Source organism: Prinia subflava, chromosome 2 (assembly GCF_021018805.1).
Source record: "Prinia subflava isolate CZ2003 ecotype Zambia chromosome 2, Cam_Psub_1.2, whole genome shotgun sequence".
Classification (NCBI taxonomy): Eukaryota; Metazoa; Chordata; class Aves; order Passeriformes; family Cisticolidae; genus Prinia; species Prinia subflava.
In genome coordinates this window covers 55,439,746-55,583,924 of record NC_086248.1, presented here as the reverse complement: position 1 = coordinate 55,583,924, position 144,179 = coordinate 55,439,746, and the positions used below count along the sequence as shown (strand labels likewise).

At 40.0% G+C, this 144,179-nt stretch overlaps 1 protein-coding gene and 3 long non-coding RNA genes across 5 annotated transcripts; 2 read left to right on the top strand and 2 right to left on the bottom strand.

Moving 5' to 3' along the window:
• The first annotated feature begins 27,985 nt into the window (after positions 1 to 27,985).
• Positions 27,986 to 114,647, top strand: LOC134546834 (uncharacterized). Of its 2 annotated transcripts, XR_010079273.1 has the most exons (5): positions 27,986 to 28,090; positions 28,614 to 28,779; positions 31,218 to 31,339; positions 109,934 to 109,990; positions 113,234 to 114,647. It is a non-coding gene; the product is annotated as an uncharacterized LOC134546834 (long non-coding RNA). The 2 variants fall into 2 exon arrangements; XR_010079274.1 differs by lacking the exons at positions 109,934 to 109,990; positions 113,234 to 114,647 and adding an exon at positions 73,734 to 83,181 and having other exon boundaries at positions 27,995 to 28,090.
• LOC134546836 (uncharacterized) lies at positions 54,504 to 60,703 on the bottom strand. Its single transcript, XR_010079276.1, has 2 exons — positions 59,483 to 60,703; positions 54,504 to 54,745 (listed from the first exon to the last, which is right to left on the bottom strand). It is a non-coding gene; the product is annotated as an uncharacterized LOC134546836 (long non-coding RNA).
• On the bottom strand, positions 60,717 to 88,380 carry LOC134546835 (uncharacterized). Its single transcript, XR_010079275.1, has 3 exons — positions 87,996 to 88,380; positions 83,231 to 83,341; positions 60,717 to 60,918 (listed from the first exon to the last, which is right to left on the bottom strand). It is a non-coding gene; the product is annotated as an uncharacterized LOC134546835 (long non-coding RNA).
• Positions 114,648 to 132,035: 17,388 nt separating the features above from the next.
• CCN2 (cellular communication network factor 2) lies at positions 132,036 to 135,132 on the top strand. The gene is made up of 5 exons (XM_063390026.1): positions 132,036 to 132,343; positions 132,451 to 132,673; positions 132,804 to 133,055; positions 133,281 to 133,492; positions 133,811 to 135,132. The coding sequence occupies exons 1-5, from the start codon at positions 132,284 to 132,286 to the stop codon at positions 134,105 to 134,107; spliced, it is 1,044 nt and encodes a 347-aa protein (XP_063246096.1). The 5' UTR covers positions 132,036 to 132,283; the 3' UTR covers positions 134,108 to 135,132.
• The last annotated feature ends 9,047 nt before the right edge of the window (positions 135,133 to 144,179 follow it).

Genomic DNA, 144,179 nt, shown 5'->3' with positions numbered 1-144,179 from the left:
CTGGTCCAACTCCCTGTGGCAAATTACCTGAGAGCAAAAGCCACTTTTAAGAAGACCAGTAAGCTTTGAGACCCCCTTTTTTGGCCTTGTTTTTAAGAGATGTTATGATATCACTCAAATATAAGAGGTAAGGGCAGAAAAAGAGGGTACAAAGATGAGTCATAGGGCAAACATTCCAGCCTTCCTGTAGATCAGAAGAATTCCTCTGAGGTCAGCCACAGAAATCTCCATCTGTATCAACAGCCTAAGAGAGAGCCAAGAGCACATAGAAGGAATGGACCTGTAAACTGGAAGCTGTTCCTTTTGAGACCCTGTAAGTTGCAAATTGTTCCCTCTATAAACTGCAAGTTGTTCCTTTTGACGTGTCAATATCCTCTCACACAAAGCACCTCAGTAGTTCTGGGAAAGACAAAAACATGGAAAGGAGTCCACAACTGATGACTACAGTTGTTACAGCCAGCATTTTTTCGTATAAAACAGTGAAAAGAGTAAGATGTGATGGCTGCTTCCAAAAATGTGTGAAGTTATAGAGACAGTGCGTCGACTCACTTTTAGCTTTTTTTATAATACAAGAAATATGGTGTGCTGATGAAATTGAAAGTGTCGCGGTGCTCTGAAAGCCTGTCGCTTTCCGCCGGGCTAGCTCGTGCACCACGGCACAGTAAAGTAGGGTCAACCTGCAGCAGGCTGAGCAGGGTTGATCCCTGTGGGTTCTTGTGCCACCAAGAGAGGTTTCTCGTTCCTCTCCAAGGCTTTCCAAGCGTGCAGAAGCAAAGAAGGAAGGGTCCAGACGCAGCGAGAACAGGAACGGGTTTATTAACACAACTGAGAACCAAGCAATCTGAACCAAGAACAATGCTGTGCAGCAACTTTTAAGGGAACAGAATGGGGGCGGGGAAAGGGGTGTCTCCTTACCTCTAGACAAATCAAATACTATCTCTGGGGAGCACAGGGAGGAGTTGGGAATCCAGGACCAATCAGGAGGGTTGGGAGGAGAAACTCAAAGGCGGGAAGGGGGATTGACAGTTAACTGAGGTGCTAAATATAGAACAGGCTGTAAGTAACTCAGCAGGGAGCCTGAATATCAATTAGGGAGGAGGGGATACAGAGAACTAAACCCATACAAACGTAATATAATTAAACCTTAATAAAACCTTCTTACTAACATTTCCACATGTCTATTTTCCACCCACAATAGTAAGCCACTCTAAAGTCCTTTTCTACTTCCCTCTGTCTCAGTTTCTTCCCTCCTTAATCCTTCTGTCAGCGCCCTCTGCTACTGCTCTAAATAGCCTTCAAAATCTTCTCCTTCGTCTGTCCCCCGGTCCTCCTGACACAAACCTTCTAGGTCACTTTACTAAGTCCTTCGAAGAGTCTCTATCTTAGCTCTCATCAAATGAGGGTTCATAAAGGGTCTAAACAGAGCTCATAATCACAAACGCACACCGCCACATGAAAGGTGGCAGATGTGAAACAAATGGAAGTGTTCTCAGTGGTCCTGATTAACTTGAGGATTTCAATGACACTAGACATCACTGAGGTCAGCGTCTTGAACCCAGGCAAGTAAGAAAAAAAAGTGAAAACCCTGGCAGGTACTGTCATGTTTAGCTCTAGGGATTCCCCATTCTGCAGAGTGCATCTGTTTCACTTAGCAGTTGAGAGCAAACTGGTTAAGAAGTTTCCCTCAATAAAAGTGAAACAAGCTAATGTTTGCGGAATGGAATCTTCAATTAGGATTAAAAACTCACTTTAAAAATTTTATAAAAATGGCAAATCTCTTTGTTTTAAGCACTTTGTTATCAAAGATTCATTGGAAATAGCTGTAATAAATTTTATTCTGATTTCCTAGCACTAGCCCTTATCTTAATGCTGTTGTATTTCAGGTAGAGGATAAATGCTCCTGTTGCCCCTTACTTTAGTCAGATTAACAGGCTTGCTGGTTGCACAGATATTTGCTAAAATTTTAAGAAAAACAAGAACTGAAATATATGTATAATGTTCCAGCTGTCTGCAGATTGAGGAAAAAAGTAAAAATTTAAATGAGCTCACCAAAAATAATGAAGTTTGGCTGAAAACTGTCTGGGCAAGAACAGAATTTAAAATCTGGAATTACTTTGAGTACTGAATCTCATTCCAGTAAGGTTTTAGTATGATTCCAGCAAAAATCCAATTTCCCTGCTGTTGTTTTCTCTGGGAACTACTTTTTAAAACTAGTTGTACCCATGCCATCCCTTCCAGAAAATGGTTTGAAATGGATATAAATAAGGAAAGATTTTGGCCACCATTTTTCCTTTTGAATGTCCTGATAATTGCCACAGATACTTCTGTCAAATAAATTCCTTAGATAAGATTGAGGAACAGATTGGATTCAAGAAAGTCCCATTAATATATATGATAAAGAACTACCTTTTGATGTCCACAGTACATGAAAGTGCAATGAAACACCCTCCAATGACTGCAAATCATTATATTGTTTGGTAGAAATGACAGGGTGGTATGAAATCTTCCAATAAATTGTGAAGATGTGAGAAAACATAAAAGTGCCTTAAACAGAAAATCAAGAAAAGTTAGGGGAAAAGTTGTCTTTTTAATGGTATGATCCCATAGCCAAAGGGGCAGTGTGATGAAGCTTTCAGTAATAACAATCAAAAACATGTCTGTGAAAAATCATTTGACACATTGTAGGTCAAATGACAAAGCCAACAAAGAGTACAGGAAAAGAAATGCCCAACCTGAGAAAATAGAAGAATGTTGTTATAGTTTGTAAAGCAAGGATAAATGAGGAATGGAATCAATTAGACACACTGTAAGGGAAATAAACCCCATACAGCAAATTGCTTTGAAATATAGAAATATTGTGACTGTCACCAAGTCCAAAGAACAGAGATGTGGAGTTGTTGCACAACCAGTGCAACAGAGCTTGCTATCCTTCTGAAAGCACACTCAGATATGAGCTACAGAATTAATTTTATTCCAATCTAAATGAATGCCTAGTACAATGTAAAATATGCAACAAACTGCAGTACAACTGCAAAAAATAAGCTCTCTAGATAAATTACCATTACATGTTGTTTGTAGATTAGACCATATGTTCACATGAAGGAAAAACATTGCCCAGAACTATTCCTAAATTGCTACCATTACGTCAGCCCCCAGTTATAAAAATAATAGAGAAACTTTTTCAGATAAAGTCATTCTTAATTCAGCAGAAGGAAGTGGATTGCACAAAAACAGTATTGCAACAGCAAACAGGCTTTTATTGCCCCCACAAGGTCTCGGGATATTAGCAGGGCCTTAGTGAACACAATCACAGAACAAAAATACAAGCAATACATTTGCCAGGAAGCATCCCATTGATTTTGCTACCAAATTTGGAGACGACCTTGGAGCAAGAGCTGGAAAATTGAAAATATATAAATAAAAAAGAAACATCATTATTGAAAGGAAAAAATATGAAAACTTGCAACTTATTACAGGCATTGGAAAAACTCAAGAGCATCACAAAATGGTCACAAAGCCTGAGAATGAGAAAGTTGCTGTTGACAAATATATTTCAACATTTTAAAGAAGAAGATTCTATTTTAGAGAAAGAAGCAGTGATGAACCAAAAAAGCAAATGATGATTTGAACGCATTAAAGAGAAATTTACACCTTGATTTTTGGGACTTTTTTTACAGAAAAATGAAATCCTTCACAAATGAAGATCTATGAAGATTGTGTTGTTGTCTTTGAGAAAGATGGGAAAGACCAAAGGAGTTGACAAGTTTCTAAGCTACACTAATGGACATTATGGGCTATGGCTTACACAGTTACACTTTGGAATGAAAACAGACCAACAATGGGCTATTTTGAAGAAAAGTATGGAATTTCATATGGAATTTTTATTTATTTATTTCATAAAATAAATTATGGCATGGCACTTTAAGCGTTATTTACATTTTTTCTTTAATATTTTTAATAATTTTTAGAACATTAAACTATTTACTGGGAAAGTAGTTTTTATTGTTCTTCATAATTTTTGCCTGGAAAAAAATTGCAAAAGAATTCTGGAGCTGATTTTTGGGAGCTGTGTAGACAAATATTTCATACAATGTTACAGGAAAGTAAAATGGGTCATTTAAGCATTAGGAAATTGGAGACAACTTTAAAATTGCTAGGCAGGCAAACAAGAGGTGCATTCTGTTCCCAATATAATACTTTGCTCCCAAGGTTCAATAAGTCTCATCATCATTCCATGATTACTTCTTCTATCACCTCTTCTCTGTGTTCTCAATACAGATTATGTGGTCTGAGACAGGATTTAATCCTTATGAATTTATATGATGTCACAGAAAACCTCCAAAATTAGGTGCACTCTAAAAGCAGCAGTTCAATAAAGCGGGATAAAACCACATGTTAATATACTTAGATATGCTAAATATCAGGTGTTCAATGACAAACATTGAAATAATATATTCCCTTTGGCTAGCATAGTCAACTGCAGTTGTCCTCACAACAAATTTTGGAAATCCCAGTGGAATATGCAGGATACAGTCATTAAGGAACTCAGTGTAAACACTCATTCATTCGTGAAAAGCAAATGTTTCTCAGCTGGCATTGCAGAAGAATAACACTACACACCTAGCCATGAAGAGGAAGTTCTTCAAGATTTATCAAGGCAGTGGGAAGAAAAAGTTGTTTGGGTACAAGGAGCTTCTGGATAGCAAGAGGCAAGAGGCTGGCTACTGCTGTGTTCATTGACGGTGACAGAATAGAAAATAGCCAAAAGCTATTGAAAATAGTTATGTTAATATACAGGAAACCTAGGGATTTTTTTGTAGTTTAATACTTGTCTGAAGAATAATTCCATTTGCTCTGTCATTTGGCTTCTCTGCCAAGTTTTTATGAAGCCAGTCCAGAAAAGACAGGCTTACATGTAGTACTTCTATCTGCATTTTTTTAACATGAAAGATCAAAAAAGACCAAAGTTCTATCATCAATGAAGGCTTTCTTATTTATAGAAATAAATAATATTTCTTTGTTCCACAGGTATGACTCAGCATGGCCATGGCCCATCATCAGAAAAAAAGCCAAAGTAAATAACAAAACAAACAAAAAAGTACTCCTACTGAAAGAAAATAATATTTTTCCCTCTCAGTAGGTGACTTTTTCTGAGGTCAGCCAGGTATGTGAGACTTTCTGGTTTTCCCACAGTATTGTGATTTGTTTTCTGTTGATAGGAAATGTTAACTTTTGTGGTAGGAATATAATTTGCTTTGGAAATTGTAATATAACTAGTGTCCTAAAGAGTATTTTTTTGAATTGGTGAAAATTTGGAATGCCCCAGAAATAAAAGGCTGACAAAAAATTGCAGAGAAAAACATATTTCATGCAATTTGGAATTCTCACCTCAGTCTTAGCTAATTATTTGCAGTGGCTATGCCATTTGCAGTAACCTGAGATAGGTCTAAGAGCCAACAGTACTTTTTCAAGAGTAAATAATACTTTTAAAGCCTTACATAATCTTAGTTTAGTAATCTTGATGACAGAGAGTCTCTAAAATTATCATCTTTATAACTATAGAAAGACAATGGTAATCAAGAGCCAGACAACTACTATGTGTCCTTGATGTTTGTGTGACCAGCAACATTTATAAGAAAAGCTGCAGTCATATCTTAAAGCCTTTTAGTGGGAATGAGTCAAGACAATTTCTCAGGTGTTGCAGCCACACTATACTCTGAGAAGATAATTTCTGACAGTCTGGAAACACAAACAGGAAGGTATTTATGAGATAATGGAATAGCTTATGGGTTTTGTGGTTTGTTTGGGTTTTTTTTTAGTTCTCTTTACTGTACATGCCTAGTTTTCACTGTGCAAAGCCAGCAGCAGAGAGTAGAGGACCAATTTTACTCCACAGAAACAAAAAAGAGAAAACAGCAGGTGCTAAAATGGGCATAGTGGAAATTAGAAGCATTCACATTATTTCCCTAGCAGAGGTGGCATCTCCACCAGAACAAACAGATCAGTTGTACAAACAAAGCCATTCTTTAGGTTCCTGCACCTGGTGGTCATATATTTTCTTCCACACATTATGCAGGTCTTTAATTCTACACAGTCATAATTTTCATTACATGTTTTTCCAGGGTGGTTAAGCAAGGTGCTATTTCGGACATATTCTCATATTTTAGACTAATATGTTTCACATATTTTCAGTTGGGCATTGGAAGACATCAGTAAAGATCAGTACTTTGGAAGGCATGTTTTCACAGGAGGATAAAAGATATCCCATGAGTTGAAAAAAGACATTCAAAACTTTGCCTTGCACTTCCCTCTCAGATGTTTTTACCATTCCCTGAGCCTCCTTGGAGGTCCCTCTTCTCTCTTTGTCTTTGTGGTAAGCAAGGTAGCTTTTCTCCTGAAGTTCCCAGCAGCTGACTTATTTTTTGGCACAATTCCTGCCACTGATTTCACTTGACAGCTGCGCTGTGGTTGCAGACATAGCGGGCATGCCTCAAGTGAATTTAAACTTGTAATGGCTCCTGAAGCACCTGGGGCTTAATCAGTTTCCTGTTTGAAGCCCTCAAGAGGACAGAGCACATTAATTAATCACCTCAAGGTGTCAATTGCTCTGATCCTCAGCCTAGGACAAGATAAGCCCTGTGTTCAGCCCTCCTGAAACAGAACTAGTTTTCTGTGAAAGGTAAGCTCATACAAAACCCTAGGAACATATCACCACAGTCACTGATTACTCCAGAGTATAAGAAACACTTTTCTCCTGTTTATTCTTTGTTTTTGGCTAGGTCAGTCTCAAAATCGAGCTATCTATATGAGGGTTTGTTTTTTTTGGTGGTTTTTTTTTTTGGTTTTTTTGGTTTGGGGTTTTTTTTGTTTTGTTTTTGTTTTTTGGTGTTGTTGTTTGTTTGTTTTGGGTGGGGTTTTTTGTTGTTTTTGGTCTGGGTTTTTTTTTTTTTGTCTGGTAAACTGTAGTCTACAGAGGAAATTTAATACAATGCTTTCAGGGGTTTTTTGGTGGGGTTTTTTTGTTTGTTTTTTTCTATTAATGAAAGCAAAATACCTGACCAGCCATTCCTCACTCAAAGGTTTTTTTATATTTGAGTGCCAAGGTGAACATGTCTGAGATCGGATTATTTTATTGTTGTTGCTGTTGTCATTAGTTGACTGTTACTTCATTTTGTCTATAAACCCTGTCTGATTTGCTTCTCTCTCAGCTGTGCTCACCAGTCAGATGCTTGCTGTTAGCAGAATCTTCTCAGCCAAACACAATCAGAGGTGTGCAGGGTCATGTGTAATTAGCTTGCCCTGGTCTATTCTCATTACCCAGAAAAAGGAGTTCAGGAAAACTGACCCCCTCAGTCAACCCAAAAAGAACTGCCTAGACATTTCTGCTTCAGCTCACAATCTTAATTTCACCATGTTAAATATATTGTGCTCATAATCTTTGCCAAGGACATGTTAAGTTGTTCTCCAAGATTTCAAGCTGCTGTTGTTCAAATCAATATAATATTCATCTTTCTAGATAAATTTAGGATTTATATATATTTAATACAAATAGAATCAGGGAAAAGAGTGGGAATACACCCATGGAGAATTTAGAGCAGTTACACTGGGGATAAATTTGAGCCCCTTTTCTCCAGAGAAAACTGTTGAGCAACTGTTTATCCCTCCACAAATCCTTGGATGTTTCACTGCACAGTCTGGTTATGTGGTGCAGGATGCAATTCCTATTTAAAGCCCAACAAAAAATCCTATTCTTTTCTATGAAGCAGCTGACTCTTTATTTGCAGAAACATTCCTTCAGTCTAAGGACATTAGAGGAAAACCTGAGCAATTTAAGTATTTATGTGACAGTCATGCATATGCAGTATGTATACACAAAATACCACGCATGTATTTTGAGAGAGACAGATTACACTTTCTGCTTTAGAGTAATCCCTCTGGCACTTTTAAGATGCCAGAATATTACAAAGTATTGCAATTTTCTGGTGAGCAAAGAAGGGAAAGTAATAAGCAGATGCAGTGCCCTTTTCCTAACTGTTGATCCCATTTATTTTGTGCACAAGGTAGAAGGAAACCTGTTTTCAGAAAATGATAACAGCTTTGAAATAGAGTTCAGCTGCAAGCAGTGCTTACTGGCTGAAAAGAGTTTTCAGTCAATTTGGTACAACAATAATAGTCAAGGTTAGGGAACCATTTTTCTCTCTCCTAAATATGTCGTAGCACCAGCATGATTTTAACAAGACAGCTCTTCGTTTTTATTTCTTTCACTCATTCCTTGGGTTTGTTGCCAAGAGCAACACAAAGAATGCACCGGGGTGTCATAATAATCCTCCATTAAATCCCTAGTATTTGAATTTTAATGCTATAATTCAACAGCTGACAAAAGCCCATTGAGCAGGTCTAAGGAGAGGAAAAGAGCTGGTCCCATTTTCTCAGGGGGTGATGCTATAGCAACATGGAATGAATTTGGGGTCAGGGAACAAGCTGTCTCCAAGCTTTGTTTGCATTTCCTGGCTAAAAGTAGAATCTGGTGTTATAAATTTTACCAAAATAAGTGGTTATTTGGAGTTGCATGAAGATCATTCACCCTGGAAAAATGTGTGCCTTGTAAAAATAAAGAGCAGAGACAACAAAACCTGCAGTTAGAAAGACAACAAATTAACAGACTACTTTAGAAAGTGCCAGTCTAAGAATTATTTCACAGTCCCTCTTCCTTCTCTGTTTCCCTACCTTCCAGGGCAAACCCTGCACCAGAACTTGAAATGATGGAACACACTAAGTCCATTCTAAAGGAATAACACAAAGACAGCAAAGTCAATAACGGTGGAACAGAGACCTCTTATAATCATCAAAGACCTCAGAAAAATCTGGTATGTCATTTGTTATGCTTAGCTGTCTCTGCACTGAAGGCTTTTGTGCTCTGGGGAATGTTGTTTGGTGGAGACAAATGAATACACCTGGAAGACAATTGTCCATTGTGCCAAACACTGTTCATTGGGCACAGCCAGCCCCCTGCCTGAAGCCTTCCCTTCCCTGAGCACTCCTCTTCCCTCAGTCACTGTGCAGCTGTTCTCAGAGCTGAGTGGGAATTAGAGCTCAGGGTAGGTAACAGAGTACATCGACAATTTCTGTGTCTTTCACTGTATTGTGAGGTATATTTTAAAGAAAAGGGTGGATTCTTTCCTCTTTGCATCTATAATAATCAGAGATTCATTAGATAATAATGACAGAATGAGATATAAAAGATTAGAAATAATATGATATACAGATCTCTGTGTGGACATACAGATTTTGTCACTGAAGAAAACTATCAATGTTATATTGAATTTTCTATATTTTTCCACTTTGAAATCCATTGCTGATCACCTGCAGCCACTCAACTGCCCAGCTCCTCTACTGCTGGAGATGGCACAAGGATGCCTCGGTTCTGACAGCTCTTGCTCAGGCTGTGAGTTCAGGGACACATCAGGGAGTATGGCTGCTAACACTGATGTAAGGTGGGTGCAGTGTGTTTGCTAGGTGAAGTGATGTAGGCAATGTGGATGAAGGAAGAACTGCTGTGGCTGTAGGGTGAAGAAGAGAGACATGGTGTTGAAGCCTTTGAGAGGTATTTGTACAGGAGAGAGCAGGGTGAGCAGTAGGAACTGGCAGGCAGCACCCCTTCCTGCAGCTGGTCTATTCAATGGCTGCTTGGTCCTGCAGGTGTTGTAGGTGGAGTACAAGGCTCCTGAGGCAGAGGTTGTCTTGAACTGCAGTGCCTGCACATCTTACTAATGGACTGTCATTTTCCATCTTTCACACAGATCCCTCTGACAAGGGTTTGGTGCACAGCAAGAGGTTTAGGGAGCCTTCCTTCTCCCACTTTCCTCCTCTAGATCTCAGTTGCAAAAACTTTCTACAAGAAAAACACAGCTATAGAGTGTCTTACTCTGCAATTCTCAGTCCTTCCTCCCGTGTGCCTCTGGAGGCGCAAAATAAACCACTCCTCTCTTCAGTATCTCTGTGACAGAATAGGAGCTCCCTGATTACTTTTGTCAACAAATTCATAACAACAAATTACTGTTTTCCCAAACCTGCATTTCCAATTTATCTGTGCCAAACTTGCATTAGAGCTGCTATATGAAATGCATGATTGCTGCTAGGCTGTCCACAGGATGCTTTTTGGAAGTGGCACGTCCATTTCTGATCTGCACAGTGCATGCACCCATTTCTGTCTGTTATTATACCATTATCATTAAGCTGCTTATTCACAGTCCCTTAAAAACAGAGCACCTTGTGCCTACATTTTCTTTCCCATGTTAGTGAATTGCTTTCTAGTTAGTTTTGCTTTATCTGGGATGAACAGATTTTATGAAAATTCCATTCTTTCACCCTATAGAGAGCCATTTTTCAATAGAAAAGCTGTAAGGACTGGAGCCCCACTCCAAAAGAGTTCAGCTCACTTGACTTCAGGGTCTTTAGAGCAGGAATGATTCCTGTCAGCCTGCTAGATCTAAAAGGGAAGCAGTTCATGTGCAAACAGCTTTCCACCATTATGCTGGGAAGAATCCCACTGGGAGAATAAAGAGTAGCCATAGGAGAAAATTTTTGCTATAATGGCATGTCATTCCCTTGACCTTCTGCTGAAGTGTTCATTTTTGTTATAGATCAGGCAAGAAATATGACATTTTATTGTGTGAGATTTCCAGGCAAGCATTCCTCTATGGGGTGCAGTTCTCATTGGGTAATAATCTACAGGACTATTCTAGAGAAAACAAGAAACTTCATTGTCATAACTTTAAGCTTGGCAAGCTATAAATTGTCAAGATCTTTTGTTAGATACTTTTTTATTTAGTGCCCTTTGTATGACTGAACTGATTTATATACAGAGCTTATTTGACTTATGCATTAACCGCATTGATTCTGATTATTCCAAGAAATTAAGAATAGAGGCAGAGTTCGAAATGTTTGCCAAAGTTCTGGAACACCTGTTCTGGAATTTGGGATTCTATGCATGAAATTAAAATCTCATAGGTTGAATCAGGAATCTCCCAACTTTTGCTGTAAATAATGTAAATAGTATCAATGTGACCACGGTACTACTGAATTGATGCCTGCTCTGGCAGCAAAGTTTATAGGTATGGTGCACCAATGGCAGTGCTTGGGATTTGCAGTTCTTCACTGAACAGCATTTCACTGTGTAAGTGCAGGTGCTGCTCTGCTGGTCTTGGTGCACATCGAGTTGCTTGGAGGAGTGGTGTGCTAAGGCCTCCAGCAAGCCAAACACACACGTGCACATGTTTACTGAGAATGACAGAAATCAACCCTTAGAAGTTGCTTAAAGGCTTCTCTAGTTTACAATAATGCTACTGGCAATAGGTCTTAGAATCAGCAAAATAAATGGCTTCAGTATAAATGAAATATGCTGGAGAAGAAGAGCTGAAACTGAAACAGACCAAGATGAACACCAAAAGAGCTCCCTGCATTTGTGGTGTGGGGTGTCTGCACTGGCTTTGCAAACTTCAGTTTTTTCCTCTGCTATGGGTTTGTTATGGACAGGCATGCATCAGCCTCAGTCTAAAGGCACACAGTTCAGCAGTATGAGATCAAGCTGGCACTGACGCCTATCTGAACTCTGAAATACCTATGCACTGCAGTGGCTTTATTTTGACTTCCTCCACTTCCAATATGTGTAGGGTATAAATATTCTTTCAGAAGGTAATTCATTACTATCATTACTGTCTGTGGAAGTCCCTCTTCACCCCTTGCTACCTTGATGCAAACTCTGGGTAACAATCTTAGCTCTATTTCGGCTCTGCTTAATTTTGTTTGATGCTCATTGGACTCCTTTATATTTTTTAAAAGGCAACAAGTAATACTCTGGGTAGATTTGGCTAGCCAGTCTTTGATTTCCCCTATTATATGCTAGCTCTGTGTCTATCTCTTCCCAAAGGCATGCCTATCAACATAACTGATTTCTCTTTTTGAGTATCTTTGGGATAAAACAAGCCTTAGGAAAGACAATGGATAGTATATACATATCAACATTCTAATGTTGAATGAAGTCACCATTGAAGTTTACAATCAAGCGCTCTCAGAATCTACTTAAGTGGCTTTCTCCAAGTTTTCCATGGTCCACTACACAGAGTTATCAGAGAAAGGAATCCTTTTGCTAGCAAATGCCGTCCAGAATCAAATCTGTGATCACAAGTACATCCTTGTGCTTTCTTCTCTTTATTTTTTACTTCCATGACAAGCTGACATGCTTCTCTGAACAGAGAAGAGGGAAAAATCTAGTTGGGAAGCAGAAAAACACATCCTCACACTGAAGGTGCTGCTGAAGCATGTACATGTTCCCAAAGAAAGACTATTCCCTTGTAAATTTGTGGGAAAGGCTCTGTGACTTCACACTGCCCAGATTCCCATGAAGAAATATCACCCAATCTAACTGGTGTAGAGCAGAAGGAACAATAACTCCTTTCTGAATTAGTGAAAGCAAGGGAATTGACAAGTTTAGAGGCAGTACATTTTGCTGGTGGCATATGATCAATAAACCTGTGGTGTTAACTTGCTCAGGAAGTCTGACCTACGCTTTAACAAGTAGGAGAGGAAAGTCCATAGTGAAATACATACATATTTTTCCCAACTAGAGATGAATGAGGGCAAAGGATACCACAATAAGGATACCACAAGATATCTCAAAGAGAACAAGAAACATATTATTTCCTTTTTTTACAGCTTGTTTGGAATTTGTTGGTGGCAACCGTGGCCAGTTAAACAGCAGTTTTCTGATGTTACTTAGCTGTCAAAGGAAAGGAAAGTTATTTCCTATGATGAAAACAACAGATGTACTCTCAACAGGAAACTGAACCTCTGGTCAAACAAGTACTTCTTGAGAGTGAATAATACAAAAATTAAATTAAGAACAACTTAAATGGCATTTCTGGTTATAAAAAGTTAGGATTTTTTTACCCTCTCCTCATAACCAATACATTCCTTTGCTGACAGTGAGTTTCTGAGAGGAAGATAGGAAGGTATTGCAATATTGAAATAATCAGAAGTTTTGTTCTGTGTTTGGATGAGCACTTGCATCCATGTGAATGAAGCCTGATTTGGTGTGCTCTCTGTGTGCTGAGGAGTGCAAACATGGACTAAAGTCATGCCTAACAATGGCTGCTCCACTGAGTGGAGTAAATGCTCCAGTGTTTCTGTCTGGGGAATGCTGGACTGGAATGTATATGTGCATGCACTGCACAGATGGCTAACATATGTGATCAGGAATGTTTTTGGGGGCATCAGACTAGATACAAAGATTAATTCCTGTCAGTACATGCAGGGAGCCCAGGGTGTCTGGAGAGGCAGCTTGCACCAGTGCTCTGGGCAGTGGTCCAGGAGGTCTGGACACGCGGCCACCCATCGATAGCTGCTGCTGTGTGCTCTGGCAGCAGGACACCCCCTCCACCTGGGCAAACCACCACATCCCTATTTACCAATGGAATTACATTTTAGTCTGGGTTAAAAAGAGGGGACATGACACAGGAAGGAAGATAAATAGTTGCTATAACCACAGAAGAACGCGCACAAAAAGCCCCTATGTTCACATCATTGCACAAATGTCCAGGTGTAATGGGTCCAGCCCACATGGAGTTCATTTTTCCCACAGCAGTAAAAGTATGAATAGGAGGAGGAAGGGTGGGCATTTGTTCTTTACAACACTGGCCTTCTGGAGCAACTGCTGCAGGTGTTGGAGCTCTGCTTCCCAGAAAGTGGCCAGGTACTGCTGATTGATGGGAACTAGAGAATAAAACCTTCAGGTTTTTCCTTTGCTTATGTGTGCACAACCTTTCACTCTTGCTTTAGTAAACTGCCTTATCTCAAACTGTGAGCTGTTTTCCATTTTATTTTCTCTCCATTGTCCACCTGAGAAGGGGGTGTGAGAGACTGTCTTGGTGGACACCTGGCATCTAGCCAAGGTCAACCTGCCACAGTAGATAAATCATTTATTCTTAAGTATTATTTGGATTATCATTTTAGATATAAATTAACTCTTTGTAAAGAAAACTGTTCAGAATTAATGTTCTCACCTTAACTATTTTTGCAGTTATGTTTTTGCAACTCTAGATGTTAAATTGGCATGGAATAATATAGCATAGTCAGATTAAAAAGACCACCTTTGCTTTCTTAATTTGTAAGAGCAGTTCCCATTCTCCTCATCTTGTCCAGATGCAGAAATAGAACTAGGGTCTTGCGCTTCATGTGCTACTCCTCTACATTTGTAGAAGTACTGCAGGAGCATAATCAACATCCTACTTAAATTCAATGGTAAAAATAATTTTGTTTGCTTTATATGGAGAAAGCCATTGTGAGACAACAAACAAGTGAAGAATTAATCTGCCAGAAATCTAGGACAATCTGTTGCTGTGATATTGGAGTCTTTAAAGCAAAGTAATATATTTTCCCTCAGCTTGGTCAGTCCAAAAATCAGATTTTAGGAAGTCTTCATATTTTATTTTTTCTGCTGCTGTCCAAGAATGCAAGTTTATACAGAGACATTTGGACCAATCATCTTCTGAAATAAAATTATGAAAGAAATATTTATCCCATGACAGATTCCAAGGTTTAAAGCTTCTGTGGGAGTTTTTATTTTGTTTTATTTTTTTAAAGTTATTTTCACACACAAGAAAATCAACCTCACACAAGAGCCGCACTCCGCAGCTGCATCTCCTTCCAAGGCTCAGTCTGAAGGTGGGGTATGGACTTTGGATATTTTTAGCCACAAAATATGTGAACTACAAAAGTATGTAAACTACACATATATTTGCCTGTTCTTTCAAAGGAATTCTCTTCATTACAGTAAAAAATATATTGCCCACAGAAAGTTGGCAGAGTAGTAGCCCATGTCCCAGCAGATGCCTATGGAATGTTTCTGACTGCTCTCCATGCTAAAATGTGTGGCTTTATAAATAGTGTTAAAATATTCAACTCTAGTTAAAAAAAAAGTTTAAAAAACATTCATTTATTCCCCCTAAGGCACATGTAGTATGGACTATAAACAATGCACTAATAAACCAGCCATTCCTCATGTGCTTTTCTCATCTACTGCTTTAAAAATGTGACCAGAACGGTCTCAGTTAGGTCAAACAGGACCATTTGCTAATTAAAGCAGTATTTGGGAGAGTGTGGTTGATGCAATATAGTAATTCATCACCAATTTCACATCTAGTTATGAGCATAGACTTCCTAGATTTAGAAAAGCACTTAGATGAACATATAAACCAGTTTGTCTTCAAGACTGGGTATAAATAGAGTATTATATTTTAGCTAACGATCTGTGCCTGGTTTTTTCTTATTATTCTTTTCTTATTAATTTTAACTGCTACTTTGCTTAATATGCAAGTTCTTTGAATGGTTCTTGGAAACATGTTTAGTTCGTTTAGACATGGAAAGCTCAAGGATAATTCAGGTGATTTGAGTATAGCCCAAAATAATTCGAGTGCTACTTGAGTCATTTTAAGGTATGCTCAAAGCTAATAGTGTTCTTATTTTTCTTTCTTAGGAAAAAGTTATTGTTCTTTTAAAATGATTGTACATACAACTTAATAAAGTTTTTTCATTAATTTAGCATCTTTCAATTAATTTAATTAGTGCATAAAGTAATTAAATATTCCTCTAAAATGAATAGCTACTTGCTCTGAATTCTCAATATTCTGAACAAGATGTACACTAAATTACCCTTTTCTTTGAAGATTCGTAGTGATTGAATCTTCATTTTCTGAAAATAGTTATTTGAAAGTATTCTACCTTTGCTCTTACGGCATGAACTTGCCTCATCACACCACCGATAGTCTAGGTCTGAGATCCAACTATTCCTAAATTTAATGGTTTGCTGCAGTCATACATTATTTCTGTGCCTCAGTGAAATGTCTGCCCATCATATGCAATGGTCAGCTGTGAATGCTCATCCTCCAAGGCTTTTGTAGCTCATCTCTACCTCTCCCACTCACCACTTGTATGTCACCATTGGTACACATTTAGCTGTTATCTCTGAGTCAATAACCCTGCTTCAAAAAAATCTCATTTTTTCCTTCTCCAGCTTCTTTCTGCTTAGCATTTTTTTTCCCCCGCAACTTTGCATCCTGAATGGCTTAAGGTCAACTTTAGTGTAGTCTAACTAAAACCAGTCCCTTTTGTCTTACTTCCAAAATCCTTTCCACTCACACTTTCTGTGGCTGCCAAAATAATCCTTTTCCTTGTAATCCAAACAACCTTTGATACTTCTTTTGATATCTCTCCTCAGAGTCTAACTATAAGTAAACAGTCAGAGATACATAAATTATTTTGTCCATCTTTGGAAAGGGTACAAGTATCATTTATTGAAATTCAAAATTTTCCATAGCTCTGTCCTACTTATATTTTGAAAGTGTCTCCTTTAGTCTTGTGATTAATTTAACAGCTTACTTTTAAGTAAAATTATTCATAAAGTTCTTTTTATATCATCTATAAAAATATTTTATACAACAGCAACTCTAATAATGCTATCATTATATAGCATTATATTGCCATCATTATATAGCATTTCCAAACCCTTCTTCATGATTCCTTCTCTTCCTCACAGATTTCCCATTATTATTGTTATTGTTATTACCATCATCATCCTCATCATCATCACCATCTTTTACATAGTAAATATTTGGAAAAAAATTGCTGAAATTTCAGGTTGTGCGCACTGGCTTTCTTGTTTTCCAGCAAAGTTCTGGCAATATGTGCACATGTGAAAATACAAAAAATATATTAAACTCTTTGGCAGCCAGGTTTCAGTGGTTAATATCTTTCTTTGGAGCTGTCTCCATGCCAAGAGGATCTGTGCCTGATGTGGGAACAGTGTTGTTGACTTCATAATGCTTCTTTGTTTGGGAGAGAAAATAAACACCTTTTGAACCAGCTTTAAAACATGTGTTGCAAGGACTCATGAAAGAAGTAGATTTTTTTTATTGTCAGAGTGAACAGGTCAAAAGGTGAAACCGCAACTATGTCGGGTTCTGATTGATAGACTTTGCTATGGAACATCTGCCTGTGTGATTCCCCAGGGCTGTTCAGCTGAGAAAGTGTTGTATGATCAAACCTGCTCTCAGTGGCTTGGGTAACAAGGGGAGTCAGGGCATGGATGGTAGCTCACTGCAATTTCATTTTTCATGGTTCATCTGGGGTTTTTTGGTTTTTTCCTAAGGCCCCATTTCCTGAGAGGAAAAATCCACAACTCAGTTTGGGCCTAACCTTTCTTGAAATTAAAACAAACTAAGCTTCATGTTACTTTTTGAGCACACTTTTTCTATCTAAGGATATCAAAACAAAGTCAAGGGGAGATATTGCTACTTCTCTTATGATGGAAGTTGTCCTGAATTGAGTATGAGATTCACCTTACTAGAGCTTCAGCATTCACTCTTCTGCAGTCCTAGTTCCACACATAAAAGAAACCTTAACTAAGAAGTGAAGTTTGTGATACAAAACTAGGTACAAACCTTACTGATGCTTCTGCCAGAAGCAGTGAGCATTCATCTGTGTTCTACATGTATGCCATCTCTCTTTTCAAGAGAAATTTGAAGTTTGATGGAAATTCGCTGATGGGTTCAAATGTACCTTCACTGAAATATCTGACAGACAGAGATACACACAACAAGATCTCCAAATCATTAGTGTTTCAGGAAAGAAAACAGACTAAAAGATTATAAAACAGAATATCCACCTCCACCCTGCCCCAAAAATTGAGGCATAAACTGAGCAATCTTCTGCAAGATTTTTTCTTCTGAAAAAAGATCTCTGGTAAGTCTTGGATGTCCAACATGTGCTCTGGCACTGCTCATGATTTGATGTTAATGTCCCTTCTACCCAACTGTTATGGTTATCAGTACACAATGTAGAATAACCCTAGGCAGACAAAATATGTTCTTCAACAAATTACTTAAGACAATCACCACATAAATTTATAGATCATGATTGTTCCATGCATATTTTTGCCCTCATTTGGTGTCGAATATGAATATCAACATAAATCAACATAAATATAGTGGTATAATCACTGTTTAGAGAGCATTAGCTATTATCTAACTTCTACTTTTGTATCTAGAGCAACAGATAAAATGAATTCATTTACTATCTGAAAATGCTCAATCAGTTTAAATTTTGAGAAATACTTAAACACTGAAAAATCATTGGGTTCTGTGAGCTGCATTTCTCTTTGAGGTGTATTTCTCTTCGAGCTTTTTCTTGCCTCCATGCTCATCTTCTCTAGACTTGTGTTTGTTGTACAGGTATGAAAAAGTGCTATGCAGTTTAACCATAAGACTCTTGAAAAACAAGTCTGTAGGACATTGTTTGTTTGCCTCTGAAAGGTTCTCCTGTTTTCCTTCGTTATATAAATACTGAATAAAAAAATGCAAGTCTTGAAACACAGGCCCTGTCATAAAAATTTAACCAGACAGGTGAAAGGTTGGTTTAATAGCAGATCTCTTCAAAGAAATTTCAGATTTGGTTTGTCCAGGTTGTATAAACTGTAGAAAATAAAAAGATGCCTTTCCATAGTCTACTGGCTTGCAAATATATTTAATCTTTTGCATTAGTAATTAAATATATAAACTATCAAGGTCAAAGTTAAACATGAAGATTTGGCCTTCTGATGGCTTGATTTATTTATTGGGCTGTTAATAGCTCTACTTGAGCTAGTAGATGCAAGCTCACAGATCATTTCCCTGATCTGTGAGCTTGCATTAATTGTTTATTGCAAAAATAGTTGACTGTATTTACTTTACATGTGGCCAGTGCTCGCTGACTCTTGAATTTTTCTTGTCCCTAAGGGCAGGGGGAGAAAGAACACCCTAAACTCTCCGTTCATTCCTAGAGTTCACTTGGTACTCTTTAAGTGCCTTTTGCCATTTCTCTGCTTTCTATTATCCATGCAGATGACTTGATATTATGGTGGTTGTAACCTGTGTATGCATCTGAATCAATATGGACTACAGATCAACAGAAGACAATTTGCAGAGTTTTCTAATTGATGCTGAGGATCTGATATCCAAAAACACACATATGCCAGGGTTTTTCAGGCCTCAGACTAGCTACTGCCTGGCACCAGGTCTGCCTTGTGCTGGAGAGTGCTAGCTGTGGTCCCATTGTTCAGCTGTGGGAAAAAACAAGTTCATTAATCCTAAAGCAGTTCCATTATGCAAAACAAGGCACAGAAAGTGAATAGGATGTCATTTTCACCTCCAAAGTACAGTCCTGGTTCAGTGGAACTCTAAAGTGGATACATGTTGTCTGAGGAAAATGATCTGCCTGGACCAGCATCCTCTCCAATAGAAGGCAGTAGCTCAGGAGAAGGATGCAAGGAGCAGGATGAGTATGTGGTGATTCTTAAAGAATATTAATGTCCACAGCCAACACAGATTCACTGAAATGGTAAATCCTGAATCGAGATTATGGAGAGGCCTTCCTTTGAGGGTTCACAGGTTCCAAGGCTGATTTTCCATAAGTTTTCTTATAACTATCCTAATGGCAGCTCTGATAATATGTAAACACTCCAAATGTGGCCATTTATAGAGATTTAGAGCTTTCACTTTCACTTTTTTTCCTTCACATCAGTGTCTTCAGGCATTTCCAGTGGTGCAGCCAAAGTGTCTAACATTGGATCTCTAGAAGGAAGCAGACCCAGGTCATGTAGCTCCAGAGTGCTAAAGAAACAATATTTGGACCGGAATGTGCTGGAATGATGAATGTGGTCTCCAGGTTAGGCATGCCTCATCTCTTCCAAACAACATTCTTGTACAGATTAGAGGATAATCTGACAGCCAGGCCCAGCCAATTAAAACAGTAATTGAAATAGTTGAGAGTGTTTTATTTGGCAGAAACTGATTGTTCTGCTTTATTTTTTAATGAACAAACAATCAGGGTCAATCATAACAGTTTGATTAATATAAGAAGTCATTTTCCTGTAAAGATAGCTCCCCATTTTATGTTTCTAAAATAAAAAATAAAAAAGACTGACAGAAAGAAAAGATTCCTTGGGCCCTTGGTGGGACATTATAAACATCAGTCAATGAATAAAATCCTGAAATGATGGTGAAACCACAAAAAGCAAAACAGTTCCCCTTTTGGCTGGAGGTAGGCAAAGGTATTTCAGATGTAAGGAAGGGGGAAACCTCAGGAAGCCCAGACTCATTAAAGGATTGAGGTTCATTTTCCTGAGTCTCAGAAACATTTGGGAAAACAACATTAAACAAAAAGCAAACTAAAACTTCCCCTGCAAGTTCTATAACCTTATTGAGTCTCCTGCAAAAAACCAAGGACTTTCTTTCATTCCACTTGCTTTTGACCAACCCTGTACTATAAAGAAAAAAACACGAAAAAAGGACCTAGTCCAAAAGCAAAATTTCAGTGAGCAAAGTAAATGTATTTTAAACAACTGGCACACATCACTAATTGACAGCTGCCTAGTGATTTATGGGAGTCAGCCTGTTAGCACTGGTACAGGGCCAAGTGGTACCCACATCACTGAGAGCATCTCAGCTGCTGCTTGGGCATGGAGAGCTCACACTCTCCTTCCTACTGTCACCAGTATAGGAAAGTGCTGGTGTTCATTTAAGTACTTTGGACCACATGCTTAATTTTAAGCATGTGCTTTCCTCAAAAGAGATGCATGTGAACGTGTGCTAGGGATTGAAACGTGCTAGAGTTTTTTATGGAATTGCTCCTTCCAGGAATGGCATACATCTGAAGGCAATATGGGAAGTGTTGACTGCCAAGATGAAGACTGTGTCTTTTCTGTGGGTGAGTTGTGGATTTGAGTTCTCAGACCAGCTAATTTGGCACCTTGCAGAAGGAATTTAAAGATGTCAACTGCTTCCTGGAGATAACATGTGAATAACAATACATGGTGCTCAGTCAAGGGCTGGAATGATGCTTTCAGTAATTCTGACAAGGAATACAAACACTCTTCTGTGTAGTTTAGTCTGAAGTGAGGGTGGCTGAAGGAAGCACCATGTGTGTTGAATTCAGTAATTAAGTACCTTCAAATATTTTCATTTTTGTTACGTATGTGTTAGGTTTACCGGTACTACATGAATGCAGGGGTAAGTTTGGTTAGTTAGGGACTAACTATTTGGGTTACTCCCAAATAGTGGAAATGCCTTTCTGTGCCTTACATTAATTGATAAAATTTAATACATATTAAAGCCTATCTTCTGGGGGCTTATATTCCATGTTGTAAAAAGCCTTGTAGACTTTTTCCATTGATCCTGTCTGATTTCCTGATAACAAGAATAAAACATGAAGTCCAAGTAGCAAGACTTCTTTTACAGTAGTTTTGCTATAAAGGAGTTGTTGCAATTTAGCTGTAAAAAAGATTAATCACAGGAGTACAGAAAATATACTTGTCAACTGAGTTTGTCAGTGAGCTGGGGTGGCTGATCTGGACCATGTTACATGTAGTGAAATGAGGTCACATGTCTGGCCAGCTATGAATCCTCCTCTCTTGTTCCTCACTAATAATATTGTAGAATTTGTGGGGAAATACCACATCTGCACCAACTGCCTATTCCACAGTGACTGTGTATTCAACATGGATGAGTGCCTCCAGTTAAGGATTTTGTTCTAATTATGTCCAAGATTCTGGTGAGTTCCTCTTTGGAATAATTTGAGGAGATCTGATTTTGATTTTTACTTGTAGAAACTGCTGCTCCTGCCATTTCTTCATCTCTTTTTGAGTCAAGAGTTCTTGCAGCTGGAATGCTTCAAGACCACGTTGCCATCTGCTCTAGGACTTTCCCTAAATACCTGTCTCCTTCTGCCCCTTTGCTTTGGCTTATTCCAAAGGCTATTGTTATATTTTCAAGATGACCAAAGGTCAAAAGTTCAAACACTGACAAATTATAGTGTATTGCAGAAAAGTTGTAAGAGGAGTGCAACCAAATGTCTTGACAGTTTTATTTCCATCTGTTTTCCCTGTGTAATAAACACAGCCAGTATTATTAATATTGTAATTGCGACTTAAAGACCACAATTCCGTGCTCTGACTGAATTAACACTGAATTTTTGGATGTGAAAACCTTATTCTATTTATATAAACAACAAGGATGTATCATTGCGCAATCGTTTTTTGGATATCTTATTAGGATACTTAGACTGTTTTTCTATGCTCGGGATGGCTTAATGGGATTACCTTATTATGAAAGAAACATTTCTCCTCAAGTTCAAGGGGTGTTTATTAAAGACTCATATGCTACACCACAGAATGGCCTTTACCTCAGAATGTGTGTGCCCTGTGTCAGATACAGTTTGTACTGAAAATATCATCAGATTTGCCTCCATCTGATAAAAAAGGCTTTTCTGGAGACAGCAGATCAAATGGCTTTTCCAGTTAGCTGTGCTTCTTAGATTGAACCTGAGAGAGCTGCATCATGTTTGAGATTTTTGTAGTAATATGATAAATACATTTTATAATATAATAAAGTAGAAGTAATTTTATTCTTTTAAATCAGAATTGTTGCATACCACAGCACTTGAATCTGGCAGGTGGAAAAGAAACCACATTAAGGAATGTGAAAGAATTCTATGAAAGAATATTTCATGATTTTCTAATGCCTTTGATTTGAGAGTCCCGACACTCTTTCTAGACTTACATTACCTTTAGCAGCATGTTCGCAAGTATCTGAAGCCTTTTTAATTCACCTAAAAGAATGACAGAGAGAGAGAGAGAGAGAGAGAGAGAGAGAGAGAGGGAGAGAAAGAGAGAGATGAACCAGCCTAGGCGGGGGTTTACATCCTCTGCAATCCATGAATGTGAGAATCTTCAGTCTGAAAAAAATCCGAACTGTGGTCTCTATTTACCTGCTCTAAACAAAATTTATTTTCCTTACAGAATGATCACAAGCAACATGGGAAAACAGACTGATTGAATTTAGATTTTGTCCAAAAGGAGAGAAAAAAAGAAATCTACATTTTATCACTATGATCATGTGCTCTTGTGGTATTTTAAAACTATGAAGACAATCAAATTTCTAATAGTACTCAGAAGCATGTGGCAGCATCATTGTGCTCACAATTTTTAAACCAAAACTTTGTGATAGGTTTCCAGTCTCTGAATCAAAAACTACATGCATAAATAGATTTTCTGCTGGTTCAAAAATGCTTATGTGAAGTGTAACATTTGAGTCAGTGTAATATAATGGGACTGGGAACTCAAATTTTTCAGGCTGCCTCTGCTGTCTGTGAATTACTCCTGGAAATCTAATGATGTTGCTGCTCTCCCCCATGTGTTTTTTTTTTGCAGATAATAATCAAAGAAACAGAAAACTAATTTAAAAGTCTTTTCAGCCTACTTTGTTTCCTGTTGCCCAATATCTTTCTTAAGGACAGTAGTTAATTAACCATGAACTGATGCTGCACTATTTGTCTTTTTGGTAACATCTGATAAGATGTTAACCGCCCTCCCAGCAACTTAAACTTTTGTTGTCAGGAAGCTGAGTGAGAGCTAAAAACTCCAAAAAATGTTATATGTTTAAATTCTGCAAACACAAAAGGATGTTTCAGTAGGTTTGTTAAAAATTTCTTGAAAGCCAGTCATAATTTTTATAATGAAAGTAATTATCTGGCTGCTGAGCAAATTACTACTGTCCTAGTGACTACTGGATGCTAGAGAATTAGACAGAAATAATGCCCAGCTACTTCCAAGTATATTGCTCATCACTTTAATCAGGGAGCTTACAATGTCTCTGCACTGCTGTGTGTATTTGAATTTTTAATCCATGTTTGCAGAGGTATGACAGTATGTCCAACAGAAGATGGACTATGTTCACTCCTGCTAAAGCACCACATACTTTAAGAGACAACACAACAGAAACACCTGAGATTTCTATATGATATTCTTGGCAATTATGATGCTAGATTATAAACCCAGTTTCAATTTCACATATAGAAAGTTCTAGAAAGAGTTCTAGAAAGCACCTGTAGGAAGTCAAAGCATCAGATGAAGGTCTGCAACAAGCTAGGTGGCTTCTCCCAAATTTACTTAATGGAAATTTGCAAAGAGCATGATTCACAGTCATACTGCATCCTTGAGATTGCTGCCTGCACAGCTTGCTTTCACAGGGAAGCTGTCTTCCATGTATTTATAGCCAACAGGAGAATGATTGTTCTCCAGTTTACTTGCTTTATGTGTGTTGCCCATCTTTTCAAGTCATCATGGCCTATTATGAAGAGATCATTAGTTACACAGTGTATTTCATGGGAGCTATTTCTGTCACACTACACAAACAAGGTACCACGGCTCTGAGAGAACATCTGTCTCTCCCAGGAGCAAGAAATAACTTCACTTGTAACTAGCATTTTAAAAGCAGGTGCAGGGTAGTAAAGGAAACAAACTGAAGGAAGGGAAAAAATGGAAGGAAAAATGTTGGTCTAGGGAGTGGGGGCCAGAGGCAAGGAGACAGCAGGGAAGGCACAGAGGTTGTTTTTGTCTGATAAAAGTTGTAAAGGTCAGCTTATTCCAGTTGTTGTACCCACCATGGCCAAACTGTGGAATAAATGTATAAAGCCTTCAAAACTTCTTCATTCCACTAAACGTATTCCAGACTAGACAATCTCTTCTGTTTGGTTTTCAGCTGCTGCCTGGTGTCCCCATATTATCCTATGATGCTATATGGTATCCAGATACCTAACATATTACTCAAGTAGACCCTCAGGCTCATTCATGCATTATTGTCTCCCACAGCTTCAAGCAGACAGATGTTTTGATCCAACTGGATTATTTTTTAAAATATTCACCACTACAGATATTTTTTAAACACAGAGAAGTCACAATCCAATGATTCAATGACCTTCCAGTGACTTGGAAAGTCCACATGAGGATGCATCATTTGATGACAAGCTCTACTAATGTCTACGTGTACTAAGATAAAATTGGGTGAGCCATATGTATAACTGGACTAATGGGAAAGTTTACTCCACAGCTCCCCACCATCCTGCTCCTCCCTCAGCTGAAGTTGGAGCCTGGCCAGCGACTCTCGTCAGGAGTGAAAGCCTCAATTTCCTCCCTACAAGGAGTGTAGGGCTTACAGTAGGAAACAATATGCTTTCCATCCTCCTACTGGCATGAAAACCTGAATGGAGCACTCACTAGATACTAGTCTTGTTTTCAGGAACAACAGTTTCTGATGCAGTCTCAGGAAATGCGTGTGTCATAAGGACTCTGAAAACTGTGCTTTAATAATGCTTGTAAACATTAATCAGTTTCATGGATGCAGTCCTATCAATTGCTCCACTGTGGTATCCACTGATTGCTCCTAAACACCCATATCTCCCATTCACTTATATTTTAAGAAAGATTGTCCTGGATTGTTATTTATCCTTAAGTCTTGAGAAAAAGAATCTCTGAAATCTTTGTTCTTCCATTTGTATCTCTTCTGCACTTCCTTCAGAGATGGATTTCCCTCTTCTCCTTGGGAAAATCCCTGAACTACATCTCTCTCCATTCATGCACTGTACAAGTGTAAGAGTATGCCTAAAATTTCACAGGTTTCTGAGTAAAAAATTTCCACAATGAAATTTGATACGTGCATGTTTGCAGAAGTAAATTAACCATTTATTCCTTTTAATAGATACCTGAGTTGATGAGTCTTCTGAAGTTCACTAAGTTAATGCAGTGTTCAGCAAAGCATGGGCAATCAATACTCACAATATCCCATGTGTGTTGTAAATCTGATTATTTATTTCTACTTGTGTCTGTTGACTCTTACTCCATCACTGTGCATGTCCAGCTTTGCTCCATCTTCTCTTCAACCATCTTTCAAATAATTGTAGACATCAGTTGTACTTCAGAACCATTTTTTAGGCTGAGAAAATGCATCTCCTTCAGGCTCTCTTTGTGCATTAAGTGGTCCAGGCCACTGACCAGTTTGGTGAACCTATGCTGGACTCTCCACCATGCTCATGTCTTGTACTGTGGAGACCAAAACTAGACTCTGCACTCCAGGTGTAGTCACACAAGGGCCATGGAGAAGTAAATAATCACTTCTCTTAACTTGCTGCTCTGACCTTAAACAGCCACTAAAAAACAGATTCTGTTGATCCCTCACCCTTTCTTTTTACATGACCTCTTCCTGTGCTGGTGTTACTATGTGGGTACATATGAACCAGGTCACACCCTATACACCTTGGTTTATTTTCTGTACACATCATTAATAGATATCAAGTGGTTTTCACCCCTATAAAGGCTGACTTGTCCCCCTTTCTTTAGGGTATCAGCTTGTCTGAAAAACACAGTATGAAGTGTGACAGAGGATGATATGCAGAGAAGAAGAGTACATGTGTAACACAATGATCAATGAAGAAACAAAGTGAGAAGTATCAACATTTATTCCTAGTAGACTAATTCCCTTTTATAAAAGTATCACTGTTTTGGGAACATTTAGGTGCAAAGAGGACTAGGGGCTGGTCCAGACTTCTCACCTCGGAAAGAAAGGAGAATTTTTTCTCCGACTTCAATGGTAGTAAATCCACAGATCCTTTGCCAAACCATACAGTGAATAGGGATTAAAATGTGTCACAACCACTGCTGTGTAATGCACAGCTGCTATTAACACCCCTTAGTGTAATGGACCATCCTCTGCAGGGATTAAAAAGTCCTTTTGCAACTTCAAGACATAAAAGGGAAAAAATACTATATACTCTGCTTGTCCTAGGGATCAAAGTGAATACCGGTAGGAAATAAGGTAGGCTTTAAACCCCAAAGACCTACCAGTTTTTTGGAACAACCCAAGAGCTTCAACTGCTCTCCAAACTCTGGAATCTGTCTTGGAGAAAGGAATTTGCAGAGCCTGAAAGAAGAGGCAATGCCACACTGCCTGCCACTAGCAAGGAGTGCTGGAGGGGCTCCACAAAATAACTTTTATGTCAGGGAATAATTATTTTGTACTGAGACAGAAATTGTCTCATTTAAATAACATTTTTCTTACATTACTTTCTCAAGGCCTAAGGGCTGCTCTTCCAAAAATTGAGATTTTTGGCAGCTCTAGAGCTTTTCTCGTATTTCTGTCTGTCCTACTCATACTATAAACAGCATTCTTACAAAATAATTTCTAGACTACAGTTTCTTCATTCCACTGGAGAAGAAAGGAAAAAAAATCTATGTTTTATGTAACTTAGCAGCTGCAGACAGTTACTCGGTTGTGCTGTACAAGTCTACCTTTTGTTAGTCAAATAATCCAATTCTATGGGATGGGATTAAACAGATGTCAGACGAGATGTTCAAACTGCCACTTTTGGCAATAAAAGCTATAAAAACAGCTATTATTTCAATATCATAAACAATGCTACTAAATACAAGTTCATAGTGTCTATATGCACCCTCTAAAATCTTTGTATTGTATTGGAGTCACTCCTCATACTGAATACACTTTACAGTTTGAGGACAAATTCAGGCTTCCTAGAGGCTGGAAGAGATTGTGGATGATGATCAACATATTAATAAGAATCCATAGGAAACAAAACTAGATTTGATGGAACTGTGCGGAAAAAAATCTTTGCAATTCTGCATTGAACTTTAAAAGCAAATACTGGTTTCCTTTCACTGCTATATTCAATTTGCATCTCACAGACAAAAAAGATATTGGTTAGATCAACAATATTCCCTTTACCTTTATACCTGCACACTTTTGAGTAGCTGAAATACAGTCCTTGATCTACCTAAACTAACAGGGATTTTACTCGTATATGTGAGGGGGTTTGGCAGCAGTGATTTTATTAATTCATTTAAAACATGGGAATATTTTTGTCCTACACAGATTTCCAGAGATATAGTAGATAGGTACCGAGTGTAGGGAATGTAAATTGCCCCTCCTTCTGGCCAGGGATGGTGACTGTCGATTTAACAGTCCTGTGATGCTCTGAAATATCTCGAGGAGCAGTAACCCTCCAGGAGACTTCAAAACAGAATGCAGTCATTCCACCTCTTGTCTTGAGCCACAGCTCCAGCAGAACCATGAATCAGAGACACCCAATGCCCTAAGCACCACAACGCCTCCTCAGTCATTTCTTATTAAAATAAAATAGAAGGAGGTCTGCCAAGGTACTTTGAACTTTCTGGGGAGGAAGAAAAATGGTCGTGCAAGCTGAAGCAATTAGAGGAGCTGTGAATGGCTCCACCAAACAGATGGCTAGGGGAACTGAGTCTGCCCCCATAGGTATTATAAATAATATTTTCATATCTTATATGTTCTATAAACAATTTCAAATGCAGTGGAGTTAGTGGGGATGAAGGGAAATATAAGAAGTGAGCAGGGTGGGAGAGCAGGGTGAGGGTGGATATGAAAGACGAGCCGTCTGAAATATGAAGATCATAAGTACTGGCGTGTCTGGTTATTTGAGTGTCCCTAGCAGTCAAATAATGAGCCTTCTTCATGTTTTGCCTTTCTGGACTTGGCTTGCTTAGACAAATTTGTAGGCATTAGGGTCTGTCTGGAGTTAGTTCCAAGATCTCTTTTTTTTCCCCTTAACATTTTGCAGCTGAGGCAGCCTTGTGAAAAAGACGCTTTGAAAAGAAACATTACCAAATATGTCTTTTCTCCTGCCCATATCTTCTGTTTCCACAGGAAAAGGACGCAGGCACAGGCAGCCCAATGGAAACACAGGAACATCCACCGTCACTGGGGGAGGAAGGCCAGTCCTGCCTGCAGCCCTGCTCAGAGAGGAAGCAGCTGAAAGTAAACGTCTTAAACACCACCAAAGGGGACGCTGACAACTTGACTTTTCTGCCAGGTCTGTAAAGGTTTTATTCAGCGCTTCCAGCACCTCCAGCCGCCCTTGACCACTCCTGGCTGACCACCTTAGACGATTGTTTTGCTTTCCTCAGCTGCTCTTTGCAAAGTGCAGGCAGCAGAGTCTGTCTATTTTTGTCGGGGACACCACTCACACAGGCGGGATAACTGAACCCTGTGCTGTGAAATGCTTTCTGCCAGAACTTCAGCTGCAAAAGCAGCTACATAACCTGCTCACTTCTCTGTGTTTCCAAAGATTTTAGGTAATCACAGAATGAGAGTGGAAGAAGAGAGCTGCTTGTTCCTTTCTACTGCTACTTCTTTTCTGATAGAAAATGTTAATAGCAGCTGCATGTAAAAACCCTAAGGAAGCTGGCCACTGTGCTAGGATTGCATAAACCAAAACCAGTTCTCACCCCAGAGGTTTTGCTGTCCTGTTCATTGATGTCTCTCCTACTATTATCTCAATATTTTTTCCCCAAAAGGTCCTAGTCTCTAAAGTCACACTTACCCAAAATTCCTGATTTACATGTACTGAAACTCCTCGCCCTTTTCCCCAAAATGTTACTGTGAGCTTTAACACAGGCAAAATCAAACTACTTACGTAATCATTGTTATCCCTCCACCATCCTTCCCTGCTGCTCTCCCATAATTTTTTTCTGTAACCTATGATAGTCATACCAGACTTCAGACCACACAGACGATTGTTCATCTAGACACGCATAAAGCATGGTTTCTTGTCTGGTCCTTTTTCTGAGTGAACAGGTAACTGCTGCCAGGCAAAATCTCCTAAGACTTATCTCTGCCTCCTTCTCCTTCTGTAAGGAACTCATTCTGCTTCTTTGCTTCTAACCAGCTTTCACATAATTTGAATATTTAAACTTTGTGGCATGTCAGGTGGAAATTACTGAGTGTATTCAAAACATGCCAGACTTGGTCAAATAGATAGGCCATGTCCAAATTATGATATGCTATTTTCTTTAGGAAAACAAACAAAAATATTTCTAGATCATTCTTGCAGATAGGGAGGAACTATTTAAGCTCTGGCTACTCCATTTTGGACTAGGAACAAACCCAAATTATTATGGTAGCAAGGTTTTCCTAAGCATTCCTACTTCAAATTCCATTTTGAACAGAAATTTTAGTTCAGCTTTGTGCACTGCCTTCTTGTGCAACTGTATTGAAATATAATTCAAATCAAGTGATGTTTGTGAAATCTTGTTCTCCACAAAAATCTAGAGTGACATTACACTTTGACAAGCCAAAAAGTTGAGTTGAGATGGAGTATGGAATTAGCAGATGGCAAATTTATTTTGTAGTTAACAGATGAAGCTGCACATAGCATTGGGACCAATAAAGAACAAAGAATTCAGAATATAATTATGTCTAACAATAGCCTTGCCCTGGGTTTTGAAGGCACTAGGCAGTCTCTGTGTAAATTTTCTGGCAGTAGCAGTATGTGGCTAAGGTTTATGATGTGTCTCATTTGGTGATGGCATACTAGCAGAGAGATAAACCACAGGTGACCTACTGGTAAGCCATTAGGTCTTAGGTTATGACTTGTATGAAACCTAAGATTAGATGTGAGGCAGTTTTTAAATTGTAGAGAGTTATCACATGATAGTTTTGGTTTGTTTTAGGAAATGCCTGCTGTCCATGACTATCTTAGGTTAGGTAGGAACTACAAGGAAGCAGAGCTGAGAGTCAGTTTAAAGCTAGTGAAGTAGCTGGGCTAGATCCTAAACCATGCCAGACTAGGTTCAGAATTTTGGCTACTAGATTACTTTGGGATGGGACAGAGGATGAATCCAATGCACAGTGTACAGTCCAGGTTTGGTAAATGAAAGAGGTCTGTGTTACAGCTGTCCTTGAGTCAAATCAGTGCTGTGGGTGGAACAGGGAAGCAATCCCTCTGGCACAAGAGGAGAGGCCATTAGGAAGTCTTGCACTAATAAGAAGGCTGGACATGACAGGCACTTTGCACAAAGTATAAGGCTGGAGTGGAAGACCACAGCAAATAATATGAGGATCAGGCCCAGGGGGTGGTTTTCTTTCAACTATGGACACTGTGTAGATTACAATTATATTGGCATGTGGGTTTTTTTCCTAAAATAGTGCTAGAGGCAATAGGTGTCTGTGAGCAAAGGATACATGAGGAATCAGTCAGTGTCTCAGTGATAGTGCTCAGGCAGTGCTCAGGCAGTGCTAGGCTTAAGACTAAATCCAGTAAATCAGTCTGTGAACTGCACCCTCAAAATATTCAATATTATCTTTTATGTTGTTGTTTATCAATTCTCAATGCAAACTCAAGCCACATTTATAGCAATACCCTAAACTATTTATCTTCCTGAACTCCAACTCATTCAAATTTGTTCAGAGGAAATAATCAGAATTTTATTCAGTGTTGTCTTTTGGCTTCAATCCTAATCCATTTCACAGGTGCCTGCCTATATGAAGAACCCTGAAAAGCTACTGTCCATTGTGCTTCAGTTCTAGTTGCCATCTGAAGCTAAGTCTGAAGCAATACGTTGTTAAGGTCTTCATGCCAAACAGTGCCATGGGTAAGTTTTGTGCCAGACAGCTTGGCCAATATCATTAAAACAAAGATAGAAGTCATATTTCTCCACTGAACACCTGTGATTACTCTATTAAATTCTTGCAGCTGGACATTATTCTTCAGCATAGCAGAGAAAAGCACAGAGACTCGGTTGCACAAGCCCACATGAGGTGCAACCAGAGGTGCCTCACAAACACTCTCAGGGACTGTCCTGAGCAGAGAGACCATGTCTGCACCTCAGGAAACACTGAGGTTGCTGCATGGCTTCTCCTGAGCAACACCTCATGAAATGCCACAAGCTTCTGCATACATCTGTGATGCTTTCATTAGCAGTAATAAATAAAACTACTAAAACAGCAGAAAATAAAATTGGTAATGGAAAGAGATATGCCTTTTCAACAACCACAAAAAAAAAACCCCATAGGGGCAAAAAGAAGAGAGACACATTTGGATTTTCAGGTTTAATATTCCTTCTGGCCTTTCAGCTGAAGGATACAGGCGAAATGAGCATACTTGTTGGTTTTATGCTCACATTAATCATCAAATAACTCTTCATAATGTCTAACCAATATTCTTTCCCTTTGGAGTAACAATAAAATCATGCATGATACTCCCTGTTTACTTCCTGAGGAGACAAATAACAGTTCCTCCTGTCATGGCTACATACAGATCCAACCCCTCCTGCAAGTCCCCTGTGTCAGTCACCCCCCTCTTCCCACAAAGCCCTTGTGCCTACAGGGGTAATTACAACCATTCTGAATTTTTGATCTCTCAGCTTTTTTTGTTTTTGTATTTTTTCCCTTCTTTCCTGCTCCTATTCCTCTCCCCAGCCTTGTAATTCTCTGCAGACTCTGAACAATGGATTAGCTGTTCCCTCCAGTAAAGTTTTCCAGAAATAGTTTTTAGAGTTTTGCCATATGTTTATCTTTCTTAATACCCTAGTGAGTAGCCCCCTCATGACTCACAGGCAAACAAAGGTCTTGAATGGTTTGTTTATTCTTCTCAGCTAGATGGCATTGCCTGGGGCAAGCCATGAGGGCAGCAGAGGAGATCTGAGGAGGTGCATACTGTTGCACGTATTTCATTACAAGCAACTTCATATTTGCCCTGGCCCAGGCTGCTATGAACCAGAATGAAGGCTGGAAAATCTAGCAGGTGGTCCCACTCTGTTATTGTCTCATGTGCTGGCGTGCTTCTACATGTACTCCCATTCCCATGTGGACCCACTGGTGCGAGAACCAGAGGAGGAGTGGAGAGGAAGTCACCCTAAATAACCCAGATTCTGACTTTTTCCCACTAGGCTGTCTCCCATTTCTGACACAATCACTGCATAACCCTTGCCCGTCAGTGGTAAGGTGTATTTTGGCTCACAAAGAACTAAGTCAAGAACAGTGCTGGAGCCCAAGAATTCAGTATAAGATAAATAAACAAGTTTACCACTCCTGACAAAGACAAAAACATAACAGCCAGTCACAGAGTTAAATGCCCAGCAAAAACAAATGTGCCCAGAAGACCTGAGCTGTGGAGCTAAGCAATATTCTTCAGAGTGCTGAATATAAGACTAGGTCTCATGGCCAGAGCTGGGTGTGCAAAGCCATGCAAACCATTAAGATATAAAACCTTAAATCACTTCAGAGGCTGAAGAAAAATTGATGAGGTTACTCAGCTTCCTGTCCCCTCAAGGGAAAGGATCAAGGTGAAAGAAGCTAAATGTGATCTAAATAGGTACCTAAGCAACCATCTTTCTTGCCCTTTTAAACACTCTGTGGTCTCTCAGGGGACTGTGCTAGTCTGGCAGCTCTGATTAGGAAATCTGCAAGCTCTTGCTTTTACAGAGAAGGTGTTGGAGTTTGGGCACAGGATGCTATTTAGAGGTCTTCCTTTAGGGTTCAGAATCTTGAGACCTGTCCATTCAGTAACCCATACATCTAGTTGGGGCACACCATGGCATGGATAAGATCCTCGGTCAAGATGGAAAAGTTACAAGCATTGTGTGATATTTTGACAATCTCTTCATGAGTAGATCTGGGAAGCTGTGCTGGGTGAGATATATGAGGCTGCTGGGATGCAGCTATTTCTTTACACCCAAAGATGTAAAATAAAACTGTTAGAGGAAAATATCTGAAGTCTAGACCTACATAGCAGAGGTCCCAAAGTGTCTATGGTCCTCATTTAGAGAGGGCTGAACAGCAAAATTTGGAACTAAACACAAGGGTGACCAAGTGGCATGAGATCTCAGAAGCACATTGCAGAGGTAAAAAATTATCAGATCACCAAAGGAAGAAGATTAATCAAAACTACTGCATTCTGAAAAGGAAAAGTCTCAGTGACTGAGAGGAACCTCAACATCTAAAATGCAGGTTGGTACCAAGATCACCTGGTATCCACCTCTTGTCTCAGAATAACATGGGCCTGCTAAAAAGATGTGCTGTGACATGTATCTGGTACCACAGAGCACTTAAAATGTCACAGGTGACTTGAGCAGGCACTTGAGTGGGTCTCAAACTGCCTGTCACCCATGTAAGCACTTAAAAGTCAGACTTGGTAAACAAGGATGTCTGACCTTTCTGGAACACAGTGAAATGATGGAAGTTCAGTCCCTAAAGACTGACTACATTTCTGTATTTTAGAAGGTCACAAACTGTCTCCAAATGCTTACTCACCATGGTGGGCTACCCCTGGAAGATGAGCAGATTAAAGGTTTGGGGACCCAGGAAATCAGTGAACTCCAGCAGGCTGCTGTAGTCAGCCCCACTCCCTTACAGACAGGGACCTTCTGTTTGAAAGGCTCTGCAGATGGCAGCTGTGCAAATAGCAGGAGAAGGAAAGCCTTTTCGGAAGGGAGGATATACATCTTTCATAGGTCAAGCTTCATCAGAAATCGAGAGGAAGACCAGGACAGGTAGTGAAGCATGAATATAACACACACACTTCAAGATAATATTTAGTGCATGAGATCTTTTCTCAAGATTAAAAAGGGATTGATAGTATGTTGAGTTTTCAGCATACCTTGGAAATATCACCAGATTTTCAAGTTTTCAACATCAACAGTAAATGAAAGGTGAACTCTTCTCCTTAAAGGGTAGAAATGTGAGGTGAAGGAAGAAAGATATAATGTTGGCAAGTATTTTGTTGCTTTCTCTGAGCAACCCTAATCGTCACAAGTCAAAATATTTTGCAACAGGAAGGAAAGGATAACTTGTACACTGAAGTCTTTTATAAGAAAGGAAGTTCAGTCAGAGTGTGTATTTCCTAAGCATCAGAGAAACAAATATGTTCAGCACCAAAAAATGGAAAAACAGAACAAGTTTTCCAGGCATAGCTCACCTCTTCTCACAAGGCAGGTAGAAGTCTGACAGGAAGAGGATGAGACACAATTTCAGATGCTGGAGACCTAACACGGTATCTTGTTGTACAGAGTCAAGTCAAATTCCATCAGTAGTCTGAAACGAAGGCACAAGGTCTGAGTCTTTCTGATGACAAGATTTTGAGCTTGTATTTCTATATTTTTATTTATACATTCATCTTCTACAACATACTACCATCAAATACTGCCTTGTTTCATCTTGTATGAATGGGCATGGGCTGAATTACCTTGGGAGCACCCTAACTGGTGCACTGAAAAGGAAACAGGTCCTTGATTTGTATTTGGAGGCTTTTACTTCTGGAGCAATGGGCTTGTCAAAAACAAGAAGCATAATTTTTTTACCTGTTCTGGACATGTACAGATAAGAATTTTTTTTTTAACATAGATATGTGACAAGATTTCAAGGCTACAAAATCTCTAAAGTGCTCTGTCTGATCTTCTATAACAGGTATAATATTATACACTGTAATTTAGAGACAAAGAATCTACTGTAGTGTGATTCCTCCGGCCTTTTTTTCAGCAGTGTTACATAAAAGGGAGTAAAACAATTATTTTCTGAAGTATCTCTTTATCAATATCCATATCACTGCAAATCATGATGGTGATTGCATGAAGGTGCATGAGATATGTTTTGCTTAATAGGTTTGGGGCTATTTGTGTGAGCCATGAGAATCAGAGAGGATTCTGTTCTGTGTTTAGTCAATACACAGCAATCTACTGTTTTGTGGAAGTATTTACCATTTCCACTGAGTTTTTGCCCAGGCCTGTTTTTTGTACATCTCACCATTGCATGTGACATTTTAAGTACACATCACAAGAGTTGATGGCTTCAGTTACGTAGCTAGAAACATGGAATAATTCATGCCTACATGCATATATTTTCTGGACTTTTCAGGTAGGATGATTCAATAGAAAAAAATTTAAAATCCACATAGGTACTGTGTCTACCCACCAATGGAATCAATCATAATAATTCATTTGCTTCTTATTTTATCTCCAACAATAACCTTTGCCTTGACATCATACAAGTAGAAAGTAAGGCTTTGTGAAGGTAATGATGCTTTGAGAGGCTACCTAGAACAGAGGCTAGGTAGAGTTGAAAGAATAAAGTAGGTATTTATTAAAAAGGCCTTCAAAGGATTGTATTGTAGGCAGTACAAGAGCCTGGCCGAGGCTACACCCAGGATGGACAACAGATCACACGTTTTCACACTTTTATGAGTTTTGGTCCATTTGCGTATCGGGGTTATTTGTCCAATTACAGCTTCAGGTTATGAAGTCCCATCCTCCCAGATTGCTCTCCTCAATTCGCCCCTGTTTAAACCTTTTTGGGTCTGAAGCTGCAATGGTGTCCTTGGTTCTCAGGCTGGAAAAGGATTGTTTTGTCTAACTAAACTGTGACGAGAATTTGCTAACCCATTATATGAAGTTCAGAGTTATATACAAATAGTATAGTGTACCAATAGCAGTACAGAATCTGGAAAATATGAGAGATAAAACTTAAAGCATCAGTGTGGAGATTTGTCTGTGCTGATTTTCTGGTCATTCCCTCACCAGCTGCCAAATCCTCACACTCCTTAACCATCTAGAAACTTCACTGGGTTTTGTTGATGCAAGTGCTTTAACTTCAGAAATAAATTGCTTGCAAACTGCACAGGATTCAATATTCTTTCAGTGTCTGGTTCTGTTTCTGTTGAAGCAGGTATAACTCTGACCATCAGTTCTTATCAGCTCCTTTATCTTTTATGTAAATCAGCTAACTTTTTTTATGAGACAAACTGATAACCATAGGACCAATAAATCATCATCATGGTTCTCTGTCATGTGCATCAGAAATACTGAGAAGCACTGCGTGGGATAAATGTAATTTCAGCTCTTCACATAAACTATTCTTGTCTGTTGCTGAAGGCCAGTTTTGACTTGCAATTTCCCTCTCATACCTGGATGTGTAGGCACATTGACCAGTTTGGGAGGATGAGTCTGCACAGCTGTCAGTTGCTTATTAGGTTTAGGAATTGCTCCTTGAATTGTAACTTACATCTGTCATAATGTTAAAACAGCATCATGATCACCTGAATTAACTTCTTAGCATCGGGTTATAAAGTGTCACACAGAGATTTCTCCATCAGAAAGAAAGGCTGATTGTCCAAAATAGCTTTTCATAAAAGGGATCTTCCCTTACTCAAAGTCTGCTGTAGTGCTCAGTACCAGATTATATACACAGATGATGTATATTCTTATTTTACTATACTACAACAATCTGAAGTAGTATATAATATGCTATACATAAAGCATTATGTATATGTTGCACACAATATATTAATATCCTAATACTCCTCTGTAAATGTGATTATTGTTGTATTAATTATATATATTGGTATATTATTATAGAGACTATATATGAATTTATATATACACACATTATTGTGTGGATACATGTGTCTGTAGTTATACATGCATCTGTGTACACACTCATTCACGCAAATACCCAGGCTGTAGAAACATTTACAGTATTTACAGCAGTGAATGGAATGGTGGTATAAAATAACAACCTAGACGTCCACATGGCTCCAGGCTCCTCCCCCTCTGCTGCCACAAAATTAACTCTGTCCTGGCTGAAAACCAGGACACAAGTGATAGTCTATTACTGTTTTGGATTATTACCCATGGCACCAGGCCAAGGCGTGACATATTTAAGAGTCTGTCCAACCTTAAACCTCACTGTAGCAGTGAGAGGTTAACCACCAGTTAACTCCTGGTTTGCCAGTGAATGCCAAGGGCCATGAGCATTCCTGGATGGTGGTGAAAGATGTGCAATGGTGATGCAGAAGATGGAAGGAAGCTGGTGAGCGTGCTGGCACCTTCCCCTCATGTTACAATGAAGACTCTCAGTGCCGGGGGCTGGGATTCTACACTCCAGCCCTGGTATTTTGAGGGACAGGTTGCTCACCCAACTCAGAGCCCTGGGGGTCAGTGCATCACCTTCCTGTCCCTCTGGGTCTTCTCCTTTGCAGAATCTTCCTGCAAGGCCTTGTAATTCCCCTGCTTTCCTGGGACTTTGGTCTCACTCAGGGCCTCATGCAGGCTTATTTTTTTCTACGTGTTTTTTATCACCAACAGAGATGCGATGTTTTCAGTCAGCAAAAGGTTATGCCCATGTTATGATGGCAGCAGAGGCAATTCCTTCCTGGCTTTTGGCCTGATATACCAACTAAGGAATAAGTGTCTTCTGCTTGCTGTCTTTCAAGCTGCCTCCTGAAGGCAAGTGCCTGATTAGCATCTGAGCTCAAATAATGAGTCTTTTTCCCTGTCACCACAGGAACTGTGCCTCCCTTTCCTAGTCTTATATCTTATAAGGAGATAAATTTTGGATTGTCCCTTCCCTTGAATTTTCATCTGACAAATACCAGAGAGATATTTTCCTGTAGTGTGAACAGAACATTTTCTAAAAGTCATGTTTATTTTCTCAATCAGTGCAGACTTGTATAGGGTGGAAAACCCCATCATCTCTTACTTTCCTTCAGAAGTCTCCTTTACACAAACTGTGAAGGAAAGTGATATCTAGGAAAGGGGAGGTAATTGCTATTTTCTGGGAGAAAAAATCTCTCTAAGTATTTTTCAGCATGTTTCTTAATAAGTGTATATTATGCAATGAATTAGCCTCCAGTAACATTTTTTAAGGCAGCTGTAAGGCTTCACAGAATCATAAAAGTCATGGACAGATTAAATGATCTAAGACAATACACTCATTTTTCCATTCCTCTCCTGGTAAACAATTGTTCTCTGAGCAATGTTTTTCCAGTGCTCTTTCTCAGTTTTGTTTAAAGGAATTAGACAATAGGGGACTCTCATTGTTTTCTCAGTAGGTTATTTCCAGAGCCAGAAAATTCTCCATAGATATAATCAGCAAATGTTTTGTGCTATTATTGTGTTTTCTTGTAGCTTGTGTTGTTAATTTTACTCATGGTCAAATCATATCTTTTTGCTACTTACACTCTCAAAAGCCTGACAGGCTGTTTCTGTCCTGTATAAGCTGTATATACTTCTCCCAGTTATATATAGTTAAATGACATCTATATCCTTTGCTTTCCTGGCATTACCTTGGATTTAATAAATTGGTTCCAAAATAGTGATTTACAAATTCAAATTCCTCAAAATAAAATTTTCCTTGCTTTTATTTTTTTTCTACTGCTCTCCTTTTAATTCCTTCCAATTTTCTGTTTTTTCCCTGCATTTTCTATAAATGGAATGTGATACTACAGGTCTAATATATGTATATTTTTGTTTGTGAATAGATGTTAATGTACCAGCTCCTCCCACTGAAGTAGATGTTTTCAGGTACTTTGAGCTAAGAATACACAGAATGAACCTTCCTTATCTCAGAGATAAGCACCATATTTTTTAAAGGGCTCCAGCACATGGTCTGTCACATTTATAACTTGTAAAAGTCACAGGCAAAATATAGAACACTTGTTTATATTCATGCCAAAACTTAGACAACTTCTGCCTCTTGTCAACAGGTGTGGTGTTTAGTATGACCCACAAGCCACAAAAGCCTTGCAGATGATATGGCTTGGTTTGCAACACAAAACAAATGCCTTTCTATTTACTTAATTTGACTGTGAGAAAACAAACCTGTGGAAAACACATTCTTACAGAGGTAAAATGTGGCTATTAAAAGTATTCCTCTAGTCTTAAATCTAAGTTAGTGACTCAGTAGTCTTCCATTCCCATGTTAATGTGATGAATGTGTAAAAAACCCAAGTTAATTACTGCTAAAACTTCATTGATTCAGAATGCACTGCAGATTTTTTCAGAGTACTGTGCAGAAGTGTTGTCTGACTGCACCACTTAGAAGTGCTGGATGTTACAAGTACCTAATGAGTACGGTATGCTAAAAGTACCTCAGTTCCATTACACTTGAGATAGTACTTGAAGTAATTTCCATTTGGCTGGCTCTCAAGCATTTGCTGTCATCCCTTTCTGAACTACAGATAAACAAAAAAGTAAGAAAGGCTCTTTTCACGGTTGCATTCCACATTTCCCAGCTCAGATTTTCTCTTTCAAGGTCCATATATTCATTAGACTGGAATGGTAAAATGAAAGGAAAAAAACCTGCTTTTCAAGATGATGTAGCCTGCGTTGCAGAGTAGGTTAGGGTAGTTGTCACAGCCAGAGTAGAAAGGAAATTGTGTGACTCTTTTGTGCAAAGGCAGGGAGGAAGAAACGAGGCACCTTTACAGCATAGATGTCTCAGCATTGGCGCTACATATGGCCATCAAGTCATAAAACCACTGGTACAACATATTATCCCCTCTGTACAAGTGGAGAGAAGAACCCATAGACAAAAAAGACACAACCAGTGGAAAGCTAGAGTTGCATGAGTCCAGCTTTGTGGCACATCATGCCTTCTAATGCTGGTTTTGGCTGGGTAGAGCCCATTTTCTTCATAGTAGGTCATATGGGGCTGTATTTTGTATTTCTGCTGAAAATGGTGTTGATAGTACAGAAAGGTTTTTGTTATTGCCAAGCAGCACTTGCACAGCTTCATGGCCTTTCTACTTCTTATACTACACCAGCGAGGAGTTTGGGGATGCACTAGAAGTTGAGAGGGGACAGAGTTGGGACAGCTGACCCAGATTGACCAGAGGGATATTCCAGACCAGATGGCATCATGCTCAACATATAAACTGGGGAAATAAGAATGAAGGGACGAAATGTTGAGAGTGCTGATGTTTGTCTTCCCAAGTCACTGTTCTGTGTGATGCTGCTCTCCTGGAGATGACTGAACACCTGCCTGCCCGTGGGAAGTTGTGAATGAAGGCCTTGTTTTGCTTTGCTTATGTGCACAGCTTTTGCTTTACCTGTTAAACTGTCTTCATCTCAATCCATGAGTTTTCTCACTTGTTCCATTTTCTTCTTCATACCACGAGGAGTGGGTTCCAGAAGGTAATTTCTATGATCCTCCCTACAGCCAGCAAATAGGACATGACTTGATCTTTGAAATTATTTATACCCCTCTTTTTGTGTGTATGAGAAGGGGTATTTACAGAGTCTTTCTTCCTGCATTTGTCAACAAGATTCTTAGATCAGCAAATGCCTCGCAGAGAAGGGGAGCTGTGACAGAAAATTAATAGGAGTAGGCACTGGACAGTCAGAACAGCCATGCACTCCTGTTCATTTCCACACTGAAGAAGTGAAGCTTTAAATATAAATACATAGTTATAGCTGAATTTAACCAGAGAAAGTTTACTATGCTTATATGGTTTTTTGGCAAACCACTTGACTAAGTAATATAGCTTATTACTATTTCTTACTAGCGAAATTACTGTTGCGTGAATCAAATCTTTTAAATGTTTCTAAAAGCCTGTTCAAAAGACTCTTGTGCCCTCATGGGAAAGTATGACTATGTCTTCAAGAGACAAGTTTGCATGATCCACTGTGTCATGCAGAAGGAGAGGAGTTTCTGTTTGTTATTTTGAGGGGGAAGACATTCCTGCATGTTGCAAAAGGCCGGTATTTTGATTTGAGCTGTGCAAAAGGATGTCAGATATATTGTGAATGGTGATTATGTGAGTGCTACAAATTTATCAGGATTTTTTAAACTCTCTCATCTATAAGGCAGCAGTTAACATGCATAGGTGTAAATTTTAGTTACACCTACACAGAAGTAAGAAATCTCCATTTGGCAGCAAGGTTTACTACAATCTTACTGCTCAGGAGAAAAGCATGAATAGCATCCGGAAATTAAGTGTGTATCCCATGAGGCTTTCAGGAGACTTTCCTTCCTGTGAGATCCTTGAGGATAACAAGAAGACAAAACAGGAGGATTTGGTGCTAGATCCACCACCAATGTACTCCCCCACACAGGGATGCAACACTAACCGGATTTGTCTGTGTTGGGTCAGATATCATACCAGAAATTCATGATTTACAAACACTTAAATTTTCTCCCCGCTAAGTCCATATATTATAATGACATTAATAGTGAAAGGTATCTATCAGGTACACTGACATAATGCCATTTTCCACTTTTAGGAATTAGTTGCTTTCTACAAAGAACTGGGAAAGAGGAACAAATTCCCCCGAACGCTCTAATCCAGTAAGCATGAAGTCAGTAATTATTTATGCTTAGATTAGAGTCTAACATCCAAACTACAAGGCTACCAAAACCCCAGGGATCCTCATATGTCAGATGAATCATGCCTCCACTTATCATTCAGGAATGGAAAGAGCAAGTAATGACTTCATTCAAGCAGTAAATCCAAAACTAATGCTGCAAGCCTTTGAACCCTGAACAACACCAGTGAGGCCCAGACAGTAACTCTGGCCTTCAGAGTTTGGTCATGTGTGTATGTGTGGGCAGTCATCCTCTCCTATTTCACGTAGCAGGATTGTCTAGCATACAAATCCAGAGCCAGGTGTCCCGAGGGGAACTGCAGACCAAGTTATTTACACAGTATTCATATTTTGCTTACTGAGCTGTAATGGTTTTAAAACCCTCTAGTAAGGAGTACACGGTGTTCTCTGGTGTCTAAATGTGCTGGGAAACATACTGCATGTGTTGTCTTACCAGGTTTTGGTGATGTGAGCTCCATGCCGTCCTCCTGCAGGTGAACAACATGTAAGGCTCTTTTAGAATGGTCCAGACATGAGGTGGTAATCCCAGACTTGAAATCCTAGGTCAAGCAGGGATGCAGAGTAGTCATTACTGGGAAGCTAAGAGGCAAATCTGGTGTAGTTTCATTACCTAAACAGATACTCAAAGATTTGCTCTGGACATCTCACCTTATTCATTGATATACATGATTGGTAAGGGAAATAGTCCTAAATGCTTTGATATTCCATGGAAAATTGTGTCATTCCACAAAGATGTAAGATGTTCCTATCTCTAGATCTTTAAAGGATATACAAAAAGGGAAAATAAGAACAGAACCTAATTTGCTCTGGGATTCTCAAAAAAGAATAGGAATTTTACCATTACTGCAGTGAGGCAAAGCTATCTTTGAATATGAAAAATTTCTTACCACACAAGGTTTTTCCTTTTTCACCTTTCTTACCAGTTAGTAAGCCTGTGATCAAAATACTTTATGTTCTGTTACTGAATTTCAGTTGTAGCTAGCTACCTATTTTACTGTGTTAGAGGATTGGCAAAAGCTTTATTTTGAAGGCTTCCTCTTTCATTAAAATTGCATGTGAAGACCTGGTCCAGAAGAGTTTACCCATATGGTTTTGAAAATGACCAAACTCACAAATAACCATTGTGGTATATGGAACTGCAGAACAATTGTCAAGAGTGGCCCTCTTTAATACACAAACCTCTTCACTGACTGTACATAGAGGCCTCCCAAATTCTTTAAAAAATTTCTTTGAAAGGTATTGTCTATGAAAACATCTGTGATCAGGAAGCGGAATGAGGTCAGAGGAAAAGCTGTGACGAAAGTAAGCTCAGTGGGCGTATTATTATCCAGTGCAGACAACATGCTGGTGCTACAAAATAAATACCACCTTCAGGTAAGGAATCCTTCCCCAAATGTCTTTGGTCAACACCTGAACTCAATTCAAACTTTCCTGGAGGTCCAAGAGAAACATTGCATTCTTCTTCGGTGTTTTCCTGTTTGTCTGCCTCTGTCCTCCTGAGGTGCAGCCTGAATTGAGTCACCCAGACTTAGAATTTGGAGAGGAAATTGCAGAAAGTCAGAATGAAATCATCACTGTTTCGGGGTACTACCTAAATTTACAAACCTCAGAGGGTCCAACGGCAAATTTACATAGCCTGGCCCTTTAAACAGGGTCAGTATTGATCCTAATGCACATGTTCCCATATAAGCAAGCAAACTGGCATTAGGAGTGAAGCTAGGCAGAGATGAGAGGCTTTGAGCTGCTTCTGAGCTAAAGCAGAGGCTCCTTGCTGGCACTGAGGCTGCCTGCAGCTGAAACTGATACACGAAGGAGTTTGGACCAAGGGGAGAATAGCTGAAGTTGTAGGCTGGGAAAACAACACAAAAGAGGAAACCTGTGAACAAAGAGAAGTTCAAAGTGCAATCAGCTTTAGGGCAATTTCAGACTGCAAAGGATCTAGCTTCTCCTGAGTTTCAGCCATGATTAAGGACTGAAGATGTTGAGCATTCATTTTGTCTACAGAGGAGAGTCACAAGTGACTGAAATCCCTGACATTTGTGTCCACTGACATTTATGACTCTAAACATATGACCTGGAGCCAGGTATTTGAGATCATCCATCTCACCTGACCACTCAGGGTGGCTTTCCTGTTGTGTTCTTTCTTTTGATAAGCCCTTGCCATGAAAATAGTCTGTGGTCAGACACCCACCCCGCCGGCTTTACATATGCAGGCTCAGACCTATCCATCTCCCACCATCTCAGGTATGAAAGCTTAATTTTCCCAAAGACTTGCCCTGGCACAATCTGGAAGTGACACACAACTCCAGTACAGTCATAGGGGCCCTTTCAAAGCCTCAGAAGCTGTTTGGACTGTGTAATTCATCTCCCACTGGGATTTCAGTGGCTCCTGGGTTTAGTCATCAACTTATTTACTGTGGAAAGGCCTAAGGAAAATGGGATTCACAAGAAGCCCTCAGCACTCCCCTAGAGCTACTTCTATTCAAAGAAGTGTCAGAAGCATTCAAGAAAGTGCAGGGCATTTCCAAAGGTCCTTCTTCAATCCCACTTTGGTGACATTGGGATAAGGTATTTTTCTTTCTTGAACTCGATCTTTCCCACACTGTTTTGTCAATGGTGAACAATATTAAGAGGGTTTCTTACCTCAGACTTTTAGGCCATTTTTAACCTAGTTATCTAAAGGAAATTTCCTCTCTGAGAAAAAAAAAAGACCTTAAAAATTGTACCTAATGATAACCTGAAAGACCTGCAAAGACTAAAAATCAGGTTTACAAGTAGTTCTAAACAAGTGCCACTTCAATATATTTTTATTCCTTTAATGACCTCATTTTTCAATGACTTTTCTTATATGATATTCCTGAAGGGTCTTTGGCATTCCTTGCATTTTTTCCCTTTTGCTTTCAGCTGCTTCCTAGTGCCCTTTCTACTTCAATCTTTCACTGAGATGCTAAGTTGAGTGACATACTTTAATTAGGTGACATTTGTTGCTAAGGAGACATGCTTATTTAGACTAAATAGGAGGAGGTTACTTTAAAATCCAAATGCACTATAAATGGTAGCTTTATGTGTGGAAGGGGACAACAGTTTTATAGGAGAGGTCATTAGCATATTTCTCCTTTTATTTTGGAAAGAAACTTACAACAACATTTATTTTTTTGCTGCTCAACATAACTCCAGTCTTGCCAGTCAGCCATGTTAATGAAATATTTTCCATAACTAAGCAGTGAAACCTAGTAGTACCTGGCAAATGCTTTGATTTAAATCCTCTTGGAGTCAATGTTGCATTGGTATACGAAGACATCTGCTTCCAACATGCTTATTTTGGCTTTTCATTAGTCCTAATTGTAGTAGTGATAATATCTAAAATAAGTAAATAGTACATTTTCAGAGTACCCAGGGTGGTAAGGTCTTGTCTAAATTCCCCCTCTGGTAAAAGGAATAACAAATGGAAGACATACAATATTAATTAGGGAACATGTGTATAGGAGTTAGTATCTGGAGTAAGATTAAACCATCAAAGTACATTTCACATGTCAGCATAAAGTCAACAGGGATATTCATCTGTTTCAAACCGAGCCATTAAGAGCCTCCTTTAATTAAAAAAAAAATTGTATAACATAGTCAAAATTAAGGGGCAAAGATTCATATAACAGATATCAATACAAGTATATAAAATAATGTAGTCAATCAATGTGTAGCTGCACAGTTATAGAAACCTCCTGGAGAGATTAATGGATTATATACCAAATTCCAGAGAGTTCTGAATCATTCCATAGCTATTCTTCCTGAAGTGGAACCTTATGCATTTTAGAGTAATGCCTCTTATTAAATCTTGGTTCAATTTATGTATGTGAAAGTCCTATAAATCCCTGAAGACCTTTCCAGCCTCCAAGAGAAAGAAGGTTAAAAAATTGTTTTGAAGTAAGTTAAAATAAAATTAAATTTTCACTAAGATAAGAGAGAAAAATAACTTGCTATCTCAAATAAGCATTATCAGGACAGGATATAAACTTCGTTGTTGTAGTAGTAATAGCAAAGATAAGAGATCATTACAGCCATCTTATGAGGCATGTTTTTGTCTTTGACCTTGCCTCTTTCCTGGATAGCATGCTTTGCCCAGTCTGGACAAAATTTATTGCGACAAAACAGGAGGAAGAATGAAACTTTTCCAGTCTGAGTTACAAGTGCCTTAAGGAGCTGGTGGTGCCACTGAACTAATCCAGCCAAGCACTTTGGGTTAGATGCACACTTATGACAGCAGGATCCATGCAACACATTTACAATTTTTTTCCTTCCTACCTACATGTTTAACTATTTGTTAATTATTCCATGGAAAATATATAAAATCTCAGTTCAAAACCACCCTTGAGTGTCTCGAAGACAGTCAGAATATACTTAACAATAAAGATAAATTTTTAAGTGTTTTGCTGATCTAGGTAAGAATATAGTCTCACTCATGTTTTTCCATCTGACACCAGTGTGAATAAACCCAATGACGAGGATTAGCTGTGAGCAGGGATCTGAAGATCAGACATTTAACCTTTAAAATATGTTTTCATGGAATCAGTCCTTATAGGATAAAGTAAGCTTAAAACAGCAATTATATTTTATAATCTTCTCAAGGCTGGTATTTGATGTTCTGGTTCTTTTTTCAAAATAATGCACCAGTAGACTTACACATTCTCCCTCAGTCAATCTGAGTCTTTAATTGTCTGCCTTGTGATCAGCCACAGACATGAGCCTACACTGGTGAACTCTGCAGGCTGCAGAAATGAGGTTATCTTACCCACTGAGATGATGCTTTCCAGCTGAAGACAGTTCTTGGGGAATTTACAGAAGAACACATCTTTTCTGTACAGGTGGACATGGAAGTCCATGGAGGTTTTGGTCTGAGTAAGCTAAAAATGTCAGTGTAAAGCAAGGATGACAAAAATTTCATATTATTGATTAAACGTGCTAGATCTATTTCTACCTGTCCAGTTTGCAAAGCTGCTGGGTGGATGCCCAACTTCAGCAGCATGTGAATGAGGTGCGGGTGAGGGGGCAGCTGGAGCCCAGGGCTGGTACTTGAGCCAACTCTGTCACCATTGGTGTCCATTACTGCATTATTTCAGCAAAACAGGATATTGTCCAAGAGAAAAATGGGGTGTCCCTTCCTTTAGCTAAGCTTCACAGCAGCTAGGACTATTAATTATGAAATCTCGGAAATGGGAGTGGAGATTTCTTCAAGAAGATGAAGGAAATTATTCTGGTTTCCCACATCCTGACAAATATTTGAGGGAACTGCTCACTCAGAAAAAGACAGGGTAAAGAGTGCATCTACTCTTAATGGCAAATTGTATGAAATCTTTCATAGGAAATTTGAAATGTCATTGAACTCTAGGAGAACGAGCAAAAAGATTTTATCTTAATAAAGGATTAAGGCATCTAGATAAAACTGTCTTGAAGATTACCCTCAGATATTTCAGTGTGTACCCTTTTGTTTGAAAAAGTTTGCAGAAATTGTTAAATTATTAACTCAAACCCAGTACAAATGAAGTCAATTGGATAAGATAATAATAAAGAACAATATAGAACAATATAGAACTAAAAAAAAAGACATTATAAAACTAAGTTCTTGCTGATACAAAAAATAACTTGTGTGTGCAGAGCACCAAAGAAAATTAACTCTGATTGATCCTGGATGCTTCAAATACATCAATAAAGCATTTATGCACATTTTAATTCTCTCCTGAATATGAGCTCTTGTCCAGAAGGTCTTACGGCTGCTGCCCTCTCTATACTTTCTTCAGGTCTCTTAGAGCAATGTTAAGAGATAGGCAAAATGAAACTGCCACCACTCCTGTGCCTTCTTTCTCCTCTATTTCTCTTTCCCTAAAAAAAGAAGAGTTCAATCTACATATCTTCAAAGCTACCTTACTATTTCTCTTAATATACACAATTATATCTCAAAATTTAATTTGTTAACATTGTCACATGCCTGTCCATGTCTTTAGTCTAATTTAATTTAAAACTACCATAGAAAAATACTCAATTTTGAATAAAACTCAGGAAATCTGGCCACACCCTTCTTCCCACATCTAAACCCACCATCCCAGAGAGAGGTTAAAATAATAACATAGCCTAATATGGCCTTAAGGTCAACAGATTCGAGTTTCTCATAATATCAAATATAAATCTTATCCTAAAAGACTCTGATTGAAACTGTACTCTGTTTAAAATTCTGAGGTGTGCATTCAAGTCCCTGAGCAGATTTTAGTGTTGTGGTTACAGGCAAACAGGGAGATTTCAGACAGCCAGTGCTACTCTAGCACTCTTAGTGGGAAACACGAGTAGGTTCAGAGTCCTCACTCCCACATGTGTTGACTCGTTTGACTTCAGTTAGGCAATTCCTGGTCTACTCTGGCATTGGCAAGGTCAGTACTGAACTCAAGAATTTGCAGAAGAAGAAATTTGGTCACAGTCTTTTCCAGAACCACAGTAAAAGTGAACATTTATTATATAAGTGTCTCTCAGCTACGTATCAGTGCCTAGAGTGCACTACACAAAACACTTACTGTAAGGCCTGAGTTTCCTCCTGTCCCTCCCTATACACAGAACTAGGTAAAGGCAATTCTACCAAATATGTGGGTGGAGAGTAATTTGCACCTGCTTCTAATACTTCCCTGTGTTACTCACCCCTCTACCATTAGCATTGGTACAAGGGGATAGCTACAGTTCTACTTATTCCTGTAGAGGCTTTTCTTTTTAATTTGCTTTTAACTGCTAACTTGAGGAACAAAAGCTTTTGAAAGTCCAGCTATGAGTGGAATTCAGGTGCTAAATCACTCAACCATATGTGAAGATGGGAATGAATATGGGTATGCCTAAAAACTTTTACTTGGGTGTCAGAATGGGCAGCATCCTCTGAAGAGTGCAGATGAGGGTCTAGGACAGCTGGATTGCTTCCAGCCTATTAGTGTGAGTTGGTGTGAGTGCCAATATCTCTCTGCTGACTGCAGTGCAGAAAAGCTATGTAAATACACAGCTCATCTTTTGGTTCTAGTCTTGGATCCAGGCTGGAGGTTTATTTATCTGCAATGCTGATTCCCTTTTCTTTCTTATTCCTTTTTATTTCTTATTGCCACCCACTCTGAATCATAACCACAGTAACCTCGAAGTCGTGACAAAGAAATGGACAGCAGGGCTTATTTTCCCATTGATAAAGAGAAGGATAGACTGTCAGGAAAAGACTTTGACAAGATTGGGTCAAAAGAGTGTCCACAGTTTGTCCTTACTCCCATTGAAAAATAGTCCCTGAACAGTTCTTTTTCTTGGCTGGAAAAAGATATTAACTGCTGGTAATTGCCTGGTTCTGCATGGCCACAGCTCTAGCAGATCTCCCAAAAGCAGGTGGTTTAATGTAAGTTGTGGTTCCTCACCCTTGTGAGCACATTTACAGTACATGGATCTCAATACCCCAGAGTCACGTGTCCTTTCTGAGAGGTGAACACAAAGGGTTTGGAATGCACACTTAGGATTGCTTTGGGGGTTATTTTGGTTGGATAGGATGAAAGCACATAAGAAAGTTTCCCAGGGATCATTGCCCTTTTCTCAGGATGTGTGTTTAGTTATGTGCTATCATGCATTTTCAAGATGTCCTGGAAGAGTCTGGCCAGCTGCAGATCAATGATACTTTTGCAAGGTATTTTTTTGCATGTTGGTGTTCAGAATATGTGGGTACATTAGCATTTCTCCATTAAATTTTGATTAACTGATGTATTATTTTAAACTAAGGGCCATCTTTTGTAATGATAGTACCTGTCAGATCAAACACATAGAGAATTTTAGAGGAAAGTCATATATCAAAGCTGCGAGTCCATTTCTCTCATTCTGTACAAGTAGTCTGGTTTTGAAGGGTATTTTTAGGAAATTATTTCTTTGCTTAAGTCAGGCAAAATACTCCAAAAATACAACTGTTCTTCTGAACTGCTCATTTTCTGCCTGCTTTCTGTGCTTTCAGAGTTCTTCATGTCTGCTGTCTGAGTGAAACAACTGTCTTTCAGTGGTTTCCACAGCTTTGAAAGCCCATATAATCTTCTGACCTTAAAAATTTTAAGCAAACAGATATTTTCAGCTTTAAAATTAATAACTAAAGCTACAAATTAGACAACTTGCATCACAGAGCTTGTATCTTTATGATCAGTCCTAGTTCCTACACTCTTGTGCCTGCAAGCATGAGGATAAGCAGCAAAATTCTCACTGATGGCTACCAGCCAGACCCATGACTACACAAGAGTGCCTGACACACTTATGTTTTATTAGAAAAACATCCCAAACAACCATTTCTGTGGAAGCTTGATATAACATTTTACATGTGATAAGTTTGTCCAAAGTCTGTAGTGTCTTCAGCTCTTATTGCATGTCACCATCTTGACAGAATGAGAGGGAAAGACTACACTGAAGTTTCTGAAGACCAGAACCCTGTTTTGGGAGCTCCTGTATCCCAAGTCTAAGAAACCATCCTGGGAAAAAGTAAACTCCTATGGGGATTTTTAATATCAAAATTATAGAAACATGGTCCCAGAAATCTCATTTTAACTATCAACCAGCCCTAGCATAAACTAAATCCTATGTACACCTTTTCATAACATAAAAAATTCAAGTGTGTCTATATTTGTTTCTTCACATGCCAGAAGTCCCTTCCAGCCTGAATTACCCTACATTCCCATGAACTTGATGCCTAACTCATGCATGGCTACAGCAAGTATCCACAAAGCACCTCTCCTGTCCCTCTCCCTGAACAATGGGACATGCAAAAACCATACCTAATGCAGTGCTACATTGACAGAAGAAGCAGTGGAGATAAACATTTTCGTTTGAAAATCTGCCCCAGCACTCAGCAGGTCCTTTCTGCAATACTGACAAAGACACACCCTGCATGGGAGGGTGCTTGTCCTTGACCCTGGGTGACAGCTGCTATGTAATCTACAGGGAGCCTGGATGTTTAAAAGCAAGGTATTACAATACTCACTGCTGTAGCCTCCAAATAATTGTTTTAATATATTTTTTCTTCAGTTTGTTTGCTTTAAATGAAGGCTGAGATCCTGAAGATAAGCTGTGGCCTCTTTTATGTCTTTCCAGAAGTGGGTCTCTTAGGTGCAGGAAAACACCATCCTATTAGAAGTGCAAGGAAAAGTCTAAATGTTATTTCAAATTCTGGCCATTGGATCCCTAAAGAAAAGGATAAAATAGAGGAATGGCAGAGGTACAAATTCTGTAGTTAACTACAGCTCTTCAAACTCTACAACCCTCTGGTTTCTTTACCCTAATCTTGAATTTTAAAGATTAATAAACATTAAAAACATCCAGTAAAATAATCAAGCCATGGGATAGAAGCCTGATGGACAAAGGTAGCCAGATCTAGTTCCCACCCTTGTCAAAAACAATAGGAAATCCATTTCAGACATGAAAATAAACTTCTGCAGAATAAGTCTGATTCAAGGCCAGAATGAAATATAGTCTCTTCACAAAGTTTTGTGTTTGTCAAGTACCTTTTCAAGCAAAGTCTTCTCAGCAGCTAAAAAAGGAACTAAAAGTGCTGAAATACAGAATAATCCATCTAGGATAGGAAAATATTTCTCTTCATCCTAATATCTGAAAATGGAGTAGAGTGCATTACCTTTGCTTGTTTGATGGCCGCTTTCTTTTTTTTAGCCTTGTGCCAAGCCAAAGTTCTAGTTTGACAATATGAGAGGTCTGTGACAAAGCTGACCTAGGGCATTGCCTTCCATGGAGTGACAACCATGCTTCAGAGGTTTCAATGCTTTCAAAAACAAAGGAAATGTGAGGAAAGGAGGAGCTGCTCAAACCTTGCACTTTTGTACTGCTCAGCATATCCTTAAAAAGCCTCTGGCATTTCTGCAGATCTTCTATTACGCCTGTGTTTGGGCTTGCCAGGAGGTTGAAGGTAACTATTCTGCTGATCCTGGACACAAAGGGATAATTTGTCCATTTTCATCAGTAAAATAAAGGTTGTAGTATAAAAGCCTGAGGAAAATAATGAGGATATCAAAGCTACATCAATTGCTCAGTGAGACATTGTCTCACAATCAAACATGAAGTCACAGTCTAAACAGATACTTCTTACTTATTAGACCCATGTAGACTTCTTTGACCACTACACTATTTAACTTTACAATACTTTGATTAGCACAATATTGTTTTCTCACACTTGACTTCTGGCATTTTCCTTCATAATATTACAATGTCTTCTATAGAGAAATGAGAAAAGTGTTGTCAGACTGAAAGGGTTAATTAAAAAAAAAAAAAAAGAGAGAGAGAGAGAAAGAGTATTGGAAAAATTAATGTAATTTTTGACAGTTACCAAAAAAAAAAAAAATCTGATTATGGTGTACCATGATGGAAAAATTATGGGTTCATCAGATTGTTAGACAAAAACACTGAAAGGCTGTCTATTTTGTTAGGCACGTCGAACAACTTTTTAAAAAATATGCCAAAATTAAGATCAAGAGTGATTCCCCAGAGATTTAATGTGATCTAGAAATGTATCCAAAACAGGGAGTGCTTTGTCTGCACCCTGCAGGTTAGTATAGATAATTACTTTCTGAAATCAGATTTCACTGTACAGTGAAAGCACAGAGTTCCTTTGGAAACCCTGCAAACTGAATTACATGTCACGCACTACCAGTGTTAATTTTCTTACTCAGTGAAGCAAAATTCAATCTGTTTTATGCCCAAAGACTATCATATTTCTGAGGCACACTTATCTTGTCATCAGTTCCCTTTCCATCAGTCCTAACATGTGCGCTGGTTTCAAGAGTCCATGAGGTGATTGACTATAAGGTGAATTAATCATTAAAAATATCTCTACATTAGAAAGTTATAGCATGACTATATTTCACTGAATTACAGAAATCTAAGTACACCAGAAAGTGGTGTGGAGAAAGAACAGCAATTCTCTCCCACAGTGGACTTTGCCATTTCCATATCTGAGTACAATCTCGTTAGAAAGTCTTGTGAAGCTGAATAATCAGCTGAAGAGGCACCAAAGCACAAGTGGCCAAGCAGGCAGGGGAGAAGGAAAGAGGTCTGAGGCAGCCTGGCCTGTTTGGTTTCAGCCAGCTTTTCAAAACAGTTGACATCTTTTCTATTCTGACTGGTTGACAGATATCAGAGGAGCTGATGTTGCAACTGAGTATTTCTCTGCCTAGCTCCAATCATGACAGAAATTATTCTTTCTGGACAAAGAAAAATATTAATTAGTTTTAAATGCAGGATCCTGGCCTGAGCAGCCACCTTGGCTACACTTTCAAGGAGATGGCTTTATTCAGACAAACAATATACATATGCCTATGTCCCATTTCCATCATCAGTTAAACATATATTTTAAACTGGGTACATTCTTGACTTTTTACTGAGTAGCACTAAGATGTGACAGCAATCCTCATGTTAGGTTTCCCAGACAGCTCCATCACATGTTTAGAAAACTGTTAAGGAAATATTCTGAGCAGAAACTGCCTATCATCAGTTCTGTCAGCCTGTGGGACAACAAAAACAAATGTTGAGAGAAGATTATCAAGCTCTTCATTTGATCCAAGGTCAGAATTTGAGCTGGATTTGCAGACCCTAAATGTGACTCCATTCACTGACTCTTTGGATTGTTCTGGCCCTGAAGACCTGCATTAGTAGCAACAAATGAAATAAAAAGTGAAATGATTCTTTCTTTACATGAAAAAACAAATGCGTCTTATACAATATTGCTGCAGTGAGTTACTACAGAACAACATGAAAACTGAAAGTTACCACCAAGACTTTTCTGGACTGGGAGTAACCATTACTGGAGTTGATCTCAAGCTTTCACTAGAAAAAGTAGTGCTGTTACCGAAATTAGAGGTCTTCACCTTGGCCATCAAAGGCAACTCAGGGGAAATTTATTTGGCATGCAGCTTCACTGTGCACTGCTTTCAATCTCTCCAGACTTTTTTTTTTGTTTTCACTAGAGTTTGCATTGTATTTAATCTTGCACAATGTATTTCAAGTTTCTGGAGGTAGGGCTGAGCTGCACAGTGTTTTATGCCCATGTGAGAACAAGCAGACATAGGGTATGTTATAAGGATGCAATAGTTGTGAATATTTTATCATGCACTGAAAATGGCTTTTTTTTTCACATGTACGTGGAAACTTGAATAAAACTAGACTTGAGAAGGGTCCCTCTGTAGTGGTCAGAGTTAGAGGCTAGTACTCTTACAGAAAGAACAACATTGTCCCTACCCATGATCTCTCAGAGGTGGACTATCAGATAGTTGCAGGCTGTCCAATTTCACAATTTGTAAGAAGGCTGCATTATATTTTTAATTTAAGTATAAGCTTCCCAAACTGTGGGAACATCAGCTACCTGTTACAGCCTGGCCTGCTTCATTAATGTGAGTGGCGAAAAGAAAATTCAACCCTTTTCCCAATGAATTACACAAAGAACATGGGATTCTGTCGTGGGCCACCTCAGAGTATTTTTTTAAATCCCACCCATGGAGTGATTGTATGAACTGACAGCAGTCAGTACCCACAGAGTTAAGGCCCTCTTTAAGCCATGTTCAAAATATCTAAATTAATGGACTCAGCATGGGGAAAGGAAAATCCAGAGTCAGGGAGGACTGTGAGGTTTGTGTCTTTTGAATATTTTTATTCTGAACAATTTGCTGACAACTGCAGCATCTCAAGGCCAAGTTATCTGGTTTGCTTCATTCATCTCGCAGTACAGAAAGTGAGTGTAGGCCGGGCAGGGGGATTCACTGCAGTGGAACAAGCCTGGGCACTCTCTGGCCTCTTCAGGAGCTGTGGGAAGAGCTCTGCCATCTGTCCCTCACACCTGTGTCACCCCCTGTTTTCCTGGACATTTATTCCCTGCAGAAGGAAAGCAGCACAGATTAGTATTTCCTCTGTGTTTTCCATTTAGACAAATTCAGCAGGAGAAGAAAGTAATTTTATACAAGTAGAGGATTACAAGTCACAGTTGCATGGAACACTTGTTTGGCAAGACAGGTCCTCAGCAATAAGCCTCTCTCAGTTCTGCATGAAAAGGATGTAAAGGGCTGCTCTTCCATCAGATGAATGTGCTGCCCAGACGTGCAACCTTATATAACTGTTTTTTTCTTCTGCCTTTATTCATACACAGCTAGCCTTCTCCTAACCATCCAGAAAGTTAGTACAGTCATCATTTTCTTAATCCATCTCTTAGACTACTGTCACTTCTTTCTTGAAATTAAACAATTTTTCTTCATTCTTTCACATCAGAGGAAGACTTCAGGCTGCTCACTGTTTAGTTCCTATATTTCTTCCCATTTCACCTATACTGGTAGTTGACTTCCATCTTTTACAATAGCTTAACTCCCCATATTTCATATTTCAGATACAGTCTCAAAAACAAAGTGATTTTACTGGTCTTCTTCAAATCCCTACTGAAATCTCTCTTCTAACATTATTTTTGAGAAAACCTTGACAAAATTTAAGCTACTGTAGGTTTGACACAGCCAAAACTGTTGAACATACCTGTAACCAATCTCATCCAGTTCTGTCATATTCTTTTAAAGAGATCATAAATTTGTGGAATAGTCACCCCCTTTTGACCTTGTCTGACAATATTATCCACATTGTGTTGGTAGTCTAGGATTGTGGCTCCTAGGCACAATGCAGACATCACTTCAAAAAGGTATTTTTAGTAAAAGTACTAGGCAGGGGGTTTATAGCTCACTTTTCCATTACAGTTGGCCCAGGCATTCAGGAAGTTCCTTTTGACCATCACATGCTTAAACTTCCAGAGCAGTATTACTCATAACTCAGGATAATAATAAACAAATGTAATAAATTAATTAATATATTAAATAAATGGGGCTATAGTTTCCTCATTTTTTTCTAGTTGGAACTCAGAAGGAAAACTTCTTACAGTAAAGAGTACAATTTGACTAAATATGTGGGGAATTAAATCATCCTACCAAAGTCTTTTAAAAGGGTGTCAGCCATTGATGGAGTTAATATTTGAAGTGATTCCAGTAAAACTCTCATATCTTTAGAAAATGGTTGGTTTTATTCAAATCATACTGCACAAATCTTTTATATAAGAGACATTTGCACACAAGACACACCACAAAATGACATCCAAGGAGACAGCCTGTGTGGGTAAAGTAGTGCCTTGCTTTTTCCTCTGCTTAGTGAAACAATATGGATATAGACCTCACAGAAAGAAAAATGTCATGCTCATTGAAAATTTACTAAAGCTATGCTGTCTATTCTTAACACTCCTTTCCTAATACTAAGCTTTTCCCACCTCTTAGAAAAAGTATAAAATAACCAATCCATTCCCTGACAGATTAGAAAACAAGCATCCTGGACTTCCAGCCTGGCAAAAAGGACATTCCTTGTCAATTGTCACACAATCTCATCTGAACAGGATGTTAAAAAGGAAGCTGTTCTGTATGGAATCTACCTCTGAGCTGACGAGTGATGTCATATATATTCAGTGTGGGAGATTTAAACTGAAAGTAAAAAAGAGTCACAAAATCAACAAGGCTTGAAAATTGCCATCTTCATAGCACTGTGGTGAGGACATCTGTAAAAAACAGATCCAAGATCCCTCTTTTTCTCATCCAGCTCAAGGTAACAAACAAGGAGTAGTAAGCAATGACCAGTTATTCACTGAAGTTGAATTCTTGCCTCTGGAGCTGTGTTTTACCTTCTACCTAATTCTTAACTCTTTGGAAGGAGAAGATGAAAAGTAAATGGTACTTCAGTGTGCAAGTGATTGAACTATGACATAATTCTTGGACAGTCACATCATATCCATTTCCTGTCCTATCTTTTTGTTGTCAGGGTCTTTTTGATCACTGACTTTTAAGGGCAGAGCCTGTCTCTCATCATGTATTTGCACACAGCCTAGCAATGCAGGTTTCACTTGGGCCTCTAAGTACTACCATCATATAAATAGCCATTCTCAGAAAAACAAAAAATCAAACACAAAACTTTGAGAACATGAAAAGAACACATGGTTTCCTTGTGAGTCATTTTACACAGTTCTGAACACGTAGTTTTATTTTGCTCTCAAAGGCCAAGTCACACATGGTGCCCTCCACCATGGATGTAAGAAGAGTAAGTATGCCAACACAGAGGAGTAACCTACAACAGAACTCAGGGCAAGCATTTAGGACTAGGCTGCTTTTTTCTGTCTTTTTCCTTCACTAAGTACTGCATCACTAAATAAATATTTCTCCCTGCGAGTTATAAATAGGCACTAGTGCCTTATCATCCTCTCACTGGGAAAGAATGTGGATCAGCTAAAGAGCAAGACACCCAGGAAAGCTTCTGAACAGCAACAACAATTTTTTGTTTAAAAACTCTCTCTCCCAGAGTCAGAGGCATACATTCTTTGGGAATGAGTTTCTTGACCTGGGAAATGACATGGTGCTTTATACACAAAAATATTAAGAGAGGATTATGTCACTGGTAAAAATGTGCTGAAATGAGACCTTTCCCTTTTGCAAGCCTTTAAAGGAGCTTTCCAGGCTTACCAAAACTGTGCAGTCATGCTGCAGACAGGCTGCCGGGTTCACATAAGAACCAGTACAAGGGCACCTTCAAAGCCAGCACACTGATGGACCTCTCATATAAACTGTGAGCTGTGTCAGACTGCACATTACCAACATGGGATCTCAAAGCCCAGAAATAATTATCATCCATTCTTGTATCCAAAGGTGAATCTTGAAATAGCTATAAATCAAGACTCCAGGAAACACGGAGATGAATAAAGAAAGAGAAGCCATCTAGACAAGACCCTGGATAAGGATCAACAATATATAGGCCAAGATCCACACAGGTATTTAGGTTCCTATCATTCATCTGTTTCACAGTGAGTGCTGGTACCTAAAAAAGAGTTACAGTCTCAAATTCTTTGGTAGACTTTTGCCCTCTGTTTTATTCCCAGGCTTATTCAGCTGACAAAATATTTCGCCTCTCAGTGGAGAGTTCACATTTCCTAACTCACAAAACATGTGCATAGCACATATGTATCAAAAGTGCACTTTCACAGACTCAGTGTTATGACAAGGAGGATGACAGAATATCCCCAGGCAAAAAAATATTTTTGGTCCAATAATTGAACAATTGTTTTACTCATGCTGCAGAAAATATTAATGTTTCATCAGGTTCTTCTAATGTAGCAAGGTACCAGATTTTTTAATTCAATGGCAGCTGCAAGTGACAGATGAGACAGGGAACTTTACTTAAGAGGACGATAAATTTATTTGAATATTATCTTTGGAGACACATTCCTTTCATTCCTCTATACACTAGGCACCTAACTCAAATTGATTCTGCTTCATTCAGAGTTCCTGGGTAGAATCTTTATCATCTGAGATCTTAGGACAAAAACAACTCAAAATCCACAACAATCACAACATTGTATATAAAAAAAATGTGGCCAGGATTTGACCTATTTAGCCTTCAAAGGAGTAAAGAAAGACAAAAAATGAAAATAATTACAACCCTCATCAGCTTTGCAGTTTGTTTCTGTAGAGTAGTAAAAAAAATTAATAATTAAGTTTTAGGAATGTCTTACCTAAAGCATGCACAGAGCCAAAAGACAGGGCTATTTTTAGAGTGATATTTCTCAGCTTGTTTTGGCAGGGTAAAACCAATGTATCTGAAAGACTTGCATCCTCCAAGATTATAAACTTTGAGGACACACAGGTCTCAGACCCTGTCTTCAGGCGAGTTTGGCAGATATTTACTCACAAGATAAAGCTTTCCAGAAGAGAACTTACTACAATAACATATTTGCTATGAATGCAATATCCAGGACAAAGTGATACTCACCATTGCTCAGGGCTCTGTAAAACAGGCCATTAGTACAGTATTTTCTAGATTACTCTATACTTTTCAGTGCTTCCTGATCCGTTGCTAGAGCGATCCATCCCCTTAGACATTAAAACAAGTAGTGTTGGAGATTTCTTTTCTTCCACTAATACCACAGAACACTTTCTGGATCTCAACAGCAACTGTGAAAAACTGCTCTGGTTTCAAATTCAGCACAATTGCAGAGGAAAGGATTATTAAGGGAAAAGGGATCTCTCAATCATAGATAACTGTCCCACATACAAACAAGATAGATGGCAACAAGAAATGTTCTTCACCACATATTCTGAAACTGCATCCAGCAGATCTTCTCCTACTTCTAGTAGGAGCTGTGGAACTGTGCAGAAACATCAGCATGAAGATTAGAAGTACCCATTGAAACATAATTCCCACCTTCATTTGTTATCAGATATCATCTAGCCACTCGAGAAACCACCCAGCCCTCTACAGTGCCTTTCCTTTCACAGACAGCTTTGTGGTAGTAAGTAAAACTCTGAGTCCACTTAAGAGTTCAGAGAGAAACAAGGGATGAAGTAGCTTAGTCAGTGTGGCAGCTAGCAGACTTTTTTTTTTAAGAAGCAGAATTCTAATCCTGATTTTACTGTGAACTGTGCTAGAACAACAAAATCCTTGTTTTGATTTTTTTTAATACTAGAAGAGACATTTTCTAAAATAAACATAGCTGCAGACAGGAATCTTGACAAGGTATGGTAGAATTACACAAGCAGACTGACTTACATTAAACTTACAGAACTGCTCCCAAAACATGTGCACACCCATTATGCTTGAAAGTGCTGGACATTGATCTCCATTTCAATTTAAACCACAGACAGGGTCTAATTTCCCTTTCTTCACATTTTACATTTTCAAAACCAGCTCAGCAAGTTCTTATCCACCCTCGCACCTGGGGAGAAAAAAGCCAAAAAAGCAAGAGAACCAGCCAAAGGGGAACAAGGGTGTTCCTGGGTTGCTAAATGACTTTGTTTCAATAGGGAAAAAAAAAGGTTGACCTATCCCTAGGAGGTGTTGCCGCTCCGGTTCCCACTTATTTTCATATGTTTAGGATGCTAAGCAGAGAATTAATGAGTCAGAGTCCCTGACATGGACATGCTATCTAGTCCCTTGTTAGTGAGGATCTGACAGAGTATTCTTTTTAATATATCTGGATGTCTTCACATGCATCTTTTCTTGGCCACATAGTAGAGGGTCCTCTGATGAACCATGCCCTTTTTGAGTTCTTAAGCTTATTATGAATCTCCTAAAATAAATTTTTGAAACATTATTAGAAAAAAGACGCACACTGTTTCTTTGCTTTTGTTATTGTTTATACAATTTCAGAATTTGCATTTTTTAAACATACAAAGAAATAGGAAATAGCTAGAGATGGGTGCAGCCTTTTGTGTGTCTTTTCCATGTCTTCAGAACAGATATAAACCAGATGTAGTTTGGCAGCTGAGTAATTACAGAAGTACGGGAGGAAATTCAAACCAGCATATCAGCCTGTTGCATTAATTATTTTTAAGTCAGCCTATTATCAATGTAGTCGAAGCTTCTTTTAGTTTTGTATGTGTTAGGGGAAAGCACAGCTGGCTTTCCCCTAAGACACAGCAGAGCCCTGTTGAGAGTACTCAGACAGAATAAAGAGTCTTCATCTGAGTTCACCTGCAGTTTCCAAAGGTTTTAATGCATCTCCACTTTATCAAAACAGAGTATGCTAAAGGGTGTCCATGAAATGAAGGTTTGGCTATTGTATTTGTCAGCATCAAAGGCAAAAACTGGGCAACCTTTATTTAATTAAATTAATTACTAATAAACCGAAATTTTTGATTACTGTTTCAGGTATCAGAAAAGAAATAAATAATATAAACAAGTACTCAAACATCTTTTCCTCTCTTTTCTCAGGCTCATCTTAAATCAAACACTTCTCCTCCTTAATTCTTAGTCTCAATTTCCCTTATTTTTGCTGTAGGACACCCTCAGCCCACCCCAATTCCTGCAGTGAAGCAGTGGGTGGTCCTGGGAGTTGGATTGTGCTCATAACAGCTGCTGCCTGTTGCTCTGTGCTCAAGGGCTTCGTTCTTCTCATGGTGCCTCTCACGGGTTTCCTTCAACTGTGCGGATGCTTCCTACTGGTTTTCCAGGATCACCTCCCCCAGTCTCAAGAACTGCCCATTCTGAAATGAAAGAAATGATGATAGGTCACAGGAGGCCTGAATGGATGAGCAAGGACATCCTGATCAGCCTCAAATACAAAAAGGGTGCATAAAAGATATCAGGGCAGGGAGAGGTGACACAGAGGGAATACAAAGACATTGTATTGTTCAGAGATGGGATTTATGAAGCCAAAGCCTACCCGGAGTTGATTCTGGTGAGAGACATGAAGGCAACAAAAAAGGCTCTGGAAAATGTGGGCCTGCTGCTGAATAGGACAGCTGCCCTTTGCTGAAAGATGCAGAAAAGTACATGGTGTACAGGTCTTCTTCACTTTGGTCTTTGCTGGTAAAAACAGTCTTCAGGAATCCCAGGCTTCTGAGATTAGTGGGAAAGTCTACTGCAAGGAAGACTTACCCTTGGAGGATGAGAATCAAATCAGAGAACTTCTGAACAAACTGGTCAAGCATAACTCCACGGCACCTAATGGGATACATCCATGAATGCTGAGGGAGCTATGCAGAGTCACTGCAAGGGTCACTGCCCTTTACAGATCTTGGTGATTAGGGAAGGTTTCTCATGATTGGAAGAAAGGACATTTCAATTCTGTTGACATATTCCTCCAGGGGAGTCTTCTCTGGCCTGGGTCTGGAAGAGCTTACTTTACTGATTTATATATATATATATATATATATAAGAAGCTGATGGGCTGGAGTCTCAGAGATCAGACTTCGATCAGGACCTGAGCTTCAATGCAGTTGTGGATTGGGAAGAGTAAGAGTGTTGCCTGCTCTATGTTGCATAATTGAACTGTGTGGACAACAGGCTTGCACTCTCTACAAAGAATTAGAGTATGAACTGTCTTTTCTTTCTCCAGAATAAATCTGGTTTAAAAAGTCAGTAAATTGCACAAAGTAGGCAGCAATATCTGTCACTCTTTAATCCACTTTGTAATCCTTATGAAGTTTTCACCTGAATCATAGATGGAGGAAAAAGAATAAGAACTTACTTGGAAATCTGTGTAAACTTTTCTGTAAAAATATGTCTATTGATCATGAAAAGAATACATAGAATTAAAATAGTTAAGAACTGAGGAAAATCACATTTGTTTCACATAAAATGAAATGAGCAAATGGGGCAGGAAGACACTGCTTAACACTATAAGAATGCTATTATGACTTACCCACATTTAGAGTGGTAAACACTGTAGAGTGAGAAGAATTGCACATGACTGCAAGCGATGTTATGACATTGAGCATGCACAGTGTTGGCTGCATATCTGGAAAACAACTCTCTTCATCAGAAAATCTGCTGTAGAGCAGCAGACTTAACTCCACCTTAGTTTTCTGTAAGTGTTCCAGTGTCAGGCTAAGGAGTTTTGGGTGATGTACCATACCCAGAATACACTACTGGCAGAAGGATAATAATATTCTTCTTATTCCTGAGGACTAGTGATGTCACCTGTTTAATGTCTGTATAGTCTCCTGTATTGGTCCCTGTCTCCTGATACTGCATACATCTTCCTCTACAATTCCATTCAGCAAGGTGTGTCTTAAAACCAGTTTGGTTCCTTGCTCCAGACTCATTATACTTTCCTAAAACTTTGCAGTACTGCCAGTTCTTTCAGTTTCTAACCCACGGTGATTCATAACCATATTAAAAAATATATATATAAAAAAAAAATCAGTGCAACATGGTCTTTAAGCTCAGAGAGTTCCTTCCCCTGCTTTCCTTTACTCACCAATGTACTTAGGGAGTGCAACCCATGTTTGCTTGCACTGTCTTTCTCAGTCTCTACCTTGCAAGACACAACTCTCATCCCCTGGCCATTTCAATCATCCTCTCTGCGTGTTTTGTTTAAATTAGCTTTGCTGAATAAAAAGTATTAGAAAATGTATTTAACCAGAGGTTAAATTCCCAGTGATGCTTTGGATTCATCTCCAGACTATGTTGAAAATATCGGATCTGATAAATCTTAGGATGATGTGTGACTTGTTCAGAACTGGTCCTGTCTGTGTTTCACAGTCCTCCTCTGACTGGCTAATAACTTAATCTGCTGTAGCATACACTCTATCCTGATTTCCAACAAATGAACCCCCAGTTTTCAATGGAAAATTTTACTATATACTTCTAGGTGTGTTACGTCTGCACTTTGATGATTTAAATGCAGGGCAGAGATCTAAATCACTTAAGAAATAGAATCCTGCTGCTGCTGTATTTCTCCCTGCCATGAGAATAGTTAGCTCTTCCCTTTTTATGGAGAAAAAGACTGACCTAAACAGAAATACAAAACATTGCATGTTTGCATGACCTCATCCTAGTCTTGTCTCTTTGGAAAGTACCCTACACTTGACATGCATTCCAAGTATACACTGCTTTGCAAATGTTTTTGTTTATTTCCTCTTCCCAGAACTTATTTTAAGCCACTAGTTCATAAACAAAGGTCACAACCTTACTTTTATGCACAAGCTTGCCAGTATAATTGAAAGTGGAGTCATGACCCCAGAAGTGGGTCTTGACAGACAGATGTTCTGAGATTCAAAACCCCTTCTGACCTCTTTTAACACCATTTAAGTCTGTAGTAGTGTGAAGCACATCATGAATGCAATGGGAGAAGATGAACCTCCACTTACCATCACTTGAGCAGTTCTGATGAACTCTGAAGCTCTCAGCCTCAGCAGTAATCACATTGCTGGGCTCAAGACATAACTCCTAAGTGTTTACCCAATGTGCAATCAATAATACCATTTTCTTTGTTTCCACACAGAGTGTTTTTAAGCAAGTGCAATGAAAATAATATAGGAAAACTCTCAATAATACACATGTACCTCATGAGTCTATTCTAGGCCTGTCTACTTAAGCTGTGAAATCATTCTGACATGCTGATAAAGTCTTTCCAGGCTTCCATTGGGATCATACACATCATTCTCCTCAGATATATTGCACTCAGTTATTCCTGTGAGCTGAAATAGTTTGGTTTAATTACAGAACTGTTCATGCCCAGATGGTGCTCTGGAAGGAATTCAGAGGCAAACATAGCCATTTTCCATAGAACAGGGTCAGAAAAAAAATAGACGCAAAGACCTGCTGTCACAAACATTAAGTAGGTCAAGGACTGGCACAAAATGAAGAAATGCCTTATATGAATGACTGTGACCAATGATGAAATGTGTGCCAGAGCACTCTGGTCCCACTGTTGTCTGGATAGTCAGTCACCCTTCTCACTTGTGTACCCAAATGTCCTTCCCAAGAGCATGAGATTCCCTTTCTCTCACTTCAGAAGATGGCTGGGAGGCAAGGGAACATATATCCAGATCCTGGAGCTGAGAAGCTCCCTGGAGAAAACCATTTTAGACAGTGAGGCTAAGTCTGTGTTAGTAAATCCCACAGTGCCCAGAACAGTCCTTTGCACTGGATTGCAATTTTCTCTATAGTTCCTGTTAGAGGGCTCCCAGGTATGCTTTAGGTCTCTGCCAGCCAGCACTCCCAAATAATTCCTAGATATGATCTGTGGTCTGAACATTCCCAGGATCATCCTCAGTGGGGACTTTGTGAGCAAATATTCTATTTTGCCATCTGAAAGAGTTTATTAGAATAGAGATAGACTATTCAATCCAGTAAGCTGGTGTAAATTATATAGGTGAAGTGTTAAATGTTCCATTAGATTCAGTAAAGTTATTAATGAAGTGTTATTGTGTTTAAGTTCTTGGGGTCCTTACTGTAGGACAGTGAAGAGCCTTTCTGAAATACTCTGTGCAAGAAGCGAGACTGTGAACTGCTTTCAGTGGACCTGAAGGAGGCAGAAGCACTCACTTTGTTCTTTTTGCTGTTGTGTATCTGCTCATCCTCAATCCTATCTGCTCCAGGGCACAGAGACAGAGATGGCAGCGGTGCTTGGGGAAGGATACACCAGGCAAAAGCATAAACTCTTGCTGGTGGTGGATCCTCTGTGACAAATGGCACCCACAGCACAGCTTGGCCTCTATTCTGACTGGCAAAGGCAGGAACCATCATGTCCACTGGTCTCAGCCAGAAGTTTAGCAGACTAATGCTTCAGTGATCTATACCCTAACAAGAAAGTTTCCATCAGCATGACTGAAGTCTCCACTTTAAGTGTCAATACTTCATTTCATTCTATCATTTATTTTATTTCTTTCCTGAAGAATAGATTATGCCCAATATACTTTCTATCATGATGATACTACTTGGTTTTCCTTTTTCTCCTTATGAACCTCTAACATCCTTTCTTTCTTTTGATGCTGTATTCTCCTCTTTTAGTTTAGACCTATCTTTTATCTCAGTGGTCCTTCTGAATTTTAAGTAGTTTTGCCACAGTTCCTGATTTTTGTCCCAAATTTGCCAAAAGGAAACCAACATGCCTCCAGAGGAATAGTACTTAACATCTTTAAAGGATTGTGCAAATGTCTGCTTTCAGAACTTAACAAAAATAAATCTTCCTCTGCTTTGATACCATCAGTTCAAGGTCTATGACTCTGAGCCCAGGTGTTTCGTTGGTGTCCAAACCCCAGAAGACAGCAGGTAGGACTGGGCATCAACAGCCAGGCTGTTGCCATTGTTGTATTTAAACTGTTCTAGACATTGGGCACTTTTGTTAGTATTTAATCCACTGTGCTTCAGCACATGTGTTCAGCTATAGAACAGCTCTTGAACAATGGGAGTCTTTTTTACTTGTCTTTGAATTTATTAAAATCTAGATAACAGTGCGTATTGTGTGCTGTGCCAGCCTTTTTCAGTCAAAATTACTGAAAAAACCTTCTCAGATGACACAAGTTTTCACTACAACTTTTATCCCTTTAAAATAAAATAATAAAAAAAAAGTTGATAATGAATATTCATGACCACTTGGATATACAGGTGCACCTTTAATCATATGGAGAGCTCAAAGAGTGGGTAACAAAGACAGCACACACCTCTGAGAAGGTCTGAATGACTATGCAGTGGAATATAGAGATTGAGTCAAATGAGAACTATAACTCCAGGATCCTCCCTAGTGCATTTTACAAGCCAGACCAGACTCCTAGGGAGGTCTGCCAGCTCTGCATGCCTCCCCAGCCTGCTCCCAGCTTCTGGTCACACCTGCCTCCCAGAGGCAGCATGGAACCCCAGCTCTGCTGTGGCTGGGCATGTGCACTCACTCCCCAGCCCAGACCGTTGGGATAAAAAGCTTTGTACGAAGGTCCAAATATTGAAGTCTCTGTGATGGCAACAGACCAAAAAGTCTGCTTTGTAAGAAGAAAAGTTTAGTAAAGTTCTTTTTCTGGCCTGGAGACCCCATGAACTCTCCCCAATGCCCACAGCGCTGCCTGCACCACTAGCAAGGAGTAGCCAACTCAATTAGTCCCTTCTCTTTCAAAAAGGACGCAGGCCCTTGAGCCATGCCAGATGCAAGACACTGGGCCCTGTAAGAGCTGGAGCATAGGCAGGTTCAAGATGGCTTGCTTCCTTTTAATTACTTACAGCTATAAATCTGAGAGTATAAACTCTCCAAGGCTAAACAATATCTTCTCCCATGACTTATTAAAGTTGAATGGCATGCAGTCTTGTTTTTTTGCCATGCTGTTTCACAGAGCTCTGTCTCAGACCGGTTGGCGAAAACTCACTTTAAGATGAAAAGCTTTTGGAAAGAGAACAGCACATTCTGAGCACATAACAAGTATGTGTTACTGAGGCAGGAAAGGCTTTCTCTTATTTTAAAAGATAAGCTCATTAGGGATTCAGCTTGTGTTTTGTAAGGGATGTTGCAATGGCAACAAACTGGCTCCTTAATTATCCTAGGTGGAACAGACTCACCTTCTCACGTCTCCTACATATTTCTCTCCCTGTCCAGATATTCTGTTTCTCTTGCCTTCCAACCCACATAAAAAATTGCAGGTTGTGCATTTTCCCTTACTCTGCCTGGGAGAGTTGTGTTTAATTGATTGACTGATGATTGTGGACAACTTCTAGTCTCTCTCTGAGTGTAAGGTGGTCTTCTGCTGAAGTAAAGAAGTAAATAAAACATGAAGCTGTTAGCTTCTAGAAGCTGTTTGTAGCTGTGTCCTATATATCTGCAGCTGTGCTTCTCATAATCTGCTTCTCATAATCCACTGCTTTCTAGTACTGAAGCATTCTGGTTCACAAAAAGTAAAATTTTGACCATATTCTGTTATCTTTCTGCTGGATTTCCTTCTTTTCCTGCAGGAGGATAACAGTTCTTGTCCTGTTCTCCAAGACCATCCCTCTTGCATCACAAGTCACAGCTTTAGTGTTTTCCCACTTCAGGTTATCCACTCTCCCTTCCCCAAACCACTTCTTAAAATCCACAGTTCTCATATTCTTCAGACTTCTCAAGTTTGCCATTTGTATCAAACCCTAGGGAAGAACAAGGAGATCATGACAACTTCACAAGGATGTGTAAAGCCGAATCAAATCATCTTGGCCCCCTTTAGAGAAGTAGATACAAGTGACCATTATGTCAAACTCCTTGTTTTCCAACTTTGCCTCAAAGGTGCACAGTTTTGGCATCTTGTCTGTTCCAGCATTTCTGGGTCGATCCCAACATGAACACTGGAGGCTTTTCTCCAGTGTATTGTGTATTTCAGTATCTCAGTGTATGTAGTATTTTCTGTGAATTGTTTCACCTTGTTCTGCTGTTTCCCTGTGGAATGACAACAGTAACACTGTTATGGTCAACATTGTATTTGTACCTACTTAATTGCTATTTCCATATTTTCCACTGAACAAGAGGACAGGGAGGAGGGGTCTCCCCACTTTTAACTTGTAAATTATAAAAGAAATTACAGAGTAATTTGACTACTTTGTCTTCTTTCTCTCAGACAGAGGACTAGCTTTTATTTTACAAAAACTCAAGTTGTTTTGGTCATTAAACTCACAAAGTGTATGAGGAGCCAGTTGCTTTTCCTGACCTTGGTGTCTAGATGTAGTTTTCAAAACTCTTCTTTGGCTGCATCATTACAACTTTTACAAGACTGCAAAAAATAATGACAAAAATATAGGGTATTATTAGGGGAAAATACTGACTGAGATGTTAAAGGGAATATTAACTTTGGACCCAAAAGGGACATTGTGACATCATAAGAAAAACATTCTTAAACATTGTGTTCCAAGCAGGAAAAATGAAGAAGTCTTGGCTTAAACAGATGGTAAATGCTGCCTTGCTGAAGCAATTTGCTTTTGTCCATGCTACTGTTAATTATGTGTGTATATATTTGTCTACATAAAAGTTCCCATGAGAAAAAAATCTTTCTTTTTCTAATGACAAAATGGTAGCATCATATTTCATTCCAGATTAAAATATTTTACATTATCCAGATCAAAGTAAAAATGTCAATAACAACTAACAAATTATTTCCTTCAGTTGGGCAGAAAAGAATGAGAAGAGAAACAAAAAAAGAGAAGAAAAAAGCCACAGAGACAATTAAAAGTAGATGAGGAGCAGGAAGCAGCCAAAACAGAGCAGAGATTTTATCAGATGGGCATACAGAGAAGCTGGCTGGCATGACAGTGCTTTAGGGGTTGGAGAACAAAAACGATGCTGTGAACACTCTGCTCTGCTTTGATGCAGTGACTAGCCTCATACCTAAGATGAGAAAAGACACTGTGTACAAGTGCCACACCATTTTATGAGCACTTGGCATTCAACATTAATCATTTTTCCTCACTAGAAGCAGCTTGCCAAGTATTGTTCTCTGTTCTGGGAGTGCATTCAATGAGCACTGCACCTACCTAATAGAGACTGAAAGCTGGCCTAGAGTTTCACTTTGAAGGTATTTTGTAGGAGCTTTCCTGTCATAATGCATTCATTTCCATAGGATTCAAAATCTTTAGCTCTTTAGGAGCTACGTGGGGACACAGCTATGTGGGGGTCACTCCATGCAGTTCAAGTGTCCTGCTTCCAACAGGCTCCATTTTCCATCAATCTGGGAAAAGATGGAAACCAACCAGACAACTGCATAAAGCTCTCGTGGTGGGAAATGCCTTCCTGGTTCCTGTGGAGATCAGCATGAGCATGAAGATTGCATGAAGCATGAGATTCGATTGCCTGACTCCAGATCATAAAACTTTTAATGCTATTAGAAAGCCTTTAGGCTCCTAGACATTTTCTTGAAATACAGCTACCATGTCTAGCTTGATGACCCCCTGTAGAACAGGCCATGTGCCTGGTATTTCCTTCTACTAATCATCAATCATTAATATCATCACATGAGCCCTGTACATAAACATATGCCCCTTTTCAAGAAGCAAAATGCCACCTGGCCTTAGATTTCATCAGAAAAAAAAAAAAGGTCATTCCCGAATTCAGGTTTAATAGGACAATTTGCTTGCAAGAAAAGTCTGCTCCTCTACTTCCTATGAGCATGTGTACACACACACACCACTGGAGAGCCCAGACCTTCCCTGCAGCAGGGACACCCTCAGAGGAAGCACACGTGTGTCAGCTGTGCAAAGTAGGTCACCAGCCTGACCATCAGCATTTTGCCCAGAATCTCACTCCCAGCTTTGTGTTGCACCTGCTGTTTGGCCCAGGGGCTTGGGTAAAAAAACTCCCTGTGAAGTAACCGTGGTTTGAAGAACCTCAGGTCTGAGCTGTTCTGGGAGGAAAGGAAAAAGAGAAAGGCAAAGTGAGGTAGTTTACTGTAGGTAGTTTACAGGTAGTATAGTCAGATAGATTATACCAAAACCTGCTGGGGCAACTCACACCATGGCCCTGCAAGCAGACTTCTTTTTACTTTCATGCAGCTCTTTAACAGTACAATGGTGTGCAGAATGCTGTGGTCTTCCCCTCCTACAGTGAGCAGAGGACATACACACAAAGATATTTATATATCTAAAGTAATCAAAAGATATGAAAATGAAAATAAAAATAATTGCTTACATACTGAATACCTGTGTAGATGGCACAGAGAAGCTGAGAGAAGACAAGCAATGAGCTCCACCATACAGCAACTATTTCCTTCCTTTCTGTTTGGACGTGTAGCTGAGTAGGGATTGAAAGCCTTACAACTGCCAGGAAGAATATGCCATATACAATACATTTGTGCTGGAAAGTGTCAATATATAGATATATTTGAAATAATAAAAGTACAGCCAAATATATATGGCTCTACATAAATATCTCACAATTTCAGAAAAAGTATAAATAATTGAGATTAAAGTGACCCATTGCATGGGTGATACACTGGCATCAGAACGAGAGGGGGAAAACTCCATCTAATAAAATGACTGGAACTAGAATGGGGGAAAGATAGTTGTTCTACTAAGGGGTTTTGTTGACTAAATTCTTTATGTTATCAAATCTTAATTTGATTTGAACTTTGTGTTAAAATAAAGGCAAGAACTCGAAGTTAAATCAAACTAGAATAGCAAATTTTGCCCAGTTTTAAGATGACATCACATGTTTTTATAGGGTTTCTACCTGAAAGCACTTTTCATCCATGACTTAGACAATGGAGAAAGTGGACTGAGCTACAAAATTGAGATCTGGATTTTTAATTTCCTTTTGTCTTCAAATTTTAAGAAAATTTGTAGCAAGACTTGTTTTGACACAACCAATTTAAATGGCTGCAGATGTTTGTGAGTCCTTGAATGAATCTGCACTAGAACAATTCCCTGACATGACCCTAGACAAATTTTAATCTCCCTTCAGTCTTTGGAAAGGCCACTCTGAACCTTTTAGGCCTCAATCAGTTGTCACTAGTCTCAGGGTAGAATCCTGTCATTCAGAAAACATGTATCTGTTCATATACAGTTGTTCTCTGTAGGAACCAAAGAGCTCCACTTTTTCTTTCCGGCAATCTTTTTTTTTTTTGTCCCGACATCTTATTTATGCACTTTGTATATTAAACTGGGGCAATCCGTGAGAAAGTAATATCTGCTAAGAAGAGATCTGGAAAAAGCCAAATTAGAAACATTTCTTATGCCTATGTAATAATCGGTTTTCCGTTGAATTAGAGAAGAAAGTACAGGATAAGCAGGGAAATTATAGTACTTTAAAATAAGCACCTTATGAAGATTCTGTGACTTGAATTCCTTGCCATAAATATAGAGTGAACCAACTGATTGTTGAAAGCAAGTTTATTGAGGATTAATCTTCATGTAATTGATGCATGATTCCTGAGCTTGAGAAAATCTGTTTTAATGTTCAACTGGCATAAAACAAACCAAGAATAATGAACCCTTAAATATATATTGAAAGTATATTGGAGACATTTGTTTTCAGACTGTCACTGAAGTATTTCTTTGCTAAGGACATCAACATTTTATTTCAGAAATATAGAAATAATCACAGGCTCCCATTTTTATTGCTTTTCACTGAAGACATGATTTGGGTAATTAAGTATGCCATTTTAGATTAATCCCTTCCTTTTCTTAGAAGATGAAAAAGGGTTCCTCCCCACATTTGCATTCATTAAAACCTGTAACTATTGTCTACTGTTCATGCCAGCATTCTAATGACTTCTCAAAATTAACAACATTAAGGTTTGAGAAGTAAAACATTAATTAAAATAACTCTCAAAAGTTTTCTTACTGCAGTAGCTCAGTAAAAACTTTGCAAGTGGCATTGGTGGGTGGGAAATAGGCATCACTCTGAAGCTGTCACCACTGCAAAAAGGTTTATTGCTGCACTGCACTAACAAAACTGAGAACTAGTTTTTTTTAAGGCAAGTAACCAAAGATTAACTTGTCTTCTTGAAATGCTATTTTTCTTTCCAGAGGATGTTGCGGGGCTTGGGTCAAGCTATGGGAAATTTTGTGTGGGTTCTGTTATGCTGCTCACACTCTGTTGGTGCTGGCCTCCGTCTCACCTTCAGCCCTAGATCACAGACAACAGGTCCCACAACAGCAATGCACCTACATTATGCAAGCTGGTTCTTGTGCTGGTTCACTCAAATAGACCCCTGACCTCAGTGCTTGGGTACATTTTATTATTTGTAAAAGCCCACTGTCTTGACTCTGACTATAGGCAATTATTTTCTCTCCTACCTCAGAGAGGCTTTACAGGATTGAGGCTTTTGTTTTTCAGTTTCTTGACAGATTTGGATAGGTACTTGGCAAGAAAAAAGTAAAATAATTATTGAAATAAAATGAACTGGTTCTCATCCTCATGTATTTTAAATTATATCTCATAACAATAGACCCTAAATCGTACAAAGCAAACAAAACCAGTCAGAAAACCATCACTGGGGAATTCTTGGAGGCATAAATATACTTCCAGAGGCATGTCACGTAATGTTAACAGTTACTTTATTAGTCTGTGCTAACTAGTGTGTTGATTTTTTTTTTTTTAAGATTCTGCAGTTCTCTGCTTCCTGAGAAACAATAAAGCCTTGGATTACTCAACAGGAAATCATATTTTTTTCAGAACAGTTTATTATTTCAACCATTCTTTTACACTTATTCTTTTGGAAAATACAACAGAGAGGAGCAGTTTCTCCCAAAAAGGTTGCAAGGGTTTGTTCATCTGTTCCTGATGAAGAAACCCTCTTCTACAGTTCCACAGCATTTATTTTTGTGTTCAGACTGAGCTTCTTCATGATGAGAATAAACAAATGGGTTAAAGCAAGTCCTCTTGTTATATATCTTAATGATCCCTTTCAAAAGCTTTAGTTTAAAAAGCAGTGTGGCCCCCATGACAGCAAATATCCAGAAACCTCACAATCAGAATTTACATAAACTCCTGCTACAGAAATCCTATGCTTCATGTTTGACAGATGTGAAATTGAAGCACAGAGTTTGAGGATACTGAGTCTGTTGTGGCTCTGTGGCTCAGTGATTTGTCAAAGATAACACAGGAAGTATGTGACAGAGATTTTAATTTAGGTTTCCTAAATTTGTGGCTATCATCCTGACCATCCTCCTACCTCTTTCCTCTCATCAGTAATATCACCACAGTGATCTTTACCAAGCATCAAACACATATTTTGAGAGGAAGTGGGAGGTAGTTGCTAAGGCTAAAAAGAAAGTCTATGTTTTAGAAAGGAAACAAGCCCCATGCTTGCCAGCTGGCATCCACAGTTAGAAAATGAGCTTTGCTTTCTGTTCTGGGTGCAATTATAAGTGCTCTTCCTTGAGTACATGTGCAAGATATACATAGAGGTGAACTGCCACAAGTTGGGCAATAAAGTAACCAAGCATCCAACACCACTGACACTTAAATATCCTGAGAACTGCTTTCTCTAGGAAAAGAATGAGATGTTTCCACTGCTGTCAGTTCTCTCCTTTTGCTCTGTGCAATAGGGAGGCTTAACCTTGCTTTGCTCCTGGTCTTGTGACTTAACTTAGGTGAGGAGAGAGAAACCCTCCTCACCTAAGTGGCATCATGGCCAGTCTTCAGAACATAAAACTTTCTGCATAAAACATCCATATTAACTTTATAACACAGAACTACTGTGGAGAAACATCCTGAGATTGGAAATTGTGCTTATGAAGTAGCCTCAAATTCCTGTGCATCTCTGGCGTGCCATACCCCTACAAAGTCTCCTGCCTCCAGGAAAATTAGACATTTTTAATAGAAAAGGCCCCTAGCCATAACTGCAATTGAGGATCTGTTGTTTTGGAGCGACCTTAAGCATTGCCCACATCCATCCACAGGACACAGGAGATTATGTCCTCTTTATTATCTCCTCCAGAGAGAAGCAAAGCATGTGAGAAGGTAAAACTGCACAGTTACCACAAATGTACATGCAGTAAAGGTGCAAGTCTGTTGTAAAACTGCATTTCTTCTCAGCAGTGGAATTAAACAGTGAGATAAATCTGATAAAAATAATTCTCTGAAACTTTTTAGGAAATGATTGTTGGGTTTTTTGTTGTCACACAGGGATGCCTTTGCCAGCACCATGAGAATTCAAGCGAACTCAGTGTCCCCGTTTGAGCTGAAAATGGCCATGACAAACAACTGGAGGGTGCTGATAGCATATTATCCTCCATGAATTCTCCACAATATCCTTGCACTGCTCATTTAAAAGAAGAAAAACATTTCCTGCCTGGATACATTACAGCAGAGGGCAAATGTTCTGGAATGACCCAAGACAAAGGCAGAGTTTTTGTTTTGTTTTCTTTTGTCCTAATGAGACTCGGAGAATAATAATGGTTCAGGATACCAACAAATAGCCGAGTTGGGCTTTTGCTCTACTTCTCAGAAGGAAGAAAAACAACCTCCTTGGACTGCAGACATTTTTTCCTTATACTTGTCTTATATCTCAATCAGGAAATCTGCTAATAATGGCAGGCTGGTATTGCTTGTGTTAGACTGTACGTTAAAAGGCTTTCAAGTATTCATATTTCTTCCTTATTTAAGGGTGATACAGATGCTTTTGCTCAAGATGTTTCTCTTCCATAGCTGTAGCTGTAGCAACAATGACAATGACTGTTAGTAGCCAGGCATAGAACTGACTTATTCATCAGCACGGAAACAAAACAATAAATGGGAAAATATCCCTTATACTCAGAATCTTGTTTCTAATACTTTTAAATAATTTCACAGAAGAAATTAACATTTGAAGATGTACTATTTATTCAACTAAAGTATTTTAAAATATCTTGAATAACATTAAGTCATTAAAGTCAGAATCAGAGAATGACAAGATTTGGAGAATCTGATGCATTTTCCCATCAGAAGCAAGATAACTGGATTTGAACTTTGACTACTGTTTTCATTACTTTTGTTCATCTGGCTTGCAGAGAACCCTTAACACCACTGTTTAGTGCAATAGGATCCAGGGCCAAGGTTTTGATTGCATTTAAAAATAATTTCTTGTGTAACAGAAGAATATATACAAAAATATTCAACTCCTGCTTCTGAGCCCAACCTTCCATAAGGTATAATATCCACACTCACAAGAAGTTTCCACTTTCCTCAGCTCTTACTTCAAAGGAGAAATAAAAGCAAGAGGCACATGTGGATGATTCTGCTTTCACATCACTGAAAATCAGGCCTAGATCCAGAAAGATCAAGTGAGCTGTACCAGCACAACGTTACCATTAGCAGGAACACAAGTGATATACAATACTGCTGTAACTGTTAGCAGAGTTCTGCCTTCTTGTGTATTTGTTCTTGTCATTTTGACTGTCTGCCTAGAACCTTTTCACATGCTGAATTTTATAATTATGCTAGCCCCTGTTTATTTCTTTTTCCCTGGTGACACCCACTCTCAGAATTTTCTTTGAAGTTCTCCTGATAAGGTTAGGAAATCCTGGTAGATCATGAACTTTGAACAGGGTTTTAATGCTGAAAGAAAACTAACATCAGATCCTTCTTTAGGCCAAGTTTGCAATCTTTGCTATATAAATCTCCGGATTACTTCATTTTAAAAGTCTTGGTAAACCAATTTGAAGTCTAACAGTAATTTTTATTTCTCTTTTAAACTCTCTGCTTATATTGTCAGGAGTCTCTTGGCTCCTCGCCTTTTTTTAGCACAGAGAGCACTTAGCAAAGTACTTATTATTAGCAACAGTTAATATATGGTAACTGGATGCTTGGGTATGCCCCCTCCTTCTTATAAATGGAATTGGTAACATGCAGCATTATCTCTTTCCTCAAGCCTTTTTGCATCATCACATCTCTAATATATTTGACTATGAATACACCTGAATATGTAAACTTGTTAATATACACTATAATAATGGATTAAGACTCATATCACAGAACTATCACAAAGTTATGGTGTGTGGTCAAGTCAGTTCCTCTGGATACTTCTGTAATTAAAGGAGAGAAACCATTACTTCTAAACATCACTTGGTCTTTCCAAGTTCAGATCAGTGAACTGAATTGTCTTGCCTTGCAGTTAGAGCATGGAATAGATGTCAGCTTTCAAGTGGAGTGTCTAAATGAGGTGAATATGAATTCTGACCACAGGAGATGACGTCCCTAAGCTCACGGTGAATGGAAAAGGATAAGACAAGGAATAGTGTTTCAAGTTGAGAGATGATAAATTTCACTCCAGACTCTTATCATATTGTTTGAAAATGTTAACATATAAGACTAAGGGCAGCAGAAGTTTCATTAAAGCATCTTTTCCCAATGTGGACACACAAGATTCTGAATCTATTGTGAACAGGAAAAGTCACTTGTATAGGTATAATGACCAATATTCAAGTGAAGGTGAAGCACAAGAAAACTTCTCAAAAGATCAGAAGTGCTAAAAAATTTACACAGAAGGTAAGTTAGACTGGTATAATGGGTTTGGCAAGGCAACGAAGAGGGGATACTTTTTCCTTTTTACAAATACAATGCAGAAAAAGAAAACACACAAGGAAGATTTAAATGAAAGCACAGCACTGATAGAAGACTAGATGGGAACACAGGATGCAAGATACAGGATGGTTGTCAGAATGAAGCAGTGCAGCAATGTGTCTTTCTGGATGAGTGATTAACTCTTGGCTTTATGTGTGACCCCAGGAGAGAGGCTGAGAGCCCTCCATTCAACAGAAATGGAGAGTGCCAGGTCTTTTGAAAGAGGTATAGCAGATGCCTCCATTTACATAGGACTCAAGCCCCTCTCTGGTGCTGACACAACGCATATCACTGCTGAAAACAGATTGCCTACAATAGTTAAAGGGGTGAAAAAAAGAAAATACTGCTTGTCCTTCTCCACTCTATGCTTACTTCTTTTAAATTGAACATTTTGCTAACTGCTTCCATGTGTCATATTAATACATGAACAAATGTCTAGAAAAGTACCTAAAAAATATTAACAGTTATTTTACTTTTCAATTTAAATCCATTATCACTCTTCCAAGATAGGAAAAGACACTTTCACAACAACCTTCTGCTCAAACTACTGTTAGGAAGGTTATAACCCCTTGAAAAAGATGTGTGAAACTGAAAATACTGGCAACCATTTCAGCAGAAGATCCCCACTCTACACTGCTATAAGAAGGATTTGGAAAGAATGATACTTATGACATCAGCTATCACTTTCTTCAAGAACTTAAAATTTTTTCTAAAAAGTTTTTTATCATCTTACCAATGCTGTAAAAAATGTTGTTGCATCCCTAAATGTGAGCCAGATTAGGCAGTCAAAAAGGAATTAAATTATCCTTACTTTAAACAGAACTTGCTGGTGCAAGTAAGGACATTTTGGACATAGCCAGTGCTGTAGAATCTGACCGAATATTAATAGACACTAGTGAAATGGTCTCCAGTTACAGCCGTATGTTCAGTTTAGAATAATCTGTGTTAATGAAGAATGGTTTGAAGTACACAAATGCTGTGGAGAAATGCTACACCAGTACCCCATTACCAAAACTGCATTTGGTACCAGTAGATATTTTGTCCTTCAAGTGACCACTGAAGGGGAAGACAACTTAGAGAGAATTACAAATTTTTGTGCCAAAAGGAAAAGACATTTTGATACAGAATTCCATCCAGCCAAAAATATTTGCTTGCTAAAGGCTGTAGGTCTAAATAAAGATATTCCTGTAAGGGAGCAGGAGTCAAAAAGTTGCAGATAAAGAAATACACACAGGTGAATGCTAAGGCACAGGACACAGGCAGTGTGTATGGATCAGAGTGGACATTAGATACAAAAGCAAAACTAAGCTTTTGAAGTACAGGTATTGTTGCAACACTAGATTTTTCTGGCTGTGCTCAAAAGCTTACATCTCCAGTTTCCTTTTACTAGGCCTCAGCAGAGTGGGGCACCTGAGAATTGAACACCAAACCATGTGTACTCCATCACTGACAGCTGCCGAGAGCAAGTCAGATGGCACAGGCTGAGCTTTGGTACCTGCTTTCCCCAAGATTTTGGTTGATGCCCAAAGAAGAGTGAGTCACTTTATGCAAACATTGGGTAAAATATAGAAACTGCCCTGCAGCCTGCTAACTCTTAAGTGTCATGCTCCCTCTCTCTCTCTTTCTGGCCCAGTGAGTGTTGGATTCCTCATTGCATAAGGCTGCTTCTTTAACAAAAGCCAGATGATTAAGAAATTCTTCAAGGACATCTGAAAGCAGACTTCCCACAAACTGGGCAATTCTATTAGGATGAAGTAACTAGTTGAGAACTAGGGCAGGATAAATCTTACCCTAAATGTCCATGAAAGTACAAACCATGACTTAAATTCAGAACTGGACATAATAGTCCTGACACAGAACTAGCTTGTGTCCATTCTTCTGAAGCTCAGAGATAACTAGATTTGAAATGCTTTAAATTAGCTTCTGGTTTGTTTGTTTTTATGAACCATGACCTCAACTCAGGGATCAGGAAAAGTAACAGCACAGCACTTTGAGCCTGCTCACGCTCATTCACCACAGGAACAGGTCAATATTTTGTTCTTTTTATAACACACTTTTTATATCATGTCTTTTTGTATCTGGAGCCCAGAAACAGAGATACTACTTCAGACCATGGAGTACGTATTGCCATTGAATAACTTGCATCCACAGAAAGGCCAAAGAGCAAACAAACAACAGACCCTCAGAGCCAGCTTGGCCTCAGTGCTGGGGGCCAACCTGCTGAAAAGCAGTGGATCTGAGAAGGACCTGGGGCTGTCCAGGAGCCAGCAGCGTGCCCTTGTGACCAAGAAGGCCAACAGAACCTTGAGTGTGTTAGGAAAACCATTGCCAGCAGGACAAGGAGGTGATCCTGCCCCTATACTCAGCCCTGGTGAGGTCACCTCTAGTGTGTCCAGTTCTGGGCTCTCCAGTACAAAAGAGACATGGAGCCCCTGGAGCAGGTCCAGGAGAGGGCAACAAGGATAATTAAGGGACTGGAACATCTCCCTTGTGAGTGGAGTCTCCCCCACTCGAGATATTCAAGAACTTCCTGGACACAATCTTGTGTCATGTGCTCTAGCATGACCCTGACTGAGCAAGGAATTTGGACAAGATGCCCCACTTCCACCTGACCCATTCTGTGACTCTGGAATCTTTCTACAGGCTACCAGTGAACCCTGGGTGTATTTTCCCTGGGCAGGATGAACTCACTACCTCAGGAAGGTGTTCTCACAGCCACATGAGGGGCCTTGAGCACCAGATGCAGAAGGGCTGCCCCTTCTCCCTTGGGTATGTCCAAGTTGCAATCCAAATTTGTTTCTTATCATATCTGTCATGCATATGATGACTCCAAAGACAAGTGTATGCTTGAGAATTTCCACATCCTCATGAGCCTCAGGAAGTTAAGTCCCTTAGAACTCAGTACAGCTGTATTTTGGACATCCAGAAGTTTCCCATAGGCCCCAGTCAGGACTGAACTGACAATGATGTTTTCTACCAAGACAAGTACTTCCTTTAACAGTGGGTAGGTAACCTGGAAGCTTTCAATCATGGGAAACAACTCTAAGTTGTAAAGCTGTAAGTATCCCCAGAAATTTGCTTAGAAAAAGGAACCTGAGGATACAAAAAATTTCTTTTTTTAGTCTTCAAGTACCATAACATATGGCTTGCAATATTTAATCTCACTTTTCCCAGCAAAGTACTTTTATAAATCTTTTTATATATATTTTATCCGTCTGCTAGCTTCTGCACTTTCTGTCTCACTAAATCCCCCTTCCTCCTATTAAAATGAATTTTTAAAAAATTCTGTTCTGTGCTATTGACCCATCTCATGGTAGGACACTTCTGTGATGTGGAAAGCATTACACCCTGTTGGTTTTGTGGTGATATCTGGCTCTCATGGAGATGCGGTTTCTACCCACTCATCTTTCTTTGGACTGATGTATGCATGTTGAAGGACAATATTACAGAAAAATATTATAACATCCTGGACAAACTGCAGCTAGAAGCTTTAAAAATCCTATTAAGGATGTATGGCCTAACATTGTTCCTGTGGTTCACACTTTCTTAGATGAAACTTCTGAGAAAATCCAACACTATATGGATCACAATTTTCTGTGGCCTACCCCTATCCTGCATTAAGCAAACTAACAAAAAGCACCTAGAGCTGCCTTGAGAACTGGGGTTGAAGAAGAACGCAAATTTTTTTGATAGAAAATTTGGTGGCAAATTAATAAAAATATTAATTAAAATATTCCATACTACACTGAAGACAGAAGAGGTAACATAATACCAACATGCTAAGGGGCTTCTTGCTCTTGTTTCCCTCTTTAGGCAGACTTCTCTGGTTAAACACATTTTCCAGGGCACAACACAGCCTCCTTACCAGGAGAGGAGTTCTGTTTCATTACAACAGCCAGAGGTCAACACAGGAGAGTGCCTTTTCATCAGGAAATTTGAACGCAAACTTTCAAGTATACTTCTGCCCCAAAACTAATTTGTTCTGACTACAGGCATTCTACTTTCCCATAGCTAGCAATATATAGAATAACAGATAAATAGACAGCCATGTAGACAGGCAGACAGACAGATTTTTTACCAAAGCAAGCATCTTCTCATGTACAGTTTTCAAAGACCTATTAGAAAGACTGATTCTGACAGAATAACCAAACATTGAAAGCGGTAGCAATTAGAAGTCAAATTGCAATGTACAGATTCATAACCCACCTACAGTTCTGTGGTTCTGGCCACATCTGTGTCTTTATGATGAAATTAGGAAATGCACTGTAAGCCCAAGTCATGGTCCCGCAAGGCTAGGAGAAAGCTGGATGTTATTTTCCACAGAAGTAGCAGACATGCCTGAATTCACAGTCCTCAATTTGACATGGAAACGTCTTGCTATGGAAAAGTTTTTCTGATCCACAGTAACAATAAAACAAATGGTGTGCCAAATACCGTTCTCCTTGGCTAACTACACTGATAGTTGGGTCCTCTTGTCACATTTTCACAGGACATGTTTGAACACTATATTATGCTGCTACCATGTCTTTACAGTTTCTAGATCAGAAATGGATGGACAGCTTGGAAGAGAGAAACAAGTAGTCATTTAACCTGTACCCATTTAGAAAGTGAAGTTCTTGGAAGATTCAGCTTCTCATTCCTGGATGTCTTATGCATCTGAAGTGATGTAGAATCAATTTCATGGAAAGAAAAGATAATTTTGCTTCAGAGCTCACACTCTCAGTTAATGGGAATAAATCTTTTTTTTTTTTTTTTTTCTTGTCTCTTTAATTCTTATTTTGAAAATGTAATTATTGTCTGGGAAATCTGACTCCCGTTAGCCACCTGCCAAGTTCTGACTCACATCTGTGTACAAGATGTTCCCAGCTCTTGTGCATGTATTTTTATGTATTTGTAAATAGTATCATATGGGCTACTTTCTAAATGCACAGAAAGAAAAGGAAAAGGACCCCTAGCATAACCAAAGGGTCAGGTTCTGGGAGTTCTTCCCCCCTTACTTGCTTCTGTTTGCATCTTTCTGCTTTTGATGTCTTTTGACAGAACTGTTCCATATGGTTCAGAACCAATCACAGAGACAAGCATCACTAAGATATGGCAAATCTCCAGTCCCTGTTTTTGATAAGATGCTGATGAATTAGTCTACAGAGAATATATGGTGTCTTGACAACAAGCTGGCTGAAATGGTTTATTTCCCACTCCTGAATTACAAGGTTGGAGCATTTCTCTAGTGATTCAAATGTAGTAACAGTCATGGTATGAGTCTTGCATTGATACCATTTTCCAGCACACTCAATGACATTTGGGCACTCCCGAAATTAATTTGGGCTCTTTCACATATGTGTGTTCACGTGTGTGTGTGTGTGTGTGTGTGTGTGTACATACTGACTGAGAACCAGGAAGAAAGAGAGACTTGCTGGTTTACGATGTGTATGGTTCCTGAAAAGGCTTTACTCCTAATAAACACGAAGTATCACTTTTAATCAATCACCTAGACTGGCATTGCACTCAAATTTGGTTCAATTTCCCATTAAGACTTAATGTTGGAGGGATACTCTAAGGCAAAGAGGAGCACTGAAGGCAGAGGAGCAGTGTCAGGTGCAGATGGAGCAGGTCAGTCATTGCACCCAGAACCTTGACAACTACATCAGTGGTTAACAGTCAAGCAATTGCTCTTTAACTCTGTACTAGTGCATCAGTAATTTATGCAGACTAGGAAAGAAATTCCTGTAGGAGTTGCAATTTGTTTCCTGTTAGTTTGTTGCTGACATCCTGTTGGCTGTTCTTGCAGTATAGCACTCAAGGAAACCTGAAGTCACACTGTCAAGACTTGCAGCCTTTATTCTGGTGAGCTGCAAAAGACCCTGGAATTTTTGTAAGCTGGAAATAGCTGGAAACTTGCATTAAGACAAGTCTGGGACAGCCCCCCCGATCTCCCTGAAGTGAATACGTACCCATCTGGTTGTTCATCATCATCTGTTGAAAAAGCAATTACTATGTAAATAAGACTGCCCTTGGTCCTCAATATCCCTCTTCAAAATGGTACAGAGCAACAGGATGAACCCAAGTGCTGCTGAAAAAAAGACCAAAGTCCCCACAGCTAAATTCTAATAAGTCCTGTAGGTCTGATGTTTTGGGGTGACTCAAAGGAGATTTCTTCAGAGTAAAGTATGGTAGAAGAGATGGAGTATACTCTGGTAGATAGGTTTGCTCACAAGGAGAAGTAGATGCACCAATCTCCCTGGCATTCTTCCTTGTCCTGTGGCCAACTGTGGCTTGAGGAAAAGTACAAAGACAAGAATGATGCATTCATCTGGGAGAAATGGCTTCTGTTTCCTTGCTATAGATCAGCATTGCCTAACTTTCTCAGTGAGTATTTGGTTTTGAAATTCAGACTTCTAAATGATTTAAAGGATGGAATGCTGAAAGCACAAAAGAATGGAAAAATCAGAGAAAACAAATTCTGGTGTCTCTTGAAGAGCAACTTGAGACTCTGGCTGTTACTTCATCCACTGATTCCATTTGGCAGAAGTCAACCATATAATATCTCCACAGCACACACAGCTGCTTCAAAGTACCTTCAAGTTGCTCTCATGCTGTGTTTCTACAGAGTGCAGAATGTATTCTTTGCTCTCTTCTATCCTGATTACCTTCAACCATAGCTATATCTCTTCAGGAGAGGAACAGAAAATACTCAAAAGCCATCCTGCCAACAAACAAAACTAATTTCCATTAAGTAAAGATTAATATATGGACTTTGCTTCCACAAAACAAAACAACTTTGTTTAGGCAGCTCTATCTGAAAGGAGTGTATGCTAGGACTAGGCAAGAAAAAAAGTTAAATTTGAAATTTCCCACAGTAAATAATGTCAGAAGTACAAAGCTCCAATGAGGGAGGTTTGTGAGACTGACAAACATTATCAACAGAGACAATGATGCCTGCAACTATGTATCCTTATAAAGACAGAAATAGTATTATTTGTTGGGGTTTTCCTAGATTCCTGAGTATGACTGACATGACCTCAGGGAACTGCTCCAGGATGTCAGTAGCAGTCTCACTGCTTTCTGGAGCAGCTTGAACTTACCGTGCAAGTCTTGCAGTACCAATCATCCGCAGTCCCAGGCTTATCACGCTGGCCAGCCAGCTTTCGGCAGCAGCTGCAGGGGCAGCATGGCTGGAGCTGCTCCTGTGTGCCCTGAAGATAAAAAAAGAACACCCTATCTGACTCACTGAGTTAATATCTATCAGCTCTGCCAACACTGTGTTCAGTGTCTGGGAAGCTGATATAGTAAATTTCTGCCCATATTGGTAATGGCAGTGATTCACTGAAGCACTTGGAAAGATGTTTAAGATCATGTAACAGGCTTAGGATTTCTCTACCTGGCAAAAGAAATAGGGATTTAAACTACCATAAATTCTCCCTGAAACACTTCTTTTGCATTCGTTTTCTTTTCAATTTTTGCTAGCTTTCTGTTCTCAACCCTTTCTTTCTTCTCTTTCTTTCTTTCTTTCTTTCTTTCTTTCTTTCTTTCTTTCTTTCTTTCTTTCTTTCTTTCTTTCTTTCTTTCTTTCTTTCTTTCTTTCTTTCTTTCTTTCTTTCTTTCTTTCTTTCTTTCTTTCTTTCTTTCTTTCTTTCTTTCTTTCTTTCTTTCTTTCTTTCTTTCTTTCTTTCTTTCTTTCTTTCTTTCTTTCTTTCTTTCTTTCTTTCTTTCTTTCTTTCTTTCTTTCTTTCTTTCTTTCTTTCTTTCTTTCTTTCTTTCTTTCTTTCTTTCTTTCTTTCTTTCTTCTCTCTCTCTTTCTCTCCTTCCTTCCTTCCTTCCTTCCTTCCTTCCTTCCTTCCTTCCTTCCTTCCTTCCTTCCTTCCTTCCTTCCTTCCTTCCTTCCTTCCTTCCTTCCTTCCTTCCTTCCTTCCTTCCTTCCTTCCTTCCTTCCTTCCTTCCTTCCTTCCTTCCTTCCTTCCTTCCTTCCTTCCTTCCTTCCTTCCTTCCTTCCTTCCTTCCTTCCTTCCTTCCTTCCTTCCTTCCTTCCTTCCTTCCTTCCTTCCTTCCTTCCTTCCTTCCTTCCTTCCTTCCTTCCTTTTCTCTCCTTTCTTCTCTCTCTCTCTTGCTCTCCATTTCTTTTTTTCTTCTTCTTTTTTCACACTCTATTTTCACCTCAAACGTGTGTATGTGGGCAGCCCAGGAGTAACTGTTACAGCTCACACATAAAATTCATGTGCATCTTCATAATATTTCTCAGATGATGCTTTTCTCTTGTTGCAAGTGAAAGGTTCATGTTTCAAATGTCAATTTTAGAAGAACAGACTGAGCTACAAGAAACATATTGATTATACCAAAGTGTATGATCTTGGATTATTACCTGTTGATACTGATTACTTCTGTGAGCCTGAATTTTGACCAACACAACTGTACAGAAAGTTTGGACCCTGAAGTTTCCACAGGACATACCTAAACTTATTCCTTTTCCTATGAATTCATATTAGTTTGCTGATGACTGATTTAACACACCAGAAAAATTACTGTTATGTAGAAATATGATAGTAGATGAGAAGGAACAAGAAGAGAAACTCTTAAGTATTAATGGTGAAGGTCAGGGAAAGGAAGTGGCAAGGTTCAAAATAACAAGCAAAAATGGTGTATTTATTTTGGGAATATGGGAAAATGGGCTTGTGGGAAGGAAGGAGTCTGAAGGGTAGAAGACAATGGAGTTGAATTAAAATTGAATTTGAGTGCTCCAGGGAGGTAGCAGAAGAGCCTCACTGAGCAGCTGCCACAGGATCAGTAGAAACTGAATTCCTACAACTCTTCTTGGGAAAGCTGGACTTCAAAGGAGGGAAACCCGTCCTTCACTGGTCATATCTCCCGCTGGCCTCCCCACTCCCAGGAACAGCTCTGGATATCAAGTATGGTGTGATATTGACATACGTAGAGGTCCAGGGAGGAGTCATCAGTGAAGTCTATGTCACATTCATTAATTTCCACTAACTTTGTTTGTTCTATCTTCAGCAGAACCTCTGAAAAGAGTACTGTATTTGTCAGGGCCTAAACAAAACCCTTGCTTACTCTGGTGCAAATCAGCACAAGTTGAATGTCACCTATTTAGGTGAGACTGGAGAATATGCCTGGGACTCATTTTCTTCAAGTGAAAACCCAAAACTAAATGTTCATAAAGACCTAGCAGTGGGGAAAAGGAGGGTTGGTTGTTTTTTTGGTTGGTTGGGTTTTTGTAAAAATTAGACAGAAAGAACCAAAACAAAGTGCAACTCAGTTCATTCAAGGTGGTATAAGAGCAACAGACAAGACTGATGCTTCACAGCAACATACCAGCTAGGACAGTTCTCAGTATGTAGCATTCTTCAAATATTGAAACAGAATAGTGTTTAGAACCTGAGTTTGCTCAAAAACACTGGAATGAGAAAAATACTGAAAGAAAATAGTTGGCTACCACTTACATGGTTTCTGTTTCCCTGGAGTTGGGAGAAAATATGTTACTAGAAGCAGTAATTAGTGAAATTATAGAAAGGGACAAACTGAGGTCTAGGTTAGTTAGACATACCTATTGCCTGCCAGCTGTAAGGAAAAAAAAAAAAAAAAAGGTGCACCTTTCTGATTTTTTTCCCAAAAAGTACCTTGTGGCTTCACTGAAGAACTAGAAAACACCCTCACACTGGCACATCCATAGAATATGGTGCTCCCATGTTTTTTCCCATGTGTCTTTCTTTGACTTTTGGCAATATAATCTAGCCTTGTAAACCTAAAACAAAACAAAACAAAACAAAAACCAACCAACCAAACAAAAAAAAAAAAAAAAAAAAACCCTAAAGATCTATGGGCAAACAAAATGTAGTACCAAATAATATTTGAGGCTGATGTGGTAGAATAAGAAAATGGATAAATAATTTGTGAATTATAACTTTGACACTAATGGGGGAAAATGCTGTAGCACACTTCACACCCTCAAATATTTGCTGTTTTCCTGTCTTTGCATGGGGCCAAGTTCTTCAGCTCTGTATGCACCTACTCTTTATAGTTCAACAGCATCAAATGCCAATGTAGAATGACATCGACTAGTTCCCTTTTAAGTTTCTTTACACGGAACTGAGAATATTTGCACATTAACTCTGAAGGCTAATCATTGAACTTCCTTAGTGAAAGAGAAAACGTCAGTCACATTTTCTTTTTCTGGCTTTTTTCCCCCCCCTTTTTTTTTTGGAAGGGGTTGGGGGGGGGGGGTGGCATGGGAGGGAGATTAAAAACATTTGATTTGGCCTGAAGTAAAAGTGCATACTTCACACATATTTCTAACCAACCCCCAAAAACAGTCTCTGGCTTTGAACGTGTTGAACAGGAAGCCATTTAGTGTTGGAATGCTTGCTTTGCTGGTCCAAGAAACACACGTACTTATTACTCCTGGGCTATCTAAAAAGTTTGAGGGTGAAAAAGTTTAATTTATATGTAGAAACTTGTTTCCTGTTTTGTTTTTTACCCTTCTGTGCCAAGGCTGTTTTTAAAACTCTGTGATAGGAAACACATTTCCCTTTTTCTCCCTTTCGTCTCATTTTATTTACCCAGCTGTATAATTCACTTCAATTTATAGCTCATACTCCTACCTGGCTGAAAGTCCAAAGACACAGTTAGAGAGAGGAAAAGATGGATGTTGTGTTTGCATAGTTACTGAGGAAAGGGAAGAATCTGGGTTGATGTGAAGCTGCCTTTATATCAATATCAGGGGAGTGGTGGTGGGAGACTTCTCTTTCAGGATGTGCCACAGTGTATGTTGAAGAAAGGTGAGGAAGAGGGCACAAGGAAAGCTGTACCAGTGTAGAGTGTCCCATGATTATTGGGATATATGCATATTTTAAGTCTACTTACTTTCTCTGAATGAGATACCCATCTCAGCAATTTTACTTACTTTGGAACTACTTGAGCAGCTAAAAATAAAATTAGGTAAAACAAAACCAAAACAATATAATAATAATATTATTAATAATAGTAGTACTAGTAGTAGTGATAGTAGTGATAGTAGTAATGAAAAGACTAAAAGATCCATTCACAGATCTTGGGTGTGCCTAACACATAAATATTTATGCATGAACTCTGCAAAGGCATTAGTTGCCCAAAGAGGAAGAAAAGCCTTCCTGAACAAGAGCTGTAAGATCTTATAATGAAATTTTGCATATAAACTAAGATTTCTACAAGTAAAACAAAACTGGGGAGTGCCTGTAGAACTGTTTTTTATTATCATTAATTTGGAGTCATTGTTCCAGCCAGACTTTTAGTAAATGGAGGGGTTTTGCAGAGATAAAGTGATGGCTAACTGATGGCTAACAAAATCCATTGTGCTCGTAACTATAAATGTCTATTACAGCTAAAGAGAACTGCCAGACACAATACATTATTTACTTTACCATTTAAATTTATAAGACTATAACAGTCTTTGGAACAGTCTGAGCCTTTTTTTTTCCTCCAGCATTTCAATGTTGCCCAGTATAACAAACAAACAAACAAACAAACAAAATTTCCAAGCTAGTAGGCAGAGCAAATGCACCAAGAAGAAATCAGATGTGATTCCCCTTGTGTGCTCTCCTGGGAGTGATGTTAAAAAACCCTATTCCTCTCTTTTGCATTGCTCTTCCTATGGAGGTCAAATGCTGTATGTTAATAGCCTCAAATTAAAGATTACTGTAAATGCACATGATTTCTTCTGTACCTGCAACAGATCCTTCACTTCCTTATTCCTCTATTGCTAAGAAAGAAGTCAATAAAATAGTGAGTGCACCCACCAAACCTGTCCCAGCCAATCCTTCCAGACTGTGTGGCTGGGGCAGAGCAGTTGCTGAGCACCATTACCTGCAGTGAGCTCTCACGGGCCGCCACACCGCATCACCTCTGCACTGGTTGCTAGAAGGCCACGCACGGGACTGAAGAGATTTCACTCAGTATCTGCCCACATTCTGCCAATATGCCTGGCCAGACTGCCTGCCACACCCCAGCTGGTGCTGAAGCAGAATTGTCAAATCTCCCTGGGAGGCAGAAATTCTTGGAAAAGACCATCGCATTTGTAGCACGTTTTCCACTTTCACATAGGTTGCTTCCTATAGCTGGTGGCATATCCCAGATGGTGCCATATGTGCTGGATGCAGCAGGTCTAAAGTTCAAGATCTTTCATCTTTCTGGTTGGTGTCCTTTCCTGAAGAGAAGGGTCAGCAACAGAAAGAATAATTGTTCCTTTTTTCTGCCAGAATGGCACAGTCTCCTTCCTACGGTGTCTCTGAAGCAAAGCCTCATGCTGGCTCGAGGAACTGTTCTGCCTCTTCTCGCTCCAAGGATCTCGGATATGGGAAGGAAGAAGGGCTGAGCCTTCAGTGCACATCACGCTGTTCAAGGAGAAAAGATGCTGCATTTAACACTCAAGTGTTTGGATGCCAAATGTTCTGCAAGGGACTCGCCCAACCGCTGGACAGCAAAATAAAGCAAGCCTTCCTTGGTCTGTCAGAATACTTGCAAAACAAAGTTAAATTATTACTTTTTCTGACTAAATAATATAAAAATGAGGCACTTAGTGCACCATTTCAAAGGCTGGCTGCTAACCACCAGCAATAAATATATTTCAATGGCAACTGAATGCAGGAATTATGGTACAGCAAATCTCTGTTTGGGGCCTGGTTGAGGCATATTACAGTGAAGAATTGGCAGACGTAGAATGAGCTTCTTGTATCCAACTGGTATGCTTTTCATTCATCATCCCTTTTATTGTCTGAATAGATTGTAAATACTTTTTCTCTTAAGATCTCAGTAATTCTTCTGACGATCCTTTAAAATTGCTCTGTTTCTTCCCTGATTTAGGAACTCTCAATTTTAGCAATAGCTACAGCCACATTACTACAGACTTCCCCTGAGGGCGCAACCCAGGTGGCACAGAGGGACTTGCATCCGTACTGCTCAGGAGCACCAGGCTGTGCTCTGGAGCACCTCACCTACTGTCTCCTCTGGAGTCCACAGGAAGCCCCCACCGCCCAGGATATAATTATTTTATGTTGTGACCTTTCAGAACCATTTCAGCCTCCTGCAGTTGTGTCTTTATAGCGTGATGTGTAAGTAATGCACACCATGGAGCATGTTATGAGTTAGTGAGAGGGTAGTCAAGAGAATGAATTTGCTAGAATTACAAAGAAAAACTGCACAGAGCTGAACAAGCTGAGCTTGTTTTCTGAAATGTGTTTTCTGAAAATAAATTATCCCCAAAATAATTAGTGGGTTTCATCTCAGGGAAGACTTGAATTCTTCCAAAGGGCAGCTCAAACTTCTGGTTTCCATGGAAGAAAATGAATAGAGGTCAGAGTATGAACACAGGCTTAGCACTTGAGTTACAGTGTACACCATATCCATAGCCCCTGGCATTTCTAACTACCAGCTAGCTTCTCGACTCCTCTTCCTAATTAGCTGTAGGTGGTCCTGCAAATGACAACTGAGCACATCCCTGTCTGCTGAAGGGCTCTGCATGATTTCTGAAAGTTTCCAAAAGGTTGGATGGTTCAGAATGTTCTTCTTACCAACACAAAAATGAAAACTAATGGGCTTTTTTCATAACTTTTTTCCACAGTCTTAAAAAAGAATTAATCAGAATTTGTTGTGACAATGACCTCCTTCTATTAGTTTTTGTTTTATCCCAGTAGGTCATTCCAATGTTGGTCACTACTAGCAAGTCTAAGTACCTGCTCTGGTGAGAGGGAGCTGAGAGTCCAGGAGCAATGTTCTGACAGGCCTTCAGCTCTCTCTGCCACTCTTGGCCTGACACTTTCAAAACTTCAAGAGCCTGACTTTATTCTCAGCAAAGTTGGTAGTAACTGTCCCATTGATTTCCATTTTCTTGATCTGTGTCAAAGCACACCCTTCATAAAGAAGCCACTGGTGGGTTGTGAAGAAAAGTATTTAGAGAAACAGTGCCCAAAAAGAGGTTTCTGGAGATCCCTTAAATCAGCCTTGTGAAAGATATATTAAAACTTAAAGGTAAGTTTTCCCAGACTGCACTTCAAGTGGAAAAAGGCAGTCATACAGCGCTTTTGGAAATCACTTAGCAGGAGCTCATGTGTAAAGCCTAAACACATACTCAGGAGTAGGCTTTTCCTGATAAAGCCTAGAGAACTAAAATTTATAGTTCATGTCATGAGTTTTCCTTGCTGATATTAGAAAATTTACTGATAAGGATGTAAAAACCTGGCAAACACTTTATAAATTTCCTAGGACAAATAATTCAAGCTAAGTAGACACCTTACCATCTTCTCTATTCTGTTGGTACTAGCATAAGAAATGGTGCCTATATACCCATTTTAATGAAAGTCTGCAAATGTAGCAATGTATGAACACATCCTGTCTAATCTGTGAATCCTGGCACACAGCCTACCACTTCCAGAATCTACATCTCTTATCTAACCAACCCAAGCAGCAATGGTCCACTGAAAAACAAAACACACCTTTCCAAAGCCTTTCCAGTAGGTCTTCTTTCAAGCTGAATATATAATACCAGCAGGAAACAAAAAAGAATATCTTCATTCTGCATGGCTCTCAATGACTGGAAGTCTTCTTCAGCCTTATATATACTGTATAAAGAAAGATAGAGTTTATTTCTTTTCTTGAGTTAGGCAGAAATGGAATGCCTGAGTTCTACTGGTATTTAATGAAAATCATGTGCAATTTTTCAAGTGTATTTTATTGTTTCCTGCAAAACATTGTTGGAAGTGTAAGCAATTTAAGGATTCCAGGTCATTCACTTCAGTTTTCTCAAATCCCAGAGCAAACTTTATTGAGTCTACTAAGACTATCTCTACTTTTCAAATCTTGTTTTATCTGTATGTTTAGTGATTCCCTCACCAGGATATTAAAAAAAATATATTATACCATTACCATAAATGTATTAGGATGTCTATATGAAAAACAGACTTTTGTTAATCCTGTGTCTAGGGAGATGAGCCTAATGAAACTTTTTGCATTACCTCTTCATCAGTCGTAATTTACTTTGAAGATTAGAAATGGAAACACTTACATTTTTAGTGGTAGATTCTGGGGAAAAGAAAGTGCCTTTTTCATTGAATGCAAAGAACTAAGAGGCATCTCCATTAATTTTGGATGAACTGTCAAAAAATAATCCTGAGGAAACTTAAGAACCAAAATTCCCTCTACCTCCTCAAATACTTGAGGCTGATATTTTTCAATTTCAATTTATCAAGAGTCACCTTTCTACTATATATGATAATGAGATCACATTTTTAGTGAAGATTTTATGTTTTGGGTAAGTGACCAAGAATATACATATTCATGAGGACAATTTCATACATGTAATTGTGCTGTGTTTCTGTCTGAAAGGTTGTATTTTATGAAAAATTTTATCTCTAGAAAATGTTATCTGAGTGTTTTTGTGCCTTTCTAGGATGTAACCCACTCTCTTAAGAAGCACTAATTGTGAATCCAAGAAACCAGTTCCTTTCTGTGAAACCTTTGACTACTTCCTGTTAGTAGTATTTTGGGAAATGGAACTCGAGAAACACTTTCATTTTCTCTGTGTTTTGCATGTTTATACATATCTGCAAATATATGTATATCAAGGACTTCATTGTTTATTAAGAAAAAAAATCAACCAATCCATGTATTAATTATCTTGTTTACTCCTATTCCGTTTTGAGTTGTGATCCTGGTGGAACTTGGGTTTCTTTACTGTTTTATTTATAGATTATGTAAACATTACAATTTTCATTGTATTTGCACCAACTCGGCAGAAGTCTTGTAAGTCCGAATATAAATATTTAGGTTTTTGTGTGTTGTCAAAGCACCATTTAAAGCTAAGTTGGCATTTTAAAGTGGTTCACATTTACTGTCTCTCAGTGACTTCCCATCACTTTTCCTCAGTTTAAAAGCAGAAGGTGGTTTTAGCTGTCAGGTCATTGAGTTGTTTCTTGGTTTGAAAATAAGGTGGAGTCCTTCCTGGCTCTTGTATCTTCACCTCTAAACCAGTCATAGTTGCAGTAAGACATTAACACAGAGAACTGGGGAGATCTTGACAAGCCCAAATAACAGGAAGGCACCACAAGGTGAGAATCATTTATAACAATGAGGTAAGTTAGTTGTCGTTTGACAGTGCAAGCAGCAGTGCACGGGGATAAGATTGGTAGCTTCTACTTATTGACCATACTCATAACCCATGGAATTGAAAGAAAAACAATATTTAATGATATTTTACCTGTAAATGCATTAAACTTTTTTAAGATAGAAGGAGAAAAAAAACATGGCCTGTACAAGCATTTTCAGAGAAACACTTCAGGAGTCAGAACTCAGTCTACCCATAAATACATTGGTCTGAGAGAAGGGCTCCTCTCCCTCCCCGTGAGTATCTACTACTACACAGTTAGTTATCCTTGAAAACACAGTTGACCATTATTTTCTGTTCACTAATACTAATATTCCATTAGGCATCATTTTATTTGTCTTTGTTCATCTAAGAGGTCTGCCTTTTAATATTTTGAGATTTCCTGACCAGTGCTGATGTGAAGAAGGGCAAAGTAGTTGATGCAAAATTAAAGGGTTTTGCTTATTCTTAGAGTCAGTACAGCCTAAAGCTTACCTCGCTTCCTAAAATGTTAGGTTGGTCTTTTTCTACAAATGTTTTGGTCTTCTTCTCTTCCAGATCTGGGTTAGACAGGGAAATAAATGCCAAAATTACAAAATAAAAGCTAAAACCGTGGTAGTGGCAACTGGGACCAGAAATATTGAAAATCTGTCCTAGAATTCTTATATTCAAATCACTTCCTCTCCAGTTCTGAAGTATCAAGACATTTGACTTATTTAGATAAGGCCTAAATAAGAGGCTGGGCTCTCCAGCATGTGTCTGAAACTAAACGGAAGTTCTCAACTTTGAGACAAGAATATTTGGGCACTAGTTCAATTTAAATGTTATAGGAAGAGTATTCTAAAAACTTCAGTAGCAATCTGCTGTACAAAACACTGATTATTTGAAAACTCATCATCAGTCAACTTTGTGCTAAATAGTAGAATAAATCCTGAAGGTGAAAAACGAATCTCCTTAGTTAGGTCCCTGTACCTACTCTGGGAGCAGCTACTGAAATCTAGGGAGTACATCACGGGGGAAAGATCTGCTCAGATCATAACGGGTATAGAATGATGCTTAGCTAGGAGTCTTCTTCAGGACCTTGCTGAATTTTGGATCAGCCCCTAAGATGTCAGTTTATGTGTACTTTGGAAAAGGAATGCTATGTAAATGCAAGTGTACACTGTGCCTTAGAATCTGCAAAAGTACAGATCAAAAATATGAGACCAATGTGATGGTAATTAAGTCACATGAAACAAATACATTCTCCAGCTGCAGTTAAGAGCTGTTAAGCAAATAGTGGTTACATATTTTCATCTTTCTGACAGGGAAATGCAAGTATTTTATAGCTGTTGGAAAACAATCTTTATAAACCACATTGCCAAAGTACGAGCAGTCAGTTTTTACTTTAATTTTCCCAGGATTCTGTCTTTTCACAGTAACATTATAGTGGTTATTTTTGCAGGGTAAAAAAGGAAAAGGGTTTAAACTTCAGCTAATAATGATAGCTTTGACATGAAATAATACTTTATAGATACAGAATACAGTTCCTATGTTAACTTACTTTGTGAAGTCAACAAAAATATCAACACTAAGTTCAAGGAAATTAAATGAAGCCAGAATTTGAAAAACTGGTCTTTATAAACCAATCTTTAGTTCTTTTTATTTGCTAGTTCATGGCAAATCTAATACAGCTCCCTATCATTACTGTTGTTTCAAACAGCAGCTTTCAAGAACTTACATTCTCTTAGTTAAAATTGTTTCAAATTGAAGTTTTGCATATGGCATATCTTCCTCAAGATGAATGTTTCTGAAGTGTTTCAGCCAAATCTATAGGGATATTCCTGGGAATGTGCAAGAAAATAGAGATTCGGTGCTTTGTTTCCTGACCAGACTCATTTCATAACTTGGTCATGCTCTAGCTGGAAGTGACTATGACTGCCCAACTCAGTGCTGTGGGCATGTACTAAGCACAATAAGCTATTGCTTAAAATATTGCTTCCTCAGAAGATGGGCACGGATTGCTCAGACTGCAACATATCTCCATCCCACCTTAGATGACATTTAATTCCTTTTGTGCATCTGAGAGGTGAATAAAGAGGTGCAATAAACAAATACGAAATTGTTTCTTCTTTAGTGAGCACCAGTCAATCTATGTGTGAAGTGGAACAGGACAGCGTGTGAATGTGGGCTGCATCAAAATGTGAACATGGCAAGGTGCTGAACTTAAAAAGAGTGTCTGGATGCTTCCTGGCATGGCCTCAACTTTGCATCTTTTGCATAATTACAAATTGTCACATTGTTACTGTTTCTGGGGTAGATGATGTTACTAATTCACTTCCTTGTTTAATATTTGTGCTATTTTGCTTTAAACGATTGGAATGTCTACAGTTATACCATAATTACTTTCTAGAACATGAAATGAAAGTAAACAAAGTTAATTGTCAGCGCTGTGTATGCTTTCTTTGAATGCAGTGAGGGCAGCAACCTTTCTGTCAGACTGAGTAGAAAGTAGGCAAATCATCTTGCACAGCTATAAGTTAGCTCAAAATAAATAAACTTGAAGTTTATTCACAGAGACTTACTGAAATGTGAAGTGTATGTTGAACACTTGAAGATATAACTAGGTCTGATTATCAATCTGCCTCCATTCTGAGTAAAAACTTGTTCATATCAGCATCAAGTCTGTTAAACAAGCTGCTAAAGGTTCTAGGACACATCTCTCCTCTCATGAACAGTTGTAAGTTACAACTCTAGGAACTGCAGGAACTGCATCAGGTATAAAAAGACATATTACATCCATCAGGTTCTGTATTATTCTGTTACAGTCCATGAATAATTGTCAAGCAATTTTGATAACTTGAGTCATTTAGAAAGAAAAATATTCCAGAAAATGCCTCTTTTATTTTCCCCACATACAGCAAATTGTACCAATGTCAGAGTCATGTGAATGTCCTGCAAAGAAAAGTCATATTCAGCATGCAGGGAATCTCTGACACTCCAACATTAGCAGAAAGGTGATCTGGTTGTTGCATTTAACTTTTTGTTAGACTTCAGTTTTAAAAACAGCCCTCTACTCTTTATTTCTTCTCCCAATTAAAGTCTCTCACTAGGAAGATGTGATGACTCAACTTCTTCTTCCCTTTTGCCACAGTAAGATAAAAGAGGTTGGCAAGCAGTTGCAGAGCAAGATGAAGTCGAGGAGAAGCCCATTCTCCCATCCTATCACAAGCAGCATCTAGCAACGGCTGTCCCTGTAGACCTTTTCTTCAGGTGACTCAATATCTCAAATTGGCTGTGATCCTGGAAAAAGGGCTCATGCCAAATAACCATCTGGATAATGCTGCAAATTCCAAGCTAATCAGAGAAATTGCCTATTCACTTGAACAACAGTCACAGGCCTGGGAGGCGCCAGTCTCCAACTGCAGTCATGCCTTGGCTCATTAGTCCTATGTGCCCCGAAACTAAACTGTCAAAGGGGTGTTGAGTGCACAAAGACTGGGCAGCAGCTGAATTAAATTCCTGCGTAGAACCAAAAATAGAACACTTTGAGCCCCTTCTCTGTTGTGAAGAAAAAAATTCCTGGACAAAAAAAAATGCTTTTCTTGGTATTATTTAATGCATTTTTCTGTCTAAAAAGCTAAAGATTTTTGGCCTCAAGGGGTGCTAGCCTGTTACCTTAGAGACTGTTTCTTTTAGAGGCAGTGGAGTGGCAGAGGGCATGCCTTTGTTGCTTACCTTGGCAACCATGAATTGCTAAATGCTGTTCCCATGAATGCAAGCCTTTCACTGCCATTAGTGCCTGCCCACAGGTATAAACATTCCTTCATGAAAAGGTCCAGGGGAATGTACACTACCTCGATAAAAATCAAGACGACAAACAAAAGCATATTATATAACAGAGCAGTTATATAAAATTAGATTTTAAAACAAGATGTGTCTTTAATGACATTGATCCTGGATGCGGTCAAATTTCCTGTTCCATTTATATTCCCTACAGTCATACCAAGAGGTGGCAGTGGGGAAGGGAGGAAAGAGAGAAAGCTTGACAGGATATTCTTTTTTCTGTAATTGCAGAATGGAAGACCACTCTGTCTGTACTCAGAATAAACCTGCTGGACAGTTTCAGAGGAATAGGACGACTCTGGCAGTGTCCCTCCCTGGCAGTAGGGCAGATAGAGGCATGAGGAAAGCAGAGGTTGCCAGGGCTGGGCAATGGCACTAGATCCCCTCTGCTACCAGGAATTTTTTATGGTCTAGCTGGGCAAACACTACAGGCAACATTCTCAACATGTTTACCTGTATAAAGGCCTTGTGCTGCAAAAACAAGAGATTTGTTGTATTCATCCTGTAAATGAGCCTGTTGAGTGTGGAGGAATTAAGTTCTAAACTTAATTCTCCACTCCCTCCCTGCTCCATGGTCTCCATTTTGTAAATTGATTTCTTGAAAAAAACACCAAGATTTTCATTCCATTATCAAGTCAATTCACTTTCTCAGATCTGATAGTCAGTACTTCTAACAAAGCCTTGGCCCACCTAGATTTTTAGATTGTAATGTGGCATATTTAGGAGAACTATCTCTTGGAAAAAGGATCCACTACAAGATATGTCTCTACATGACTCTCAAAGGTGAGTCAGAAAGAAACTCATGGCTCACATGGACTGAAAAGCTCAGACTGCAGCAAGGGGACTGTGGTCTTGAACTGCCATACAAGAGCAACTTTGTACAATGAGATTGGGGTAAAATCCCATAGGAGGTTTGCTGGGCCAGGGAAAACCTCCCTTGCCTTGAGAAAATCCATGTGGTAATGGTGCTTGGCACTGCCCATGTAACTCTCCTGAGTGGGCTGGCCTTGTATCCTTGTATGCCAGGACACCCAGCAGTCAAATAAGCTCTTGAAAGCTGAGCCAAAGGCAGGGGCAGTGTTGCAGACCTTCAGCTGATGGTCATATAGCTGCACCCAGTTAGCCAGGTGTGCACACAGACAGACAGATGGCTGCCCCTGAAACATTCACATGCACCCAGAAAATGATAGTGGAACAATAGCTCTTGAGGTAAAGTATATTCATAGTCCAAAACCCTGCAGAACCCCACTAAAACCAGAAGAATGACCAAGCTATCCGTGTGGCCCCTATTTGCACAAAGAGGAAGTGCTCACTGCTCAAAAAAACTAAAAAATGTCAGCATGGCCAGCAGGTCAAGAGAGGTGACTGCCCCTCTGCTCCGTTTTGGTAAGAATCTACCTGGAGTACTGCATCCAGCTCTGAAGTTTTCAGCACAGGAAAGACATTGAGCCAAGCCCAGAGGGAGACCATAAAGGTGATCAGAGGGCTGGGGTACCTCTCCTATAAAGAGAGTTGGGGCTGTTCAGCCCGGAGAAGAGAAGGCTCTGGGGAGACCTTGTTACAGCCTTCGAGTACCTAAAGGGGGTCTACAAGAAAAGTGGGGACAGAATTTTTAGTAGGCCTGTGGTGATACGACAATACGTAATGATTTTAAATTAAAAGAAGGTGGATTCAGGGTAGATACAGAGAAGAAATTCTCTTATGATGTGGGTGGTAAAACATTGGAACCCACAGATTTCCCAGTGAGGTGGTGGTTGTCCCATCCCTGGAAACATTCAAGGTCAGGCTGGATGGGGCTCTGAGCAACAAAATCTATCTGAAATTGTCTCTGTTTATGGCAGGGGGTTTGGAACTAGATGACCTTTAAAGGTCCCTTCCAACCCAAACTATTTGACAATTCTATAAAAACAAGCAGAACATTTCAGCCAGCATTAGCAAGGGCCACACACCAGGCAAGCACACAGAGGGACAGCTGTGATCAGAAGAACCTGGCCTGTTGGCCATGCTCTGCCCTTCCTGGCTCCCAGCAGGGCAGCTGGAGACCAAGCAGAGAGAACATGCAGAACAGGAGACCCAAGCCTGACCTGGAAACCTGAGTGGCCTTTTCTCCTACTCCTGAAACCTGCGGGTCTGACTTTTCTCTCTCATAAGAAGAAACATTATATTGACAGGAAAAATATTTACAGATGTCACTTTTTAAGATACCTCTTTCTTTCCCCTCTCGAGCTCCAGTCCAGGAATTCTCAATCTTTGCTAGTAAAGCAGCTACATTTTCACTTCCCTTTGCCCTCATATTGTAGCACTGTCAGAAGGTGAAGAACGTGGTAGAGGCCAAGTGAAGCTGACCAGCCATCCCTGCAGGCCCTGCCTCAGCATCTCCTCTTGCTCTCCAGCTTTCCCCTTTCCCCTCATGGGGTCTTACAGCTGCTAGTGAGCCTTGGGAGCTCCCAGCAGTCAACAACTCAGTATCCTCACCCATCTCTGTTGTGGCACGTGCCTGCTGACCAGCTAGTGCTGTCACTTTGGGCTTGTGCTGGTGTCATTGGGGGAGCAGATTTGTGCTTCTTTCTGATAATCACACTGCTGATCACACCATCACCACACCATCACACCTACATTGCATTGTAGGAATGGGGTCTTCACAGATTTATATCTGTTCTTCTGTTCTAAACACACCCGTGTTGACATTTCCACTCCCAAGGCAACATCAAGAAAATGAGGAAACTTCTGGTTTGTTGCAATGGGCAGTGCCTATGGGCTTCACAGCTTTAGGGGTGTGGAGGAAGTTCAAATACCCCACTGTTAGAGTTTTCCTCTAGAAAGGAAACAAAAAACCTTGCAGAGTACAGAACTCCGTCCTGCTAGATTTCATATTTTATGAAAGATTACCAGCCTCTGTCTCTATGTATGTAAAAATACAACCAAACAAAAAACAGAGTAAGTCCGCCAGGAAAAAATAAGCATTAAAAGGACAAAAAAATATGCACAGCTTTGGTGCCTAAAAGAGTGTGTGTTCTTTTCAGGAGCACTAAATCCAAAAACAACAACAAAAAATGAGATCTGTCCTTGGTTTCTTGATCAAAACAACCTTCTGTCATGAAACAAATAGTATAGTTTTCCAGGTGTTTGTCAAGCAAGAACAATGGTAATTATCGGACATTTCTATAATCCATAAATAAGAAAAATTCAAAAGACATTTGATATATGATAAATGAAGCAATTTTAAAGCAATGCATCTGTGAAATCCATTATGGCAAACATCTTACAAGGAATGTTAAAACACTGGGAACATGCCGAGGAAGTTCACCGAGCTTCTAAGCTTTACAAACTTAGAATGTTTGCTGTGTAGAGTTATGGTGCATCACAAAAAACCAAAAAATATTTCTTCACGATATTTTTTCCTTGTTTTTCCTCATCATCTGAGTACACCAAAATGTTCCAAGATGCAGGATATTTGCTCTGCTCAGTTCAAAGTAGCAGAATATATAAGTTAATTGAAGAAATTAAGTAAATCAAGTCATATATAATTCTGAACTCGATATGCACTTCACAAAAATATGCTGTCTTACAGTTCTGTGTTCAAAAACTGTTGCTTGAGTTGGTTTCTGAAGTTCTTACTGTATTGAGGTAACATAAGTTCTGGCATCTCCTTCAAGAAAAACGAAAAAAAAGGAAGGAAAATGACCAGGAGGGCTGGAGGATCTGTAAGCATCCACCATCTGTTGGCTGGTAACAAGCAGACTTCAAGATTTAGAGGCAATTAAATTAGAATTCTGTTTCCTTTAAAAGTATGGATGGTTCAGACTTGGAGTGCCTTCCTTCCTCTACCCCAAATTAACCCTCACCTTCCTCCCTTGGCTAGCTTTCTAATGGAAGTGCAGGCCAATGGCTGCCATCACTTCTTTCCTGGCATGGACAAACCATAATCGTTAACATCAATGAAACATAAATCTGGGAGCATAATGGCATCATATATCAATCAGAACAAGCCAGATACTAAACAAACCTGAAGACTGATAGGAGAATAAAGACAGGATCAAAGGCTACAGTTCTCACCTCAATGAGAGTTTTTCCACTGTTTCCCACTTGTGCTATTACTGCTTGAACAAGCGACAACACACCACTGCATTTCAGAGCTATTAAAGAAAATTCCACTATAAGAAATACACAGAATAAGGTCTATAGATACTTCATTATTTCAGTTTTCCAGTAACCATGTCAGGTCATGTTTAGATTTGTTCAGCTGAATTTCCTGCATCTGACCTGTAAATTCTTGACATATTTAGCATTTCCTCTGTAATGACAGCTCCCAGAAGAAATTATTCTTGCCTTGCCTTGCCTTGTTCTCCTTTTTGTCCCACAAAAGCTCTCCTCCTTCTCAAAGACTTTGGTGTGGCTTGGTCACCAAGATTTATGGATGGTGGCTTTCCCCATGTCCACCCTGACCTCAGCCCTTGTGCAGCCAGCCAGCAAGTGGGCCTGGCATTGCAGCACAGCCCTAGCCTTGACCCAAGAACATCTATGTGACCACTGGGTAACCCTCCCAGTGACATGCAGAGTGTGTCCAGGCTGAAATCAAATAAAGGGGTATCATTTCAGGGGAAGCAAGTAGCAGTGCTTTTGGTTCACTACACTGAATGTGTTAAAGAACAAGAATTGCAAGGAAAAGGACCTTGCAAATTAAGGGATTTTTTTTTCTGTAACATGGGGGAATCAAAGAAAAGCTAAAATTAGTAATCTAATACTAGCTTCACAGGTCCCAATTCTGCCATTACTGAATAAATGTGCTGAAATTATGAGGGGGAAAAAATACTCCAGTCAAGGAATTCTGAAATGCTCTGATTTTGAGGGAGTAGTGGAAATTTCCCTGGAATTATCTAGTGAACATGTATCGGGCTGTTTCAATTCATACCTGAACTCATACCTACTGTGAGCATACCAAGAGAGGAGCTCACTCTCTCCTTCTCCAGATTTTGCCTGTGGGTTGGATAGTGCTGATCACCCTCTACTTACAGCAAACATGCTCAGATTCACCCACCAACGTAACTTCTGTTGTAAAATAGTGGTCACAGTTTGAAGATACACATGGCCCACAGTGACCCTTCTATATGGCTGTACCAAAGTCACCATCAAATGTTCCTTGTTTCAAAGCAACTGCAGCTAATTATGTTGCTGTGCTGATTAATTTCATACGTTTTTGTACTACCTAGTCATGGTTAAAAACACATTCACCTGGAAGATTTAGACTAACAATTATTTTGGACGGTAAATTCCACAAGAATATGCTCCTAATTTTATTTGTCTGGTGGCTTACTTCAATCACTGCCTTTATAGTGAAGTCACTGCTGGGATAGTGGGCAACAAATATTTAACAGTAGTCGATAATGCTATACAAAAGTGTAGGGAACAAACTAAGGAGGAGCACCATATCCAATTGAAGTGGCAGAGGAATGCAGCAACCAGAATGTAATTACTTGTGTGAGAATTTGCCTAGGAAACTGAAGCAAACACCCCTACTCCTTTGAAAAATGTACATTTTAGCATATAATTATCTAAGTCTCTTTACTAGGTGAACATTGCATTGTTAGACCACAGGTAAAAAAGGTGAAAAAGTAAGTACAACAGAGTAAATGGGGCTTGAATGTTCATTAATTTTAATCTGATATAAGAAAAAAAAATGCCGTAACTGCCTAAGACAAGCAAAATGGAAATCAAGGGTAAGTATGGCTAGTTTTGAGCTTCACATATCTAGGAGCCAGGGCCAGAGGCAGAAAGAATCAGGGGCAGTTCAAACTCAGGAAATGCTAAACTTCATATAAATGCCTTTTCCACCCCCACTTTGGATTTAAGACTTAGAACTACACTTACATTTGAAAACTTTTGAAAATGGTTTGGCAATTTATTATGGTTTTGATGATAGCTCTCAAATCTTTTAAAAAATAGCCTGAGATCTTTTGAATGCTTTTAAATTTTGCAAGGCAGATCTAAAGTCTATACTCCTTATTAGTAAAAGCAGAAGTCTACATCCAGACAGTGATCCAAAGGTGGGATGCAGGAATGTATTTGGACAAACAGTACCCAGCCTGGTGATGCTGGGCCATGTGAAGGACACGGCTATAGGGAGTCCACTCTGTGCACTGCTGAGAATGACTCCGAGCAGAGAGCTCTCTAGCAGCAAACAGGGAAACCCTGAGGACAGGTACAGATTTTTAACTCTACCCTCAAGGCACTACATGTTGTACTCAGAGTTATCAGAAAGTGCCTTCCTCTCATTAAATCAAAGTCTCGGTCTGTAGGGAAACTGCCTAAATTACTACATGAAGCAGAGGTGTTCAGCCATGCTTTGGAAAAATGACCTCAGGACAGTCTACAGTGGTCTAGTTGACATCTGTGATTCCATGGGAAGTGGCTGACTGCTACTCACAATGGTCCTTCAAAACTGGGAGAAATTCTACTTCTTTGGAAAGCTCCCAGATCAGCCAATAACAGGGATGAGCCCTCCTGCCTGCTCAGACATCCTGTGCAACAGGACAGAAGATGCTCTCAGATAAAGTGAGTGCAAGTGGCAACTTAAACACTATGCACAGAGGAAGAGAACGGGTAGCTTTCACATTACCCTTAATCCCCTGGGCCCTGCCCTGCAACCAGCACAGCTGGAAAATCTGATTATTTGAAGCATAGCACCATGCAGAGGAAGCAATATTCCCTTTCATCCAACAGCTAACTTGGGTGAGCAGGGTCTACTACGTGCTGTAGTCAAAGAGAGAGGTGATAGGGGTACTTATCACTGCTTCAGTCACTGCTCAGGTCATCAGTTTGTTATGATGTCTGATTTTCCACAAGTTATAAAAATGGGATATTCTGGTATCTCTGCAGATTGAAGACAAACGTAATACATCAAAACAGCTGCAGCAAGAAAGAAGAGATTGGGGAGAAAAAAGTTCAGACATAAAATTCAATTTAGTAACATATGTTTTAGGCCTGTGTCCCTTCCCAATGTTCCACAAAACCAGTCTTAATAGAGACATTTACAAGCGAGGAGTATAGATTTGGAAGAAGTCAAGACTCCTTTTATTCCAGGAAATTGAGAGAAACTTTCCATGCAAACATACACACCCGTGCAATCACAAAATCTTCTCAAGTGTAACTTTAAGAGACACAGCAGCTTTGCTAGTCAGATCAGCCAGAACCACTTCAGTTTGATTGAAGAGAGGAAAAACAACAACAGTAAAACCACTGGGTTCAACAATTTGGGCCAAGTCCTAAAAATAGAACTGCTTTCTTATGGAAAGGAATAAAAAAATAGAAATAAAATCCTAAACAAAACAAAACAAAAAACACCCTCCAGAAGATCTGAAATGTTCTCAAAATTGTCTGAATTTGGTGCCAAGTACACAGGGGCAGACTAATACTTAAGAGGCTGCCTGTGCCAGCTCTGAATCCCTCCAGTAACTAAAGACTGTATATCCAAGACTGGGAAGTGACTATGGAAAAAAACCCCTGTTTTCTAATGGGCAAGCTGTCCAGCCATTTTAACCCTTGCTTGAATACTTGCCTTGAGGCTTCATGATGCAGTGTTTCCTTGGCAGGCTGCTCCAGCTGCCAGTGCTTGCAGCCTGCATGACACTGCAGTGGGACCAGTCTTGGTCACCCACGCTCCAGCAGCACCTGGCGTGAAACTGCAGCTTTGTTTCTTGTGAGGAAAGGGTTCAGCCCTGCTGGAGAGGATGGCAGCTCCAGCCTTCCCCCTGCCCAGACCAGGTGCCTTTGGCATTGTGTGTCTGCAAGAAGGGTTCAGCCCCAGGTTCCAACCACGCTGACCCTGCACAGGCTCACCCCCTCCATGACCGCTGGGCAGAGAGCAACGCTGCCGCTGTCTCCCGGTAGGGAACAGGGCATCACTGGCACAGAATGGATCTGCTTTTGCACAAAAAATCACTGCTGTGAATGAGTTGCCTGAAATTACCATCTTGGAGCAAGTCCTTGTTGTGCTGTACAAACTCAGAAGTATTTGTGTAGTACTGGAAAGGCACAGGGGAATGTGCTGTTTCTTTCATGCAAAATAACTGAAGAGGAAAGGCGGTTTTCTGTTTGCCTGCCTGCACCTTTCAGAATGGGCAAAACACAAAAAATAATGTTAAGAAAATAAGTAACAAAGCCGTTTACATTTATCCCCTGTGAGACTCCCTATTATCTTACTAAGAACCAGGCAGAAATAGAGCTCCTAATGATTTTGCTTTTATGCTTTGCCCAATCTCAAAATGTACGGTATTAAGACAATGTATCCCCTTCAGGGACAGAATAAAGGAATAAACACTTTCTGCTCATTATACTGGCAAGAAATACAGGTAATCTTTATTCACAAAGAAAGGCAGGGTTCTCGATTTTCACAAATCACCTAAGAGCTTCATGCTAAAAAACCTGAAATATCATTATCAACATTTGCAAAAGAGTTGTCAAAAGTTATCAAAACTTTCTCTAGCGACCAATGGCCTATCAGGTGTTTGTCCAGAACATCCAAAGGTGTTGCTTGAAAAGACTCTATCACCTCCCTCTGAAATGCTCCACAGACTCTTCTGCTTCTGTGAGGAATTTCACTGGTATTCCAAGGCAATCTCTGTATTACTGATTTTTACTTTTGCCTATTGTATACAAAGTTACTTTTTAAAAGTGTATTAAAGATTTTTAATAGTAGAATTTAGCTAATCTGCATCAGTTTAATTGTTGTTAAACAGGTTCCCATGCAGCTCCATCAGGTTTCACATAAATTCCAGACCCCGTCCTTGCTTCTGCTTCCTGAAAACCGTAGCTAAAGTGGCAGGATAAGCTAGTTTCTTCTTTTCCACATGGCTGAAATTGGCATAAGGATGAAGAGAGGCCTGAACATTTAAGAAAGAAAGGTCACTTTTCATGAAAAAGGGGTTTTTAAGAAGCCAGAGTAACAGCTGAATTTCATATGCCAACTTCAAGAAATATAATATGAGAGAAACAGAAGTGCTATTTTGGGTCACATAAGTATCATATTCTGAATAATCCTTTTATTAGCAGGCTGCCCTTTCCTACCTCATCTTTCTTGCCAGCAGTTACAGACCTCAGGCTCACACATTTCCATCACTGCTATGAGAAGGGCATTTATCAACTTCCTGTCACTCAAAAAATATAACTAAATCTGAAGTTGAACTTACTAAACACATCACAAAGCATAGAGCAGCAGCTCTCAAAGTTGTTTAAAATGTGTTTCCAAGGAGAAGGTCAATATTTTTTGTATGATATTTATCTTCTTTCTAAATGTCTGACCCAAATAAGTAATCAAAGAGAATGAAAGCCTAAAGCAATCAGTTTAAATTTCATCATGTGATTCTGGCCTGGTGTGTAAGAAAACACTCTTTGAACTTAACAAGCAAAGTGTGCATAGGAAATATTATTCTAAGCATTTAATGGAGTTGCACAACTCATATGTGTTTGCTAAAGATAGCAAAAATAGTCAAGAAACATTTTTTCAATAAAAAATGCCCTTTTATTTAAAAAAGTTGCTTATGTGTTTTACAGACACTTAGTATCAAAGTGCATCTAACAAACATTTATCAAGGCTCTTTGGGTAACATGTTTAACAAAAATACTCACAGAGAATAGTTTCCTTTTAACATGCTAAAATGAGAATTGAAATTTTTTTGTGCTAACATTTGCTTTCCAAACAGCTATCACGAATACTTTCACTTCAGAGTACAGTGTGGTTAAGTTGTTTATTCTAGAGTCTGAATCATTAGAGTATTTTCTCCCAACCTGTTTTGTTTTGTTTTGTTTTAAGTTTAACATTAAGTATAAGTTTTAAAGCTTTCATATGATTTGGACAATTACAGAAGCCCCTTGGAACCAAAGCTCTGCCTGTAGTAGGCATGGCTCTGATGCTGAGGCCAACTGAGTGAGTCCAGGAGCATTTTTAATTACAGCACCACCCTATGCATTTATGATTACTTAAGTGTACTTGACCCCACCAGTTGTCTAATCCTTCCTTTTAACTTCTCCACGGTCTATTAAACATCCCCATTTACAAGACTCTCTGCTGGAGTCAAACCCTTGGTGGCTGCAATGTCTGCCTTTCCTGCTTACAGTGTTCTGACAGCCCTTAACATATTCCAGTCCAGATCTGACTTCTCAAGGGAACGTGCCTAAATTGAGTCAATCTCACTGACAAAGATCAAACCACTACTTAAAACGTCTCGTGGCTGGATTTCCTTCCCAACAGACCCACAACTCCAAACTGAACTAAACATGAAAAGCTGCATGCAGCTGCAAGCAGTATTAGGTAAGAAAAGAGTGCAAGCCTCACATGATCTGAGTACCAAGTGTTCCTGTGGCAGGGGTACAGGGAGAAGGGAGGGGAAATGGGCAGCAGGCTCCTGACCCTTGAGTAAATCCATGCCTAGGAAGTGTGATGGGAATACTCATCCATGCACAACAGGGATATTTACTCACTGCACACTACACATGCACAATGATGACACAGCCAGCACTGGATAAATGACTTCTCTGAGTAGAAATTAAAGATTTTATGCTATTTCCCTTCTTTGTGGTGGTGCTTGATTCATTTGTACTTATGGCTCAAAACTTTTCACGAACACCATCTGGAAAACCAGCTTTCCTACAAGTCCAGGCAATCCAGCAGTACAATATACAGTATAGGTATTTTGCATGGAAAAAAGAACTGCTGCTCTCAAGTACATACAGTAATTTATGAATGCTGTCCTTAAGGTGTTTACCAGCTGATATCAAATTAGAATACAATTCCTATTGTTTTCCACTGAGAAGTCACAATGTAGACAAACCACTGTTTTTGCAGGAAGATGAAGAGGCTAAGCAAAGAGTTATAGCAACTTCAGTTTTATCTGTGATTTCATCATTTACTTTCAACCAGGCATTTCATTTTCCTTTTAAGTTATATCCTTTTTGGACAAGTATTCTAGCAAGGAGTAAGAAGAAAGCTCTTGATTTCAATTTCTTGAAAAGGCTATTTTATCATTAATATACTGGGAACCAGTCAACAACTATGTTCCTGCAAGGCCCACAGAAAACAGAACTGGTCCAAAAAAAAAAAAGGGGGTTGAACTAATTCTTTCAGTGTCAATGTAAAAGAAAGTTATGTTCTCACCAGACAAGCTCTTTAGGTCAAGTATAGCCAGAAGGTGCACTTTGAAAAAGATAATGTGTTTTCCACATAATAATGTTCTTTGGAAAGAATTCCATGCTCCTAGAAATTGGTCTGTGAAGTTTATTTTCTGGCTATATGGGTGGAGGAACACAGATCCAGGAAATATACTTAAAATTCTCAGTGGACTAGAAATGTAAATGCCTGTCTCACACAACTCTCTCAACTTTCCTTTATCCTCTCCTTAGCTTCCTACCAATCATATTCCCAAAACATGTTATAGTAACTCTGATGTCACTGAATGCAAATTTCTTTATCTATATCACATTCTTAACAAAGTGCACTCAAAACCTTCTTCTAATGAGACCAAACACCCAGGAAAACAAAACCAGAGTGCTTGGTAAGATCTCAGTCTGTGATTGTGAGAGCTTGGGACAACTAAGAGATACCTCTTATTGTTCTGGTAAAGGAATTGAGAAATCAGTTAAATTGGACGTCTCAGAAAGCAACCCACACAGATTATTCAGATTTTGCACTTATAAAGCAGAAATGAAACAAAGAAATTAATAACACACCAACCATCCCAGGGTAAATACATGAATAATTGTTCTGTACTATATCTTAGAAGTGAGAAAACCACTATTGTATTTCGAAACTATGTATGTAGAGAATAGCAGCTGACATCATCTACTTAGACATTTGACACTGTCCTGAACAACATCGTTGTCTCTCAATTGGAGAGACATGAATTTGACATAGGAACCACTTGGTGGATAAGAAATTATCTGCATAGTCACACTGTGAAAGTAGTGGTCAATGGGTCAATGTCCCAGTGGAAACCAGTGAGGAGTGGCCTTCCTCACGGTCAATATGGGGACCAGCACTGTGTAACATTTTGTCAGTGACATGGGCAGCAGGATCAAGGCACCCTCAGCAAGTTTGCCAATGACACCAAGCTGTGTGGTGCAGTCAACAGGCTGGAGGGAAGGGATTCCCTCCGGAGGAGCCTGGGCAAGCTTGAGAGGTGGGACTGTGCAAAGGCCGAGCGTGTGGTCCTGCAGGAGGGTCACGACAATCCCAGGCACAAATATAGACTGGGCAGAGAATTGTTTGAGAGCAGCCCTGCAGAGAAGGACTTGGGGGTGCTGGTGGATGAAACGCTGGGCACAGGCTGTCAGTGTGCACTCACAGCCCAGAAGGCCAGCTGCATCCTGGGCTGTACTAAAAGCAGCGTGACCAGCAGGGCAAGGGAGGTGAATCTGCCCCTCTACTGTGCCCTTGTGAGATTCCAGCTGGAGTGCTGCATCCAGCTCGGGGGCCCTCAACATAAGGAGGATGCAGACTTCTTGGAGTGAGTCCAGAGAAGGACCATAAAGATGATCAGAGGGCTGGAGCAAATCTCTGGTGAAGACAGGCTGAGCTGCTTACTCTGAAGAAAACTCCAGAGAGACCTTACAGCAGCCTTCTGGTACAAAGGAGTCCTCCAAGAGAACTTGGGAGAGAGGTTTTAGAAGGGGCATGTAGTGACAGGACAAGGCTAATGGCTTCAAACTGGAAGAAGGCAGGTTTAGTTTAGATATCAGGAAGAAATCTTTTACTGTGAGGGTGGTGAGGCACTGGAAAAGGTTGCCCAGAGAAGTTGTGGTTGCCCCATTCCTGGAAGTGTTCAAGGCCAGGTTGGATAAGCAACCTGGTCTAATGTAAGGTGACCCTGTCCATGGCATAAGGGTTGAAATAAGATCATCTTTTGGACCCTTCCAACCCAACCCTTCCAAACGATTCTACAGTTCTATGGTATGTAGGTATATATAATAACCCCTGTTATTTTTTATTCCCTAAGAAATATTTCCTAGTTTACATATTACACAACAACTGAAAAGTTTTAATTATATACTTAATTATTTTAATTATCCATACATCCCAATATTTTGTACTTGCCCTCCTCCCTGCCAGGAGGAAAAACCTTGTGGCATTCAATTCCACTCAGCAGCTGAGCATTCTCAGTACACACTGCATGTTTCTTGTCTTGAGGTAGCAAAACCGATTTGTTAATTTGGTTGTTAATTCAGGTGGAGATGAGTAGAGCTTCTGGGCTTCTTTGTAATTCTTAGTTCAGAAAACCTATTTCTGGTTTTCTTCCAAATATACTGCACAGTTTGGAATTTGTAGTAAAGATAAGAAATTATTCTAGGATTTGCTTTCCCATTTAAAAGGTATTTAAATTAAGGAATCTGGCTCGAAATTATTACTTAGAGAATAGCTTCTTGATAAATCCTGAGTGGCACTTGGTGCAATATCCTCAGTCACTGTGCTGAAGGAAAGTGAGAGTACTCCTTGGGATTCCACATTTTGACAACGTCTTTCTAAACTGCTATAAGATGGCAAAGGGTTTAATGAAAGTTAATGCTTCCTTTTCCCACATGATTAAAGCTGATGCCGTCTCTCTATAAGAACACACATAAAACCCCCGGAACTGCATATTATGAAACATTTGAGGCAAGATGTCTGGTAACTGTAGTATGGGAATATTATACTCTAAAAATAAAATGCAGAATAGGATTAAGGGTATCTAAGAAACCTAATAGCTCAGAATCTAGGCATATGTGAAAGCACATGCACACAGACTTTTTTTGAACCAAGTGTGACTAAGCCTTGGCTAATTCAAGCATTTGATGTGTATCTCATGATGTGTTCCAGGAACACAGCAAGACTTTTGCTGCTTGGATGTTTTAAGTGGTGAATCTTGTATGCCAGGTAAGCATGTGCTTTCATTATGGTTGTTCTGGTTCCTAAGAAAAAAAGCACTCTGGCTTTTAAAGTTTCCTCTAGTTACTTTTCAATTCTAATTATAAAAATTGTGGAATAGATTTCATTTGAACAAAAATATCATACATTTTTCTGCAACATACATTTTTCTGCAACTTATTCCTAGGATCATTATTTTTGCTTTTGCAAAAGCAAAATATTTCTAAATCAGAGTACTAACTCAAAATGTCTACATAACCAGGCAACCTCTGACCTGACCTTCTGCTGTTGTCATAGACACGACCACAATAATATATTACTCCACTACTGAGCTGATCTTCAGGTATTTCATTAATTCTTTACTGGGCTCCTGGATAGGAAATAAATAATAATTAACACACAGCACAAGAGATACTTTAATTGCTTTGACAGTTAGACCCACTGAGGGTGAAGTTTTCTGACTTGAACTTACACATTTTATCTGAGCCTCATTCATCTGTAGACTGAAGAATCTTCATGAATCGGTGAAGCAAGGCCTTCATTGTTTCAAATTTTCCTACTTCCTCCCACAGATTTCACCTCTTATAATAAAGTGTTCATGGAAAGCTCTATTCAAAACCCTTCTGTTCTTCTTAATAAATGAAGCTGATTCAGGTTTGATTGTAGTGGGAAACAAAAATTACACAGAACAGTAAGCAAAAGCTTACTACTTTCTATTTAGATAAGTATTATACGTATTCCTTGAAAAAAAGAAAACTGTAAAATTTCCAGGTTCTTTGACCAGTTCAATTTGCTGTTGTTGAACTCTCTGATGATATTATTCGCCTCCTCTCCTTCCAGCTTTTTTGGTCTGCTTCAAGGGCCTGTGCTGTTTTGCTCCATTAATGTTCTCTGAGCAACTCAGTTTTACCACAGCTGCTGAAACACAAATCAAGCCAAACAAAGAGTTATCTTGGTCCCTTTACATTTTCATCCCATTCTCCTAATTTTCTCCTCAAGACTCTTCCTCCAGATCAAAACAACTGAACTATTCTCTTTTCCATGTCACAGACCCAAGAAGCCCTTTTTCTTCCAAAACCCCTTCTCCTTGTCCCTAAATCCTTTCTTTCTTTTAATATAATATTCCCCTTGAGCCTCCTGTCTATCTGCTCATCACTGAGACTGGCACACAAAAGTTGCATTCTGTTCACCTCTGTGGTGTCTCCTGCTCTAGCACAAGTCCTACTCAGTTCCAGTGACATCTTCCCACCAAAAATGCTCCATTTATCTTTTTGGCCAGAAAAAAAATCCCTGGTATATTACCAGGCATTTTACCTTTAGGGCTCTGTTTCTGCAAAACAGGCATAGAGGAATCACTAGTCCTGCCTGAAGGATGAACCTCCAATAGACACATTTTTACTGGAACTTTCTTGCATTTTCCAAATATTATTTTAAACAATTCCCTATTTTCATGTCTGTCTAGGTTTCAAGTTTAGGATTTCGCTGAAATAAACTTGATCCATCTAATGAAGAATTTGCTACCATGTGTCTCACAGTCATTCTCAAAAAACAAAATAAAAACCCTCTCAAACATTTGTCAGCATGTTCTCTGCAGACATAAGAAAGTAATTTGGACTAGGTGATTCACTGTTTGTTTCTTTCCAGTTGTAGTTTTCATTATGAAAAAAATAAAGTTCTCTGTTTTAAATGCCCTGAAAAACAACAGTAGCTGTTTTCACAGACTAAATTCTCTACCCCTTAAAAAATATTGATAAAGGAATCAAATTACAGAGACTCTCCTCAGCTTCTTGTATCACATGCACAAAACTTTAGTAAGTTCAAAGCTCACCTAAATAAAGAAAATTATCTAAAATTAGGCATATGCAAAAGGAGCTCAGCTGACTATGTCTGCAGTTTTAAAGAAGAACCCTGTTTTAATGGAGACTGTCTCTATCTTTCCTAATTATTGCTAAGCAATTAATGGCTGCAGCTTGTAAGGTAAAAGCAGAATATTAAGTCAAAACATGATCATATTACATTTAAAAATCTCAGGTACTACCCTGACTTTCTTATTTCCAATTTCACAGGACCTTGATGCTTTTTGGTAATCCTGATCTATATCTATATCTAACTTCAGAGGTGCCCCTAACTGGACAGCCTCTCACACAAGACCTTGGCAGGAGGAATGCAACACTAAGATATCCAAAAATGTTTCTCCCTTCACATGGGGTTGTTACATAAAACTTTCTTCTGGGATGGGATACAGATCTAAAGCAGTCTGGTTCTTAATATCCAGGCTAATCACGAAGAACAGTACAAACCACGGTATTTAAATTAAGTAAACAGCAATTCTGAGTCATGCTGTTGCTCTCTTCTAATATGCTGTATGCTGTGGCTGAACCATCCAACATCTGGGCTGTGAATATAATACTGCCAAAGCTCTACTCCATGGCTGCCAAAATGTTGAGCCCATGCGTGGCTTCACAGCTTGATATCCAGGGAGCCCAACTCTGATTCAAATTCTGAAAAATCACCAGGTCTATGGTTGAAATATGATTCAGCAGTTTGGAGGGAAGCCTTCTTAAGCTAAAAAAAAACCAAAAAAACAGCAGCAAAAAAGCCACAGCTGACTATATATGGCATACAGCTCCTAGCAAAGAAGTACACTTCTTGAACACCTTCACTTCACAACAGAGCTCCATAACTTGACTGGATGGTACAAAATATGGCTTATGACAAGCATTAGGTTAAATTCTGCTCCCCTAACAACAGTGTAAACTCAGATGAACTCCACTAATTTCAGCGATACACAGCCTGTTTAAATATGAATGGACAGAAGTTCCTCTTGCTGTGCTCTTTGACATAAGCTTGAAGTCATTAATCAGATAGCATCCTTACAGAAGAAAGACTCTGGTGATGTTCCAGGAATGTAGCTACAGAGGTAGACTCCTTCCCTACCACACAAATATTCTTGATTTGTAAATGACTTAAGCCTTGTGAATTGACCAGAAGAAACGCCCCAGGTTCTGCACACATACAGAATGCACTGGGAACGTCAATCTTACACTGTTTGCTTTGTGTCCTACGGGATCATTTACACACACATAAAAGATGACCATATCTTGCCCAAATGAGGTGTCTGCTGGCCTGGTACATGGAAGAGCTCAGCTGCTGATTCATATTGCAAAGTCTGTTTCTCAAACTTTCCTCCTTGCTTTCTAGCAGATATAAATAGATAAAACTTTTTTTTTTCTTCATTTATTGATTGTTCAGGTGGACCAGCACTGCACCAAGGCATGACAGTCTTCAGCCCTCATCCTGTGCTGCTCAGCCCTGCCTGGTCAGACAGATGACACATCGTCCTTCCATGTGCACTGCCCTCATTTCTTCTGGTGATGATGCTTACTCTTCCTTTGCCAAGCACAGTGGCTTAACTAATATCCTCTACTCCCTGCAAAATACATGCTCAGTCATTCGGGAAATTGAAAAAGAAGGTGAAATAAATGCTACTCCATTTGTAGTTGAATGATTTGTTCAACACTACAAAATGTTGCTTTAAGAAAGCTCCCTTTTAATATAGTAAAGGAGACAAATGGAGTCCCCTTTTTTCTCATTCCCTTCTCTTTAATAGTAATTGAATGAAGTGGAGATTGTGAGGTAAAACCAAGCACATCTGGGTCAATTAGCATGGAAAGTCAATTCTTTAAAACCTGATGGATGCCTCTGGGAATCGCGCACTTCTCAGCACGAATCTCAGTGCAGTGCTGCACTCTCAGCAACTCAACTCAATTAAGCCATTACGTGGTTCTTTAAATCTGGGGATCCAAGGGAATTGCTTAATTGTCTGCTTGTCATAGTTCCTCCTCAGGGAGCATGTAAATGTCTTCTGTTTCTCCTATAGATGTGTGGTGCACATAAGAACAATTCATTTTAGCTGACTTATTCAAAGCTTATTTCTCCCGTGGGAAAATTAATCTTCCGCCTCAAACACAGAACAAAGCTCTCCAGTGGAAACAAACCATACCATCAACGTGGAATAGGTTTTCAATGACTACAGTCAGGTTTATATTTCCTTTTCCTTTAAAAGCTGACCTTTTTCTCTCTGCTTTCACTTGTTCCTAACTTCCACAAACAAACTCTTCAGGCCTGTAATAGGGTTTACCATTCTCTGCAGCTATGGGCAGTTCTAACACACCTAATGCACCCACTGACTTTAGAGTCAACAGAGCTCAAGCAAACTATCTAAACATTTATGATGTGCTTAACTTCATGGACAGGGACAGAGCACCTCTGGAGGATAACTTGTCCCTCATCCAGAGAGGTGGAAAGGATGGCACATCCGGGGATGCTCATCTGTCCTGATTGAGAGCTCTTCTGAACTGAAGAATCTACTAAAGAGATCTTGAACAGCCAGCAGGCTGTTCAGGGCAGACATTTCACTTTTAGACAACAAAAATCATGAGCTTAATCCCACCTACACCTCCCCACTGCTGTGACTGTGACAACCACTCAGGAAAGACAGACTGCTGTCCCTGTTTCACTACATCAGTGAGATCCTCTTCACGCGCACACAAGGAGCTGCTTTCACTCTTCTTTTGCTCTGTGTTTCAGACTGCTGAACACCCAAAATCTCTAGCTGGTCTCAGCAGGAGACAGTTGCTGGGTGCTCAGGATTATGGAAACAAGTCATCCCATTTAGCCCCTAAATATGGATTTAGCGGGCTAACTTTAGTTTCAGATTTTTTTAAACTTGGCATGGTATTAAAATCCATCCATGGGGTGAGTTAATTTTTTACCATCAAAGAGTAGTAAAACAACTTCTCCAAGGTCATACAGCAGGATGACTAGGATTAGAATGCCACAAATTCCATGTGCTATAACCAGAAAATTATTCTGTTTCCTAAATGTAACATAATTGGGACACAGTCTGATAAATGGAGACTGAGTAAGCCACACTAAATCTACTGATGTGTTCTGCAATGTCTGGATGCATCCCCAACCCTAGCTATGAAAGGAAATGTAATTATGGTAATGAGAAAGTACAGTCCACCCATCATTTGGGTTACCACACACATACGTAACCGATTCCAAACATAGAACTGCAGTAATGTCCCCTACACTCTTATCTCCCATTGGATCCCTTTTCCTTAAGTTATACACGTGCCATTTTTTCTTCTGACAGGAGAAACAATCTATTTTGGTGCATGCACAGCAGCTGAAGGGCTATCACGTCTGTCAGGACACGGGGAACAGCTGCTGGACGTTCACCAGAGCTGACTCTGGGGGCAGACACCTTTCCTTGCCCACATAGATGTAGGCAGTGTGTTTGCTCAGGCACAACACTGTGGATGAAGGAGGGAAGCTAAGTCTGAGGAAGAACGTTCACAGAGGAGAGGAAGATCAAGAAGCCAGAAAGTTTTATAAAGCACCCTTGTGTGTTGGAATCTATGCCAACTTAAAAAATGAGGTATATGTCTCTTAGTGCAGTCTTAAGCCATGAATGCAAGGCAGTGTAGAGATTCAGAAGCCTTATTTAAACATCCTACTTTGGCTCCAGAGAAACAGAACAGCGTAGTGCACAGTCCAGGCTAACTTACACAGCTCTGCCACGGCAGTTTAGACCAGCCAGTGTCTCGGGTGTATAAAGGTCTCTGTACAGCGGTGACCTCTGCATGCATCACTCACTTGGTTTACATCATCTGGAGGACATGTCCTCATGGTGCAATGAGTGTGTGTAAATTAAAAATTTCAGCTGTGGCTCCAGAGTACGTGCAAGGGATCCTGACAACAAACATTCTGTCTCTCCTGCCTGTCTGCAATTCAAAGACACAATGCCAGACACTTCCTCCTGCAGTGGACCGGCATGCAATTAATTTTGTGCACCTCAGCTTGTCTTGGTTACAAAAAAAGAAGGAAATATTTTAGTAACTTTCATCTCCTAAACCAGAGTGTGACAGATAGCTAGACTTCCAGTTTCACTAAGTTTCTGCAGGCAAAGAAGAAACGGGTCATTGACAGGTGTTTATAAAGGTAGGTATTCAGAAGTATCTAAAGCTGAAAGAGTTCTGAGTCTAACCTGAAAATGTTAGTACCTTAGGCTGCCATGCCTAGATGTTTGTCATGAGTTACGGGAGTATAATCAGATATAGCAGAGGGAGTAGTATTAGAGAAATGGATTGTGACCTGCACATTCCCACATGAGGCTTCTTGGTGGTCCCTGGGTTTTGTGCTGAGCAACAGAGGAATGTCACAGCAGAGGAATCCCAGACATGGCAGGGGCAGCCAGTCCCAGTGGTTACAGCTCCTTCAGCGCGCAGTGTTTTTGGACACAGTCACACATCAGGGCTTCACATTGAAGGACTCTCTGTCCACTTCCCACTCACAATGTGAGCAACACCACAGCTCCATTGTCAGTGAAAATAACAGTACGTGTATTTGCATCTGGACCAATTGTCAGGGTGCTGTAAATTCAAGAGACTTTAATTACTGTTTTAGAAAACAAAAGAAGAGAAAAATCAGCAGGCTACCTCTTATAATCTCTGCCTTTCTTATTGCCTGGAATTAACGAAGATGATGCCTGATAAGGCATGGATGGAAGAAGAAAAATAAAGAAGGACTAGAGCAATCCCAGTAAAGTCAACAGCAACTTGAAGGCTTTCTGGATGCTCCACAATCCATATGCAAGAGTTCTTCCAGTCCACTTTATGCTACAAATATATCTGCATCCCAAAGTTAATACAGACAGAGGCCAGTAGCAGCTGAATAGCTTCCTGACATAAGGTAGAGTTGCCTCTACAATTGAATATACATCACATACATGTTGAGGAAGGGATTAAATACTGAATGACAACTGCATGCAGAGTAGCCAGGGCCTGACTGCCCTGCATGTCCTTTGCTGTTGCCTGCTATCCTAGTTCAGAGATTATGTAAGATGCTGCTACCATGTTTATGTTGGCTTCACTTTGATGCAAGGGACTACATGTAATGTCACACACACACACACACAGCCCAAAGACAGGTCTTCTGGAAGAGCTGTCAGCAGCACTTTGAAAAGTTGTATGTGTATCTTAAAAAAAAAAAAAAAAAAAAAAAGCCATGCTGAAGAACTTATTTTACTCACCTTTCTTCAGAAACAGTTCTAGCACCCTCCAACAAACACTAAGGCTAGCACAACACCTCAACACCTGGTCTGTTCATCCTGCTATTTCAAGCACATACACACACATGTATATACATACACAGACCTATACAGACCCAAAACTCTCTCCCAGGAACACGGCCTTCCCTTTTCAGGTACATACCAGCAGGAATGCATACACTGAAGAAACAGAGGAAAAAAAAACATGTTTTTCACACAGCCGTTTTATTCTGCTTGCAGGAGTTCCTTTTCCAGCCACAGGCAAGGGTTGAATGCAGAGAAGCCAAAGGCAGTTGAGGCGGGATGTAAATGAGACCACACCTTCCAGACGCACTCCAATCATAAGGGAAGAGCATGGATGTAAATAAAACCACACCTTTGCTGGACTAGCCTTCTCTTCTTACATAAAACAGTTTCCATGTAAGTAAGGCCACTCCCTCGGATGGGCTGCCTATTTCCATTTGTGAGGAGAGGCATGTAGGCAAGGCCATGACCTTTCACAAACTCTTAAGTAAAACTTTGAGAGGATTGTAAGTTTTACCCGTCTCTGGCTCCGAGAAGAGTGGTTCCTTCTTTGGAAAGCACTTTATTGCTCTGCATGGGATCTGATGAGCCAGCACATATCTTTCCTCAGTCTTCCTGTCAGGCACTGAAAACTACTTTATGAAAAACTGCTCATAGAACATGGATACACATTTTAACATGCAACTTCAACCTTGCACAGACAAGTCTTTACATTGACATTAGATGGGTGCCTTCCTTTCAGCTGGGCAGAATTAAAAAATACAACAATGGAAATATGAGGTTCTTCTGCATTTTCTCCATTTTTTCTTATATCCTTTTTTCCACATGCACATCCAAATCTGATTTCAAGATTTCCAACCCAGATCAAATGCAAAAGGCTTGTCCCAAAAGGTAAAGAACTAAACTGCAGCCAGGCTTCGGTATAACTTGTTCCAGATGTCGGAGCTCACTATAATCATCATCGATTTTGGTTTGGGTCAACAAGCAACATAAGTATGTAAAACCTTACTATCACTGAGAGTCTTTAACTACTTGGAAACACTTCACATGTCTAGGTTAGGAAGACAAACAGCCTGAAGGCATTCTGAGGAAAAAACACAGTTCTCATCTATATTCCTCACACAAAGAAAGTCCTGGAGGAATAAAAAAAAGCAGACTCAGTTTCCTAGAACAAGATACATGAGACAAAGTGCTACAATGGCACACACTTTATCCAAAAAGGTGGTTTTTAATAAAATTGGGAAAGGGTGTACTGCATTCCCACAAAAATGGTATGTTCACAGATGTTATCCGAGTTTAGGAAAACAAAACTGTCCACATTTTTGATGTTTGCACCAAAGGAAAAAATGCTGCTTTGAGCATTTGATGGAAGACAACTAGAGGAAATCAATATTATGGTTGCTCCCACCAGTGATACAAGAGGCCAAGAACTGTCAACATTTTCCTTATAAATCTATCTTTCAAGAGAGTCTAAATAGGCTTTAAATGACTATAGTTGGGACCAAAATTTGGATTGTGAGATCCCTGGAAACAAATCTGCATCTGGCAGCTTACAAAATTCCAGTCTAGAGAGACCGTGAGAGCGGAAGAGGGATAATTTTTAGTGGTTAAAGGTATCTATCTTGTTTGTGCTGCTAATCAGTGATCAGAAACCAAACAGGATGTTTGGAATCAGTGCTGATGACCATCCAGAAGTCTGCATGTACACTTAACCAACCATCTCCTCCAGCATTTTCTTCTTAAACATACGGCTGCCACACAACACAGGCTGTCTTGTGATATATCTGGAGCTCATATTTCCAGAGATATCCTGGACAAAACTCAGCAAGAACCACAGCAGGAAAAGAAAGATTCACAAACAGTCTTGATTTTTAGAAAATTATTATTTCATGCTCAGGCTTAAAACTAAGCTATGTCTAAAACACAGTTATTATAATAATTTAATAAACCAGTTCATTAGGCTTAAAGGGTAGAACTCTAACCAAACCATATATGCAGTTTTCCTTTTCTGAGCCAGTCCCCCAAAAGTTCCTACCTACCCCTATACACTTTAATGAGAGACAGAAAGGAAGTAAAATGAGAAATGGAGTCATAGGACAGGTCTGATTTGGCAGATTTTTCAGTTAATGGATTGAGTATACCAGTTTCCATCCACTTCTCCTGCCTCATTACACTGTTCAGTGACCCTGGCTCACTCACACACTTGTGGCACATCCCAGCTATTTGGTTCTACAGCTTCTTCCACACTTGAACTTATACAGCTTTTAAAATGAAAGAAGTCATTGGTGAAGTTCATTAATGTTTTGCTTTACCAGGCTAATTAGGTGTTGGGCAGAATAGCAAAGGGTCCTGGTGCAAAACCCACCACATTCTACTCTTTCAATAACTCATCCATATGTTTTTCTGCTCTACAGTTTGTTGAACTTCCTCCTCAGCATTTTACTTTCTTGCTATTTCCTTTCCAGTTTATGCCATGTACCTCTTCTTCCCCAGTCTTCCTTCCAACTACAACACCCCTAAAGTACACCACCTTACCTGCACTCTGGGGAAATACCTATCGCAGGTTATTGGTTCTCCCCTGTTTTACCAGATTTGACAAGCTCTTTTGCACAAACCTGCTCTTATCTGTGCAGTACAATTGGCAAAATCTGGACCCAAGAATGGCCTCTTCACACAGGAGCTGTGTTTTATTGTGCATTCCTGCAACACTGCACACAACTGGTATCCTTTGCACATTAGTCTACTATTAAAAATGTCTTACCCCATCAATTATGTCTCAAACCTACTAGTTCAACAAATTATATAAATCCCTTATATTTTAATTAGTTTATTAGCTAGATCTTTTAGGAAGATGGTCTCCTAAACTCCTAGCCTTACCACAGAATTATTTAGTGAACCAAATCTATATAACAGTATCTGAGAGAAACTTTGAAACAAAATATTACAAGAGAGAAACTGCAGTTGGTGAGAAACCAATAAACACACTGTAAATTCTGAGGGTTTTCACAAGAAACATTGAGTCGTGAATGACTATTCCAGAAATGGAAAAATAGAGAGTCTCTTGACATCCGAATAGGGTGAGCAGGCAGTGGTCCAACAAACAAATCAGAAGTGGAAAGAGAAAAAAATGTCTTTTTGGATCCAAATAGTTTCAAAAATGAAAACAGGGATTAAAAAACAAGAATTAAAACATGGGAAGCTGAAATCTATTCCCATATTTTATTGTGCTACTTGAAAGAAAGCTAAATGCAGGCTCTATCCTGATGAGAAGCAACATTCTCTGTTTTTCTTTCAATTTTAGATAAGACTCATTGTCAAAAATGGGGTTTAAAATAGGACAGTGCACAGCTAGAGAGGTCATGCTACTTCTTCCTTTAAATGCAGGGGTGACTTTACTAACCTGTGTACTCTAGAGGTGGCAGACCAGGTAGACAAGGCTCTCCCCTCAGCTCTTCCCCATGCCACTGTGCAAAGCAGGCAGTCCAAAAGGGCAGCTGCTGGTAACACTGACAAGTGCTGAATGCTACTGCCCTTGGCTTTGAAAGGCAGGAAAACCCCTGAAGGAATAACCTGCACCAGCCCTCTGCCCTGCAGGCACTGGCAACACAGTCCATACTTGAGCCCTCTGAAAACATCTCTGGCACATCACCCTTCTGGGACATGCTTGAGGGCTCAGGGCAGAAACACAACTGCTACTAGTTCAGTGCTAGAACACCTAGACTAAGCTCAAGAAACACAAAACGGTCCTGAAGCAGCTGTGAGGGGGGAGACATGGTCCTTCTGTGTGAGTGCCATCAGAGAAAAGTTTGGTACCCTGAGGTCTCCAAAGAAGACCTCACTGGACTCAACCCCTGTAACTGTGCCTCAGAAACTCCCCCTGCAACTCCAGCAGAGAAAAAGCATGACAAACAGCCACCGTTCCTGTACAGGTAGCAAAGCTTCCACCCACACTCCCAAGTACACTGCACACTCAAGCACAGGACTCGTACAGAAAACAGCACAGAAAATGCAGAATGATGGCTGAAGGTCTCCAAGGGCAGAGACCAATCATCAGTGATTGATCCCTACCTGCTGGACTCGCTGGCCTGTACCCAACACTGACCTTCTGAACTACCTAACCCAAGGCTCCATACTGCAGACACTCACAGTGGCATGTGGTTTAGGAACAACTACAGAAAATGGTAAAACTCCATTACCAAATTTGCTTTTACATAATAGGCTTTCATAACTCAAAACAAATGATAGGATTTTTTAAAGTATTCCCTGATGTGGGCCAGAAAACATTTTTCTGCTCTTAGAAGAAGACTGGGTTTCCAAACATGACTTCAGCCCTATTTACAGTGATAGACATTAAAAAAAAAGTCATTCAAAGTGAAAACTTTAAAAGTGTCTTTGAGGACAGTCAAGACCAGTAGGTCATTGACACAAAAAGGATTTGAAATAAACTCCTCCAATATTTGTCCCTTTCAAAATCAAAACAAACCATGGACATGAACAAAAGAATTCCAAGTTTTTTCTCAGCTTCATTTTGCTGAAAATCAACACAAGCAGTGCACAAGGCCTATTTCATCAGGATTTCTCTTTCTAATGGAAAAAGCTTCAATGAAAGCTCCCCAGTTGTCCTAGAAATTTAGGAAAAAATACTAGAAATGTTCCTGGTGTCTTTGTCTCTCAGTTGAGAAATTGATGGGCTCTATAAACTGCATAAGAGATATGAAAAGAGAGGCAAACAGATGCTCAAAACTTTGAAGACATACCAAAAAAATAGTCCTGGAATTCTGAAGGGGATTTTCATCACTTGTCTGTAGTTCTGACTGGTTCCCCAATTGGAAAACCAATATATAACTGCCTTATATACTCCTAAAAAAAAAAAAATCCTGTCATAATTTCAAAGTGTGTTGATCACAGTTTATTTTTAGATCTGACAAACCACAGAAACATCTCCAAAAGTATTCTGAAGAAGCAGTGACCTTTCCAGCTTGGAAAGCAGAGTTGTTTTACAAAACATCCTCCAAGCCATGGTACAGGCTAAACAAATCTGTAAGGCCCCTCCATGGCCTTCCCCAAAGTCTTCCACATTCACCTTCACATTGCTTTATAAAAAACTTCTTACCTAGGCTAGCAAAGGTAGTCTTAAATATCAGCTCATACACAGAAACACTCACCTCCTGAGGAGGAGAGCATTGCTCTGAAGACAGAAAAGGCTGCTCGAGGGAATGTGGGCTGCAGTGGTGAGGAGCGACAGCAGCTTCATGTCTGTGCTAGAGAAGATACAGCTCACTAAGACACAAGCAAAAGGAGGAAAGGTGGTGAAAAGGTACTGGGAATCAGTCAGGGAAAATGATGGTCAGGAAAAGGAGGAAACTTCCAAAATTAAGAGGGATTTGATGCACAAATGATGCAAAAGTAAGTTAATACTTTGCAAGGTGCAAAGGGCAGAGGCAGGCAAGGAAGAAAGAAAGTTTCACCCCTCATGCTCTGGGGATGACATGTTACAGCTGGTCAGGCCAAGTGTCACACTGCCCCATGGTCAACCTGCTGAAGCTCTCTACAGCTGGTACTGTATGATGGTTAACAATTATCTCATCCCCTTATTTACAAATTCAAAACTTCCTTCCAAGCAAGAGCAGTCATTAGGCAAGAGGATCACCCTGGGTCTGTTTTCATCAGAAGTATCTCAGCATCAATTCTTCACAAAAAATTCTGAGCACTCTACTGTCTTAATCTTTCTTGTAAGATTTTTTCTCTCCAGCTTTCCTGGTTTTCCCATCTTAGTTCTCCCCAAAACTCTAAGGTATTTGTTCACTTAGTTCAGGATTACCAAATATGTTTTAAGTCCTGCAACTACGTTACTGCTTAGCTTTCTTGGCAAATATCTGTAGAAGAGAACTTCTTGTTACCTTGGTGCTTTTTTTTGTTTGTTTCCAATTTTTTTAATGATTAAATAATGAGAATGTACTGCTCTGTGTTGGCCTGAAGTAAAAGCAGCAAAAGTTAAGGAATTTTGAGTAAAAACATAATTTTGGCAAGATTTGCTCTGGTGGCCTTCAAGAAATAAAAATTAGACACCTCATATATATTAATCTAATTTGACTTGAACTACAGCATGTGTGTTTTTCTTGCAATTATATAATAAATTGTCAAAAGTGCATAAGGAATCAGCTCTGGACACAATGTAAAACCAAGACTCTGCAGGAACAAACCTGTGACCTCTAGCAGCAGAAACACAATCTATACCTTTTCAACAAAAAGAATGATTCAGTTACACTAACAGTGTACACAGCAATAACTCTGCTGTCCATTCATCCTAAACTACGATGAAGAGTTAAAACACAAGGGCTGACACATCAAGTAAAAGTGTTGGACTCAAAAAGGATCGCTGCAACTTCCCTCAGACTTAGTTACTCTTTTTTTCTTTTCTTTCCTGAAAAGAATAAAGCGATGAAAATGGAAAACCCATAGAAACTGGAATCACAAACCACGTAACGCTGGTTTTGCTTTTGTTTTTGTCTTTATACACCTATTGATTCTTCAAATGTTACAAAACGCACATCATGACTAGAATTAATATCTGGACAGTGTGCTTTTTAAAAGCCCTTCAACAGGGTCTAGGTACTGTGACACTGTGACACTGACTCAGGTCAGTGTTCTCCAGGGTTTTATTATTGCAGGAGTCCAGGTGAGTGCAGTAGACTGGTACAGGCATCACTATGATTCTGACTTGAACCTCTTCTATAATTCATGCACAACTGGAACTAAAGAAAAAATTAAAAGTTGCTCTGAATGTATTTAATTTTATTGTTTTCTGTTTGTATTTTTATTTTTGGTTAACTTCCTGAGTTTGCAACCACCATCCTAATTAAAAACAAGAAACTTGAGGTTTAGGCACAAGTTTGGAAAATGTATATGTAATTTTTTAATCAGAGATTTTTATTGTTGAGCAAAACCAGCCTTGCATTCCTTGAAAATTTCATTATATTTAACAAAGTTCTGCTCAAACTTAGGCACATTACCTCCCAAAAGTATAAACAAATTCCTTATGTCTTATTTGGAGATTGGACCAATAATTCTCTATTTTTTGTGTCTGTTAAGAACAAGGTTGTGGAGCAAGCACTGAATTTAGCAACGTTCTAAACATAAAGAACATGGATTTTGCCCAGGCTCCTTTTGATGATAGTTCAAAAGTGCAGGTATCACAGATATTAAAAATGCACAAAAAAAATGTTACCCAAAGAATGGTTTTCCTTCCCAACCTATTTGCACCATTAGAACCAAAATCAAAGACTTACCTGCCATATTCTCCTCTGCATTCAAAAATAACACATTTACCAAGTGTTATTGTTATTTCTCATGATAGGTTACAGAAGCATAAATGTGTTTCTCCTTTAATTCTTCCTTTATCCTCACTTACTCTACCTAGTTGCAGATCTGTGCACTCGGATCCTGAGGACTTAGAAAATGTGCCTTATTCACTCCTTTCAGTTGTTTTCCTGATCATTAACAAGTTCCTGAAAATTATTTCATTCTTTCCCAGAAATTGTTCACCAGATTGTCCAGTGATAAACTCCCTGACACAGACCCAAAAAGTGAGAAGCCTGTAGTGTCTCCACTGTGCACCTCCATGCAGCTTGTTCCTGAGTGCAGCAGGGCAAGAGAAAGCAGGGAGTGGCTGCCAAAGGTGTGGAGGAGCACCCAGACTTCGCCGCAGACACCTCTCTCTTCTTCTGGCAAATGAGTTTTCCCATGGCTGAACTGGCCCGAGCACAGTTTGTTGGTAGTGAAATGCTGTGAAGGCAGTGGGAAGGAAGTTGCCAAGCCCACCTCATCCTTGGCTGGTTCACCTACACCACTGTCCTCACACATCGGTTTCTCCACTTCCTCCCTTCCACCCCACTCCACCACAACCTTTCCCACACAAACACATACATGCACCTTTCCCTTCAGCCCTGTTTTGCCTTTCCCACTCAGGACCTTGGCTGGTTTTCTCTGGGGACATGCTCAAATATGGCACATGGGTGGGAAGCTAACAGGAGCTTCCTTTCCACCCTCTTGTTATACTGCACTACTTCAAAATCCGAGCCCACTCCTTCTACTCCTGCTCTCAAAACCCCATTTCTGCCCACATGCCTCCTCTGCAGAACTGTACCAAGCCCAGTGGCAGGGCAGGATGGTGGCTGACAGCCACACTGCTGCTTCACACTGTGCCTTGCAAGAGAAGTTGTGTTCACACAGGGGACAAGAGAGCAGCCCTGCGGCCAGGGCCAAGGCATGAGGAGCGCATCCTGCCTGCATAGGACCCACAGAGCCCAGTTACTCATCGTGAAGCAGACAGGGTGGATTTCACCAATGCTAACAGTACCACAAAAACAACCCTTTTCTACCAAGTTAGCAAAACTTTTTCCTCACTGTGTCCTCTGCCTTGCCTCTGCCTAGCATTTTTTCTTCATTAGCCAATAGTCCTAATGTGGGAAAAGCCTTTTGTCAGACAGGCAGGGATTTTGCAAGTACTTTACAACTCCCACATGTCATCTTCCCTTCTGAGGCAGGAAAACAATTCAGTCACATTCTCCTTACATCTGGACAGAAAAGCTGGTAGGAATGAATAAGAAAAACAGGGTGCTTTTGCAAAGCAGTGAACCATTCAGCTTGTTCCAGCTGTAGAAACCCTCCTGCTCCTCTCTTCAACCAACTTTTTCTTTCCTAGAACACCCACTCCTCTTTTTCCCCAGCTTTTCTCCCCGTGAGAGCCTGGCCAGGGTACACACAAATACAGCACGGTGGCTTTTTGGGCAGCACAGTCCTTTCCAAACTTCTACTCCCCCCTGTGGCAGCTTGATGGCAAAAAAAGAAATAGTGAACTTCTCAAGTCATGCACTCCACCATCACTCTTTGCAAAACATTAATAAAGAGAAATAAAGATACGTGAGGGTCTAGGTGAGGTATCACTGAATTAAAGAAAGTAAAATGAGAAAACTGTTCCCAGGGAATTTGAAAATGAACCCTCTGTATCTTGTGAGTGAGAAAAGGAGAAAGGCTAGCTTATACATGCTTTTAAAATTCACCTGGATTTTTTATTACAAATTTCATAACTCACAGAGGAACACTGTTAGGACAAAATTAAGACTTCCAAATACCTGCAAACCTTAGGCAATACAAAAAGGCAGTTGATGAACTGTCTTTTCATCCCATGTCATTACTGAATCTTAAATAATCATACAGATCTACCATGCTATTAAGGTTAGACTTTTCCACAAGACCCATCACGGATAACTTCCTCACAAGACATGCACAGCAAATAACTTCTTAGGCTCAATCTTCACAAAAACCCCATTGTCTAAAATGGTCAAAACAAATACCATACAGTAAAAACCCAACCTTGATTTCTATTTAAAACCCTTTAATAAAAGGGTTATAAATGGAGTAATATGCTCAGAAACACTTGCTGTTAGTGAGAGTCCTACCACTTTTACAACATGATGCTTATTAATTAAAAGCCACCCATCAATAAGACATCTGTAGCAACATGGTTGTAAACCCTAGACCTGGAACCATTGATGTTTAAAACAAGTACGTCTCCTCAATTAGTTCCTGCAGGAAATCAAAATATTTTAAACATATCCCCACTTCCCTAATGGGGCACATTTCTTGGAGTATCTGCTTTTCTCATCTCCCTGTGAAAAATGGTCTGACAGAGAATTTCCCACCAACACCAGAGGGATCAGCAGTCTAAGATGTTTTTCAGACCTGGTCCAGTAGTTGCTAAATTTCACACACATCTGTGGGTCAATAAGGAAGCCACCTTGGCTGTTGTATGTTACATCCTAGTTTCCCTGTCTGCGTCACTTGTACAGATGTATTTACACAGGTCACATACCACACATCACTTGCTGAAAAAACAGACAGCCAAGCTGGCAGCTGAACCATGGAGAACACAGACCAAATTCTATTATTTTTTCCTGAAAAATCAGAGGCTCTAAAATCCAGTGCCAATGTGTTGAGGACATTATGTTCTTTTGCAGGTAAGCCATGTGCTTATGAAGTCCTCCAGAGGCACTACAGACCTATACAATAAGCCAACTCCTCCACTTCCTCTGGAAGGACTGTGCAAACAGAAAAGCCCACTACACCAAGGTCAGTGAACTGAGGTTGCATCAAAAATAGGGGAGACACTTCTCTCCTTTCTTTTCTCCCCAAAGAAACCACTCTGTCACCCACACATATAAAAGTACTGACCCTATCCTATCAGACAACACGGAAAAAGTATCCCACAGGATTCTCCCCAGGCCTCTACTCCACAGCAGCTGCAATATAAATCAAGAGATCCCATAGTTAAAGGCAAAGCAAACTGCATTTGTTAAGGGAAGTCCCTAATTTGGTCAAATCTTAATTAAACATTGATGTCGCAGTTTGGGGGAAAAATCCCAAAACCCTCAAAACTTACACTGCCAGCTCCTAAAAGCAGCAGGTTGAAAAACTGAGAACAAGATCACGTGCATTGTAGACTAAGCAGATCTGATTCATTCCTTAATCCACTTAATCCACAAGCGAGTGGAAGGAAGTGTTCGTCCAGCTGTTTTCCACGTGGTTCCTCTGAGAATCTCAAAAGGATTCCTGGTGTATGTTCTGAGTCAATCCCTGGCCACATTTCCTCTCCAGCCAGCAACACTAACATTTTATGAATTGTTAACCATTTATGGGACAATTGTCAAAGAAGTGGTTAGTGACTCATTGCAGCCCTACTCTAGTTGACGGCTACAGCAAGAGGTGGCGAACCTCAGTCAAATCTGAGAAATAAACAGCTGAAAGCCTCTCCCTCCTTACTCACCTTTGTGAGCCATGGAAGGGCTCTGCGCTTCCCCAGAAAATCCAGGATACAGCCAGCCTCCTCACAAAAGCAGTGAATGCTGGGCCTACAGTGCTTCAAGATCAGATCTGTGACAAATTTTCAGGATAAAGTAAGATAAACTGAATCTGAGGCTCAGTAGGTAAAGGACATTTGGCTTCACAGTACTCATAATCTCACTTTCGAACAAATAGTTTTACATGTGCTTTGAATACTCATTTAGATTATTCTACTTCCAGTAATCACTTTGCTTAAGACCACACACATTCATAAAAACACCAGTTACTTTTTAAGAGTAAAGCCAAGTGCTTAAAGCAGCATTCCCAGGGACTCTAGAAGTAACAAAATATTTGCATGTTAACACATAAAGAATGACATTACAGAAAACAACAAAACTCAGGTCTGCTAACGGGAATTGCACCTGATGATTTGCTTTAGCCCAATGGACTTGGACTTTTCAAGTCCCAGTGTTTTGATGGCCAACAGTGCATTTAGTGAAGTACCCAACTGATGCTAGCAGAGAATCTGAACCAGTATCTTGAGGAATTTGGACTAGGTCCACCATTTCAGCAGCAAACATTTCCATGGGTCCGATGCCATCTACTGCCCATCCCTGCCTTCTTATTTTGGTTCACTTTGGAGAAAAGCTAATGGCTCTCATTAGTAAGATTAGCTGACATGAATTGTCATGGCTCCAAGGTGAAATGCTAACCAAGCAGTACAAATTGCACAACATGGATAAGTTGCTTGACAGATCCTGGGAAATGTGGTCTCTTCTTTGCCTTTGTTGATTCATGAGATCACGCATCTCCTCAGAAAAGAATGAGTCAAAGTCCAGCAAGTGGTCTACTTCAGTGCCCTTTCTATGCCTGCAGATATGTAGAATAACCTACCAAATGACTTCTAAGAAAGAGAAATACCAGGCAACCACATTCATGATGGAATAAATCTCTTTATTTTTATTCTGTGTCTATTTCTGAGCTAGCAAGTAAGTCTTTCTTGGAATCTGCATTTTAAGCAAAAGCCTACTAACGTAACTTTAACCAGACCTCTCAGAATTTTGAGATGTATTTATTACAATTTTAAAGAAATATCCTGGTGAGCATTTTGGGAAAGGAACTAATTGGCACACTAAACCTGAGGCAAGCCAGAAATGTCTGAACCCAGCTACAAGACTAAAGTGATGATAAACAGCTCAGGGTCCAGATGTCCATATATGGCAAGACTTCCTATAAGACTGACAGTACTGTATGTGCATTGCGTATGGGTTTTGGATCAGATCCACATTCCTCGGGTATGTTTCTCTGGGAGCTTTTGATTTCCGCTTTGAGGGCTGGCTCAGACCTCCAATTGCTCTTATAAAAAAATATCTGTGACTGAAAATGTGCAAGATTCTTTCTTTAAGTACACAAACACTACAAGTCTAGCCATTTTCCTGTAGTCTTGCCAGGTTTTCACTATGTCTGATACCTGATCAAGTGACTTTTTGGGGGGAAGCAGGGAAAAAAAAAAAAAAAAAGAAGGAAAAACACAAGAGAGGAATGTAGCAATCCACACCTGTACATTTTACAAGACTTCACCAACTGAAGCTGATGTAGACACACACATACCGTATATAGCTGTGTAAACAAGTCTGCAAGGCTGGTGTAGTGAATTCCTAGTTTCAGCAGGAAAAATATACTATCTTAAAAGCATGTGCTGTATAAACACCTGCATGGAAGTCAAAATTAGTGCATTTTAACCATTTTATGCATCAGTGCCAAGATGTACTCGTCCAGCCTGTGGCATACTCAAGAGGCACCTGGATGTGGCATCCAGGGATACGGTTTAGGGCTGATTCTGGTAGGGTCACATTGCCAGCTGGACTAAATGATCTTGAAGGTTTCTTCCAACCTCGAGGATTCTGTGATTGTCATGAGAAAGGATAAGCTGAAGACTGATTGGAGTCTGCAAGAACTGTCTTTGATTCCCTTTGCCCCGTGCGTACACACACACGCACCAATGAGGAACCCATTGTGACACGTCTAAAAACACAGAAACCAAGATTACCAAAAGGCACTCCTGTGGACTCTGATTCTTACCTACCTGCATGTGCTGAGACAACTTGTAATTTAGTGGGCTAATGCCTGATCCACAGTGGTGTAAGACCAGAATTAGTTCTGAATTCAAATAACTATTCAAGCCGTTTTTCTCAGGGCAGCAAGTGTATGGGGCTTGCTGTACTTGGCCTGCAGTGGGAGGACTTAGGACAGATTTATCCTTTAATTTTGGATTTCCTGGCTTTCTGGTAGTTTGTTACTTTTAAACATACTTTTTCTGTCAGTGAGATTCTTAGGTTTTGTTTAATAAAATTGTATCTCTAAAAAAACCTCTGACATGGAAAGTTATAAAACATGTCTAGAGCCTCTCTCTCTCTCTGATGTTCTCCTACCATATTTAGGCATTTAAAAAAGGCATTCTGTTTACCTGGTTACATTTGCATTTTGGTATGCATGTCATACATAGTTTGGTACACACACTATTTACCCAGCACTGAGGCCACTGGAGTCCTTCAAGTAAATACAGATTTCAGGGGACTTCATGGTTTTGGGAATATATATTATTTACCATTACTGTTCCTCTGGGATTCATTTTTTCTTTCAAAGCAAATCTCATTTCTTTTAATGGAGAATTTCAAGTAGAAGAAATGACATCCAAATGACTTTACCAGACACAGCACAATGCTGGCAGAATATAAGTAGCAGTTTTACAGCACAATGGTCCTACTGGAGCTTTACATGGAAGACCTTCTTTTCCCCTCATGAATCCTGTTTTATTGCTGCATCATAGCATGGAAGCATGCCCAGACATGGAGAGGTGGAAAAAAGTGGGGAGCAAGAGAGAATGGCAGCAGGGGAAAGCCTGCATACAAAAGATGAGATCTCCTAAGGTAACTCCCAGATTTGAGATTGCTTAATGTGATGCATTAAGCTGGTCTCTCTTACTAAGCACTAACGTACTTCCACAGGTCAAAAGCCACAACACTGGCATTCCTTGCGTTAAAGCGGAGGTCAAACAACATGACATCACTGAATATTCAAATCATACACAGGAGGCGGGGGAAGAGCCATCCTCCCAGTCAAAAAAAAAAAAAGAAAAAACCCCAAAACAATAAACATAGCAGTTATCTGCAATGACTTAATGAAAGCCACAATGTTTAGGTCCTGAGTTCAGTCAAATGCAAACCACAGCGTTAAGGTTTTGGCTGAGTGTGGTGGCATGCCATTCTCTTCTTGTTGTAATCCTGGGGCGGACCATCAGCAAGGTTGGAAGCAAGGATATGCGAGGAACGTGTTGCTCAGAAATGACAGCTGCACACAGGCAGTGGGAAAATAATAGCCACTTCTTCCATGCTTCAGACTCCCCTCGCTGTGCCAAGTATTTCAGAGTAAATAGGCACTCTCTCTATTCATAGAGAGCATCTATTAGGGAAGGAACACATTACAAATATTCAGTATGATTCAGGGGTACACAGAGTCAATTTATACCCGGTAGTGTAATTATACCTTTTCTCGGTGGTACCAAAGCGCCGGGACCGTTCGCCGCCGGACATCGGGTACCCGCGCCACCCCCGACCCACCCGCCCCGCGTCCCCTGTGCCCGAGAGAGGGACGAGGGCGAGCGAGGAGCACAGGGGAAGGGAAATAGCGGATTCCCCCGAACGCCCCTGGCAACCGCCCCCCTCGCACCTTCCCGCCGCCCGCCTCGAAATAACGCGCTGCCGGGGGCGGGGGCGGCCGGGAGCGCTGGCAGCGACGGGGACTCACATTTAAAACATATCAGGACGAAAAATAAAAAACCGTGATGGGGGGAGAGTGTGCGCTGGGGGGGCGCAGCCGGAGGAATGCGGGAGTCAGGGGTCAGGGCCGCTCCGGGGCGGCGGCGGCGGCGCGGGGCGGGGCGGGCGGCGCGGCGCGGCGCGCAGGAATGCGCGGAATGTCGCTGTTTGTCCGCGGCCCCATTCAGCCCATTGGCGAGGCCGCGCCGCCGCCGCCTATAAAGGGCCGTCCGTGTCGGCACTCGGCAGTCACACAGCCACTCTCCCGCCGCAGTCGGACGGAGCGGAGGAGAGCGGAGCCGCGCAGCACCCAGCAGCCACCCTCCGGCACAGCGCCCACCGCCCGCCGCAGCCCCGTCCGCGCCGCCGAGGAGATCCGCCCTGCGGGAAGCTCTCTCCTCACCTCGGCTTCCCTCGCCGTCCGGCAGCCCGACGCCGCTGCCTGCCCGACCTACCTGCCTGCCGCCGCCTCGCCACCTACAAGCCGCTGACCGCTGCAGGATGGTCCCCAACACCCTCGCCCCGTTGGCCGTAGCCCTGCTGCTCGCTCTCCTCGGCCCGGTAAGTGCTGCCGCCCGCCGCGCCGCCGCGCCTGCCCCGTCCGGGCGGTCCCGGCGGCGGCTCTGACGCCCCCTTCTCTCCCTCTCTGTCCCCCCCGGCACTTGCAGGCGGTCCAGGGCCAGGAGTGCAGCGGGCAATGCCAGTGCGGAGAGGGGCCAGGCCCCACCTGCCCCGCCGGCGTCTCCCTGGTGCTCGACGGCTGCGGCTGCTGCCGCGTGTGCGCCAAGCAGCTGGGCGAGCTCTGCACCGAGCGCGACCCCTGCGACCACCACAAGGGGCTCTTCTGCGACTTCGGCTCCCCCGCCAACCGCAGAATCGGCGTCTGCACCGGTGAGTGGGGGCCGGGGCTGCTCCCGCCGCGGGGACGGGAACAGGGTCCCGCCGGGCGGGGAGCGAGGGAAGGGGGAACCGCCGGGACTCCCGCCCGCCCGGCTCACGCTCTGCCTCCTGCCCCTCGCAGCTCGGGACGGCGCCCCGTGCGTGTTCAGCGGCATGGTGTACCGCAGCGGAGAGTCCTTCCAGAGCAGCTGCAAGTACCAGTGCACCTGCCTGGACGGCGCGGTGGGCTGCGTGCCCCTCTGCAGCATGGACGTGCGGCTGCCCAGCCCCGACTGCCCCTACCCGCGCCGGGTGAAGCTCCCTGGAAAGTGCTGCGAGGAGTGGGTCTGCGATGAGACCAAAGAACAGACTGCCGTGGGACCTGCACTTGCCGGTGAGTGGGGGGCTCTCTGCAGGTGGCAGCCACGGGAAGGGGGCGTCCTGCATGCAGGCTGAAGGCAGTGGGCTGAGTGGACACAGGGCAGAGGCTGCAGGGCTGCAGTTAGTAGAATCACCCCACGGATTTAGTGTAGCTGCCTGAATTTCTCAGGAAAAGGAGGGAACATTTAGAGGGCTGAGGTCAGGCAGTGGTCTCATTTTGGTTTTCTGTCTCCTGCAGCTTACAGACTGGAAGACACTTATGGTCCAGACCCAACAATGATGCGTGCCAACTGCCTGGTGCAGACCACGGAGTGGAGTGCTTGCTCCAAGACCTGTGGCATGGGCATCTCTACCAGAGTCACCAATGATAATGCCTTCTGCAGACTGGAGAAACAGAGTAGACTCTGCATGGTCAGACCTTGTGAAGCAGACCTGGAGGAGAACATCAAGGTAAATACAATTATCTTATGTATGCTGCTCTAGGTTGCTTCCATCCACTAGCGAAGGGACATTGAACAAAAGTGCAGTGCTGACAGGTAGTCAGTTGCAAGTGGTTTACTTTGATATTTGAGTTTTGCCCTAGTGGTGATCACGATTTACAGTTAAATGTCCTTAGTTTTCTCTTATGCTGTATTATGGCACTGTATAAGACAATCTTGTCTAGTTATAATATAGTAAGGATTATCATGTCTGCTCACCACTAACTTGCAAGCTTAGTGTGCTTTGTGAAAGCCTGCCTTCTAAACACCTTGTATTCACTTTCTACAGAAAGGCAAAAAGTGCATTCGCACCCCCAAAATCTCCAAGCCTGTCAAGTTTGAGCTGTCTGGGTGCACCAGCGTGAAGACCTACAGAGCTAAGTTCTGTGGTGTTTGCACTGACGGGCGCTGCTGCACACCCCACAGAACAGCCACCCTCCCTGTGGAGTTCAAGTGCCCTGATGGGGAGATCATGAAAAGGAAAATGATGTTCATCAAGACCTGCGCGTGCCACTACAACTGCCCTGGAGACAATGACATCTTTGAGTCTCTGTACTACAGAAAGATGTATGGAGACATGGCATAAAGCCAGAAGGAGACGCTAAGTACATTCTCAACTTGAACTGATTTGCATCTCATTTTGTAAACATGATTCAATAGCACAAGGTATTTAAATCATTTTTTGTTTTTAATTTCAACAAACTGCTCCATGTGACTTAAGACCATTTTTCTACTGACCCCAAATGGTGGTTTGAAGAAGAACGTAAAATGGACAGTGGGACCACAGCAAGACAAAGCTTCAGAACATATTGTTCCTGAGGTGGTGTGATGGGGTTAAGGGAAACAGGCAGGAAAAGCAGATTCAAGCAAATGTTCCCTTCATGTGGTACAGCGTGCTTCATCTAGTAGTGCAATTGAGAAGAGACCAGCCAGCATGTTTGCTGGTGCTGGCTTAGAGACAGCAACAGCTGGAATGCAAACACCCAGCAAAGTGCTAAGTAGAAGGTGTTCTGTTAGTCAGGACAGTAATGTTTCAGCTCTGACACTCTGATTCAGATGGCTTGGCCAGCAAGAATCAGAATCATGTCAATTAGACTGGACAGCTTGTGGCAGTTAATTTACCTGTAACAAGCTACTTTTTATTAATATTGTAAATACTGTGTGTATATATATTTGTACAGTTATCTAAATTAATTTAAAGTTTTGTGCTTTTGTTTAATGCTTTGAAAATTCAATGATAGCCTTCTTTTTTGGAACAAGATAGGTATGACTTAAAGCTTGTTTGACAATGCTTTCAAAGCATGAAATAGATACTCCAGTGGAAATTGTTCAGATAGGGCCAAATGGTGAGTTGAGGTCAAGATGAAGTTGAGGTGCCAGTAATGTTACAAAGCATTCGTCTGGCAAAATATGTTTACTTACTACTTTATATGACAAGTGGCTTTAAGAGAAATGGCTATTCTGTAGCTCATCAGTCTTTCCACTTGAGCATTTGTTTCTTTCTTTGACTATGGCTCTTTTTGGACAGTTTATTTGTTGAGAAGTGTGACCAAAAGTTACATGTTTGCACCTTTTTAGTTGAAAATAAAGTATTTATATTTTTTATATAAATGGCTTGGTATTTCATTTATCTTTAGTCTCCACTATTCCTTCTCATGTTTCTAAAGGGGTTGTTTTTGCACTAGATGAAAATCCAGTGGGTTGGGTGGTGGGTTGTTTCTCCAGAGGCACATACACTTAGGAATAAGCTAATGCTTATTCTGTTACTGGTGAACCAACTGTAGTTTGTTACTCTTCTGAATGTAGAATGGAGGGAAGGGTCAGGCTTGGTTTGCCAAGCCCTTTAGAAAGTGAGCAGGTCTCCTCATGTATCCCATGTAGTTTGAAGGGAGCCAGCTGGTCACTATGGTATTCAACTGCTGCTGTAATACACCACACAGCATGCTTAATTACACTGAGGTGTCCCACTGGTTAAGATTTGTTTTCAGCTAAGGTAAGGAAAATATTTTTAATTACTGAAAGCATTGAAGTTGTTCTTGACTCTAGACTTAAATCCAGAAGTCCAAACTTTGGTACAATTTTCAGGGAAGAGCTAATGAGTTGTATCATAAAAATCACAGAATACTACAGGTTGGAAGGGCCTCATAAAAAACTTCTGATTTAACTTTCATGCAGTGTAGGGCCAATTTAGATGTAGCTTTATTTGAATTAACACCCAAGTGTGGTATGATAGAACACTGAACTCTGGTGGCAATTATGCAGATTGTCTTCCTTGCTGACGAGGCCAAATCATTATATGTGACATTATGTGTGTAAAGTATCCATGGGTTCAAACTCTTGCAAGGCCATGGATGAGAAGTATTGTAAGAGCTACACATTTTGATAATGGTCCAAACATTCTTCCTAGGTAAGCAAGAACTATTGTAAGGACAGTTTTGAGTCACTTGCCTCATCCCTCTGAAGGTAAAAGAAAAGCTTCAATCCTGTTCTGAGTCCTACATTAATAACAGACTTTTTTTGTCCCTTTAAGAAAAGGAGATTCTTTGAATTCAAAATTAACCTTTGCACTAGAAGCATTAGTTCTTTTTTTGAGAAAAAAAACATGCTCTCCAACAAGAATCCTTTTCAGGCAAACAAGTTCAATCTGGAATTTCCTGGTGCTGAAAGAGTGTTAGCTTACAAAAATGTCCATCCTTCCTGAGCACCTTTCAATCCCATTGATTTCAGCTAGCATTAGCAGCAAATCAGTGTAACACCAGCTTTGACTAATGATCAACAACAGAGCCCTAAACTAATGGGAAGTCAATGGGAATCTTGCCAATGGCTTCACCAGGCTTTGCTCAAGGCCATAGATGCATTTTCCCTTCCTCCAAAAAAATAAAAGGAATTCTCCTGGCCTGAGGAAGTGGCTTTCTATGTCCCATGTGAAATACTTTTGGGTAGCCTCTGGCTCTTATTATCCCTGAGACTCTCCAGCATTTTTCTCTGTTTTTTGAGTTTTTTTCAGGTTATGAATACTGTGCCATTCGGTTCACCCTGGAAACACTTCAAACACTCGTACACCACCAAGAAGGACTGGTTGTCTGACCGCTACTGTGGCTCCACCCCCAAATAACAATAAAACTGTCATTTCTAGTTCCAGAAAGGACAGGATGTACCTGGATTTCATTCATAACCATTGCTGTAGAAGATCTCAGGATCACCAGAACAGAGAGAAGCGCAATGTACCTGGCAGATTGGGATTAATTCTTGTGAGAGATGAGGTGCTTATGGCACTGCTTAAGCCTGTTGATGAACAGCTCTGCCCTGCAGTCTTTTACTAATTAATATCAGATATTATAATGAATGGCATTTCCTAATACCATCCTTCTCATGAGCCTCATGACCATGGGCCCATGAGATTCACCCATGTTCTGCTCCCAGCTCTCTGCCAAGTGGGCTGTATTTCCAACACCTAAGCCACACAACGCTGTAGCCTCCCCGGCACTGTTGTCCAGCTGTGCCTGGCAAACAAGGCTGGAGGGTCAGAGAGCAACAGCAGGACTCTGGTTGAGGAAGGGCTGTCTGAAAGACACCTACAAAGGGGTTCCCCCAAAGCAGCCCAGGACCACTACCTATCCTTTTCCAGATTATGTGATGATGAAACTGCCTTGCCTGCCATCTGACACATTATTGCACTATTTCAGGGGCCAACAGAGCACAGAAGAGGCCTGTCAGAATATTTTGATAGTGTTTTGCTGTTGCCACTGTGAATTAAAATAAGGGAGTATACTACATATGCAAATCTATTAAGCACGTTTTTGCTCTCCTCTGAGCATATCAGGGATCATAAAACTCAGGTATGCATTATAATGAATGCACTCCTTTTTCCAGGAACATGTGTAGTCTTCTGACAGAAGCATATATTTTACACCATTTGAGAGGTGTTAGACCTCTGAAGGTTTTATCTCTGAAGGTAAAGGAATTTAAATATTTTGTTGTAAGCTCTCCTAGAGGTGTAGGTAGGCATCATACTGTGTGTAAGGCTTTCTTTCTAAGGTATCCTGGGAAAAAGGAGCCCTTGTGTGGAATTTATGGCATCTTAAATGATTGCTACAATGTGGGCCTTTCAACCGTAAAGAAGTTTCCTGATTTCATTCTTTGTGCCTAAGATGCATAGATGGAAGAATAAAAACTTGAGTTCAAAAGTCCAAAGTCACTTACATGGGAGAGAACACTGGTTAACGTTCCTTTCAAAATACCTTGTTTTGAAAGTCTGCTTTTGGTTATTTGCATCCTCAGAAAATCCTATTGTGCAGGTTTGCTACTGCATTTTTAAAATATTTTATTCATATATGAAAGTATATTCATTGTAATTATTGCCTCTTTTAAATAGATCTCCTGCTAGATTAATAATACAGTTAGTAAAGAATCAAAGTCAATACTAATTTAATAAAAGGTATTAAATTAAATATTAAACAGAAATTCAAGGTGGCTGCAGACCAGAGTATCAAATACTTTGAAATAGTTCTAAGCCATCGTATTTCAGATTTTTGTACCATAACACTTTTGCACGGATTTGCAGCTTAGCTTTCTAACACAATACAGATGTGAACAACAGACACGGATTATAGCCCTTTCATATGAAATAGGCTCTACTGTCCAGATGGAAATTTGTCAGATTCCTCAGAGCTAAGACACATCCAAAAGACACTAGTTTAAAAAGTCTTCAAGAATGAGCCACTTCTAATGATCTGCAACCACACAGGAACAAATAAGTCTTTGAACAGTATCCAGTTGTTTGTCTCACAAAGACAGGACTCAGCTGAGAAAACTGACTTTTGGACACCGCTAGAAATAGCATGATCTTTACTAGATAATTTGTATTTTTTTTTTCATGCAGCATAGCTTTTTCAAACCTTGCACTTGAAGAAAGCTCTCATTTCATTATACTGAAAAGGACATTAAATGTAAGAAGGAACAGTAATATTCTTACCTGAATATATAATAATTCAACCATTCCGACTTTGTATCCTACCACCAAAAACCCAAGTTCTTTAAAAAGAGTGCTTAAATGTGGCTTTAACTGATGTTATACTATGCCCACATATGGAAGTAGTTAGCAAGGAGAAGTTGGGATGAAATACCACTGTAAGGCTTTGCCCAAAACCCAAGAAGAATCTGAGAGAGGAAGTAGTTCAGTTAACTTATTTTTCCTCTCATTTTCCACTTTTTTTCCTCCCTGCAGTTCCTTTGATTCATGTCCATAAATGGACATACCAAAAGCCACTACATTCTCACAGTGTTTTTCAGCCTGCCTGGAACCAGGAAATACCAGGAATTTCTTCAAGGAACCTGTTCCCAAACTGTACTAAAGCCTTCAACACATTTAGCATTTGAGCAGAGTTTAGAAGCATGACTAAGGTCCCATCTCACTGCACCATTCAGTGTTGCTGCTGCATCAGAGAACAACTGCTTGCACTCCTTAGAGCTAGCCCTGGCTCTTTCAGCCCTTCTCTGTGCTAGTCCAAGCCCACATCCCCAGAGTAGAGGATTTGGACCCCTTCTGAAGTGTCCCATCCTGAAACATCTGGCTGCATATTGTGGCAGCATTCCTCAGGTCCTGTCTGTTATTGGGGCGGTGCCAATTGCAGGATTATATACATTTGCTTAATGGTAAGTAAATTCAACCCTGACAGTAGTATTATGGTGTTTATGTTGTGAGGAACAAAGCATTTTACAGCCTCCTGAGCAGGACCAAAAGGTTGTTAACACGGTACTGCACTGCTAATACAATCCAGTGGTGCCTCCATTCATTACTCAGCCCCATTAATTGAGCCACTGAAAGAAATGCGCAATCCAAATAAATGTTTGTTGGCTTAAATTAGACCTATTAAAAGCAGGTATTTAGCAGCTTTCAGCAGCTAAGAAATATGTTTTCCTGCTCCTGAGCTGAATGCTAAGAGCCAGCTTTTCAGCTGGATTTCAGGACTCCGGTGAGCCTAGCTAACCAACAGAACTGCAGTCACACTGGTTTTGACAACCTGTGACCCAAAATCCTAAGGCTGTACAACTTCAGGGGAACTGCATGAGACTGTGTGCCTTGGAGGGCTCTTGGGAGGACAAAGGAACTGTGGCATTTGCTGGGCAATAAGAACTTGCAGGAGCACAAACTGCAAGTATTCTGTAAGAAACATAGTATTCTGTAAACAGCTAAAATTATAACCCAGTACAGTCTACTATGGAAGGGATAAGCCAGTTTATCTGGTAAATGAAAGAGAAGGACATGGGTTCAAAATAGATCTGAAATATTATTCAAATTTTAGACAATGTAACATGTGGGATGTTATTAGATGTAATCTTAATATACTGTGATATGATGTTAATTTTGCTTTTTTAATTAACAAAGCAGTGGAAATAAGTAAGAAGTCATATTTGGACTTTTCCATTTATACACAGTTTTAATTCTAAGCTTGTTGTGAGGTTAAAAAGGCCAGGATCAGTAAGTTGATCAAGATTCTGAAATCTAACATGTTAGGAGTTAATGAAAGCCAGCTCATCTTATCTTGGGAACTGCCATGAGTGTCTCTCAGTGGGTTTCCCCATCAATCTCTTTGCTGTAGTTGGCCACCTGGGGGAATCTGCTCTACTGAGGTTTTTCTTCACCTGTGACTCAAAGGATTTTCATATGATGGCATGGAAACGAAATATTTCTTTCCTTCCATTGATTCTTGTGATCACAGTTCCATAGCCAGTGAGTAGTCACTTTGGAGAGAACTGCATAAATCAGAATATGCACCAAGCAGTGATCTTGAATGGATCCCAGCATGGCTAATACCTGTGAGAAGTCACCTGGGATCAGTATTTCAAGGGAAAGCAACATTTGGTTTTTCTTGCTGTGCTAAAGGTGCTTATTGCTGCTTATCCTTATGATCCACAGGAGTACTAAAGAGCACTCTAGAAGTGCCATTTTATTTTACAGTCAATTGATTACAGACAACAGGAAATGGTGTTAGGGAAGAATTGGCACGCCTATCCCACTTCACAAGAGGGTGCCTTAGACCTAGTCAACAGGGAAGACTTCTTGACTAGAGATGTTCTGTGAGGTTTAACCTTACACACACACAACCACTTAACACAAGCAGACATCCCCACTGCAGCTCTCTGTATTATCTACCTGTTCTCATGAAGATGCATTTATAATATAAATGTGCCACTTTATACAATATTCTACTTTAGAGGTGTGAGTATGCTCATGTCACCCTTTGAATAACTGTTTGCAATGGGGGTTTTTAGTTCTGGCTTTTCTGACTTCTGCAGGACTATAATGAGCATGGCAAATCTTGGAAGTACAGCCAGCCTTAAGAGTGCAGGGATTATCTGGGTAAAATCTGGGGGGTTTTATGAAGAAATGGTGCACTTTCCACATGCAGAAATAAAGCAAGATTCTTCTGTCCTTAAGAATGCTTTCATTTCATACAGTTGAGAAGCAAATTAGAGACTATTTATGTAATGTTTTCTTTGGCTTCTGCCTGGCATTCTCCACAGACCTTATCATAAAACAATTTAGAAACAATATGTATATTTGTTAACAACCACACACAGACAAACACAATGGCCCTCACAACACAAATCAGACAAACAAGAAACTGGCTGATAAAATCTCTTTGTGCTATGGTTACTGCTGATTGTGAGAGGCAGCAGGGTCTTCTTCCAAATAGCTTACCATAGTTATGCCTAAAATTTCTCTAAGATTAGACCCCATTGAACCATCTTCAAATATTTGTTTGCTCTGTACATCCACACCAGGACAAGTTGTAGGCTAGTAGGATTGTACAAAAACATCCTGTCCTTTAGACAGAAAATAAAGAAACACTGGCACCTGTATTTTGTCTGTCTGCTTTTCCAAAACAAAGAGGAGACAAAAGTTGGTGTGTCATTTTATTTCATGAATTTAGATAAAAGTGGCTTCATTGATGAGGCAACTTGGAAGCGTATAATTTCTCATAGATGCTGTTTTGAGATAGTGTAGGAAGTACAGCAATATGTTCCTTATTTATCCTAGCTAGCACTTAATATCCCACGTGAACTCACAGGGTATCAACCCCTGGAACACCAAATTGCTACAAAGACCCTGTCAGGTCCCAGTTGGCACAGGGCTCTGCCAGACTTCTCGCCGGAGCACAGGAACGATCCCGGGCTCTTTCTCTGCATCGCACTGACACCGTGTGGCAGCTCCGCAGCCGCCTCTTGCTCTGGGTGCGAACTTTGCCTCCGTACCTACGAAGCTAAAACAAGCTCCCGCTCTTTTTGGTGGAAGGCATTTGATTACTCACTTGAAACAATTCGTGCTATTTAGTTACGAGGGCTGATCTGACATCATGTAAGAGTAGACTTGTTTGAAACATAAGAATCTTTTTTCTTTTCTCAAAGTGAATTAAAGTAACAGCTACACAATTCTGCCTGAGCACCACGCTTTGCTTAGATATCATTGCATCATTGATGCAATCAATGTTATCTATATTGAAGATAAACAAGATGAAACCTCCAAAGGGCTTGGCATCTACCCCAGAGGAATAAATCACTATAATATGTCACAATATATTACAACAGTTTTCACCAGCAAGTACCTGGAAAAATACAGAGAAAGAGGGGTTTGTTTATTAAAGACAGTATTAAAGGAGAGTATATTTTAATTGTCTTGCATTTTATCTTGCATGCTTCTTAAAAACTAATCAACACTCCGTGGTTCAACTTTCAGGATGAGCAGAGCTTGCTTCACCTCCTTAGGTGGATACAGATTCCTGTGTAGGTTTTGGGGATCTGTTAGAGATCCATAAAATTATCTTATGTAATTACATCTCCTTTTTTCCAAATGACTAATTATGTTACAATAAGCTTTTGGGTTAAATTGTTGAAAGAGACAAATTCCCTCCTGACTTCTTCAACATGCATAGACAATGAGTCACATCCATTTTGTGTAGATTTGGTCTGCTAAATCAGTCTTTGATGCTCTGGATCTAACCCAAACCTACTGTAAAACCTTGGGGTGTTTTTGTTGTTGTTTGGGTTTTTTGTTTGGTTGGGTTTGGGTTGTGGTGGTTTTTTGTTGTTTTTTTGTTTTGTGGTTTTTTGTGGGGTTTTTTTTGGGGGGGGGCGTGTTGTTTGTGGGTTTGGTTTGTTTTGTTTGACAGAAAGCTGTGGACAACCTGGTTTATAGTACATAATCTCCAAGACAACACCCATTTCTGCAAGACATCACAAGAACAATTAAGTAATTAAATGGAGTATACAGTCACAATGCAGTTCTGCTCTGTTGAAGCCGGCACTGGGAGACGGCAATGTGTATTTTAAGAGATTTTAGCTCACTTGAACAAGAAAGTTCCACTGGTATGTTTCATAAACAGGATATACAGTAATTCATATGAAAGTAAAAACTTCCTTGCTGATGGGAAATGATAGCATGACCTTCTTCTTCAGTATTTTGATTCTTTGCACCTGAGTAATTCAGGTTTTCCCTGCTCTCATCTCCAAAAATTCTACTAGGTGTGTTAGATAATTACAAGAATGGAAAATACCTCATAAGAAGGCCAAGAAAGCACATTCTTTTTGGGTTTTTTTTTGCCTGGATTTCTACTGTTCTAGGGCCACGTTTCCTTGCAAAATTACACTGAGCGTGACAGATCATTTCCCAGTTATTCCAGATCAGGCCAGAAGAGGGCCAGATATCACCAGCAAATGCATCTGTGTTCGCTATTCATTCAAAGAATAATGTATCTATACATCCATAAACAATTCATTCTGAACACCAGAATCAAGTGTACATCATTTCCTTTTCCATGTAAAGAGACTAAATACAGCTTTAGACCTAGTTACAGGACTCTGACAAAGAGCATAATTAATTTTTTATAGTAGACTGTGCCATCTTCTGCAGCCAGCCCAAGACTTAGAAGCCAAGTCACAAGACTTAAAAATCAATTCATCACCCTCAAGCAGTGTGCTTTCTGCCACAGAGAAATTCGAGGCTCTGGCACAGATGAAGGATGGCAAAGGTAAGGCCTGCAGCAGAGACATTTGAAGAGACTCAAAGGAATTCTCTGTCAAGCTTTAGAGCGAGGCTGGTGCTAAAGCACAGCTTTGCCAGAGTGCCACAAATGCAGAGGCTCACAACAACTAGATGGGAGGTTAACAAACGTGACACACATCTGCAAGAAGGGCTGGAAGGAGATCTAGGGAACTACATGCCTATCAGTTTGACCTTGATTCCAGGGAAGGTCAAGGAGCAGATCTTGAATGCAATCACAACACAAACAGAGGGATCATCCCAACCAGCATGGGCTTAAAAAAGGCAGATCCTGCTTGACCACACTTCTTTTATGAAAGGCTGTGGACACTGTTTACCTAGACTTTAGTAAAACCTTTGACACCATTGCCCACAACATTCTCCCAAAAAAACTGGCTGTTTAAGGCTTGGGTGGGTGCACAGTTTGCTGGGTAAAAAGTGTGTGGATGGCTAAGTCCAGAGAGTGGTGGTGAATGGATTTACATCCAGCTGGAGGCTGGTCATGACTGGTGTTCCTCAAGATTCAGTACTGGGACCATCCTCTATATCATCTTCACTGATAAGTTGTATGAGGGAATCAAGTACACCCTCAGTCAGTTGACAGACAGCACCAAGT

Excerpts from the sequence above, each read along its gene's own strand:
- CCN2 (XM_063390026.1), top strand. The coding sequence starts at position 132,284 with ATGGTCCCCAACACCCTCGCCCCGTTGGCCGTAGCCCTGCTGCTCGCT. Across the intron at positions 132,344-132,450 it reads TGCTCGCTCTCCTCGGCCCG|GCGGTCCAGGGCCAGGAGTG; the intron begins GTAAGTGCTGCC and ends CGGCACTTGCAG. Across the intron at positions 133,056-133,280 it reads CGTGGGACCTGCACTTGCCG|CTTACAGACTGGAAGACACT; the intron begins GTGAGTGGGGGG and ends TGTCTCCTGCAG.